General features: G+C 39.3%; 4 protein-coding genes across 4 annotated transcripts; all 4 read right to left on the reverse strand.

Annotated features, from left to right (window-relative positions):
* Positions 1-48,989: 48,989 nt before the first annotated feature.
* On the reverse strand, positions 48,990-65,832 carry LOC101871572 (coagulation factor XI). Its single transcript, XM_034064869.1, has 14 exons — positions 65,775-65,832; positions 62,855-63,017; positions 62,091-62,197; positions 60,380-60,539; positions 59,710-59,819; positions 56,230-56,389; positions 55,335-55,444; positions 55,087-55,246; positions 54,837-54,952; positions 54,282-54,456; positions 52,196-52,371; positions 51,767-51,862; positions 50,316-50,455; positions 48,990-49,145 (listed from the first exon to the last, which is right to left on the reverse strand). Exons 1-14 carry the CDS (start codon positions 65,830-65,832, stop codon positions 48,990-48,992), a joined length of 1,887 nt encoding a protein of 628 aa, XP_033920760.1.
* Positions 65,833-73,165: 7,333 nt separating this feature from the next.
* CYP4V2 (cytochrome P450 family 4 subfamily V member 2) lies at positions 73,166-87,564 on the reverse strand. Its single transcript, XM_005149054.3, has 11 exons — positions 87,354-87,564; positions 84,397-84,509; positions 83,458-83,543; positions 81,989-82,179; positions 81,486-81,555; positions 79,221-79,347; positions 77,382-77,573; positions 75,832-75,934; positions 75,352-75,486; positions 75,016-75,195; positions 73,166-73,407 (listed from the first exon to the last, which is right to left on the reverse strand). Exons 1-11 carry the CDS (start codon positions 87,562-87,564, stop codon positions 73,232-73,234), a joined length of 1,584 nt encoding a protein of 527 aa, XP_005149111.1. The 3' UTR covers positions 73,166-73,231.
* Positions 87,565-92,041: 4,477 nt separating this feature from the next.
* Positions 92,042-120,849, reverse strand: FAM149A (family with sequence similarity 149 member A). The gene is made up of 15 exons (XM_013129071.3): positions 120,786-120,849; positions 120,536-120,698; positions 105,890-106,000; positions 102,816-102,948; positions 101,550-101,692; positions 100,199-100,324; positions 99,851-100,027; positions 98,241-98,431; positions 96,568-96,722; positions 95,662-95,762; positions 95,232-95,459; positions 94,789-94,909; positions 93,866-94,010; positions 92,848-92,922; positions 92,042-92,055 (listed from the first exon to the last, which is right to left on the reverse strand). Exons 1-15 carry the CDS (start codon positions 120,847-120,849, stop codon positions 92,042-92,044), a joined length of 1,947 nt encoding a protein of 648 aa, XP_012984525.3.
* Positions 120,850-124,947: 4,098 nt separating this feature from the next.
* TLR3 (toll like receptor 3) lies at positions 124,948-133,490 on the reverse strand. The gene is made up of 5 exons (XM_005149053.4): positions 133,387-133,490; positions 131,059-131,507; positions 129,325-129,516; positions 125,916-127,735; positions 124,948-125,253 (listed from the first exon to the last, which is right to left on the reverse strand). Exons 2-5 carry the CDS (start codon positions 131,497-131,499, stop codon positions 125,025-125,027), a joined length of 2,682 nt encoding a protein of 893 aa, XP_005149110.2. The 5' UTR covers positions 131,500-131,507; positions 133,387-133,490; the 3' UTR covers positions 124,948-125,024.
* Between the last annotated feature and the right edge of the window lie 10,689 nt (positions 133,491-144,179).

Raw genomic sequence — 144,179 nt, forward strand, 5'->3', positions numbered from 1 at the left:
AACAGATGTCAGGGTGGTTGAACTCCCCCATGAGAACAAGGGCCTGCGAGTGTGAGGCTTTTCCTATTTGTCTGTAGAGTTCTTCATCCACAGGTTCTTCTTGATCAGGCAGTCTGTAACATATCCCCACAGTAATGTGTCCCATCACCAATTTCCCCTTAACCCTGACCCACAAACTTTCTGTTAACTGATCATCTGTCCCCAGACAGAGATCCATACTCTCCAGCCTATCCCTAACATAAAGGGCAACTCCCCCTCCCCTCCTACTGGGCCTGTCTTTTCTAAAAAGCCTGTAACCTTCCATTCCAACACTCCAGTCAAAGGAGCCATCCCACCATGTTTCTGTGATGCCTATTATAACATAGCCCCGTAGATGTACCCACATCTCTAATTCCTCTTGTTTATTCCCCATGCTATGGGGCATTTGTATAGAGGCATCTGATCCAAGCTCCAAATGAAGCCAGCTCATTGGCTGGAGTGGCTAGGATATCACTATATTGGTCAGAGTATTTATTATAGGTGCTGGCAACTGACTGGGTGTGTTGGGATGGAATGATGCCTCCCTCCCCCAACACAACTAGTTTAAAGCATCCTTGACAAGTCTAGCAAGCCTCCCAGCAAAGCCACTCTTCCCTTTCTTTATCAGAGCAGTTCCACCAGCCCCCAGTAGGCCTGGCCTACAAATGTGGGCCCCATGTCCAAGACACCCAAACCCTTGACTATGACTCCACCCTTTTAACTATTTATTAACCTGTCCAATCCTCCTTGCCTTTGGAAGGTCCTCCCCTGTGTCTTGGAGAATTGTCGAAAAGACTATCTGAGCTCCAGAACCCCTGACCACCTCTCCCAGGGCTCTGTAGTGCTTCTTTATACTCCTCAGGCTACTACTATCTATATCCCTAGCACCCACATGTATCACTAGAAGCGGGTAATAGCCCGTGAGACTTACTAGAGCAGGCAGCCTCTCCGCAACATCCCTGATCCGTGCCCCAAGTAGGCAACACACCTCCCTTGCGACCGGGTCAGGCTGACAGATGAGCCTTTCTGTGCCTTTCAAGGCAGAGTTCCCTACTACTACAACCCGCTGCTTTTTCCTGGTGGCACCAGTAGAGATCTTCTGTACCAGTGCATCAGCCGGCTGTTTCTGGTGCAAGTGCATTTCCTCATCAGCCCCCTGCAGGACAGCAAAGTGGTTCTGGGTGGGTACAGCAGATTTAGGAGGAAGCCCCTTGCTTTTAATTGCTCTCTTCCTCCTTTGGTTGTTATTTTTTTGTTACTAATTCCCAGCTTCCCTGATCAACAGCCTCCTTCTTTCCTCCATGAGTTAGAGGGGAAGCTTGAGGCCCCTGTGCTCTTTGGGCCTGGAGCAAGCAGTCCTGCTTCCTCTCAGCTTCCCTGACATCTTGCAGCTTACTGACAGCATCCTGTAGCTCAGCCACCTCCTGGAGGAGGACCTCCATCAGGGAGCAGCGAGCGCAGCCCTGCCCATTCTGCACCTTTCCCTCACAAGACCAGTGCAGGCACTCTCTACACTCCGAGCTCTGCACCGCAGCCTCTCCTCTTACCGGCTCTGTCTGGGTGCCTACGCTGGCCAGCACCGAGGCAGCCAACGCAGAGCTCCCAGACCGGACCATGGTCATACGGCGAGTGCTCACCATCCTGCTCACCATCCTGCTCACCATCCTGCTCACCATCCTGCTCACCATCCTGCTCACCTGCCCGCACAAACTACATCGACCCGCTCTGTTTGCCGGGCTCCTGGTCACCGCGCTCCCTGGGCAGGTTTTTAACCACTTGCAGTTGCTGCCACTCCTCCTGGCTCCGCCCCCGGTGAGTCACCTCCTCGCCGGAGCTGAGCTGCCGGCTCTTGAGCAAGTCCTGTCAGGGACTTGAGGCTCCCTCCTCAGTGGCTCTTGTCACTCTGAGGTGAAGCTCCTGGACGCTGATCTCCCCCCGCTCCGCTCCGGTGTTACAGGCGTCCTCTCTCAAGCTAGTCCCCTGAGCAAGTATATATTACTTCCATTATTCTCACAGACATCCTGGTAATTTTTAGGACAACCTTTAGTTCACTTTTGTTCTCCTGTATATCCCTCCAGGAGGGCCATTCCTGCTAATTTTTAATGAATTATCTATGTGTTAATCATATATCAGTTGAAGATACCTCTCACATACCTATAATGATTGAATAAAGAACACTACAGATGAACAGCTCATACAAATTAATTTTTTCTTTTATATTATCATTTTTTTCTGTGTTACAACCTTTGCAGTCATCTATTTTTTTTTCACTCCAGCTATATGTTTCTACACAGAGTTTGTACCTTTCTATGTCATTCCTAGCATGTCTTCCAAGAGAAACTATCTCAATAGCACACAAATATTCTAACCACTCCAAGAGCAGTACATATGTAAAGGTCATCATACACAGTCATGACATACTAAGAAGCAATAATCTTTGTACATCATGTTACTTGGGAGACCATCATTTTTATTTTTCATAACAGCTAGTAGTAAAGACATACTTGGAAATACTTGGCAGTGTTTTCTGCTCTTTCACTCATTTTCTGCTTCAGCTCCTCAGGTACCAGCTCTTTTACTAACTTGCTTACAGTATGAACTGCATAGTTGATTAGACTGAGGGATTCCCAAGTCATGGTAGCACTACCCAGAATTTTTAGAAGATTATCTCATTACTCATTGATTTCTGAGACACGAACACTCTCCTGATCAATGCCAAATAATAGAGGTTGCCTTTAGTTTTGTCTCAGCTGACATGAAAATAACTAATGATCTTATTAAGAAAATAGATTAAAGGTAGTGATAATCAGTGACAGCTTATTCTGCAGTGGCATCTGTATTGATGCATTTCTGGTGCCTGAAACACTAGAAAATTTTCTTTTATTAAACGGAGTTAAAAGAGATTAACAGTATCCTGTTTCCTTAGATGTGTTTCAGGGAGCTCTTTCTAACACTGTAAATGGCATGTCAAACCCAATACTGTTCTCCTAACTGAATGTTATTAACACTGTTTCAGTGGTAGAGTACAGCCAGATGTCTAAAGGGCTGTACTATTTTATTTTCAATTTCATTTTCCACTTCTAATCATAAATAAAACATAGGCGGAAGCTTTACTTTATCTTGAAGCTGATTACATCATTTGTATATTCTAAGAAAAAATCATTACCTTCTGAGTGAACCACAACAGTGTTAGGTGTAGGGCTTTGGTGCGTGACTAAGAGCCGCACATACATTCAGAGTGTGAAAATTAAATTTATCTGGAGAAATTAGTTCGAATGCTGCCTAGACATTTGGGATCTCTAAGGTCAAGGACAGTAAATGTACAGGCTAAGATCACAGCTTTGAATGAGATACACACAGAAATCACAATATCCATAAATTCTGGTTTTAATCTCTTGTAGTATCTGCTCTGACCTTCGGCTTCAGCCATCACAGCTGACTCAGTGCATTGCCTGGGAGCAAGCTGAGAGCTCTGCCTTACAACACTGTGACATTAAACAGACTTCCCTTGACTTCTCTTCATAAATAAATGAAAATTGGAGATGTAATATAGCTTGAAAAAAGTTAATGGTAACCTTATGGTAACTGAGCATCTAGCCAAAAAAAAAAAAAAGCAAGTCATCCTGCAGTGAAATTTTAGATTAAATTTGCTTTTTTTTGCCAGAAAAGCTCTGATATCCTCAAGAGCCCCTACAAATGCAAACAAATTTATAGAAATCATACTCTAAGAAATACTGTAATATAACCCAACCCCTAGTAATATCACTAATTCAGGGTCATCTAATTAGTTATAGAGGTGTACACACACTAAGGTAGTAATATCCACTGGACCCATGACATCTTAAATTCTCATATGTTTCTTGCTAGAACATTATTTGGCAAGAAAAGTCTGGTTTCTGCTGAGATAGTACTTGATGGTTTATGTTCAGTATATCAGAAATGATCCAATGTATCTAGTAAATGAATTGTGCAAACTTTGGTAGATACACTCTTATGAATTGTTAGCAAAGTTCAGCTAAATGTAATTTTAAATAATGTCAGTCTTCACATTTACCTTTTAACTTACAGCAAATAGCTCAAGACATGATCATTTAGTTTTTTGTGTCTTTGCTACTCACCACTGTAACAGGTAGAGGGAAGGATAGCAGGAAGGCTATGAGTAGCCTACAACAAAGGAGAACATTTTCCCATCTCTGATCACAGCTGACACCTTAGGAAGAGTTCCAGCTCTCCATTAAGACCATGTAGACCAGTAAACATCATTTTTGTCATTGCCAGGAAAAAGCAACAGGCTTTGTGTTGACCTGGCTGTGCCAGGACCTGACACTTGCCTCTGCCTCAGCCTGGGCTGGTTTAACAGCTGTGCAGTGGTCAGTGGCTGCTGCCTGACCTATTTTAGCCTGAGCCCTAGGAATACCCAGTGTGGTAAAGGCCTGAGAGGCAACCACAGTGCAACAAACAGCTCCCTGATGTAACAGGGCTGGGGGAACCCACAGGGCATCTTAAAAATTTCATCTGAAAAGCAATGAGAAAGAAGCAAACTGTTGAGAAAATGGATAAAAATAACCCCAGGAAGATCATATACCCAAAAGGAAGAACTGTTTTACTGAAAGAAAATAGAGGTACAATTCATATGTGGCTGGTCTCTCTCAGAAGAGATCAGAAAAGATGAGGGCAAGACATTCAGAGCATTGGGACTGCAGAATGAAGCACTACTCATATCAACAGATAAGCCTACAAACAGCCAGACTAACTGAAAGAAGGAATTCACTCCACATAAAGATTAACCTGCATTCGCTTCACGTAAAGCTTTACCTGCGTTAATTAGAAAACTTGTTTGGAAAGCAGCTCCCTCCTTATTAAATGGAAAGAGATAGACAAGTAAATCTGACTTTGTCTACTAGATGACACCATGAACACCTTGCCCAAGGTCCCACAGAAATAATGAATTGAACCCAGCTTTTTCAAGTCCTCTATAACCACACATCGTTTAACGAACTTACCATCATGACATCATTGTTCATCTTTCACTGATTCTGTAACTGCTGCTCAGGCGTGCTAGTTATCATCTTGTGAAAATTTCCCACTTTGTTTCCTTCATTTAGTTGAATACCACTATGACAGTTTGTAGAGCTCAGCTATATACAGCTGTTAAAGCCTTGCCTCTGTATAGAGAATACTCAAATAAGCAGAAACCTGTAGCAACACAGTCTTTATTCTTAAACTCCACTTTGCATTTCATCTTATTTGGGAAAAAAAAAAAAAAAAACAAAAAAAACCCAACAAATCCCAATCTACATATTGTACACGAGTTAGTTTTCTTAACATCTCTTCATATGGATTGTACAGCAAATTTAGCAGGCTTGACCTATGTGATTTAATTATGACTATTCTCTCCTCATGCAGCTAAAATAAAATAGATTTACTTAAGGGTTGTGCTGGAAGTCCTTGAGGTCAGCCATAACCCGATTCTAGATTCATCTAGGGGACAGACACATAGCTGCCAAAAAGCAGTTAAATTCTCCTTGACCTGAGACTGCTCATCTAAGACTTGCTGGGCTGAAATTCTTTCTCCTTCGGAGTATAGGGCTGCTAGGAAGGTTCCTCTCTTGCAACTAGGCTGTAGCGCTCAGCTGAGGTAAGACTTGTTGAGAAATCTATAAAAATCTTGCTTTTTTTAAATCCAGGTGACTGTTTAGAGGAGACACTGAGGATGTCATAAGGTGGCTCCTAGGAGGACAAACACATAAGAGAAGGTAAGATTTTTAGATTTTTTAAGATAAGCTTCAGTGAAGTAGCTGTTTGCACTATTCTATGGCTGTTTGCACTATCATGTACCTTTACAACCTACAGACTAAAAAGTTTTTGCTTTTACTCCCCATGCATGCGCCATTTTGCGACTCTAAAACATGTATAGGCTCATCTTGAAAACTGACAGAACACATGGCTTGAAGGATACTGAGAGAAGTTAAACAGTCTGTCTTGCTCTAACTTTGTTATCTCTGTTCCTTGTCAATCACCATAGGACACAGGAAGATATGAGAGTAACATTGTAACGAATGATGCCCCTGTTGTTACGCAACTTACCCGATCACTTGTTTACTTTTCTAAAAATGGTGTATTCAGTACTTAACCCCGTGACTAATGCTCTTTGGTGTTGGAAAAAGAGTCCTGAGTAGCAGTTTCAACATGAACATATCACTAAGAGCAGGTGGCTTCACCTCAGCTTGTGAAGTCCACAAACATAACCCTAACGAACTCTAGTCTGGTCCCAGAGGTTAACTCATTGTTAGCTTTTACAAGCCAGGATAGGCAATAAGGCCTTCCAAACAATTTAGGCTAAGATTCGTTATGATCAAAACACCCCTTTCTTACCTCTCTGCCATGTTTTAAGGAAACGTGGCTGAGCAACACAAGCTTCTGCAGTTTTCTGCAAGGATCATAGAATTATAGAATAGTTAGGGTTGGAATGGACCTTAAGATCATCAAGTTCCAACCCCCCTGCCATGGGCAGGGACACCTCACACTAAACCATGTCACCCAAGGCTCTGTCCAGCCCAGCCTTGAACACCGCCAGGGATGGAGAATTCACAACTTTCTTGGGCAACCCATTCCAGTGCCTCACCACCCTCACAGCAAAGAACTTCTTACTTATGTCTAATCTAAACTCCCCTTGTTTTAAGTTTGAACCCGCTATCCCTTGTTCTATCACTACAGTGCCTAGTAAAGTGTCCCTCCCCAGCATCCTTATAGTCCCCCTTCAGATACTGTAAGGCTGTTACAAGGTCTCCACGCAGCCTTCTCTTCTCCAGGCTGAACAGCCCCAACTTTCTCAGCCTATGTTCATACAGGAGGTGCTCCAGCACCCTGATCATCCTCGTGGCCCTCCTCTGGACTTGTTCCAACAGTTCAAAAACTAATTTCTCCCTTTTCTCAGTAGTGGATATAAAAGCAGCTTTCCTTGATTTCTCTATGACATTGGCATGCTCCTGGCTACAGAGTGTGTCCCCACTAAGGTCAATAGTTCCTCATTCAGCTGAGCTGCAATGAATTGTACATGTTGAGAAAACATGGCGTCTCAGCTGAATTCAGGAAAGAGCTGAGCAAAGACTCCAAAGTTTGATTTATCAGCATACGGTAAGAATGTGTCTGTGTACCACAAACTGTCTTTCATTTGTCTGGCTACTATGGCCACAGTCACAGGAGTCCAGGTCAGCCGCAAACCTAATATAGGGGAGGAAGCCAAGAAGTTTCTATGATATTTCAGAGCCAATATGCTTATATGTACGAAACAAAGACTTTTAAGAAATATAAATAAAGATTTGAGAATATTAATACTGAAATAAATTTTGTGTGAAAAGTTGTTTCAGCCAGATACACATCATGACAAGGGGATTCTGGTTGTGGCCAGGGATTTGTAGTCATACACACTCTTCTAGTAAAGTAGAATTAGTACTAGTACCCAGCACGTAGGTATTTTCACAGTTTCCTAAACAACAAATTTCATATATTGTATCTACTACACGTATAACCCCATTCAGCATCAAGAATTAAAGCAGAGAGTGAATATAATTAAATGAGAACATCGTGTCAAAAGGGGACTGCAGTAAAAGTGAGTAATTTCCTTTGGAATTCATGCCTACTTGAATGTGCAATTTTGCACAGATGGAGATTTGCTTGAGTTTAATTAAGAAGAGCTCTGTAACGGTGATCTCATGAGGAACAAAAGAAAGCCAGTGTGGTTTACGTGCATAGAAATTATACCACTAAAATACTGAGCAATAGAAATTTGCATAAGCTGTGGGCAGCACAGGTGGTTTACCATTTCTTAGGCTTTTGTATGCTATTTCAAGTCTTCTAATCTTCCTCACTTAGACACCCTCACATGGACAAGACATGTGAGCTTGTGGCATAAAGCATTAATGGTACCAATGAGAACAGTTGTAGAGAAGAGCATAGGACTCACTCTTAAAATCTTTCGTCTTTGGCCCTGGTTCATGAAGTGACATCCCTATGTTCTTAAGTTCAACTTTATTCTGATCAGTATTTAAGAATGCATTTCACTTTAAGCATAAGCTTGAGTAATATTGATTTTGAAAAATTTAATTTGCACAGTCCTAAATAGAGATGATTTTCTGACTCTAGCCCCAAGTCTTTAGAGTAACAGCTCACAGAGGTCTGTCCATGCCTAACCTAAGTCACGAACTGTCTGTAAATCACACCATGAATCTCACGTGCACAGTATTGTAGAAATGTTCTACAATATTCTGTAGGTACCAATTATTTTGCCTTGTTATATTGTAACCAATACCTAAAACTGACTTCAGTTATCTAAGGCTTTGTAAAGACAGCATTCCATGGGCTATTCACTCTCACGCGGTTCTTTTCTACCATCCTGAATCTGTGGTTTGAGTCTTAGGAAGCCAAAAACCACAGCTGAATCTGCTCAAAATATAGCTTACCTATTTTGTTCCAATTATTTTTCCATAGTTTCCTTAAAAAGCAATCAGGAAATTTTCTCTTTTAGTGATGCTCTTTCATCCTACAAAGGAGAGAGGCAGGTGATGAAAAAGTAATGTAGTTGTATTAAAAATTTGTCATTCCAACTACGAAATCTATTTAGGGGCCATTTACATGAAGAAAAAAAAAAAAAAAAAAAAGTTCTGTTTTTCCTGGAAGCCTAAAATTCAGTTCTTGTTGATGCATGAAAAATTATTTTCTTTCAGACCTTCAGACCTTGGACTCTCTCCACTAATTTATATATTCGTTTTATATTCTTCAAAATAATGCATGCTTGCTTATGTTGCTGTGTTACCAGTGTAATATAAAAGCTAAGGCAACAGGTAATAGTGCTGTGTATAACATGTTAATAACATCAACAGTCTGAGCACAGCATTGGAATGTAAACTATTACCTAAAAAATAATCTAGATTTTTACCATTTTTCATCTTTTCAAATTATAGATATTTTACATCCAGGTGTTTTGGTAATCTCTTGATAATGAATTACTTAATTTTACAAATCTATCATTACAAATTGCCAGTGCAATTTTGGACGAATTTTACTTTTCAGTAAGCACTGCTTTCAGTACTAGAAAACCTAGTGGTTCACAGAGCAAAGCATTCATGGAAGTTAAAATGTGACAGAGCTGAGCTGAGAGCAATTTATGAGAGTACATATGAAATATAATTAATCTATTTATGATGCCCCTTGAAGGATTGTTAATCCCTGTAATCTGCATTCTGGAGAGATGAAAAGCAATAGGTGAGAGGTGTTATTTTCACTGTTTCATTCAAGTCCAAGCTGGATGTGGTTCTGAGCAACCTGATCTAGTTGAAGATGTTCCTGCTCATTGCAGTTTCATTGGACTAGATGGCCTTCCCTTCCAACCCAAACTATTCTATGATTCTATGATCTTTCAGCCATTAAAGCAATTAAAGTGCTAGAAGAAATTTCAGACAAAATGGTGAAGTCTGGTCATGATGCAAAATGGAATTTCAAATTTCTGATAGTGAAAAAGTGCTTTTCTTACAGCTGAATTCCAGTTTATATTCTATTACTCTAGACTATGTTACCACATCTCAGACATGAGATTACCACCTAGGGCAAAAAATCATCTGTATCATTCAGTTGAAGGTGAAGATGTAGAATGTCATGTAGACAGTTTCATTATCCTAACTGCCTATCTACTACATGTAGAGTAGTTTCATTATCCTAACTGCCCTAATTTACTTTGCAAATGCACCACTGCAATTTACCACACAGAGCCAGTGATCCAACCTTCAGAAAACAAAAGCAGAGATGAGTGAGAGTAAACCTGAGAAACAAAAGCGACACCCTACCACTAAATTAAATTTGATCCAAAAACAAAGTTACTCGTGATACTCTGATGAATGTCTTCATCAGCCTCCTTTCAGGCACCAACCTGCTCCACCATGGACTCCCATGGGCTGCAGGGGAATCTCTGCTTCAGCATATGGAGAACCCCCTTTTCCTCATTCTTCACTGACCTTGGTGTCTTCAGGATTGTTGCTTCCATATTTTTACTCCTCTCTCTGGCTGCAATTGCTGTTGCACAGCTTTTTTCCTTACATCTGTTATGCCAGATGCACTACCACCGTCACTGATGGGCTTAGCCTTGGCCATTGGGAAGCTTTTAGCAGCTGCTCACAGAAGCCACCCCTGTAACACCCTCGCCATCAAAATCAGGCCACGCAAACTCTATACAAGTAAACAGAGTTAATCAGTCTAATAATCAGTCTCCACTGTTCTTCATTCTGTACCCAGATTAAAAAGCGCTATAGTAAAGAGAAAACACAAGTTATAATGCAGGTCCTGGTTTTGGATATTAGCCTGGAAGTGCTGTTACAAATTCTAATTGAAAAACAACAAACAAAAACAAAACAGTGAATATATGAAGCTGATCCAGTTGTCTCCTTATGCTGCACAGATACTGAAAATAGTCCCTTTCCCATGTATTTTTTTTCCTTAATAAATACCAGCAGAATGCACTTGAAAAGAAGTTTAAAAGTGTTCTGAATTTTATAAAACATTAAACAGACTGATAAATCAGTCTTGGAATATACTTAAATTATTTTTCCTTCACCTAATTATTCTGACCATGAGAAAGATGTTATTTTCAATTTACATCTGAAGTTAGTCTTGAAGATCATCCAGTAAACACCAATGGGCTGGTTTCACCATAAAGCAACGAGGGAAATACTTTGTCCTCTCAGAAATGAAACATGTTTAATTTAGCATTTTCTCCTTTCTAGGAATAAACCACCCTGGCTTGTTTTCATCAGCATGTTGATCCTTTGCCAGTAGGATGTTTTAATTTAATAGCACTTGTCACCAGCTCATATAGCTGAGAGATAATTGAGAAGTAGGATTGTGTTCTGGACATGGAAAAGCTCACACAAAAGGTTTAAAAACCATCCACTAAACATGTTTCCAGGTAGAAAAACATATAATGTGAAGCCACAATCAGCTCTTGCACAACTTTGGCTTGCATTCCTGGAAACACATAGCTCAAACAGCAAAATACTGAGCTTTCTACAAGAAATATGGGAGTGGCATAACACTGTGAAGTGTGGATCTGTACATGCATTCTTATCTCCTGTGAAATGATGATTACCTTTGCCCTGGTTTAGAAAGAAAAGTCAATTACCAACTTTGTACAACTGCAAAATGACTGCCAGAGTCCCTGGGGAGATTCTGCAAACACAGAACAATCAGGGCTGAGAGAACAGGATAAAAAGACTTTACATCTCAAGGCAAACACACAAGGAGAAGTTTGTGGAGGCCCATCCATTCAGCAGACTGTCACTAGACAAAGTTTTAAGGTAATGACTGTGAACTACTGGCAGATCTTTTACAGCTGCAGAATGAAATGGAAGGGGAGGAAGAATATGGTAACAGTATGGAAAAATCAAATCTATAAATATTCTAATCCAGATATTTATTCATTTTGCAGGAGGGGAAAACCTCCCATTCTCTCAATGAAAGTGTGTTTATTACAGAAAGAATATGGTCCTATTTTTTAAAAGAGGAAAGGTTATCTGAGTTGGCCATAAGTGTCCCAAAGAAATTACTCAAAATTTTCACTGTAGATTTGGGTTATTCAAGCATTTCATTACATACTGACAATAAAGAGTACACTCCCAGAACAGTATTATGGGAGAAATGGCTATTTGGAAAACCACAAATTCCAGGGAGAGCTATAAATCCCCAGGATATCTCTGAATGATGATCTGTGTAGTCAATTCTTAATTATACTGAAAGATGTATGAAAACTCATCTCACCTGTATCTATAAATTTTCAGGATTGCCTACACAAAATTTGCTTAGGCTCTGAAATATTCCTTTTGGCAAAGATATAAAATAAATCACCTTCCATAAACTGGTATTCAATCCATCTGCTCCAGCAACACTGTTTGAGACAGCTGCAAATACTGTCATAGATGATCTATGACCTCTTATTTTTGAGATCAGTTTTCACACACCTGAGAAATATGCAGATGTCTAAAGGATGACAAAAATAGTAGACCAACAGAAAAGGGCTGTTGTCAGCTCTGTCTGACACAAATTACTTCCAATTTTGAAGATCTGAGGCTCTGTGTCTGGCAGGAACCTAAGTGAGTGAATAGTGTTTCATTCATCAACACTACATTCATTAGGTAGTTTAAATGCCACAGGTGGCCTGGGTGCTTTCCAGTGAATGTATGAAAAATCAGTGTCTTCACAGGAACAAGTGAGCACTGGGCTGTGTAATTTTACCCTCTAGATCAATTTGTGGATGTTTATTTAAGCAGATGGAAAGCAAGCTGTTTACAATAGGATAGCAATTGTTATGATCAACATAAACAGCTGATGTGACATTCACAGGAAGAATAACTTAGAAAGTTTGCTTACTATTTTAAATAAATTCAGAGTTGCTTTAAATTAACCAGGTGGCAATCTTTAGGCTATGCTTCAGGCATGGCATCATAGAGCCCACATCAAAAACAAGGGCATGTTTTGGGTCCAATTGCTTGCCTCTGGATCCCATTTCAGTTAACCAAGCAAGCTATGATTCCAGAATGAATTAGCAGTATCTGTACTCATTCTTCAGTTAAAATACAAAATTGCCAAGAGGACAGAGTTTTAAAAGTTTTGTGCAGGTTGACAGTCACCAGTGCATTTCTGAAACAAATTTCTACCATTTCCATTTAGTTTTGTTATGTGTTACTTCATGGCCTTCTGGCTCTTGGGAAAAGAATGTCGCTTACCCACAGAGCTAAGGAACAGTCTCTCAGCAATACTAGTTACAAAAATAAACATGGCTAGATTTAAAAAGCCAAACTTGCCTGTGGGACTGAAACTGTCTCTGAGGAGACCATCAAGACAGCAGGAGAGCTACACAACTCACAACATAGTGTAGCAGTCTCCAATTAATTAAAAAAACATGAGACAGAAAAAGAAATCCCTATCACATAATGATTGGATAGCCATCTTGGGGCACCCATAGCACCCAGGAACAGCAACAGGGAGATCCTGCAGCCCAGGGAGGAGAAAAGATTAAAGTGAGCACAGATGGTCACCTGACCTTGAGTAAGAACCTTGATTCCCCTCAAACCGGTGAGCAGCTTCCTCTTAGGAAAATTAACAAATCCTGATAGATTATTTGAGTAAAGGAGGTTTTCCTCTCCCCTTGTACCACACCAAAAGAAGCCAAAAAGGTTATTTGGAAAAGAAAACTTCAATCTGAGCCAACATTCTAGTTTTTAAGGTGCTCAGTTGGGAGAAGGCAATCCTAAACTTCAGGCTTTGCTGCTTGAGCAACTCATCAGTTACTCAGTTACATGCAAACTCTAGACTAACGCAAAACACCAAAGCAGCCTCTGTCACAGGCACAGGTTTCTGTCATATGCCCCTCAGGGTTCTCACATCTTCCCCAGTCTGGGTGAGCCACAAGGGTATATTTCACAGGCTTCTTTCTTCTCTCCAGCTCTTTGAACACAAACATTCAAAATACCACTTCAGGAAAACAAGACAGTAGATGTCAGTTCTCCTGAGCAAAGAAGGAATTAGGGATGAGGCTGGTGTCTCTGAGAGCACCACTCCACCAGCCTGTCTTGGCGACAGAGCACAAAGTTGATCCTCACAAAAGTGCTTTGGGTTGCACACACATCCTTCCCTGCGCTGCCCCATCATCCTAACCTCCTGCAGGAGAGACACAACTCAGCAAAACGTCTGATCTTTTTTTTTTTTTTATTTTGTAACTCACGATGGCATCTGACACTGTCTTGGGTTGCCCTGAGCCCCCCCAGTGAAGAACAAACCCACCTGTCATGCTGGCACAGCAGCTTGCCCACTTCAAGGGCAGCCCGCCACTAGGAGACAGCACCCAAATGGCACCAGAAGCAAAGTACAGACTCATTTTGAAACTATCCTTATCCTACCAGCCTTCACCCTCCTGCTCTGCAGGGATTTGCAGTCAGTTCACTCGATCAAGATATTGCACAGTTTTGTTTCCTTTTGGAATATTGCATCCCTCTTGCCCTGACCCCTCTCAGTATATCTCAACTTTACATTCCCCACATTTTGTCAGTTTTCCAGAGTTGTAGGAAATCACATTATTCCCACAATGGAACAGCAGCAGACCTGGGGAGCAGCAATGGGAGGTGAGGCTCCCTGGGGAGGGGGAGGGTGAAACATGGACAAAGAGCTTGGTGTGGTCAGGACCCAGACAGTGCCTTCAAAGCCCTAAAACTCACTGCTGCCTGGGTATCCCCATTCCATTTCATGGTCTCTCATAGGAACAGCATTAACAGCAAGAGGTACCTGACCTTGCTGGCAATGCAAAAGAGGAAGGGAGTAGCTGAAACACTCACATTTTCCATTCTTGAATGGTCTGTTGAGGTAAAGACAAAAGCTCTCTGGAGGAGGAAAAAAAAAAGTTACATGTAAAACTGTATTTTTCAAGGTCGGTCTTGGAGTTTCAGAATACCAATTTATGAAAACAAAGTGTAAAATATGTAGTAATGTGTGCAACTGACTGTGTCAACAAGGACAAACCAGTTATTGGAATCTATCACAAGGGTGCAATAAGTTCCAGCAGATGCTAAGTACTTTTGTGTTGAATGCATAATTTGAAACTTTTGGGGTGAAATAGTGTCCTGGAAGATGTACCTGAGAAATTCCCCAAAGCAAGAAGTAACTCTCTGATCAGTTACTTGTCACATGGTTTGATCAGCTGCAAAATCCTTGCATCCCTAAGGGTGAACACTGTCTGGATGCTAGTCATTGCAGTCACATGGGATCCAACCTTTTTTTGGGTCCTCAGTATAAGAATAAACTGCAGTGAGCCACCTCTGGGGTGCCAAGAATAAGCTTAGATGAGTCTGTCTGCAGATGAACATCATAATATGATAAGAGCATTTTAATCGTAAACTGGAAAAATTATGCATATATATAATGTGATTGACAAAATGTTGGTTTGGTTATATTTTTTCTTAGACAGTTTTTCAGTATACTAGCTATAATGCTTACAAGTTCAAGATTTATTTTTCTTAGTTATTCTTTCTTCTGTTCAAATTATAAGAATAATCAACTAAAGAGATTAAACAAGCATTCAGAGATGTTACAGAACTTCTTCCACCTCCCGAGCCAGAACTATGTTATTTTCTCTTCAAGATACTCTGATCAGATTTCTGAGTTCAGTTCATATGAACCAAGAGCAACAAACCAAATATCATCACTATCTGCTTAGCTGGAAGGGGTGTAAGGTTCTATTAGAGGTTGTAAGAGATACAATGAACAAGAGAAAGAGAACAGCCTGTTTTAAAATAAGACCAAGAATGGTCACAGAGCAATAAATGGAACGAAAAAGCAGTACGTCAAAAGGGAGACAGAAAAAGAAATGCCAACAGAAACACACTTACACTAAAAGCCCCCTTAGCACAAAAAGAAAAAGCAAAAGCTGAACTTGACAAGGCTGAAAATAAATTTGACAGCTTTAAGAGACAAAATGGAAGATGACCTCAGCTACACTGATTCGAGTAAACAGTTGTACGCAGATGGCCAAGCCAAAAAAAAAATCTGTGTACTTTCAAGTATAAAATATTCCTGGGACTGTAAAGACAGCACTTGCTGATCATAAATGAGGTCTGAAGATTCAGACTCGATGTTGCGATGCAAAAAATGCCAAACACTATCTTCAGGAAACAATCTAAAATGTCTTATCATAGTCTAAGCACACAAAAAAAGGTGTCACTGAGGAGAAGATATCCAGCTGTAACAACTGAAATTCAGAGAAAATGAAAAGTAATAGCATTATTGTTATTAAAATCCTTGGTCACCTTTGGTATAATAGTAAAAAGGATATATTTGAATGACTGTGAAAATTTTATCATGCATGATATCTCTTTCTGCAATTGAATTAATGCAGGGAAACTACACAGTAGCATTGAAAGGCATTATGCATTAATTTTTAATTTAAAATAATGATTCAGAATAAAGCAGACTAATTGTAGCAGTTTACAACAGAGGGGAGGGGTTTGACTCCTGGGCCTCTGTTCTAGGTGTCCTCAGCTATGAAATACATGAAGTGTTTTGTCTAACCTCCCCAGCCTTACAATGATCTCACTGGGCAGTTTTCTTAAACAGCACTGTAAGCCATGTTTTCTTTGGAAACTGCAGAAATACCTGAGTGTTTCTTGTGTGTCTCCCTCCTACACCAGTTACAAACTCATCACTGAGTCTGTTTGGATTTTAGAGGCCTTCCATAAAAGAGGCTTTCATGTTGCTCAGGTTGTCATCAGATAGTTACATCAGCTTCAAGATAGTTGGGGATACAACTGCTATTATCACATTGCCTGGAGGTGTGCAGATTTCAAATAAATTTGAAATCATGACTTCTGTTTTTCTCCCATCTACCAAACTGCAAAGGGCTTTTTATGTTGGAGAAACATTTGACTTGCAGCTTTCATTTATTAATTAGAAATCTGCAAAAATAAGAGGATCATTTTTAACAATCAGTTTGTTGAATTATCCTCTATAGTAGTGAGCCCTCGCATTTAATCATTCATTATACTCTGCTTATTCAGAGTCTGCAGATAATGTGTTATTTTAGCTTTTTCCACAACAGTGACTTGCATTACTGAAAATGTTCAAAAGAAAAAACAAAAAAAATCAATGAATATTTCATCTTACATGTGCTGTTTATTCTTTTTTTTTAAAAAAAAAAAAAAGACTCCAGCAGTTGCATACTGTACAAGTATTTTAAACTTAGTGGAACGTTCAAGAGCATATCAGAAGCAATTATGCTTTTTCTTTGATAAAAACTCATGAGAATTTGGTTTGGGTCCCTATAACAAAAACTGAAATACTTTTCAGTACAATAACTGACTTTTTAGGTCAAATTCGTTTAGATTTACTTGTAAGGCAACTTTGTATCATTCATATGTATCAATCTTATCATCAGTTTAAGCTCTTGGCCACTGTATCAGAATTCTTTCATTTGTTCAGTTCAGAATGAAAAATACTTTCAGCATGTTTTGCACTTTAAAAGCTATTTGGTGGTGGCTTAAATAAACTTTCAATTGTATTTTACATTAGAATTCTAAAGCTATACATTATTACAGTTGAAATGACAATGACTAACCACAGCTTTCTGATTGTGAGTGATGAAATTGAGACTGCTGTGGAAATCCATACCCTGCAGATAACTAAAAGAAAATAATGTCTTCAGATGTCAAACTGCTGCAGAGTCCTGGATAACCTTCCCCACAGCCCTTCCAGATAATATATTTCTGTTTAAAAAAAAAAAAAAAAAAGAAAAAAGAGGACTCTATCAAGCATGTTAAAGCACCTGGATAATGATTATTAGAACATAATAATGGTAAATGACTCATACTTTTCCCACAGCTGATCATGCAAAGAAACACATATATGCATGCCTGCACCCGCAAATGATACAGGTAAGGGTTAGTGCTAGTTCAAACACAAACAGAAATGAGAAGTGTGCATAAATACCAATCATGGAGCCTATGCCAAAAAATAAAACTAAGAGAAAATCCTGCAGTTTTCTGAGTGGGTTGACATCTAATCCTAGTGGAAAGATATCTGGCAGTATAATATGAACATTCTCACTGAAATGGCCCAAATCAAGATTTCTGCCTCCTCTTTCTTTCTGAAGGGAAGAGGAAAATGAAGGATGGGATAGGATGGGGAGGAGACAACTACTATTACAGTTCCATGTCTGGAGCATCAAATCAGAAAAGACATTCTGTATTAATGTGAGTGCAACACTTGCATTTTGAGAGGAAAAGTAGCAGTGATGGAAGTCAAAACCAGAAGGCCACACATCTGTAAGTTCTATTGGATTTTGCTACTGTTAATTTTGACTATGTATTTTTTTAATGTATATTCAGAACTAAAAATAAAAATCATATTTTACTACTCTGGCAAACCCTCAAACTTCTGAGAGGAAAAGCTGTGGGATTTGGCAGGGGGGTGTCCCTGTAATTCTTAGCAGAAAATAGATATTCCTGTTTCTTAGGTCTAAGAGCTTTCTACAAAACTCAATTTCCTATACATTTTTACATATTAATAAACATATTTGTATCACAAATTAAATAGACTTGTAATTATTTCAGTGTTTCTCTTTCTTTTTACTCTCCAGGGGCAGAATTTCCTAAACATTCTTGTGCTTTGAATTCAAGGATTAGAGTCTCAATACTTTTCATTTTGAATCTCTGTTGCTGTTAACATATTTGGAATTGCTTCTGCTTTGGAGAGGGGCTTTCCTGCAGTTCCAAAGTCCAGAAGAGTTTGTAATGAAGTTATTTTGGCTGTAAGAGTCTCCTACCCAGCTGTCATTCTCACTTTCCTGTATTTTTTGTTAGCAAACAGAGATCAAAACACATTCGACATTAGTAATTTCTCAAAAGATATAGCTGTTTCATAATGGCGTCTGAACATAAAAATTGAATGCTGTAACCAAGGACATGATAGTACAACAAAACATTCAACCTTTCCATGACTGACATTTCTGATGGTTGGGCCAATTTCTGTATGTGAAAAGCTATGAGAAGTTACTGTCTGTTACACATTTTTCCCTTAAGAGAAAAAATTACTTTCCTTGTATCCAATAATCTAGATTTTCAAAGCATAAAACTGAATTTATTTAAAAAAACACTCTTTTTCAAGGTCTGCTGTCAGACTTGGGTATATCAGATGGTTTTGTCTGCAAGAAAATTTTAAGAAGAATGATCTGTTAAAACCAATTATTGTTATCTAATACAAACTGGTGCTCTTCAGGGCATGAGCCAACCAAGTCACTTTGAATAGGAATAAACATTCACTACTGGGTTTCTGTTTCCTTCAGCTAAACATTCAAATCCTGCTCTTTGCTCACGACAGTGTCTCATATAAAATAGCTGTCTCATAAGCAAATGAGACTGAAGAGATAGTGAAAGTTCTTATGCTTGCTTTATACGAACTTATTTCTACCTCTAGTTGTGGCAATGAATTCCAAAGTGTAATTAACTTGTGTATTTATTTGTTTAAATTGTCACTTATTTACAGAATTGAGCTTTTCTTGTTCTTTTTGTTAGAATAAAAAGGAGACTAGGGTCACCTGATTTATCTTCTTTGTATAATCCATACCTTTGTAGCATTTGAGATCTAATTTGGAAAACCACAGCTGTGTATTACTTATTACCTGTTTTATCAATGAAACAAGTGAAAGATCATGTTTCACTGCCCATGTTAATTCTGTTCACTCCAATATTGCCTGGAAGACTTTGTGCACCTTATCTTGCTCCCCCTGGGCCACTTCTACCTAGATCTCTTTTTGATCTGCCTGAGAGAAGAAAATGAACAGTCCATGTAGGTAATTATATATAATCTCCTAGATAATATAATACAAAGATTACATAAACGTATACATAAAACCAAATGAATACATATATTCATTTTTATATAGCTATACCTAGGCAAGACTCAAAACATGTTGCATGACAATACATAGATACATGGAAATACATAAGATAGTCACGAAGCAATAACGATTTGCTTATTCTTGAAAGTCAATTAATAAAGTAGTTTTTTAAATCACAGTAAATAAGTAAATTATGCATACTTCAAAATTAACTCCACTAGGAGTATTCGGAATTTGGAGCTACAAATGCAGTGACACAATGTACAATATCTTCTCCAACAGCCTTAGAAAGGCAAAAAAACTGTAAAAATGTGTAAAATAAAATGGAAATTTGAGCTCTAATGACAAAACTGACTGCCTATCCTCTTTTCAGACAGATGTGCAATGAACTAAACCATCTTATTTGCCAGCTTTGGGAAAGGTGGTAATTAAGACCTATGATAATTGTGTGTGAGAAAACTGCTTCACACACAGCTCTTAAACGTATGCATATTCATCTCTCTATAGTTTTCCACTGAGGAAACTGAGCTACTGAAAAGATCTGTTTTGTAGGGGTTATTTCCAACTCGAAAAGGGGAGCTTGTCTTAACAATTTGATTATTTCCATTGGCACCATCAGAGGCTTTATAATCTCCTATTTCTCAAATTTCTCAAATTTCTCTAATTTCTCCTATTTGCAAACCTCTGAACAGATCATAATATGACATTTACAGAATGACTTCAATGAGTCATTCGGCAAATTACTTCTTTCAGCCTCTCTAAGATAACCCAACCCTGCATTCCAGAAGAGAAATACAAAGAAATAATCAGCTGTGTTTTCTGTCATTATGATGCTGATGTTGACTGCACTTCCACACAGAGGTCTCGGACAGTGATTACAGACCTGTTTTACTGAGCATTTACCCAGTGTAATACAATAAAATGTATTTTTACATTTTTCTCATATAAAATTAGTCTTTTTGTTTCATTATGAAGCTATTTAGCATTCAGTTGCCTCTTTATCATTTGATGCAAAAACAAAGAGGAAAACAAACAACACAGTGTTACCAACACTGAAATGTCTCTATCCACACAAAATACCATGGATGTACTCTGTTGTCATTCTTTGCCTTGCAGAATATAATCTCACTTATTCATTCACCAGGATTAAAGACTATGAATACCTTTTCTGCATTACCTGTATCTTACTGCATAGAAATATCCCTTTGAACCTAGAATAATTTTTTTTCTTTGTGGCCAGAGCCATACAATTATACATATTTAATGTCTAAATTCTTACAGTCATGCTCATTTCTAATTCTCCAGAAAATAGGACAAACATCTGTAATATTAATATCTGTTACCCACCTTTAAAAAATAAGTTCTCATTGATTACATCCATTCAAGCACTGACTGCAACTTGCAGCAAGTTTTATTTTTAAAAAAAAAAGTAAAAATCCCAAAATAGTTTAAAAGAAATAGTATTTTCTGTTGGAATCTTTTACATTATCTTTCTATTTCTGAAATAACCATTTATAATACACATCCCTTTTCTCTCTTTACTGTTTTTTTTGTATTTGTCTCTTCCTCTTCCCAGTCCTGTCTCTTTTCCTTTGATTTCCACTCTCTCAGAGTAACTTTTGTTGATCAGATTCTGCCCTGATTTAATTTGTGGTGGCCTTGCTTTGTTTTATTCAGGATACAAAGCATGAACATCACAATTCCACAAAACCTGCAGGGAACAGTCTGCACTGCAAAGTGACTTGCACTGACTAAAATACAACTGCTGGGGAAGGCAAGGGTATAAAAATTGCCCCTCTTTTTCTTCCTGCAGCAAATGTTACTTTCTTAGATTCTACACTCAAAAGCAGCATCAAATATCTCCTTATGTCTCTTGGTCTGGATGTAGCAAACATTTAGATACTTGCTTAACCTTATGCACACAGTTATTCAACAGAGTGCTTTACGTACAGAAATTGATTCCTCACTCTTACATAAATATTCTTAATTACTTGAGGTGAATTACAAGTGCATGTATTGGTATTGGCTGAGATTCTGTGTACGTTCCTTCTTGGGAGCTGCCATTTCTTACCACAATTAATTTAATGGAAAATTACAAACTGAAACAACTCACAATTTAATATTGCAGTCTATGAATTATTAAACTTTAATTACAGTTTCTTTAGATTTTTTAATCATTCAAGTCAATGCTTGTAGTCTTAAGTGCTACACACATCTTAAATATTTCATCTGTTGATAGCTCAACTTAACACTAAGCTAAAGTCTTCTAAGGCACTTTGTGAATTTTACAGCACTCATACCAGAAATTACCTAGAGGCCTAAACATGTCATTGTTAAATCCTTTATGTGTTGTGCCTATAACTGAGAAAACAGCATGGTTCTTCTTCACAGAATAGGTGTCAGACAATGCTCATGCCGGGAAAAGAAGCAGTACCATAAAATTTTCCATTATTTTTCTCTCTGACACAGGAACACAAAAAGTTATGGCTAGAAAGTGATGCATTCCGCCAGCCTTTGACAGTGTTCAACATGCTTTGATCTTCACAGCAAACTGTCAGCTTTGCTTTCCTTTCTAATATTCAGCAAGTAGTACTCTGACCACCTAGGGATCAAACCAAGAAAGTAGACTTTCTCCAGGGAAGCCTACTAAAGCTGAGTTTAGATCATGCAAGGCTTAAAAATAGTCAGATAAAACAAGAATTTGGAAACCTCAGCTTAAGGTTTCTCTTGATCTTGGGCTTTGTGTCATCTTTATCTGCTAGACCCTGTTCATCTTTGTTACAAATCCTTCCATTTCCTTTGATCCTCACCTCTCTACCCAGTGGAAAGCCAGAGCACCACTTGACCTGGTGTTAGAGAGAGTGAGTGTCGTGGTTTAAACCAAGTCCCCCAACTCCCGGAGAGTTAGGAAGGAGAATCCAAGGAATGTAGCCCCCACGGATTGAGATAAGAACGGTTTAATAGCTAAGGCATAACACAATAATAATGATACAGCCAATAACAAGCGAAAAGAATACAACACCCCACCAGCCACTGACCCATAACTCACTCCACCCTGCCCGGCCGAGCACCGCGTGCTCCCTCCTCCTTTTTCCTCCAGAGCTCCACCCCTCCAGCTCTTTCTCTCCCAGTATGCATCCTGGGCATCACGTGCTATGGTATGGAATACCTCATTGGCTAGCCTGGGTCAGGTGTCCTGTCTTTCCTTCCTCCCAGCCTCCCCTCCTCCACCTGGCTGGAGCATGTGCTCAGAAAAGGCCTTGAACAAAAACACCCTCAAAATATGCTCGCTATCAAGCAACTGTTCCCAGCCCAGAAGTCAAAACACAGCACTGCACCAGCTACAAGAAGGAGAAAAATGACTGCCATGGCTGAACCCATGACAGTGAGCCAGAACAGAGATCTCTTTGTTTCTCTAAGTCTTGAATCAAAATCCCTGCTCCAATAGAAAGTAGGATTTCACCCCTAGTCTGACAATCTTCTCCCTTGTCACACAATAAAACCTGCAAGTGTTAATTGTTCAGTATCTTCAAGCCAATGACCCACATAGCTTAAGTACTTCCTAATGCTTCAAACTGTGTACAAATGTGCTTCCTTTACTACGTTTTGTGTAATATTATTTCCAGTCAGTGGACAGCAATCCAGATGTGCTTAATATGCAATTTTGCAATATTTAACATAAATTTCACTAACACCACACAGTAACACAAAGGTGTCTTCAGATGTTAGGGCTCTCTCCTCTGTGTTCTGAAGGGGACAGTGTGGTAGGATAGAATAAAATAGTGCAGAAAGCTGCTGCCTTGGAGAGGAAATGAGAAGGAGTATTTGACGCAACAAGGAAAGGTTCAGATTTCTTTGTGCTGTGGTCTATGCTAGTCACAAAGGTTTAAACCACACTCCTTTTGAAACTCAACTGTGCAGTCAGTCCTGAAAGTAACTTGAATTGAAAGTGTGAGGTTAGTCCAAACAATCTTGCTAGGCTGCGTGGCTGAATTATCCAGAATTTGCTTTTCCTAAAATTTACAGCCACGGCTCCTCAAGACTGCTAAAGTAAAAGCTGTGGGATTTACTTTCTCCTCTCTTGTGAGAAAAATGAAAGATGCGATATGACACAGAATCTGGAGCTCCAGATAAAATATGAGAGAGGAGTCAATATGAGTTTTTACATTCACCTTTTTTCTCCTGTAAAACTAGTATTTAAAGCCTTTCCTTGATGATTTTCAAAAATGAAGTAGTTCATTATCCAAACTACTGCACTTGCTTGAGAAAGTGTGCTACTTACTCAACCTCAACACAACCAGTCGAAGTGGCAGCCACTTCACATCCCTGGTATAGCAGTTGAAACAGGCTGAGTCCAATTGAATAAGGTGGTAGCTCTTCTGGTCTCAGCACTTCAGCTGTGCCTGGGAGATATGAAACATATCAGAAGCTGTTGCAACAGTCTGTGAAGAGAAACAAGATTACCAGGATTAACTAAACACTGTGGGATATTTCCCTACAAAGTGAAAATTCTCATTACAAAGTGAAATGTTTTCTTTCTGTTCAAGTACTAACTAAAGGATTCACAAATTACAAAACTTGATATTATACTGAATGCATGATTCCCAGGGAATTGAAACTGGTCATAAAATAGACTTAAAAAAGATGGCATACTTTAAGGTGAATGCATCTATGACCATTTCATGTTTATGAAAAACAACACTATGTTTCCTTCACTTCAGCAAAACACTGGAAAAAAAAACTCTTTGTAAGAACAAGATTTTCTTGGTTTCAGTACAAGAAATTATAAGTTCTGCTGATCATTTAAATGCCTGTAGAAATGCTTACATTATTAAAACTAAACTGAAAAGTAATCAGGAACACCATAAGCCAGAAATGTCATAAACCAGAAAAAATCTCTCCCAAACCCCTCCCCTGCTTATATTCAATACCTCTCTAAGCTTCATTCACTAGAATAGAACACTTGCACAAAAGTGGGGATGTAACTAATGATGCTAGTGCAGTGTTGTTATCTATTCAAACTCAGAAATAAGAACATAAAAAACATAGAGGTCAGGCCACAGGCAAGAGCCTTAATCCTTGCAATGCCCTGCAATTTGTATCATGTAGCATATGCTTAAGGTGACAGAGACAGCCCTATGCTGATGACATTTAATGAGACAGGAGCCCTCCCAAGAAGGTCAAGTCCCTGTTCCTCCCCCTTCTGTGAAAGGTCAACAGCTTCCCTCAGTGCCGTGGTTTAAAACCAAATCCGCACAGTTCGCTCACTCACTCCCCGCCTTGCTCCCCCAACTCCCAAAGAGTTAGGAAGGAGAATCCAGAGAATGTGGGCCCCCACGGATTGAGATAAGAACGGTTTAATTGCTAAGGTATAACACAAATCACTACTGCTACTACTACTACAAATAATAATGATAAAGCAAACAACAAGCAAAGAGAATACAACACCTCACCAGCCACCGACCCATAACTCACTCCACCCTGCCCGACCGAGCACCGACCGATACCTCCTCCATTCCCCCAAAGAGCTCCAGCCCTTTGGCTAGCCTGGGTCAGGTGTCCTGTCTCTCCTTTCTCCTGGCCTCCCCTCCTTCCTGGCAGAGCATGAGCTCAGAAAAGGCCTTGAACAAAAAACACCCAAGCAGTAACTCAAAACATGCTAGCTATCAAGCAACTGTTCCCAGCCCAGAAATCAAAACACAGCACTGCACCAGCTACAAGAAGGAGAAAAAAATTACTGCTACAGCTCAAACCAGGACACTCAGCAAATTACCCTTTTGAATCCAACAGGCTTTTTTGCATATTTAATAAAAAATTGTCAGAATAAAAATAAAATATATTTAACAAATAGATTTGCTAAATTTGCACTGAAGTTTGACCTGAAAATTCTTTTTAAGTTTGGTTCATGTGCCAAGGGGTAAACCCCACTATTCATACTGCTTTACTGAAAGTAGTTCTGTTGCCACCCTAAATATAGAATCACAGAATGGTATGGTTTGGCTTGGAAGGGATCATAAAGATCATTTAGTTCCACACCCCCACCATGGGTAGGTGGAACTTCCACTAGCCCAATTGCTCAAAACCCCATCCAACTTCCTAAAAATAGAAAACAAGTCTTTTGCCTCAGTTCCAAAGACCTGACATAACCCCCACATTTCATGAGAAACATTCATGTCTTTGATTTCTGTGTGATTCCCAGGATAGTGAGATATATGTCCATCATGGAGGTGGAACGGCACAACCAGAGTAGGACCTCAAATCATAGAGCCAAAGAACTAAACCACCACAAACATTTACCAGAACATTTTAAAGACATGTCAAGGAGCAATTAATTTTTAACTAAAGAGCATGAGCTAAAAGGAAAAACATATTTTATACCGTTCACATTTTCTTTCACTTCTACTAGCCCACCCTATTCTCTCCTCATCCTAAATTCCTCCTCCTACCTTAATTTGTATCTATGTTTAACACAGTGTGATTATAACTAGGACACTCAGTCCTATTGAGACAGATGCTCAGTGTCAGATTTGATAAAGGGCTTATGTACCTAAAAGTCTGTCCAGGTTTTGGGAGTACATCTGTTCATCCAGCAATGTCCATCAGACCATCTTACAAATCTCACCTCTTTTACATTATCCTGCTGTAATGTTCAGTATGTAAGCAAGAGATAGGGGCAGGAGACAAAAGCTTCCTTTGCCTCCCACTGGCTTAGGGAGACAAACTTCTTATCTCTTCTCTACCACACTCTGCTTCATAGTGACCAGCTGCAATGGGCAAGAGAGCATTTCTTCTGTGACACGTTTAGGACATACCTCACAGAAGTAGGAAATATGATTTCGAACATGTTCTGATTAGGAGGACATGGATCCCATTTTCCATTTTCTAGATAGGTGCTCTGATCCCAAGACTGTTACCCATCTATGAGAGGGCTAACTATTAAGAAGCAGCAAAAAGCCCAGTTTGTGACCAGGGAATTTTTAGTGGGACTCTGTCTCCACAGACAGGCTTTTTAGGTTTTAATTTTTTACAGTTCTTTGATATAAGTTCCTTATGCATGTGTAAGTCTTGCTGCATGTGCCAACACTTGTTGTTAAACACATGCCTTGGCTGAGAGGCCCTCAGCTTCAGTCATGGCAGAGGGACTTGTAAAGCACTCCAATTTTGTTTATCAAGTTGTAAGTAAGGAGAAATCAGTTCCATCCATCCCTGTGTATGTGCATTTGAGCAGCATTCTTGCGTATGCAAAGTCTCTCAGTCTGAGCTTGTCAGTGCCATGTTTGTTTTCCTGTAAAGCAGTTTATTGGGTGCTCAGAATTTTAATTAATCATTAGCTGCCTTTTCAACTCACTGTCTTTCACAAACACTCCAGTGACCTTTTTGATTGTGCTAAATAGTAGGAAAGTTTTGTCTCCAGTGAACAACTGCAAAAGAATAGGTATTTTGCATGCCTATTACACTTTCAAGAATCAGGGCAATCAAAGTGGATTGATTAAGGGGTTTAGATTACTAACATTTAACTGAAACAGTCAGTTCCAGCCACAGAAATGAAATCCAACTCAACCTGAGACTGCAATATAAGATTTGTCTGGACTGTTTATATAAATTATATTCTTAATTATAGCCAAAAAGCTATTAATAAAAATGCACAGGGTGCATCCCACCACAACTGTCATCTACTATTTTCAGTTTTCACAGCCTGAATCACAGGTGTCTCGATATTTGGTGTTCCTTTGGAAGCTGGAGTCCTGTTGTGAGAACTGCTTCCATAAAAACAGTGCACTAGTAGTGCCTAGCATTTAGAGTTACCGGGTAAAAATATAAACACAAGCATTAAAATGATTGTCAATTAACCAAATTCAAAATGAAAATAAAAAGTAGTATTTTGAAACTAACCTCAGTATTTTGTTGTTATTTTTCCAGTGTTGTAAGAAATGAAAAAATCTTCTGCCCTATTTTCAGCCTGCCTCAATTTGCCATTCTGTAGGATTATGAAAAAAATGAAAAAATACTTCATTTTATGTGGTATCCTTGAAAGTCATGATTATTCAAGCTAAAGTTTTCTACCCTAGTAATCAATGACTTCTTACATGCCTGAGAGTGTCTTCAGGAAATGTGGTGCTTTCAAGTTAAAACAGATTCCGGAAACATAAAAGAAATGGAGAAAGGATGAAAAGCCTTTTTTTCATATATATTATTCCTGTCATTGTCCATTAAGATTTGATTAATAAATGAACAAAGAACTCGGATATTTTAAATTTGTAACTGTCTGCTTCTTCCACTATCAGACAAAGAAACCTAGGAACCCAAGGAGTGATAGACAGTAAAAAGGAAAAGAGGTCTGAGTTTTTCTGGATATATATGCAACTAGATAACCGGGTGAACTACTCTTTTTTAAGCAAACATGCTTAATTGTAATTGGGATATGATCCCACATTTGTCAAACAAAATGTGAATTCATTAGTTGAAGGACAGCTTTTTGTACTGTGTAGCTGGGGAAGATTCAAATAGACTAATTTTGCATTCTCTAATTCCCAGGGATTTGTAGGGGAAACAGATATCTACATAGTGAGAATTAAATTACCACACTTAGAATTGCCATCTGGGTTTCTATTGCATGTGATCAGAAAGACTGGAAAAAAGCTGGCAGCTTATCTCATGGTCTTCAGATACAAGAACTCTGACTTCATTTACAAAAACAAACATTCACATAACCAAACACAAATCCAAAACCTCATACACACAGAAGACTTATTTTCCAAAGCTTCTTGTAGCTGCTCTTTTCCGTGGGTCTTATGAGACAGAAAGAACAGCAGCCAACACACATATAGTCTATTGCTTGTCCTAAAAAACCTTGAGTTTGGATTTTGTGCATGTAGATTCATATAACATGTAGATTTATATAACGATAACAAAGTAAAACAAGTAGATCCTTTGTAATCACTTTGGTTTCCAGTACTGGCATCCAGTAGGCTTTGTATTATCATTCATATCTCTTCTTATTGTGTTGATGCTAGAGAAAGGAAGGTAATTCAGTGCTTACACTGCCTGTACAAATGTCACCAGGACGTCAGATAAGATGCAGGCCATAGGGTTGTGTAGAGGAGGAGAGATCAGGAGAAAAAGATGTCAGTCTTTTTTTAAAATGTACATACGATTGCCCCTGCAGTTCTTCTGGGAGAGGAGTTATCCAAAAGGATTTTATTTTTCAGCATTATAGAAATTGAGCTTTCTTAAAAAATAAAACCCTCTTTGGAGGACTGTGAAAAGATGGGGACTTTTTGACAAGAAACATGATTCATGTTTAAAATTATGATGTGATTTCCAAAGCTGTAATATGCAGGTGGATCAGGTTGGCTTCTAGGGAGAAAAAGGGGGGTAAATGAGACAGAGATAGGAATAGATTATGGCAAAAGCATATCCCTCATAAAAAAAAAGAACTGCAAGAGAGAGGGGGAATTATTTTCACTGAGAAAAATAGATAGCTGTAAGATGCAGCATACCTTTAAGTTCCAACTTGTATAATAGGTCACATGGCTGTTACTACATTTCTTCAAGTATTTATTTACAATCATTAGCTGTGAAAAGTGGTAAGGATCCTCAAAAGCTTCAAAAAGGTTTGAAAAAAAAAGTCTCAAAAAGTAAACAGGTATAAATAAGCCACCCAAAATTGGTAGGTATTTAAAACTTAATCTGGTATTAATGTATAGTGAATTTAAGAAATTTCCCCAGATTCAAATAGTTTAAAGACCAATAACATGCTTAAGGTCTTTTTACTGAGATGGTTATTTCCAACGCATTTATCAAAGGACAATAGTTTTAAACATGACATTGCAGGAGCCCTAAAAACACTATTCAAAATGTAGTTTTTAAGAGTATAGTATGAGAACACCTGCGTGATTAATTTTTAAAGACTAAGGCACCATTCCAGTAAAATTTAAAAAGTAATCACCTGGTAACTCACACAGATAGATCTTTAGGATTTCCTTCTAATAACTACGAATATGACATTTCTGAATTGTGTTATTAATTCTCTTTAAGCATGCATAATGAAATTTATTCACCAAAAGCCCTCAAAAACATCTATGCTTCACAATTTTCTGTTCTAAAGCTTATTTCAGTGCTGCTGAATTTCGTGATGTTATCAGAAGTCCCTGCAAGCTCAGGAGTGTTGCATCCTGACTAGAAGGAATTGCAGCAGGAAGGCCAGGAGACCTCCTTGGATGGATAAGGAGCTGCTGAGAAAAATTCACAGGAAAAAGGCTTATAAAAGGTGGAAGCAAGGACAGGTGGCCTGGGATGAATACAGGGATGTTGTCCAGGAAGTTAGGGACCTGGTTAGGAAAGCTAAGGCCCAGTTAGAGGTAAACTTCGCAAGGGATGTTAAAGATAACAGGAAGGGATTTTATAGGTATGTAGAGGCTAAAAAACAGACCAGGGACAACACAGGCCCCCTCTGGAAGCTTTCGGGAGAACTGGCTACACAGGATTTGGAGAAGGCTGAGGTTCTGAATGATTTCTTTGCCTCAGTCTTCACTGGCAAAGGCTCTGACCGTACCACCCAAGTCTTGGAAGATGGATGCCGGGACTATGAAAATCCAGACTTTGTGCCCACTGTAGGAGAGGATCTGGTTCAAGACCATCTTAAGAGCCTGAATGTACACAAGTCCATGGGACCTGATGAAATCCATCTGCAGGTCATGAAGAAGCTGGCGAATGAAGTTGCAAAGCCACTGGCCATCATATTTGAAAAATCATGGCAGACAGGTGAAGTTCCTGATGACTGGAAAGAGGGAAATATAACCCCCATTTTCAAGAAGGGGAAAATGGATGACGCAGGGAATTACAGACCAGTCAGTCTCACCTCTGTGCCTGGCAAAATCTGGGAGCAGATTCTCCTGGAAGGCATGCTAGAACACATGAAAACAAAGAAGGTGTTTGATGACAGCCAGCATGGCTTTACTAGGGGGAAATCCTGCCTGACCAATTTGGTAGCCTTCTATGATGGGGCTACAAAAGTGATGGACAGGGGTGGAGCAGTTGACGTCATCTACCTGGAATTGTGCAAAGCATTCGACACTGTCCTGCACAATAACCTTGTCTCTAAATTGGAGAGACATCAGTTTGATGGGTGGACCACTCGGTGGATAAAGAACTGTCTGGATGGTCGCACTCAAAGAGTTGTGGTCAACGTTTCAGTGTCTGGCTGGAGACCAGTAATGAGTGGTGTCCCTCAGGGATCGGTGTTGGCACCAGTATTGTTTAACATCTTTGTCGGTGATATGGACAGTGGGATTGAGTGCACCCTCAGCAAGTTTGCCGATGACACGAAGCTGTGTGTTCCTGTTGATACACGGGAGGGAAGGAATGCCATTCAGAGGGACCTTGACATGCTTGTGAGGTGGGCTGATGCCAACCTCATGAAGTTTAACCATGCCAAGTGCAAGGTCCTACACCTGGGTAGGAGCAATCCCAGGCACAGCTACAGGTTGGGCAAAAAGGAAATTCATGGTAGTTCTGCAGAGAAGGACTTGGGGGTGTTGGTCAATGAGAAAATGAAAATGAGCCAGCTTCAGTGTGCGCTTATAGCCCAGAAAGCCAACTGTATTCTGGGCTGCATCAAAAGGAGCGTGACCAGAAGGTCGAAGGAGGTGAACCTGCCCCTCTACTCTGCTCTCGTGAGACCTCACTTGGAGTATTGTGTGCAGTTCTGGTGTCCTCAACATAAAAAGGATATGGAACTGTTAGAACAAGTCCAGAGGAGGGCCACGAGGATGATCAGGGGACTGGAGCACCTCCTGTATGAAGGCAGGCTGAGAAAGTTGGGGCTGTTCAGCCTGGAGAAGGGAAGGCTGTGTGGAGACCTCATAGCAGCCTTCCAGTATCCGAAGGGGGCCTACAGGGATGCTGGGGAGGGACTCTTCATTAGGGACTGTAGTGATAGGACAAGGGGTAATGGGTTGAAACTTAAACAGCAGAGGTTTAGATTGGATATAAGGAAGAAATTCTTTACTGTGAGGGTGGTGAGGCACTGGAATGTGTTGCCCATGGAGGTTGTGAATGCTCCATCTCTGACAGTGTTCAAGGCCAGGTTGGATGAAGCCTTGGGTGATATGGTTTAGTGTGAGGTGTCCCTGCCCATGACAGGGGGGTTGGAACTAGATGATCTTAAGATCCTTTCCAACCCTAACTATTCTATGATTCTATAATTATTTTTTGTTTCTCTTTATCACACAAACTTCTTTAGGCATAACAATAGGTAAAGGGTATGCCTATAAAGTAAATATTACATCAGAGCCAAGGGACCCACAAGCACTTCCAAGCTTCCACACTTTGGAAGCACAGCACAGATTCAGACTATGTCAAGATGAGACCTGTGGACCAACCATTCCCCTCCTACCTGTTCAGGAGCTGGTCCTAGTCTCAAGTCCAAGGTCTCTCTGTCTTTTTCAGTGTTTCTTCATGTTTTTGAAGATGAGGAAGTCTTGATATATGCATCATTATGTTTAATGAGGCATTAAACCTCAGAAAAGTTTTTAACAGTCATCCCATCTACAAAGGAAAATCTCTGAAGTTAGGTTTTCAGAGAAGATGCTGTCCTAGGTCAGATATATATAATACCTTGGTGAGATGTGGAGACTTTGAACTAATTCCCTTTATCCAAAAGTTATACAATATCTAGTGAAGTGTTTAGCATTGATATTGAAAGCTTACTTCAGAGTACTATCCTGGTGCAATTGAGTTGGTTCAGTCAGGCACCTGGCTATCGACATAAACTTAATTTCCAAAGGCATTTCAGCTATCAAGTACAGAAGATATAAAAAAAAAGTGTATATGAGGACATATGCTATGTCATCCAGCAACGGATTTAATTCATTCTTCTCTGAATTCTTAAAAGTGTTTCTTGCACTTAAATGTACTGTAACAGCTAACAAATGTTCATTCAGTTAAATGAACATCCAACCTCCTCAGCCAACGCAGACAAGGTCAGATGAAAGACAGAAGCTCTGCTGAATAAGTAATGATGAAAGTTTGTGTACTGAGAAAGATAACTGATAAACTACAGATAATTGAAAAGAGACACTTATCAAGCACAGCTCATGGTTACTTGTGTAGGCAGTAGGGAAGGTTCTACGTTGTAGGCATACTGGTACAGTGCAATTTAGCGTCATAAATAAGCACCCAAGTTCTGAATAAGCACCAAAATAAGCAAGTGAGAATTCTGTTGCATCAAGACTGTGCTGAATAGAGACTAATTAGTCTTGCTATTCAGCAAAGCTAATTTACTCTGGAAGAGCGCTAAATTGCTCCTGGCCCCCAGGAGGGGCTTTTGCAGCACACTGGACAGCCTATGGCACCAACCAGACATTCCAGCTCACATAGTCCTGTCTCAGGGATCATTTACAGCAACATAGACTGCAGCCCTCTTCTGTAATACAGCAGAGCTTTTATAAATTATTATGTTGATGTCACTTGGCAGCATAGAGAAGATATAGGATAATATGCTGCAGAGGGAAGCTCTGGCCTCACTAAAGGTAGAGGTGAACAACTCACTGGCTTGAACAAGGCCAGAATTTCCCTTTCCTTGTAGTGAGTCCCAGACTGTTCAACTCAGCATCAGCTACTTTTATAGTCATTATACTTTACCTCTGAATTCACTCCAGCTGGAATGTTCTGCTTAATATATATGGGTCATCTCAGTCACATCTGAAGTGCTCTCTGGGTTGAGAGGCCACAACATCCATTTATTTCTTACAACATTTCAAGGCTGGCCTTCAGACAAGAAATAAAAGGAAAATTCTTCAAAAGAAACTTCAAATAAAAGGTAGATGAGGAGAATGAAAATGTAGCCCTGGCTGAAATGTAACGGAGGCAGTTCAACATGGCATCTGTATGTTTTGCAAAAGTGCCAGATTAACCACAAGCGGTGGTGTTCCTTATTGTGTTTCCTTGAATGCTGAACTTCCATCAGCAAAGTACATTTTGTACTGCTACTCATTATATGTTTATGTATTAACTTATAGTTAATATATAGCTGATGGACAGAGTCAGGCCTCTGTATTTTTTCTCTTTTTAAAGTATTGCTTTTTCTTGTGCTTAAGGGATAGTTAAAAGTCCAAAAGTCTGAAGTACTTCATCTTCTCTTTTGCTTGCCTTATTGTATGCTCGCATACTTCAATTGCCAAACTTTATTTAACCCTCACAGACTATCCCCATTCTTTATTCTCATCAATAATTTTTTTTTATTATTTTTTTTTGCTTAAGCTCTTTCATCAGTCTTCCCTTGAGCCACAAATTTCAATCTTTTTTACTGTTTGAAATTGTATTGGAAGGGCCAATATTTCTACATGTACTGCTTAACATCAGCATCCAGTTCCTTCTAACTCTTTCCCTGATATCAAAGAGGTCTGCCAATCTCCCATTTTATCTTTAAGAAATAATTATTCCAGCAGATACTTATTTAATCGTTTCAGACAAATTTTTTGCTGAGCTGTTTACTGTTTCCAGAAACTCATATGGTAGTGGGTAAGCAACTCATCCTCTCAGGTATAAAGAATACTTTGATTTTAAAAAATGGTCTTTGCATTGAGGGTGCTAGTGCCAGGAGACAAAGTAATGATAAATAAAAGTGTAGAAGATTGAAAGGTTATTTAGTGTAGTTGTCTAGGCTTATATTCTTACAACTGCATGGAATATATAGAGGAGGAGTTTACCAGAGAGCACAATGGCTTTACCAAATAAAAACTATGTGGTCAAAGCTGAGACCTAACAGACGCACTAAAAATCTGACTTTCCACATGCATCACTCAGGTGTGGGTTTTTTTTTCTTTTTCTATAAGTCAGTTGTCAATAGCATCACCGTCTGCAACTTCTGTGCCTCAGGTGAGAGCTGTTCACAAGCAGGCTGTGAGGCAAGCAAGAAGCCTGTTCCCATCTTTGGGTAGCTGCTTCCTAGTCCAGTATTAAGAATTTTTTTGCATTTATAACAGCCATGTTGTGATTGAAAGTTCAGTGTTTCCTCTTACCCCTTTGCTAAGGTGGGTTCAAAACAAGATTTTGATGGTGTTTTCAAAATGTCAAGTATTTCCTGCACTAGGAAGTACACAGTCAGGAGTTCCTTGTTCAGTAAAATGGACAGAATAAAAAAACTATAATTTATGAATCAAAACATTGCCATTTCTTTTTGCCTAGAATCTTTGTAGCAGAAAATCTGCATTTTATAATGAGAAACAACTGAGAAACATCAAAATTTAAGAAGAATGATTCATTAAAAAATTAATTTTACAATCGTTTGATCTATCCAGTGGCCTGAAAAATTGACACTTCTTAAAATAAAACTGAGTTCAAGTGTTAAGAAAACAAACTTCACATAAAATTTTTATTTTCTTAAAATACATAATGAAAATGTCATAATCTTCTAATTCATAGAATCATAGAATAGTCAGGATTGGAAAGGACCTTAAGATCATCTAGTTCCAACCCCCCTGCCATGGGCAGGGACACCTCACACTAAACCATATCACCCAAGGCTTTCCAATGTTTCCAGTCAAAAAATATCCAAAAATCCATTCTGTTTTATGCTTACCTTCTACCTCACTAGTCTAACCACAGAACACAACAACAAAAGCTCATATAATGCCATATCTGGAAGAGTTACCAGGTGCACTAATTCAATTATCACCTCTACCAGTACTTAATCTTTACTTAGAGATTTTTTTTTTCTGTGTGCTCCCCATGTGCTTACAAATTTAACAAGTAGTATTTCAAAGCAAAAGTTGTCCATAGTTGTTACAAAGCTGGCTGGGTTATGCATTCACCCTACAAATTGCCATAACCCCTTTTGCTCTCTTTACCATGCTTAGAAAAGCCTTTTGATTTGTGAGTAATGTTTCATACACTAAACATTAATGAAATGGAAAATTAAATTACCCCAAACAGTGAAAATGTCTATGACTGTATATTACAAGGAAGATGCATAAGCAACGCTGAACAAAGCAGCAGATCTATTATTTACAAAATTGATCACAGCAACTGAAACACTATTCATCTCTGATATATATTTCAGTAAAGTGATAGCAGCTGATTTAATATTGATAGTTTAATGTACATTTTTATGCTATTTTCTGAAAAATAATAAAAATATAGACTAGTTATTTTCTGCAAAAGATGGCAACACATGCACATGAAGAACTTGTTCATTTTCCTCTACATTCATCCATCACTTCTCTTTCATCCTAGTAAAAATAATCCATTTCACTAAAGAATTGCCTATTTTATAATAGCCTAGAAAAATTATTCATTTCTTTTGTTCCTCCAATCTATCCTAAGGAAACATAATTGTACCTGTATTTGAAACATCATTTTTAACTCATCAAAAGTCCTTCACTGCTCATTCAGCTGTCCTTAAAACATTTGTCAATGCTGTAGCTAGAGATGAACAAAACAAGAATCAGGTTGGTAAGAGTTAGAGAAGTTAGCTGTACTCAAAAAGTACCCATTAGTACCCATCAGGTCCAGACACAGATTTCTTCAAATATGGGGAAATGTCCAGCATGTGATGTCAAGTTAAAATGTTAAGCGTAGTCCATTTATAATGATTGGTTATCCTGTAACACTTGGTACTACTAAGAAATTGCATTCTTAACAGCATACTAAATCATTTCTGTTATGTTCATAGGATATAATCTAGATGTTTGGTAGAATAAATCAAACATTATGTGTTAGATATGTTATGAAGTAACCTTTTGCATTGCATCAAAATATGCACCAAAACCACAGCTCTTTTGGTGCCACATATGTCCGCAAGTAATAAGGTTCTGAAAGCAATTCACTAAAAAATAGGTGCCTCACTCACCAGGAAGGTGTGAGTCGTTTTGCCATGGGGTATTCCCTGTGTTCAGACAATGCCTTTCGGAAACATGAGTTATCTCTCCATAATCTTGTCTGCCCTAAAATATTGTAGATGGTCATCACAGGGTTGTTGTGTAAGTTGTTGTGGTTTAAACCCAGAAGGCAACCCAAAACCAGGCAGCCACTTCGTCACTCCTCTTTCCTCCCCCCTCTCCAGAGAGACAAGGAGGAGAATCGAAATAATGTAACTCCCACAGGTTAAGAGCAGCCAAATAACTAAGATATAACACAAACCACTGCTGCTGCCACCAGCACTAATAATCATAGAATCATAGAATAGTAAGGGTTGGAAAGGACCTTAAGATCATCTAGTTCCAACCCCCCTGCCATGGGCAGGGACACCTCACACTAAACCATATCACCCAAGGCTTCATCCAACCTGGCCTTGAACACTGTCAGAGATGGAGCATTCACAACCTCCATGGGCAACACATTCCAGTGCCTCACCACCCTCACAGTAAAGAATTTCTTCCTTATATCCAATCTAAACCTCTGCTGTTTAAGTTTCAACCCATTACCCCTTGTCCTATCACTACAGTCCCTAATGAAGAGTCCTACACCAGCATCCCTGTAGGCCCCCTTCAGATACTGGAAGGCTGCTATGAGGTCTCCACACAGCCTTCTCTTCTCCAGGCTGAACAGCCCCAACTTTCTCAGCCTGCCTTCATACAGGAGGTGCTCCAGTCCCCTGATCATCCTTGTGGCCCTCCTCTGGACTTGTTCCGACAGTTCCATGTCCTTTTTTATGTTGAGGACACCAGAACTGCACACAATACCCCAAGTGAGGTCTCACGAGAGCAGAGTAGAGGGGCAGAATCACCTCCTTTGACCTTCTGGTCACCCTCCTTTTGATGCAGTCCAGGATACGGTTGGCTTTCTGGGCTGTGAGCACACACTGCTGGCTCATATTAGGTTTCTCATTGACCAACACCCCCAAGTCCTTCTCTGCAGAACTACCATGAATTTCCTTTTTGCCCAACCTGTAGCTGTGCCTGGGATTGCTCCTACCCAGGTGTAGGACCTTGCACTTGGCATGGTTAAACTTCCTGAAGTTGGCATCAGCCCACCTCACAAGTGTGTCAAGGTCCCTCTGGATGGCATTCCTTCCCTCCAGCATATCAACAGAACCACACAGCTTCGTGTCAACAGCAAACTTGCTGAGGGTGCACTTAATCCCACTGTCCATGTCACCGACAAAGATGTAATGATAAGGGAAATAACAAGGGAAGACAATACAGCCATTCACCACCCTCCAATCGATACCCAGCCCAACCCCAGCTGTGACCTAATCCTTCCGGGTAACTGTCCCCAGTTTATAGACCGGGCATGACATGCTGTGGTATGGAATACCCCTTTGTCTAGTTTGGGTCAGGTGTCCTGTCTCTGCTTCCTTCCCCTCCTCCCTGGCAGAACATGAGACTCAGAAAGTCCTTGATCAGAGTAAGCATTACTTAGCAGCAACTAAAAACATCAGTGTTATCAGTGTTGTTTCCAGGCCGAAAGTCAAAAACACAGCACTGCACCAGCTACTAAGAAGGAGAAAAGTGACTGCTACTGCTGAACCCAGGACATATACGTGAAAAACACAATTCAGAGTCTCTCCATCAAGGCACAGAAACAGCAGCTGAAAACATTCCTATAATTGCCTAATGATAAAACAGTGCTGTTATTTACTTTGGAGACTTCCTCCAGCCAGACCAGAGCAAAGAAGTATAAAAAGGCTTCATAAGTGATGGTCTTGAAGCAAAGAAAGAGTAAGCGACATGCTTCAAATAATCAGCTCTTTCAAATCCCAAATTTAATTGCAAGATTAGCCTTACCTATCTCTTCCACATGTGCTACTCTCAAGGTAATTTTATCTGTCTGTATTCTGGATAGTGCTGATAGAGTTCGTTTTTGGAATGGAAAAGTAATGCCAAACACTGGCATATCATCCTTGGCTTGCCTATTGAGGCTGCTCTCAGGTTTAGAGTATTTCAGCAGTGTACATCGACCTTGGAGAAACCGACGCCAGTGAAAAATCGCTTACGAAGTTCTGTGTTATATCTAAAAGGTAATGCCAGAAGTTCGGATCAGATTTTGTTGAAGTTCTGATGGAACATGTGGCCTACATTTTTAGTTCAGGAGATTTACCCTTAATCTTGTCTCAAGATTTACATAGCGTTTTCAGTGTCACACACGTGACAGGTGAGAGTCAGATCTCTAAAAATAATGGGAAAAAAGCTTTCATATCAGGAGTTTTTTTGCCCAGAAAAACTGCTTTCAAATACTAATGGTAGCTTGTAAGCCACTAGGATGGCCATAAGTCATGTTTTCCAGCTTTTTTCTCTGCAACCACAGGAGACAGAAATGTACTTTCTATGTACAAAGGTGACCTTCCCACCCAGATCTATGCATCTAGCAGCTGCAGCTTTCAAAGGAATATGAAATACAAAACATTCTGTAGAAAATGAAAAAATAATACCAAGTACAAAAAATCTATAAGTCAATATCAACTGTATTTATAAGGACCCTATGAGTTATTTATTTTACCAATTTTTTTTTTCAATAGGTAACACCGGGAAGCTAACAAATATGAGTTTCCATTGTATTAAGCAGAGTAATGTAAGAGTACAGAAGCAACAGAAAGAGTTGCAAAAGAAGTGATTTTTCTTGTTGTTTAATGAATAAAAATACTTCAAACTCAAGTTCTGCTACCACCTTCAGAAAGTTTTCTACTTTTTCATTGCGTGCTTCTATAACCCAAGGTAAATATCCATTTACTTAGTATCATATTGAAAAAGTTTTATTGTAGGCAAAAGCAGAGGCACCACACATGCACATTCAAAATGTATTGCCAGTCCAGCTAAACAATTCAACAGCTTAATAATCCATGTGTTCCAATTAACACGGAAAAGCTTCATTAATAACACAGGAAAGAAAATAGGTCTTCTGTAACGTAATCCTTTTCTCTGGTGTGTGTTTGCCTTTCCTATGTCCCCTTCACTGCTAAGACAAATATTCTTCTGATGATATTTCAAGTTCAAAAAGACACATGTATTATAGAAAAAAAACCCATTATTTTGTATCATTGTTGATGATCACAATCAGCAGCTGGAAGGAAGATTTTTCAGTCTACCTCCCCTGTGCAGGCAAAGCCAGTTACACCGTGGTGTAACCTAGCCCTAAGTACGTCCACTGATGGAAGTTCCATATTATTCTCAACTGCCCCCTTTACCCCAGTCAGTTTTTCTCAGCATCTTTCTTGCTTTAACTTAAGGCCATTAGTTCTTCTTTAATTCACAAATATCTCTAAGGATTTGGTTTGTTCACTGATACACATTAAGAACATCTCCTTCCTGACTAGTGCAAGTTTTACTAAGATCATGACACACTTTGAAATAATAGAGTTGTAGTAGAAGAGCAAGATATTATTTACCTTTCTGCTTCTTGAGAACCTGTAGCACATGGGACATAATTTGGCATGGTTCCCTTTGGTTGTGTCCTGAGCAAATGCTGGAGACTAACTAACAGTTCAGATTGTCATCTTACTCAATGGCAGGACAGTGACATGAGCAATTTATTAATTTTAAACAGTCTTATTATGGATTTTTCCAGACATGAAAATCTGACAAAGGAATTCTTAACAGCTAGGTATAATTTTGGTGGTAAGAACCAGTTATATATTATTAAAATACAGCTTAAGTTTGCTTTTGACTGCAAAGCGTGGTAGTGTGTGAGGGCCAAGCTCACATATAGCTCACCCAGCTGAGGTTTCCCCCAACACCATCTCCCCCAGTTCTGTGATTCCAGGCCAGACAAGTGCACCATGCCCAAGCTGACCTCAAGCCAAAGCACCCCAGAGTGAGTAGATGTGCTCAGGGCCTTGACTGTGGCTTTCAGTGCTTTTGATGCCTATTTATTAAAATGTGAAATACTATGGAGTTCCATAGGCAGGGAACTGTGGCCAAACAGCACTCGCTTATCTTGATTTTGTCAGTGTTCATGTCCTGCTCTCTCATAACTTCCCTGTGCCATGCAGAAAGTGGAGCTAAACATATCTACTGTCTTTAAACTCTGAGTTCTACAAATAAAGATGCTAATTTAATTATTTACTGTTATTTATCAGCTATAAGAATGAATATATACTTCTTAGATGTACTAATCACACTTACTCTAATCAAAGCTATACCAGAAAAAGTTCACTTCCCTGCCATAGCTTTCAAACATAAAGCAAATTAGAGCAAAAGTGCCACCTAGTGAGAAAACTGAAAGTTATTTTAGAATTCATGAAAATGCTTCTCTTTTTCTCTTAAATTTTAGCTGAACATGCAGAGAATGTTAAAGAAACCAGAGGCTTACTGAGAGCCATACAAACCTTTCTGTAAACAAGCAGAGCAACTTTACTCCAAAGAAATATACAACCTCTATTCCATCTCTTTTTCATGTTTATAGTTATTTCGGTGCTTCCACAAGCCCATTCTGCTCATCTTAAAGTTTTAGACCATTTGAAGTCTAAAGTTTTGGATTATATGTGTACTCATCCAATATGAATTATGTGTTTTATTAACTATTCACCACAATTCTTCAAACAAGAGAGCTCATAAAATTAGAGGCATTAAGTTAATTGCATCAAGTCATCAGCAGCCAAATCCCAGGAAGCCCAGAAGAAAGAAGAAGCTCTAAATCTGACACACCTTTGTCTTTTCCCTTCTATACCCTCTCCCCATCTGCCATGGGATGCTCCTCACTGCTCCTTCCTCCTTCCCCAGTCACACTGGGTGATCTTTTGAGTATGTTTTGTTCCTTACTCAAAGTGTTTGGCACAAGTTCAAAACCAAAATGCTCATGCTTATGGTTCTTCAATGGTGAGCCATGTAGAGAAGAAGGGTGTTACTCATGGAGCAGAAGCGCAAAAGCTTCAGGAGTGCTATAGATGGCATTTGCTTAAAAAGAACCTTTCCATAAGTAGCACTCAACCAACAGGAATGACTGAAAAAGTGATGCTGTACTAGGAACAAGCCTCAGGGAGTCTACATCATCCATTAACATCCAAGAATAATATTTATAGTGATTTTTCAAATGTAGTGGAAATAGTAATTTCCTCAGATCTCCTAAGATAAGTACAATCATACCATACTACACATCTGCCCTCACCTGTTCAGAAAAAACAAGCCGTTTGATATTAATATTTCAATAAGCTCAAGGGAGATTTTTAACAGGTACTTCTATATGTCTGTGACTCTGTGTGTGTGTGTGTTTGTGTGTATAAATTACTATAACAAGTGTAGTAAATCCTAGTGACTCATTTTGCCAATGTTAAGATCCACCTTAAAACTGCAGGCTGCTGCTAGGTGAAAGCCATGTAAAAATCCCCTCTGTGGTGAATTTGTACACTTACAACCCTCTAGATTTAAATCAATGACCAAGCTTGAGAGTAAGACTAGAGGTGGTCACACTTAGGCTCTGTTGGGACTTTAGAAAGCAAGGGGGTCTATTCTGAATCTCATGACTCAACAGGAGGATTTCCTTATTCCCTGCATCTCTTCCACTAAACATACACTGTTGACCAGCTCTGAGACTAAGATTGGACTCAGCTGCACCTAAGCTCTACCAGGAATTTCAAAAGCAGTGAGGTCCACTCTGAATCTCATGACTCAGTGGGAGGGTCTCCCTTACCCTTTCACACCTTCAGTTTCTATACATATAATTTTAGCTTGATTTTACCTTAATTTCCCTTTGGTCCATTCCATTAGGCAGAAATCATTGACCAAGTCTGAGGCTATGACTAGACCTAGCACACTTCGACTTCATCAGGAGTTTAGAAAGCAAGGAAGTCTATTCTGAAACTCATGACTCAACAGGAGGTCTCCCTTACCCTTCTGTGCCTTTGGTTTCTGTATTAGTCAATTTAGCTTGATTTAACCTCAACTTTCCTTTGCATGTATCATCCATAAGTACTAGAGTGAATCTTAGAATCATAGAATCATAGATTAGTTAGGGTTGGTAAGGACCTTAAGATCATCTAGTTCCAACCCCCCTGCCATGGGCAGGGACACCTCACACTAAACCATATCACCTAGGGCTTCATCCAACCTGGCCTTGAACACTGTCAGAGATGGAGCATTCACTACCTCCATGGGCAACACATTCCAGTGCCTCTCCACCCTCACAGTAAAGAATTTCTTCCTTATATCCAATCTAAACCTCTGCTGTTTAAGTTTCAACCCATTACCCCTTGTCCTATCACTACAGTCCCTAATGAAGAGTCCTACACCAGCATCCCTGTAGGCCCCCTTCAGATACTGGAAGGCTGCTATGAGGTCTCCACACAGCCTTCTCTTCTCCAGGCTGAACAGCCCCAACTTTCTCAGCCTGCCTTCATACAGGAGGTGCTCCAGTCCCCTGATCATCCTTGTGGCCCTCCTCTGGACTTGTTCCGACAGTTCCATGTCCTTTTTTATGTTGAGGACACCAGAACTGCACACAATACCCCAAGTGAGGTCTCACAAGAGCAGAGTAGAGGGGCAGGATCACCTCCTTTGACCTGCTGGTCACGCACCTTCTGATGCAGCCCAGAATACGGTTGGCTTTCTGGGCTGCAAGAGCACACTGAAGCTGGCTCATTTTCATTTTCTCATCAACCAACACCCCTAAGTCCTTCTCCGCAGGGCTGCTCTGAATCTCTTTTCTGCCCAACCTGTAGCTGTGCTTGGGATTGGTCTGACCCAGGTGTAGGACCTTGCACTTGGCATGGTTAATCTTGCCGTTGAACTCTTAAGTCACACATTTATGAAATAATATTAAAACTACTGTTCTAATACCTTTGATGATCATTCTTTCAGCAATCCTAAGCCACTCTCCTAGTGACAAGCTAGTGTAGTTGGCAGGATGGCAGGTGATCACTGATTGCTTATAAAAGCATGGAATAATTCCAAGCCCCAGATTCTCAGGATAATGAGCTCATGATAAGTGGCATGATTGGAAAGCTGCGGAAGAACAGATCTGAGAGAAGAAACAGAAGGCAGAAAGGCAGCCAAATTATTACTATCTTTGTAAATTGAGCAGCTGCAGAAACAGTTACAGGAAGAAGAAAGAACTAACGTTGGAAGAAAAACTTGTATGATGCTCATGAGCCTCCCCATTCCCCTGACTTTGTACAGATTAGGAAATTAATTGGGATGAAATGGGATGGGAACGTAAGGGGTGACCCCAGCAATAGAAAACTGCGGGAAGGTGATTCTTTGTTTCCCTCAGATTCTGCTCAGTATGAGGTTAGACCCATCATTAAAGCAAAATACATTCCAATTCCACTTGGGCCTCAGTGACAACTGGTAAAATTCCTAATAGGTGTGGGTGCACAAACACAACAGAACATCAAGATGCTGGGTGTACAGTCTGGACGTCAAAGAGTTAAAATCACTGGCACAAACAGAGCAAGTGTTATCTACCAAACTGCAAAAGATAATTTATGGCTCCCAGGCAAGAAGTGCGTGTCATCTGCTTGCTTCGTGGTCAAAGGTCTCAATGGAAATAACCTGGCTGTTCTGTGAACAGCTAACCTGGCACCTTCCTGATGGCAGCATGTGGGTCTTTGGTTCAAATGTTGACCTTAATCCTAATGAAAACTGGGAGGTGATGATACACCTGCTCAACACAACACCTGCACTCTCTGATGTACCACAATACCCAATTTCTGCTGCAGCATGAAAAGGAATTTCTGAAGTCATAGTCGATTTGGAGAAATGACAAATCATCTCCAGAGCCCATTCCTCATATAACTCACCGGTTTGGCTAGTCCAAAACCAGGATGGGAGATGGTGACTACCAGTTGATTACTAATGTTAAATGCCAACACAGCCCCACTAACAGCTGCAGTATCCAATATTGCAACCCTAAGAGCCACATTACAGCAACTACAAGCAGCTGCACACCCAAGGATGGCAGCACTAGATGTAAAATATATGCTCTATATGATCTTCTTAAAAGAGGAGGATGAAAGAAAATTTACTTTTACTTGGAACTTTATACAATATACCTTTAACAGACTTCCACAGGCCTATAAACATTCACCCACAATTGCTCATGCTGCACTTGCTGAAATACAAACTGTCTCACTTCCTTAGAATGTGAAACTGTACCAATGTATAAATGATATTCTAGTTGGAGGAAGTTCCCGTGAAACGTAGGAGAAGCAGCAACAGCAATGTGGCAAGCACTCCATAAAGCACAATTTGAAATCCCACCTGAAAAATATGAGGAACCAAGTAGAGAAGTAGAATTTTTAGGTACTAGGTGAATTGAAGGTAGTACAGCAATTCCACCAGACACCCTAAGTGAAACAGAAGACCTGCAAATGCCCCAGTCTAGGAAAGAAATACAACAAATTACAATAGTTAATGGGAAATATAGGATATTGGAGGAAATACGTACCTGCATTTTTTTATAATAGCTTGCCTACTATAGTCACTTTTATGAAAACCATGGAAATGGAAGCCAGAACATGAAGAAGAAGGCAAGACCCCAAACCACTAACTTCACAATACACTGTACGTGTCTTCTGGGGGCAAAATTGAGCAAAGAGGTGACTGGGAGACAAAATCTACCAGTTTGTAAAATTAGTGGGAAAAGGAGTGGAATTACAGTCATGAGGCTGAGAATTTGGACTTGTATACCTGAGCAGAGCAGCAAATCATAGCAGAGGTGTGAGGCAATAAGCTCAAGTCACAGTGCAGTACATTCACGTTAGGGCAGCATTGTACTTCAGACAACTCTGCAACTTATTAGCTCACAAAGAGTTAAATAGCCTGTTTCTGCACCATAATTCATTAATCTTCAGATCCTGGGATATGGTTGCATGGACCTGGAAGGGGTGTCTGCTTGCTCCATCATGTTTTTAGTTCCAGGTGCCCAGGTGAGTTGAGCCCATTTAGGTTGGTCTTTCTTCCACTTGCACTGATTTCTGTTGTTTCTTCCAACTCTTCTATCAATATATTACTTCAGCTTTAGTCCTTATCTCCTCCTAATCTTTTCTTGCAATCCCTATGCATATAGTACTCTTCCTTTGGTGTCATCATCTGCCCTTTCTGGTCTTTACAAACAAATCAGATAACAAAAAAGTGGAAACTGAGTCAAAATGACTAATATCACACTGTGATGTGAAAAGAGTATCAGATATATGAAGGATGACTACAGAAAGTGAAAAAAAAAAAACTATGACAACAATAAAAGCCTAACTTCTCCTCTCCATGTTTTCTATTTCCATGGCAGGTAGCACAAGAAGTACTAGAATTAAACTGCAAGAAAGATTATTTAAATCAGTGACAAGTGAAACCTTTGTAGTGGTAAAGATCATTGAGCACTGGAATAGCTTGTACAAGGTGACTGTGGAACCTCTGTTGCTAGAAGCTAGAGAAACTAGTCATGAATAACACAGGGGTCCTTGATCATGCATGAAGGCAGGATGGTGCACTACTTAATCTCTAAAGACCTTCTCTATATGTCTTTTCTAGGATCCTTTAAAAATTAAGAAACATTAAGAAGATGCAAAACAACTGTTTTGCATCTCCACTGCATAGGTCTCACAAGAACATGTCTTGTAACATATAACACTCCACAGTAATTCTAATATGTCTACGTATAACGTGTCATACAACACAAAGACCACATCGGAAACAGGTAATTTATTATTCAGAAAATGCTTGACTATCAACATGTAATACTTAGTATCTGCTATTATTGTTCAAGGAAGCAAAATAATATTTGCCTCAGTTTGAAGTGGAAACGCATTTTTAATACATCATAAAGGGGATATTTAATCAAACAAAATGAGCTAGAAATAATTTTCCAAAGAGTTTTCTATACATACTGGAAATTTGACATTCACTTTTTAATTTAACTGCATGAGTTCTCCTACTATGAAGACCACTACCATGAATTATTTTCATTCCATCCAGTTCCTTATTTTTCAGTACTTAAGATGCATTTTTCATAACAGCAGAATAACAATTTTTAACAGAACAACTAAAACTTTCCTCAGGAACAGGTAAGTTTCCTTTTGCATATTGCTGTCAGGAGGTATACCTCTGAGAAGCAAGAGGGAGCTTCAGAGGCCTACAGAACATTGCTGAGCTGCCATTCCTCTTCATTACTCCAATTGCCAAAACCTGAAAAGCTGCAGAAAAAAAAAAAAACAAAACCAACCAAACAACAACAAAAAGAAAAAAAAAGATAAAAAAAAAAAGGAAAGAAAGAGAAGGGAAGATGGGGGCAAAAGAGGGGGAAGAAAAAAGCATACACATGATGCATGCATTTCAAAAAGAACCTGACAGCATTACTATGGGAAAGCATTAAAGGTTATCGGTTTGACATTGGATATGCTCTTTTGGCAAATATACAGCTTCAGTATCAGCAGACGGATATTTTGGATGGTCTCCGGATGATTAGTCTTTAGAGAGTTTCAATCTCTGTTTTCATACTGAAGCAATTCCTTTGTTTCTCCTGCAGCTATTTTTCAGCTCTATTCATTCCCCATGAGAACAGAACCACATTCGAATGCCAGGAATCTTTCTTCTTTTGCTGTGTTGTTTTTTGGTTGGTTTTTTTTTTGGTTGTTTTTTTTTCTTTTTACTATTCTTTCTCAGTCTCTTATTTGAGTCTCTAGGTTTTTTACAGCATGTCTGATGTTTGCTGATATTTTAAACCAGTTGTGGATTAAACAGGACATGGAAAGGACATCAGCTCCCACCTTTATTTCCTATTCTGCTTCTGTAGTGCCAGTGAAAGGTCCCAGCACAGTGATATGCCCTTCCTCTCCCCCTTGATCCAATCCCCTCACCGCATGTCAGACTTTGCCTGTTGGCTTTCTGAACACCCACAGCCTGCACTGGGATTCCCAAAGCAGGAGATGCTCAGCACTGCACACCACTTTTTGATGCAATCCTCCATCCCCAAGAGCCTAATGTAGGGTGGAGGGAAGGTAGGGCTCTTCTTTCCCAAGGTATGCCTGCAGCAGCACCATTCCCTCTCCCCTCCTGATACACTTAGACTGTTTTTATCCCTGCTTCAAATTTAGATTCTTTAAAAACAACCAAACAAAACCGAACCCCCGGCCTTTGAATACAGCTTTGGAATTTCAGGTCTGTTTTTGACTGAGGTCAGCTTAATACTGCACACCCCAAGAAGCACTCTGACCCCAGGGGCTCTTTGGACAGTTAGGCACAAAAACAACTGTTTGTAAGCTTGTACATATGAAATTACATTGTTACTCAATGTTATTTGCAAATAAAGCACCAAAAAGATAAACCAATAAATCATTTTCAGCAGCTTGATTGCTTTCTCCCATCAGTTTTATATGTTTAATTTCTAATTTTTATTACCTCATTTGCTTGTAAAGCCACTCCTGCTCTTTACCTCCAAGACATATACAGGGTGGCTTTGTGGCAATTATGAGTAGTGCTCTGGAACACAGTTTCAGCGATTCACATAATGCAGATGATTAGGAAACAAGCTCATTAAGACTGGTAACCACAATGTCACATCCTGCACCTTTCTTTCTGATACAGTGTGAAATGCTGCTTCTTTCTATTGGAAAGTAATAAATTTTTGACTGCTGTTTCTCACTGTTGATTTTGGCCACAAAACATATTTGCTACTTGACAGAAAATAAGGAGAAAGGATAAAAGGAAACAAAAGAGACAAAGGAAAAGGAGAAAGCTGTTTCTTTAATGAAGGACAGATAGGGATCTGGAAAATAAAAATATCTTGTGCTAAAGAGCATATGATGTCCCTAAAGAGGATGATTGTTTTATTGACTTTCTGGATATTCTGCTCCAAGGGAATTAGACACACATTATCATTATTGCCACAGAAGTTTCCACAGATGATAGAATAATATAAGTGAAAGACAGCACTATTACCATACTTGCAAAATTGTTGCTGAAGAGCTTGCCTAGACCTCTGCTTTTGTTTCCTGTTAGTACTGACATGTTTTTTGTGAATTCCATAAAGAAAAGTGGTTTATATGCTGTATAGGCTTCTTCCTGGATCAGTTTCCTTTTTGCAAGCCAGTTAGTAACCAATTGTCCCATTTCAACCAAATTCAGACAAGGGAGAGAAATCTCTATTACTGTGTAAGAGTGACAGAGCACTGGAACAGGTTGCCCAGGGCGGTTGTGGAGTCTCCTGCGTTGGACATATTCAAGGCCCACCTGGACAAGTTCCTGTGTGATGTACTCTAGGTTTCCCTGCTCTTGCAGGGGAGTTGGACTAGATGATCTTTTGAGGTCCCTTCCAACCCTTGGGATTCTGTGATTCTGTATCCAAAGGTCAGAAGCAGTTTCCAGCTCCTAGGTCCATACATGTCCTGCAACCTCTTCTAGTCCCATTTTATGCTAGCAAGGACAGAAGAAACTTATAGTTCAGATATATGGGTTTTTTTCCCCTGCCGAATCAGTGATCACAGAGTTTATTTTTATTTCTGCTTTTTATTTAATAATGTCAAGGTACATCCATTTCTGACTTTCCAAGTTTTTAGTCAAGACTTTTACATTCCAGGCTAACAAGAAATATAATTTAAAAAATGCTAATACGCTTCATCGCATTGTTCCTAGGTTTATTTTTCCACTACCTCCGGTTGAGCCAGTTGGTCACTCCCATGCTATGTTGTTTTTTCTAAAATCCAGTCTGAATACTCAGCAACTTTTGTGTAGACACCTGGATGCCTGCGGCGAGCGCATCCTTCACCCCAGCTGGTGATGCCCACCAGATACCACACCTCCTCATGCTTGCATGACAGCGGCCCTCCTGAATCCCCCTGTGCCACAGGAGAAAAAGACAGCGCAAGGAAGAGCACTCCTCAATATTTTTTCTCACAGAAAGCCTTGTTTGTTTGAATTATCTACATACACTGATTTAAAACCCAATGAATACTACATGCACAAGTGAGAAATACGATAAATTTACCAATGTTTTCTCTTATGACCCTGGTTTCAGTATACAACCTGGTTGTAGTTCTCTGTGTGGCTTATCTTGTTTAAGGGACTCTGTCTCTCAAAAGATAAAAAGCCTCTCTCGCTTCCTTTTCCTATTCTTAACTGATCTTTCTGAACATAACGTAATGTTCAGTATAGCTGTTACGAGTTCTTGAGACAATAGCGAGTGTGTTATTTTTCTAAAACAACATCTCCATGTTCAGGTACAATGTATCAAATAAAGAAAGATTAACTGGCATAGAGAAAAAACTACTTCCTACATCAAGGTATTTTGACTCCTAATTACTCCATACTGATTACAGTAATATTTTAACATAAAAATGTTAACTGTCAGACGCTTAAAGTGAAAATACTATATCAGCAGAGAATTCAATTTTACTAATTAGACTATCGTGTCTTGCATAAATTAACTCAGAATATTTGAATTAATGGAATTGCACGAATTTACACCTGAACAGAGAATTCAGATCACTAAACTCACACTGCTGTGCCATTTTGAACTTTAGTAATGAACAGACCAGTCTGTTGTCTTTAGTGTTCCATTCCCCACGCATTTTAATAGTATATCCAGCATTCTCCCTTCTGGTTTGCACACAGTAGATGTTTTAAAATAAGCATTCATGTACTGTATTTCACATCAAGTAATAAAAACCTGTTTTAATTGGAGAAATGCTTTGAGATACTATACTTGCTTTCTTTGGATTTCTGATACTCCAAAGAAATACTGGCTTGTTCCCTAAATAGATGAGATATATCTACACACACTCAGACTTTTTTATCTATAGAATCCATCCACCATAATTTCAATGTCACATAAGAAATGTTTTCCACATACATTGATTTTCAGTGCTTTTGACATGCAAAAATGACAAGTTAATTACAAGCTCTATTGATAACCATATTTTTTCTATGATAATTAAAAAACAATCACAGTATTCAGTTATATATTTGAATAAATGGTTGGAATGTATGACCATATACTGTCTCATTACCTTACAAGCATCTCTTCCACCTTCATCATAGCCAGCACAGACCACTTTGTCCCCTATTCTCTGTTTTCGGTACCTTGCCTGGCATTCTTCTTTTGACATGAGGGGAACAGTAGCCTTCTGAAGAATATCTTGTACACGACCTATGGAATAGGAAGTATAAATGAAGAAATATTTGCTTCTAGCAAAATTAAATTTAAAACTAAGCTCTAGAAATCCCCATACAGTGATATTACAAAGTTGGAGGCCCCTGATTTTAGAGCATTGTTAGATGTTCATGACACTGATTTTCCTTTTTCTGTGTTACTAAACAATGTGAGTTGTCTGGTAATTTGAATAATTTTGTAATGCCTTTTTATGACTCCTGTCTGGGCAAATTTCAGAATTCCTCTGTGATTTGCAGTGAATCCTTGTATGAGTATGGCTTTCAGGACAGTAGCCCTTGGAGCATAGCCATCAAAAGTATTGCTTTGTTTAACTAACAATTATTTCTTAGTAATGTGTCACAATAGGCTTGGAATCTCCCATTTGCTGAATCAGTGCTGCTCCATGACCTAGTAGTTTACAGGATGGAGAAATTTGCAGATAGAGTAAATAACAGTATTTGAGAGCAACCTGTTCTTAGAAATTAACAGAAAATATCAGCCTATATGATATCAACCTAAATTTGTTTGATTTCATGTTGGACTCTAACCTTCAAATAGGAAGGTGTATAAAGGAAAGAACACTGTTTAAATAGGTGTATATATATATATACATATACATACACATAAATAGTACACACATAAAAATATAAATAAATACATACAAAAACATTGATTATTAACAGTTGTTTGGCCTACCTCCATGTAACATCAGAGTTGAAATCCGATGTACTACCAAAACCCCAAAGTTATTGGCATTGTTTATAACCAACCTTGAGAATCATAAAAGCAACATATTCAATCTGCAATTTCTAAAGTCAAATGAATACAATCAGTGTAAAAAAAGAAAAGCATAGGTTATATGCAAACTGTAATTGAAAATGTCACAGTACAATGATAAGACTGTTGGTTTTTTTCAGCTGGGAGCATGAAAAGGAGCATTCCAGATACATTCTGGGCTTTGCCAGTAGATTAAGATAGAATCTAAGAAAAAGTGAGGTTTGCACAGGATATACTTAAGGTTGCATTCTTACACATTCCAAATTATTGTATCAATTTGTAAAATCCAATTTCTGTGTCAGAACATGGAGTTATTTCATAACTTCATACATCTTTCATGTATGTTTTACAATGTCTTAATAGAAGTAGATTCTAATTAATGATATTACAGTGCTAGCCAGATAGCTGTGATGCTAGCCAAGAACATGTAGCATTTTCTTTAAAAAAAGAACATGTTTCCTTCTTTTTTTTAAAAAAAGGGGTGTGTATTTTGCAAGTAAAAGAACTCAGTGCTTAAATATTTATCTATACCTTTTTCTTTTCTGTAACCCCATCCAATTACCCAACAGTCAGTATAAAGTACATTAGTGTCTTCTTTTGATGGCAGGCAAATAGGCAGTTGAAGATCTAAAACACAATAGAAATGTTAGTTTGACCAGCAAAGGCAACTGCAACATTAAGGTTTTGTGGGCAACCTACACAGCCCCTGAAGATAGGGGGGGCTTTGTTATGTTTTTACATTTGTATTATGCTTTGTTCCTTGCACTACGTATAATTCTATTAAAAAATATAAATAAAAGCCACCCATTTTCTTCTCAAAGCCAAAAGAATGAGATTTTCCTCAAACCCCAGTAACTGCATGTTAATGGAAGCCAGCCCAGGCGTCATGCATATCCATACCAATGCCAGCCCTGTGTGATCCTGCACATTTTCAGAATTCCTCTGAAATACACTACATACCAGTAAAATTCATAGGCTTATCAAGTTTCATTAAAGCAATGTCATATCCAGTCTGTGCGTATTTATACTGAGGATGAACAATAATCTCTTCCACTTTGAAGAAGGGCGTATCCGCATTTATTTCTGATTGTTTTAAAATACCAGCATAAACACGCCAAATGTTGGGATTCTCAAGACTGAGGGAAAAAGACAAACAGTCAGTCTGTGGCAAAAGACTTGCACTGATTTAGAGTTTATGTGCAGATGCCAATATCCTCCCTTACTCCTGAGTGTGCAGTGAACAGCACTGAGGTCATTATTTCCATTTTTTATTTTCATACTCTCAAAACAAAAAAAAAAAAAAGAAAGGTTTGCTTTGTCCATCCCCTCCATTTCTTCTTTCTGTTCCTCTCGCTATTTGTATTTTCATTTCCACATCAGCTTTCTCCTTTATGTTCAGGCTCTCATTGTCCTGATCTTTCTTCATCCTCCTTCCCCTTCTGCCTTCTTTTTTTTTAATATATGTCTATACAAATATATATATATATACACACACATAGATATATGTACTATTTTCAAGGGCATAATGCAAACCCTGAAATAATACATAAGATTCTTTCCATTCATTCCAACACAATAGCTTTTTTAGTAATGAAAACGTTGGGAATAGAAATTCAAGTAGAGTCTATCCTGACAGTTATTTATTAGGAAAATGATGCTAGCCAAGTAAATATAAAGTGTAACACCATAGACCTATAAGACAAGTTCCAGGTAATCTTTATGGTTTTGACTTTACTTTGAGTAAGTTTAAGGGCTATTTCACTGTGGCACTACCATTAAGTCTACCTAGAATATTTGGTATATGCAATGAAGACGATGCAAAACTTAAATAAACTTTCAAAAATTTTTGAAGATTTTATATACAAATTCATAAATATTAGTTAGGCTTAATACTTTCCAATTAACAAAGTCTATTTTTTTTTTTTGCAAACATACCTTCTCTCTTTGCCTTTTATAATACTGGTAACTTCTACATTGGATAGCAGGTAAAGAGTACTTTTTATGCTAGGCTTTTTTCAAACTTTCATAGAAAGTTTGCCACTGGAGGCAAGAAATTGGCAATACTATTCCATGTGAAAACAACAGTGGGTAACATACTACACCACATGAGTAAAAATGCCTAATTTTGGACCAGATTGCTGGGTCAACATCCTCTTTGAAGCATTTTATCTACCTACTCCTTCTCTTCCCATTAGACTGCATTATAGCCTTAGACCTTTTATTCTGTAAATGACAGGATAAGCTAGTTTACAGAGGATGACAATCTAACAAAGTAAATTAATCATCTGCATGACAAATCACATCTTCACAGTAATTTCATGATCCAAATTTGATGGTAATTCAATTAACAATACAGACTATACTCATCAATGCTGAAATCTGCATTGAAAATAAGTTATTAACTGACTGATTGATAAACTTTAGGGAAAAAAAAAAAACCTCAATCAACCAACCAAACAAAAAAAAACTGTTAAAGGAAATCCAGAACAATTGGGATCTGGATATTTCATGTAATGCAGAGATAGGTAGCTCAGGTACCAGAATAAGGCTAATTGGACCACCATAGAGATTTATGTCCGTATCAAATCAGTTAACTTTCACCCTGCTGCTGAAGCTACCAGACTAATACCACTTCTCAAGTGCCATGGAGAAACCTCTGAGATAAGTCAGTTGAAGTTTATGAAATGGAATAACCTAGCAACAGATTTTCCTTGATAAATGATACAGTATTACAGTAAGAAGCTTATACCACATGAGAATGTCTAAGTTTCCAGAGGTTTCTGATATCTGGTTTAGAATTTAATCTATATTCATTAAAATAATCTAGCATCAGCAGTACAGTACTATGTTACAAAGGGAGAAAGTATGGAGTTCAAGTTACATTAAATATATGAATATTTTACCTTAGAAGTTCACCTTTTGGTTACATAAATACAGTTTATTTTATTCTAGTCCTCATTTTTATCTTTCTGAAAGGTAGATCTCAACTGATCTCACACTGGATGACATTTTGGGGTTTATTTGTACATTTACACTTAAGCCTCACCTCATGACACAGTGAGCAGCTGTAAGAATCCACTGTCTGCTGATGATAGAGCCCCCACAGAGGTGTCTCTGACGAGACAGCTTCACATGCAAGCTGACTTGCCATGGCCATTCACCAGGAGCAGAGTCTGTTCCTCCAACAATCCTGATAGTTCTTGCAGAATGCTGCATACATACTATAGAAATAATTTAAAAGTTTTCTTAAAGATAATTTGCACTCACCAATAAAAAATGAAGAGAAGACTACTGCTGATCCCTGAAGAAGGACCAGTCTTTACAAAGAAAGTGATACCTGATGCAGTTTAAAACCTTCATGACATTTATGATCATAAAGTCTATTGAAACCAAGTTCAAAGTGTTATTGTTAACACAACATGCAGACCTGGCCAATGTCACATTTTCAGAGTACTCTTTAACTTTACAAGGCATCACATTGGACACTGCAACCAATTCACTTAAAAAAGAACAACAAAACCCAATCAAAGAAGAGGTCTTGGCCTCCGGTACTGACGTCAGTTAAGCACCATCTCTTTTACATGGAAGAAATTTTACTTACCAGTACTGGCCTTTTTTTTACATAACCTTAGTGAATATCCAGAGATCCTTCCTGGCCCATGTACTATTTCCACTGGAGATCCATTCGAGGACATTTTTAGGTGACACTCACACTTTCTGCCAATGAATTCATGCAAAAATTCCATTTGTACTTTTTTTCTTTCCACACAGAACACACGTTCCTGCTGCACTTTGCAAGTCTGTGCAATGATTATTTCAACAATCTGAACATTTTAATAAATACATCTCACCTTTCCTCATTGCATGAATCCTGGAGTGGATAGTAGGTAAAAAACTGGCAGCGGATCACATCTGTGCAAGCCTGCTGACAGGCTCTGTGTCCTTTAGTGTAAGTGACATTAAGCTCATCTCCCAGAAAATTCATATGCACGTAAGTGCGAGAATTGCAGGCTGTAAGAATGAGAGCATTCCAAGCATCAGAAAGTCTATCAATTTGACTAATTCAAAATTAGGATTTTTATTGTAATTTATTGTTTACCAGGAAATGATCTTCTGCAATTTAGGAGGCCAAAGCCTGATACAGCATTCTCTCGTGAAATAAGCGCTTCTGGTATCCCACTTGTTGACGTCTTCAGAAGGCAAAGATTTCTAAAATAAAGTTCTTTTTATAATAACTAAATCTGTTCTCACATTCTAAAATTCATTGTTTAAGTACTGGTAGGAAACATTCTTTCTTTAACGTGTTTTTTTCTCCCAAGTCTCTATATGTTAAAGTATTTCATATGAAAATGCGTTCATTGAGTTCACTAGTTTACACTAAATTGAGGGGGCTTTTTCAGTTTTGTGAAATGGCAGATGACTGTACTACTAAAGGTTGTACAATGTTTACGCATATGTAGAAGTGGTGATTTTAGATGATACACGCCATCACGCTTTTGCTTCTCCCTGAAACTTCTTCGAAATTTTATACTTCTGTTTTGTGTGGAATGTAGATTTTTACCCATCCTCACTACTAAGTATGAAAGAAGAAAGCTCAATAGGAATTTTATTAAACCTGTTAACTTTATCAAAAATCTTTGCAAGTAAATAATACTGCTGGGAAACCAGATGACTTTTCTGATAACTTCATAAAATTCAGCTTTAAGTCATTAAAGCAATCTGGAGGTTCACTGTTTCTTTGATGTGTATAACTCTTTTCAGATTAGCACCAGATGTGCAGCTGATCCCTGATCACACTGGAGAACAGATGAAATGCCCACAGAAAATTATAAACTTATAAATCCAAAACCTAAAAAACTGTGCTTTACTGAAAATAACCTTTTAACAAAAAATTCCAAAAGTATAAATAAAATTGTGGTTAAAAAAAAGGACAATGTGGGTGGAGGTTTTTTTTTAAGTTTACTTAGAAATTTAAAGTTAGATATCATACTCACCTTTGTGACTTTATTTGCCATTCTCTGGTAAAGAATGTAAAGAATAAGCACTTTGGAAAATATGTACAAATAGTTTGACAGACAGAGATATCCGGAGTGAAAAAACTTGTAATATTCATTCCTGAAAATTCTTGATCTTCAAAAATGTCCATTTGACAGTCTGTATAAAACAAGAACACAATATGAAAATTCCAAATATTTCATTATGTTATCAAAAGATTAAGTTTTACAAATTATTAATTTCTATCCTTAGTCACATTTTCCTTCCTTTGTGACTGATAAACAAGAAAAATAACAACACATTTTAACCAAAAACTATTTCTCAAGAACATTTTTGAGTGTGTAAACTCATGGAGAGGACTGCTGAGTAGGGAGAAGATTCATATAGAGAAGAGGAGAAATCACAGAGTCACAGAATGGGTTAGGTTGGAAGGGACATTAAAGATCTTCTAGTTCCAAGCCCGCTGCCCGGGGCAGGGACACCTTTCACTAGACTACATGGCTCAAAGCCCCGTCAAACCTGGCCTTGAACGCTGCCAGTGATGGGGTAGCCGCAGCTTCTATGGGCAATCTCTCCCAGTGGCTCACCACCCTCATAGTGAGGAATTTCTTCCTTATAACTAACCTAAATCTACCCTTTTTCAGCCAGAATACAGATTTGTTAATCTAATAGGGAATACTTTCAGTTAGGAGCAGTGGAGATCAGTGTATAAATTCACAGGAATAAATCATTCTAATCTCAGCAAAGCCTAGAATAATTAAGGTAATGGGTATATCGAAAAAGGTCATGAAAAGATTAGAAGAAAAATAATGGGATTATCATTTTAACATTTTATTTAATGTTATTTGAAAAGTAGGCAGAATGAGCAGGAGTAGTGTAGTCTACCCTCTGATGTTATCAAAATAAAAATGCAGAGGCTTGGCAGGATAATTCACACAACTAGACTATATAGAAGCTACAGGAAAAGCTAGTGTGTTTAGAAAGAGAAAAATGAGTTGCCTTCTCCAATGTCATATTTGAAGTCTTAGCTAAAATCCCAGTGGAACAATGAAAAGAGGATAAAAACGGAAGCACCAACATGGAGGATGTTTCTTCAAACTAACAAGCTGTCAGGACAGTAAAAACAATGTAATTATCCAAACACAAGACTGTGGCAGCAGACAAGTTCAGCCATGGATAAGACAAGACAACACTTCCCAACTACTGGGAACATCTTACAACAAAAAGGGAAAAAGAGTAAAAAGGAAGGTAGAGCTTAATGTGGCTCCTGTTAAATTGGTGAGGTTTTCAAAAAGCGTAAGTATGAAAGGACAACAACACTGGACAGTAATTACACAATAAAAACAGGAAAAAGAAAATCAGGACACTAGAAAATAAGGGTCCATGAATTCTGAGAATTAGTAGGTAGGATGCCACGTTAAGGAGAACTTGAAATCAGGAGAATCAATAGTTTCTAAAGGAAATTATATTTAAAGCATAAATATGGATCCAGAAGTTCAGGGAACTAACCCATGATCTCAGTGGTCACATTCAGTGATTGCTTGTTCAATATTCAGTGACCTCGAGAAAGGTACTTTGAAAGAACAGAAATACAGATTGCTGCAAGTGTGCAATAGCATGTGTGTTTAAGAACAAAATCAGAAAGGCAAAGGCACAAAATGAAAGGCCAGATAGGAGAGAGCAAACTGCAGAAACACAGCATGCCATTCAGTTAGCAATAAGAAAGGAGCTCAGGTTCTGCTCAGGGGAGAATTAAAGCTAATGGCAAACGGCACAAAAAAAGGCTAAAGAGCTACCCTTTCTTAACTTTGGCCTCTTCTTCATGAAAACAAATTACAGTTAGACAGTCAACAACATTAGCATTACTGAGCAGAGGAAAGAAGACATGGCAAAACAGGAAACAGAAATCCCATATTGATGATTTCAGTGGCCTTAGAATCTGACCAAAGCAACCTCTAATTTTTTTTGGTACAACTTAACTTTTAGTGTTTACAGAGGACTGCTGTGATTCTATAAGCTTTGAAAGGAGAAATGTCTTGTTTTGAAATGAGGACACTAGAACATACACAGCAAAGGACTACTCAGCCTAAATAGAGGCAGAAAAAAATCTAGAAGAAATATTTAAATAAACCCATTTCAGATACTTGAAACACAAGGCAGAAGGAAGCATCGAGATTTAATGACTGCATTTGACAAATCTCTGTCTGGATAAGTATGGCTGATCTGCCTTGGATTAGGACAGATGACCAGAAAGACTGGTAGGAGCAAGACTGACCTCCACATGTTTTCAAAAACCCTAATTTAATTTGTGATGAATCATTACTGCTTTATCGTCATTGTCATAAACCATAAACATCTTCGGTAAAGTCTCAAATGGTTTTTGATTTCTTTTTTTAACTTAAAATCATATTGTTTGTGCATATGTCACAGTTCTCTGATTCCTCTCAAAGCCAGTGAACAATACCCCCCTGTGATTTTTCCTTTGTCCACAAATATATGTCTTTCTAGTATACCTTAAATCAAGAGTTTAGAAAAAAACCCAATCTTCCCTCCATTCTCTCTCTTATATATAGTGAGGGAATAATAAATTTGTTTTCTTCTCCTTACAAACCTTTTGCTTTCTTTTATCATTCTTCACATTTAAAGAAAAATTAAGTGTCTTCATTATTAAGATCTGAACAAAACTTTTTCAATAGTTTCCAAGGATTATTCCTGCAGTATGACTAACAGAATCTGAAAGAAATATATTGATATAGAAAAAAAGATGCAAAGTGTCTACAAAATATGATTGATATGGAAGAAATAGATTATCTGTGAGGTAAAATTAGGTTGTATCTAGCAGAACATTATCATCATTAAGAAGGGAAAATACCACACAGCAAGGCAAGGTGGAGGTAGATTTTCTTTTTTTTTTTTAAGTGTTTAAATAGTGAATAAGAAGATATAATACACACTGTTTGATCTTACACTTGAGAGTTTTGCCTGAGTAATGATTGCAGGGACAAGCACAAACACTGCTTTCATTACATGTCATCCACAAAACACAGATACATCCCTCTGTATTGGCCAGTTGTATTAGAAAGCTGCAGGTCTTCATTAACAATCTCAAAGTGCATACAAGATATACAAACAGAATTTAAAAAGCTTTATAGTCTTCTGATCTTTGACTTTGATGGGATTTTATCTTTCATTTTTGTATCCATGTTACAAAGATAACATGCAATTTCATCAAGTTATTCTTACGAAAAAATTCTTTAGATCTTCAAAGCAAACAGCTGTTTTTGTAAGACAAATGATAAAATGGGAAAATAAAAAAGATCTGAGCCTCCTTTGTGCCTGAGAGTATTAACTATATTTGCAAGAATAAGTTTATTTTAGAATGATTTTACATAATGAAACACTTACACAAAGGACAAAGACTGCATCTTGTCATCCACAACCCTCAAAACTAAACTGAATCAGAGATTTTAAATAGTTACCTATTTCAGAAAGCTGGCATGGTTTTAAAGAGAATCCAGACACAACCTCATCAAGCACCTTTATGCTGGTTGGAGTTCCTACACTGGTATGTTTCAAGAAGCATTTTTTACTGAGTGACAAAGAATAAAGAAAGTGGTAAGACAGCAGGCCATCTTCCTTGCTCTACACCATCCTCCTGGCCCCATACTTCCATGGTGCGTGTTCTGGCCATAGGCCAGAGCAATCTCTATTCTCCACAACAAACTTCAAACGAGGAACAGAACTAGCTGAACAATGCTTAACTTTTAAAATTGTTCAGATAAACAGCTCAAAAATAGGTCTGATAAAAACGAAAGACTGGCTCTGGCTGCTCTGATGATTCTCTTTTCAGAGCAATGAACAGAGCAAGTTTTAACAGACCAACAGAGTTGCACACCTAGCAATATAATTTGCATGTAAGTATCTCCAAAAGATTTTGATTTTATTCAGTGCTATGATAATGAAGTTTGTCTTTCTCTTGTCTCATTTACTTCAGATATTTTCCTCTCTGTAAGTCGGAAAAAACATTGCAAGGATGACAAGTCAGGAAAAATAATTTTCTTGAATAAATTCTCACACCTTAGACTGCTCTGAAATCTACACTACCAAAGTGCCGTACTGCCCAAGGAAAGGGATCAAACTTGTGTTTACCGAAAGCTTGCATCATGAAATGTTTCTGAGGCATATGTAAAAAAATGACAACGTTTGTCATTGGTACATCTTTTGTGACACTGTTGATGGCTGTCAGTCATAATAACATCATGAACTTGCCCTTCCATATCCAGTCCTATGTGGACATCTGGACTGCAAGCTGTAGAAAAAAAAACAGAGACCAAGTTCTGAAAACATGTTTCTGTTCTCCTCCCCACCCTGAGTCCCAGGCTTCCCCAAAGATAGAAGTTTGTATGACATAGCCCTCACAATCCAGGTTCCACCTCCCATGTTCACTTCAGTTACATCATATTTCACATATGCTTTTAGTAGCAAAATCAGAAGTGTAAGCACAGTATGGTACTGCATGTCAGAGGGAAAAAACAGGAGACTTTGGCAGCACCTCTGCCTACATTTCATGTAGAGGAGCTCTGACAGCTACGGCTGAGACCAAGATGGCATTAAACAAAGCAAGAACTTGGGATTAATACTAATACTTTTTCATTTCCTAATTCATAGAGCAGTTTAAAGGTGAATTCTACTATCATAAACAACAGACATCTCCCATTTGAGTCAGAAGATGTAATTTATGTTCTACAGAGGGAGAATTGGGTCAGTGGGGATTGAAACAGCTTTCTACCCATGTAGGATGCATGCGTTGTCTGAACACTGGAGGTATTTTTAAGCATATATGGGTAGATTTCCCTTTTAACGACATTAATCTGATTCTAGAGTAACTCCAGTGATATCAATTAGTCTATATAGCATAACAAATAACATCCCATTGAAATCCATTTTGCTGAGCCAAAGCCACTCACAAATATGAATGTGACAGGATGTTGGTAGGAAAAGGCTTTTAAAAGTCCTGACTGCTCTGAAAGGCAAGTGGGCAGAAGAAGCCAGCACACCTGATTTGTCAATAGCTGCAATAAAGAACTTGCATAAAGAAAGACCCATTTAGCCCTGGCATATTGAGGTGTTATACTGATAAAACTGAAGAATTAGCTTGATACCCATAAGGCACTATTTGGCCTCAAAGTCAGAAACTGAATAAATGCATTCTTGTTCTATTTTTCTGCAGTATCACGCTATGCTTGGTACTGCAGGAAAAACCTTAAAGCTGATCTTCTCTTAATGACATCATTATGAAAGTAGAAGTTTAAAATATATTTAAAACAAGGCATTTAATAGGTTTTATATATGCTTGCTGGTAACTCGCAGGTATGGCATGCTGGCACTAAGACTGTGCATAGCACACATACACCGAAAGATTGAGCTGCTAATAAATTATTACACAGAATCATGAGGGGAGCAGCATCACTTTGTGACTGTGCAATTCTGCTTTGCTGGACATCTGCTTTACAAAGCTGTAAAGCAGGACACCATGAGCAGCTTGCTGGAGTTGAATTGTAGTGGTAAATTAATCTTTAGAACTGGAGATGCTAGTTGAAGCACATGTCCCATCTGCTTCTAGCAAATAAAGCAGTGAGCCCAGGAGCATAATTTCCCTGTTACCTTTTCTGAGGAGCCTTGGTCATAACTGGGGCTGAAGATTTTGTATGTTGTGTTTGAAAGAGATCCATCTAAGAACATATATAATACTGCTTGGCTGCTTCCTTGATTTTATTCCTGCTTTCAAAACGTTAATTTTCTAACATCTGCTACATGATACAAAGCATAAAATGCATACATGTGAATAAACGTATCTTACCACTAATTTGGACGTCACACTGTTTTAAGGAATGTCCAGATATAGCTCCCTTCATATTTACTTTTGGCAGCATTTCTGTTTCACTGTCTTTTAAGTAGCAGGAAAACCTGTGTTTCAAAATGCAGTAATTCACAGCATTTGCAGTACAGCACAGACTTTCATAATTGATACTCAGATGAAATGCAGTCTGCCCAATATCACTCAACATTGAAGATTAGACAAGTACAATTTGAAGAAAGATAGGGTAGAGCTGCATCTGCTTTGTTGGCCCTAGTGGTAGGTGAGTTTACTCAGTGTTTGTGGTTGTTCTAAGAGGTGTCATTGAAGCAAGAAGCAGCTCCCAGGTTTTGGAGGACAGAAATGCAGTGGGTGAAGAGAGGGAGGACAACCTCATTCTCTCAGGCTACTGAAGTTCTTAATTGTTAGAAAAAAAATGCTAGAAAGAGAAAGTGGGATACAGGAGCAAGGATCACTGAAGACATAAAATTACTCACATTGTTCCCCAACAATAACAACACATGGCACAGAGGGGGAAGTGCATGATCAGTTCTGTTTCCTTGAAAGGGTTGGTATGCGAGTGTGAAAGATTGGGCATTACCACAATTTATCTTTTGAATTTAAGCAAATGATCTTTTAGATCACCAGTTTTTATTAAAGACACATGACATTGTTTTCCATGGCAACCCGTTACCTTTCCCTGGGTGCCTGTGTTCTGTCAAAGCATTAGCAGACCAGCAGAAACCATGTATATATAAACATTCTACCTTTTTTCAGGATCTTTAGTCCATGTTGCTGGCAGATAGGTGAAGAGCAGACAGGTAGGATGGAAAGTACACACTACTTGGCAGTAATTGGCATTTGGTGTAAAAACTGTAGTGAGGTCTTCTCCTTGGAAGTATGTATCTTCATAGATCTGAGTCACACATTCTGATACAGAATAAGAAAATGTGTACATTATTAGAGATTAGAGGCACACAATTCACCAAGAGAGGGAGAAGCCACTGATCCTTTTTATCATTTCAAGACACTCCAGCAGGAGAGGGTGAGGAGGATGAGTAGCACAATTCTTCTGAGTCTTATCTTTGTCTTATTCCCTCTGCCTGTATTCCTGAGGAAATAAAACTCTCTGAGGTGTCTCCCCTCTGTTCCCTGCCTCGCATCCAATGCTGGAGCAAGGCAGCTTGAGCCAAGGCAGCAGCCAGAGCAGCAGGATGTGCCACAAGACAGATTTGCACAGCAGAGAGGAAGGGACCTTCTCATGGCAGATCTTAGAAGGAGCAGAAGCATCTCCTGAGACAAACCAATACAGAGCACCACTAAAAGGAATACCAGAAGGAAGCACAGAGATCAAAAAGAATCAGCAGGTTGCATATCCTATTTTGTTTAGGGATGGTCTGAGACCAGAGTCCCAGTCAGTGCCACTGTGCACAGCTTCAATAGCTCCCAGCATTTGTATACCTTCTGCTTCCTCACATCCACCCTGAACCCACTGTGACTTGTTTAAAATAAAGAAAATGCTGCTACAGGAGTGGTGTCTCAGGAACTATCCAAAATAAAAATGAGCCCAACTACTACCTTGCATCTACAGGAATTCATCATCAAGCTCTTATTAAACTAATAAGAACTAATAATATAATGAAATCCACTCTTGCTGCAGAGCCATACATTGAAGATACCTAAACAGCAACCTGTTCCCATCTTTTAAACTGAAGGCATTTGAAAGATCTCCATATTAAAACACACAAGGAGGGCTGGTTTTCCAGAGGAGCCCACTCTCTTCTTATATTTTGCCCTCCAAAGGGGTAGCAAATTGGCAAATATGTCAAGTTTTATACCTTTATTTACAAGAGTTCTTTTCCTTAGCTAAAAGATAAAGAGAAAATCCTGTATTCTTACAGAATGGGAGGACACCCAACTGAAAGTATTTTATTTAGCTGCTTAATCTGTTACTACAAAGTGATTCTACTTTATCAAAGGCTGTTTGAAATGAAAACAAATGGAACTATCATATTGGATTTTACAGTTTTAAAATATTATAAGTCAATTTTATTTATGTGATTATGAACTGTATTTAGGTAGTTCTATGTTTCCTGTACATGGGTAAAATATATAATTTATCTTAAAAAGGAATTATTAGGCATATGTGGAAGATACACCAATATATTTAAAGATTTCTTGTTAATAGAAAATTTGCAGTTTATATGCATCCAAATTTTCTGGTTTCTATACTTTGAGGATCTTTCTCTAAAAATCTGTATATATTGGTCGCAGTGGAGTTTCTTCACTCAACTTTGTCATTAACAGAAAAGCATTTTCTGTTAGAAAACTCTAAGTGAATTTTAAAGTCAAAAGAAAATAATATTGCAATTATTTGCTTTATCAGACATTTTGTATCTTATTTACCTTCTCCTAGTATAAATTAACACCAAAAATAATTATTTACACTGTAAAACTATGTTAAACTCTAAGTTTTGAAAACTGTAATTTAATAAAAATATGTTTCCTAGGCCTCAGAAATGTTCCAAGATCTTAGTTTTGCTGAGATTTTAAGAACGTAAAACATTTCCTTAAATAATACTACATTTGTCAAACAGATTTTGCTACAAAGCTGTTAACAAATTGTCCTCCAAGAAAACAGTTAATAGGTTACTGAACACAAACTTGTGCTAGGCCTGAGTTAGAAATTATCAGCTCAGCACATGGAATTTCAGGGAAATGCAAGGCAATTTTGTAGCTTGATTTTTGCTAACTGAACTAAGTAAATCATTAACACAGACTGACATTGAAAAACAGAAACAATCACTGATGTTCCAGTGTACAAAGAGAATTAAAAAAAGTCCACAAAATTTACAATAAAACAACTGGTTTAGGAGTTATTCACATGAGCTGCAATAGTCTTTCAAGCATGATGGCACATAGGTGTTTGTTAGATACTTTTTACATCCTTAAATTCACACAAATAAATGTGTGAAAGAGACTCAAGGGGGGTGGGGTTTGTTTGCTTAAAAAATATAAAAAGGGATGTTGGCTCTGAAGCTCTGTTGGCTGCTGTCCCCCAGGGAGGCAGCTGGGCTGGGTGCATCACTCCTGCCTCCTACCCCAAGGGCAGCCTCTGGGGAAGGACCTAAGGCTAAGGCTCCTCTGCAGCCAGGAAGAAGCAGCCAGTTTACCCCAACACTGCCACAACAGCCTGCAACAGCCAACAGATATTACTGCAAAACTTCAGAGAGCTGTAATTTGTGCTTGGGGTAGCCAGGTTGGTGCAAAGTAAGCCGAGAAGTATGGGACACCACCCCACGTCCTGCATACCCATCTACCTCAAAGGGCTCCCTTCCTATGCTGCTGGTAAAGCTGCTAATCTTGCTGTTGGCTGTAGAACACTGAGCATCACACCAATTTCACAGCTATGAGCTGGATGCAGTTTCAGTCTGACAAAGAAAATTGCTTATAGCATGGCCCCATGCATGCTAGGTGAGATGACAGCACGGGGGGTAACAGGGCAATGTTGGTAAAGCTTTAATGGTAAAGCAACAGGGTTATGTGAGTTACCCAAACTTGACTGAGCACAACTCAGCAGAATCAAGATAGCTCTTGGATGACCAACCTGTAGTTACTCATCATCTCCCCCTCTAGAAGAGCTGCATTACTCTGTGTGCCTATCTTAAGAATTATATTTTCACTTACCACTGTAAACGGAAGCAAGTAAGAAAATGAAACAAAAAGTCTGATAAATCCCAATCATCCTAAAAAAACACAAAATCATTCTTTAGGATACGTTTAATAAAGAGTGTATAATTAGTTTTATAAAGCACCACAAGGCATATCACTGATTAACACTTGTACTTAATGCCATTAATTCAAAATTACATTGAGAATTACAAGTTACAGCTGTGATATGCAGTCAAGGGGTATATAAACTAACTTATAAGAACAACAAAAGCTCATTTTTGCTATGGTTTCAAGCAAAGCTTATTGGCACTCAGAGAAATTCTGCTTTTTTACAGCAGAGTATTTATTCTTGCTTAGACTGGGAACAATATTCCAACAAAATGCCATTATTAATCCCGACTCTGTCCTGTTAGTTAAGTGGGTACTATTATCGATATACAAAACAAATAACTTGCACTCACTGCTTTTAGTATATGTTATATGGATTTTAAACATTTTCTTTTCTCTATATGCTCCAATTAAGCTACCAAAGAATCAAATAAATTAACCACACAACACAATCCATAAATCAATCAATGTACACTGTCTTCTGGCTATGAAAACCTTTCACCGAATATCACTTGCGAAGGTGCAATAATGATTACATACCTGAACATACAGCAGCTCTGGATGAATGGATAAAGCTTATGCTTAAAAAAAAATAAAAAGAAAAATCAACAGTTTATGTTAAATATTACTATGCCTGCAGTGCTAACTTATCTTTAATGTTTACTTTGAATGGGTACTCTTTCTGTCAATATTGTTACTGACCTTGGGCCATTTTCAGAGCATACATCATCCAGACCACACTGAAACCAATGTCCAGGTTTCACACCAGCTGAAGATCTGCCTCTTGTTGACATTTGAAAATAAAAGGCAAATCCCTGGGTCAGAACAGCCAGAGTATCTGCTACTAGCACAAGAACCTACATAAACAGGGAATGAGCTCTCAAGTGTAAATCCTGAGTTAGGGCAGGGGGAAATCCTCATGAAATCTGTAAGACTAGTGACTCAGACCCAAGCAAATGACACCATTAAGAAACTTCTGTAACCAAGGACAGAATCATTACCTATGTTTTCTTACTATAACACCATTTTCTAGATACATTCTCTTGTCAAAAAGAGACAGCTATATTCTTCAATTATGTATTTTGCGCTGTCTTTTCTTGCTCAAGTTCTTATTCCTCCTTTTCAATACTCTGCAGGAACTATCCCATCTACATCTTCCAAGTGGTTTTACTGTGGTCCTTTCTATGCTTGTAAGAGTATCTTCAGTCTATTGGAAGTCCATGACTTGTGAGGCAGCAAGGTCTTCAGCTCCTCGTTACAGAGGAAGAACTGTCTCAAAGAAAGTCTTAATACTCTCCTGCGTATCAATTTGCTTTGTCCTGACATACTTGTAGGAGAGGACTCAAACATTTTCAACGCAGCTGCTTTCATTTCTATGTGCTGTCTTCTGTTTTAACGTGTTACAGTGACAGCGGGGAGTGCTAGAAGGCCTTATGGCAAGACACGTTAATAGTTTGTTCCTGTAACATGAAATGTTTTGAGACTAAAATGCCTGTAGAGCTCTCACATTCAGCTCTGAAGAGGAGCTTTTCCATCAGCCATGAGGTGTGTATCATGGGAGCACAGCTCTGGGAGAGAGCTCCAGTCAATATGACTGAAGTCTTCCTGTGCAACCACAGGTATGTCACTTAGTGTCTCTTTCTCATCTGTAAAAAGATGATAATCTTTTAGAGCTCTGTAAAAATGGTAACTTTTACTTCAAATTACAAAACTTTCATAATCATAAAAGTAAGCATAAAACCTACCATGTATATTTATAGATTAAACAAGCTGAACTTTTATGTTCGTGCTTCTCAACCTGCACTATTATTCGATTAAAATATTTTTTTCCTTATTTTGTGTGTGTGCATTTCACTTGGAGACACAAAGGGATTAGAAATTCTCTCCAAGGACTTTTACTTCATTTTCATTTCTCATCCAGGCTTTCCAGATCAGCTATATTGAAGTGTTATTCCAGTTCATTACTGTCTTATTAATAAGCAAATTATAATAAACAAAATAATAAACAAAAAAACAAATATTGATAAACAAAACCTCAAGAAAACGCCAACCTCACACTTCTGGAAAAGTAAGGTATGCAGTTCAAATCTGCAGAAAAAAACAGGGCAGATTTGTCATAAATTTCATCAAGATCATGTGTCTCATCATACAATATGCAGTCATATCCATTCTTCAGAAGCTTCTATAAGATTTCATTTCTGTAATACATTATCCCTGTTCTAGAACTTTGTTTCAGGAAAATGAATCTTTTGGTGATGCCTTTTTGTTTCATAAGCAAACTGGGGGGGGGGGGGGGGGGGGGGAGGAAGGGGAAAGATGAAAAAGACTTCCTTAGAGTAATAGTTCTCACATTTAGGTATCACACTCCTTCAAAAAGTCTAAATCATTTTAACTGCATCTATATGCACATCAGCTGGATTTGAAAATCTGAGAGCTAAGGAAGCAATGCTATTCAAAGAGAATCATAATAAGCACGCTCCTGCTGGAAAATAAATGCATTTTCTCTCAGCAGGCCTGCTACCCACATGACAAACACTCCCCTGTCGACACAGCTGCACTGCTGTTCAGATCAGCAGAGCTCTTCTGTATGGAGACAAGAATGTGTTACAAACTCTACATTCATGAATGAATTATTCTTTATTATATTATAGGACATATTTACTACAGGGCAAATTATAAAATATGCTGAGACAAATTCTCAGCTGTTATAATTTTTCTGAGTTTCACTGAAATCCAAAGAGATTATACGGTTTAAACTAGAAGAACTAAAAATTCAAAGTGCCTAGAATATCAAAACCATTTAACATTCCTTAGGCTCATAAAGGCTCCATACATAAGATTACTGTTGTCTGAATTCCCTCATTGTATTCATTTAGCTATCAATAATATTCTGGCATCCAAATCAGGACATTGTAATAAGGAATCAGTAATTCAGATAGCAGAGTTAAAAGAATAGCTCATCAAAACACTGATAAAATGGAAACGTTTCTTGATGATACAAATGCAAAATATAAATCAATCATCTGAAAGAAAAAGGATTGCTTGTTTCTGCTTTAATATTGCATTTTGACTTGGCATTTAAAAACAAAACAAAACCTGCTTCAGCTTAAAATGTCACCAAGTTCTTCAAGATTAAATCTCCCTGGCAGTGCGATTACCTATTAGATTGATACTGCTTTCTGCCTATTCTCACTGTGATTTATGCAAAATCTCATTCATCTGCAAAGGTGTCAGGAATTAATGAATTGTTTCACCTCAGGAAAAGAATAAATGGACATTACTCTGAGTCAGGTCTAATTCTGCCTCATAAGACAAAATCCCACATCTCTTAATGGCAATCCTATTCAAAAAGCAGCTTCAACATGGGAGGCAAATCTACTTTCTGTGATGAGATACCTGACAGTCATGACATGGAACAAGAGGAAGAGCATAGGGCATGAGGTAAGGAAGCTACCAGCAAGACAAGAACAACACAGGGTTTCATTTTGATATGGCTTTGTGGACATCCTTCCTTTTGAAAGAAGGTGTTCTAATAATATGAACCTAGTTCTGAATGCAGTAGGGAAAAAACCCCAAAAAAAACAATCAACACCCCCCTCCCCCCAAAAAAAGTCCCCCAAAACCAGCAACAAATCAAATAGTCTAAAGCATTCTCTGTGTATCTTTAATTCTGCATGGCTATAATTATGTACATAACAAAGAACAGAGTGAAATAATGCTGCTAAACCAAGTTCTAGAAATTAAATCTTGATCTTTCCTTTTTACAATCAACAACCTGGAACCTTTTCATCTAAGTCCAGATGACACTGTCTGAGTGAAGAATCCACTCTCGCATGAAGCCAATCTTCTTGTGTTTGACTTAATTTCACCCAAAATGGCTGCAAAAAGATGGCTAGAATAAGTTACTCAGAGATTTTTAGGAAGTGCTGGATTGCACATTGTACTGAAATAAAAGAAGCATTGTAGTTCTATATCCTGCAATCACATGTCAATAATAGTCTTGCTAGAAATACAACCCAGAAATAACTACACACCAGATGCCAAATAAAATCAGTCCAGACAATATTAATATTGATATATTTTTGTGTATATATATATATATATATATATATATAAAGACAGTTGCAAATATTAAGCAATAAATCACTGGGGATTTTTTGCTTCATTTTGTAAAAGGGCTTAATTTTTTTGTTACAAACAGATAATCACATTAACCGCACAAGGCCTTGCTGCTTTGTAGCTAAAACACCTGCTGCTGGTTACTGTTAGACATTAGAGAAGACAGACAGAATGTTTCAATGTAGAAGGGTCCAGTGTCTCCACCATGTCCTGTAAATTGTCAAACAGTAACACTTGAGTAAGTTCTATGTGTCCCTGAACTGGGATCCCAGCCTGGACTTAGGTCTGCAGGTTTGGGCATACTGACTACCTCTCTTTGCTCAAAATAATTTGATTTTTCAATGAACACTTTCCATCACCACAAGCTACACTCCAGGCATGGATCAGAAATTGAGCAAAAGATGGAGCTATACTTGGGAGATAATTCCCATTTTCAGAAGATTATGGTTTTTATTTTTTTTCCTTATAGAAAGTGAGTTAATTTAGTTTTTAATCTATGCAAACTATGAGGATTATCTTCCAAATATGACCTGACTATGAACTGGGGTAGTACTATACTGGGAGGTTTGGCAGGGGATGGCACCAATAGTACTTTTAGGAAGGAAAGTGGGGTAGGATTCTTCAAAGGCTCTTTGAGTCTTTTGCCTGCTGGAAGAGAAGTATCAGTCAGATGACATGTAAGATCACGTATGTATGGACCTACTACTAACACCTATACATGAGTGCTTGTCCTCAGCATGAGGATTAAATTCAGAAAGGCAGATACGTAGTAAGCACTAGTAGTCCATCTCGTGAATGTGTCTCAAACATGTAGCTTTCAGAGCCCAAAAAGCAGTTTATGTAAAGATGGCTAGAAACCTCCAGTGCCTCTGGGGCAGCCCTGGAGACACGTTCAAGCAACACAACCCAAGAGGTCATACAGGGTGTTTGTTGTCAGTTTTCTTCATAAGGTCTATAAACCATGATCCAGAAACACTCACGCTATTTCATCATCCCAGTGCAAAGTTGTGTCCTTTCTGTCACCATAGGACAGGGATCTTTATCCTTTTGAGACAAGGCTATCAACTTCTTACAGCAAGGCACTCATATTTCAGAGTCAGCACCACCCCATCATTAGCATCCAGATTACCTTATATGAACCATTACTCAGGAGTAATACTTGGGTTTAGAGTTCAAAGGTGTCCTGGCTTCAGCTTTAACAGTTATGTTTCTCCCTCTTAGTAGCTGGTGCAGTGCTGTGTTTTTGACTTTAGTCTGGGAACAGTGCTGGTAACACACCGATAATTTTAATTGTTGTTAAGTAATATTTACTCTGATCAAGGACTTTTCAGTCCCACGTTCTGCCAGTAAGGAGGGGCAAAAGAAGCCAGAGGGAAGCAGAGACAGGACACCTGACCCAAACTAGCCAAAGGGGTATCCCATATCACAGCATGCCATGCCCAGTATATAAACTGAGGGGAGTTACCCAAAAGGCCCAGAACACTTCTCAGGTCAGGTTGGGCATCAGCTGGGGGATGGTGAGTAACTGTATTGTACATCACTTGTGTTTGTTGTTTTTTTCCTTTCCCCTTTTAGTTTATATTCTCTCCCCTTGTTATTTCCCTTATCATTATTATTATTGATTGTAGTAGTAGCAGTTCTGTGTTATACCTGGACTGTTCTTATCTCTGTCATGCAGAGTATGCTCTCCAGCTGTGTGGATTGTTGCAGATTTTGACCTGTCCTGAAGGTACAGTCAGAAACTTTCACAAGTGCTTCATTCCATCATTGCGATTCCTTTTTAGCATCAATTAGCAAGAAATTCTGTTTCCTTCAGGACCACAGAAGGCAAAAGCAGACTGGCACATTGTTTCAGCTTTAACTAACACAGTAAAATCTGGTCAACTAATCACCCTAGAGGAACTGATGATTAGAAATAGTTACCCATCATTAATTTACCTGCACCCAGACATGTGAGTTTTACAGATATATTTTCATTCCATACTGAGGCATAGAAGAAGTTTATTTTCAAATTTGTAATAATACAGTGTTTCTGCCAACATGAATTCCTGTCCGTAATTTGCACACTATTTCATGGTATGATTATACAGATTAATGCTTATGGTACACTTTGTTAAAAAATAATTCAGAGCACTCAGTGGTTAAGAACTACTGTAAATGCTTCAAAAGAGAAGTGAAATTATCTGAGATGTCTGTTCTGTTTTCATAGATGCAGTCATCACCAAAACAGATAAACTGTCATGGGTTGAGCAGTAGCAGTCATTTTCTCTCCTTGTAGCTGGTGCAGTGCTGTGTTTTGACTTCTGAGCTGGGAGCAGTTGCTTGATAGAGAGCATGTTTTGAGGGTGTTTTTGTTCAAGGCCTTTTCTGAGCACGTGCTCTGCCGGGGACGAGGGGAGGCTGGGAGGAAGGAGAGACAGGACACCTGACCCAGGCTAGCCAAGGAGGTATTCCATACCATAGCACGTCATGCCCAGGATGCAACTGGGAGAGAGAGCTGGAAGGGTGGAGCTCTGGAGGGAGATGGAGGAGGGAGCACGCGGTGCTCGGCCGGGCAGGGTGGAGTGAGTTATGGGTTGGTGGCTGGTGGGGTGTTGTATTCTTTTCGCTTGTTATTGGCTTTATCATTATTATTTGTAGTGGTAATGGCAGTAGTGATTTGTGTTGTGCCTTAGCAATTAAACCGTTCTTATCTCAACCCGTGGGGGCTACATTCTTTGGATTCTCCTTCCTAACTCTCCAGGAGTTGGGGGAGCAAGGGGGGGAGTGAGTGAGAGTACTGTGAGGATTTGGTTTAAACCACGACTTAAACAAAATTTGCCAAGTGGAAGAATTGTTTGCTTCTATCTTTCAGAATCAAAGAACCCCAAACAGCATTACAAAGGTTTGAGACTATCAGTTACCTCACAAATATTATAGAATATAACCAGATCACTTCATCACACTCATAACCGTGACTACCATAATTCAGTTTGTTTGCACTCTTCTAAGAACATAGTTTAATTTGAGTAGATAAGGCTCTGTGATTTAACGTTTAAACACTTGCATTACAAAGATGAACATTAAGTTCATATGAACTGGAGAAGTAGAACAATTTAAGGCTATTACATTTTCTCTAAGGAAACAATCAGTAATGACTTTGGTTTCAACAAATTGCTGGACTGCCATCAAAATACCCAATTTAAAAACATTTCTCAGCCTAGAGATTGTAAGTTTTTAGGAAAAAAAAAATCTTGAATTTTCTCTCATTCTGATCCAGCATTTTGCCTCCTCTTCAGCTTAATCCAGATGCCATTATTTGGGCGAAGAATCAGTCCTCCAGTTATACCAAGCTCTTCTGCCTTTTGACATGACTCCACCCAAAAGCGTCGTAAGATGAGAGCTAGAAGAGCTTTCTCCTCCATTTGTGCAAAACGCTGACCTACAAATTACAGGGCAGTAAAAAAATAAAGATGCTATTGTTGGGTTCTATCAACAGTTGCTGCATCTGCATGCTCACAGTGATACCCCATGGAACACAGAACAGCAGGAACTGTGCCTTGAGAACAGAACTTGATTTAGGTCAAAACTGACTTCTCAATCGAATACTTTTCCCTGCATGATAACTCTGGCCTTCCTGGGACAATTCACAGCATACCTCCCTTCCCATAGTACATAGAACTCAAAGAGCACAGAGTCAGCATTTTACATGGAACTAATACAAAACACAGCCTTGTCATGTCTCTTGGATAGACTTGATGGGAGGGAATGGATGCAGGAGAAGATACAGCACAGGGACTGTGAGAAGAGACAAATCCATATATGCAGAGGAGCAAAGGAGATACAACTCCAACAGAACGATAGACATACCTTCCTTCAATCAACACTAAGCATCACACACATCAGTGATTTGGTAACACAGAGGGCAAAGTTCATTTTACACTTCAGAGAAAGGTGGAGAAGGAAAAGGAAGAACAGAGAAATGTGAGGGAAAGCAAAGAGTGTCACCATAATCCAGGCAGCTCATTTAAACTACACTGAAAACAGGACAAGGACACAAAATTCAGTACTCAAAACTTTTTCTGTTCTCCCCTCTGTATAAGATGCACAGATGAGTATCTGTATATATGTACACAGTGATTTATTACTGCAATGATATTAGTGAATCACCTCTCCTGCACATGTTCTTGTACACCCAGGAACTAGTTAGACATGTAAAATTAGACTCCTCTTTGAAACATGGGAAGATCTAGTCTGCTGTTTTTATGGGAAGGGTGCCTCCTCCCAATAACACTCATTAAAAATAAACAAACTATAACAACCCCACCCCCCAAAAAAAACCAACAAATAAAACAAAAAAAAAAAACCAAAAGAAATCAGATTTATTGCTTTGTAAGTGGCATGACAATTGCTGAATATTCCTCATCTGCACTTAAGATCAGTGAAGGGAACAGTCTTTTCATGTGTTCTGCTATATTAATAACATGCCCCTACTCTTATCTCAGACAAATGCCAAGTATCTCAGTACCACCTGAAGAGCTAACAAGTTCTAGAACGCCAGTGAAAACAACAGAGCACCAATGGCATCAGAAAGAGGGAAAGAATACATTAGTTGCAGACTGCATCTTTGGGACACCCAGCTGAGAACATGAGATAAACAGATGAGTTTACAGAGCAAAGCAAGCACAGGAGATCTGCCTTCTCTCGCTCTGTCTTGTTGGCACTGAGAATCAGAAATTTGGAAGCAATCCTATCCTAACACAGGAGCCCACTAATATGCTGCCAGGCTGCACAGTTAGTGGGGAGGAAACATCAGTGTGACAGACATTGGCCCTCGGAAGAAAGGAAACCCTGGGGAAGAACCAATGTGTCAGCTCAAGCACCAGGCTTGCAGGGGAGACACTGCCCAGAATTTTAGGTGGGGCTGAAGCAGCAGCTTGGGAGAGAACAGGACATGAGCAGCAGGCACATCAAAACTTACATTTCTCATACAGATGCTGCTGCCAGCTACCATGCTACACACTGCAAGTGTTTCCTCTTCAGTACATACCAATGCAGTTCCTGGGACCAGCTGAGAAGGGCACGTAAGCATATGGGTGCCTTCCCTTGCAATTTTCAGGCAAGAATCGCTCAGGCTTGAATTCCTCTGGGTCAGGGAAGATCTCAGGGTCTCTATGCAAGGCGTAAGTTATAACAACAACATTTGTGCCTTTTGGTATTTGATATCCTCCTAAAGAGAAAAGGGAAAGGGTTAAAACAACAGCAAATAAGTGACTTTCTATATACAACATCATGATGAAAAATAAAACAGTGCTGCCATTTACTTGGGAAATACTTTGGATTGATGCTAGCAGGATGGGACTGGCAGACTCAGGACACTACTTACTAATAGAGCAATCATCTCTCAAGGCACGGGCAAACAGTGGAACTGAAGGGAAGAGCCTAAGGGCTTCTTTCAAAACACACTCAAGGTATCGAAGCTCCTTCAAATCATCCATTGTAATGGGACGCTCAGTGTTGCCTGTCCAGAAAGAAATAGGAGGATGAACAAGACCAAAAATCCCCATTTTTGGTTCACAAAACTCATTCCAGCTCCCTCCAGGAACTTATGCACCAAGAGCACAAAGAAAAAGGTGACACACACTGACTAAACGTGCATGCCTTCCCCAAAGACATAAGGTTGGTTGTACTCTCCTACAGACCTTCTGGCATGCATCCCAATCACCTCTAGCTATTGAAAGCTCCAGAAGTGCCCCAGGGCATGTTCCTACCTCCCCTTCTACATCTAGGCTTATAATGTAACACATCCCCACTCACAAATGCAACCACCACCACAACCGCAATGAAGGGGGAAACAGAAACATACCAAACACCTCATCCAGTTCTTTGTGAACCTTCTTCTGGGCTTCAGGATTATGTCCAAGTAAGTACAGGGCCCAATTCATACTAGCTGCTGTTGTATCATGGCCCTAGAAGTCCAGATTTACAAAAAGACATTCACTTCAACACCATTCCTGTGCACAAGTAAGTTTTGTAAATACCTACATACACAAGCAGTAAATGATAAAAAGTGACAATATTAACCCCATGACCATGAAAAAAAAGACCAAAACAAGAGTGTAGAACTCTACCCATGATTCTGTCAGGCTGAAAACCAAACAAAAGGGAAAAGTACTGAAATAACCTAAGCAAACAAACCTCTCCTCTACCTTCCACAAGTTGCATGAACCATCAGTATATCTACACAATGAAACAGATGTATATGCACCTTTTGATTACCGACGGGCCAAAGACTATCACAGGAGAGATACAATGGACACAATCTGTAAACTTTACAAAATTATCCAAAAGAGGGTCTAATGAGACACAGTACACTGACCATAGAAGGGAATACTTTTTCATCTCCTATGAGAAGGGGATCAGCTATTACTGTTCTCAGCACCTCATAAAAACTTGGAAAGGAAACAAAGGGAAGGGGAACCAAGAAAACAAAATCAAACACCAAAACAAATAGACACACACACACAAAAACTCAAGCAAAACCAACAAACAAACAAATAAACAAAACCCCAAAACAGGGAAAAAAAAAAAAGAAAAAAAAAAAGAACAAAAAAGGGAAAAGTTGACCAAAAAAGGATTTTGGTTCTAAAAACGTGGACTTGCTGGGAAGTTCAAGATGCCGCACCTCTTCAAAGTCCAGCTATAGAGTAGTACAGGAATGTTAAGATACAACCTAGAGAAGCTCTCTTCCCATCAGCAGTAATACGACTCTGAATTAGGTCTTCTGAGATGGAATGCAGGTTCACATAATGGAGGTGTGTGGAAGACCTGTGAAAGACTTGTTTAGATCTTTCACTGGACAGGGAACCAGACGTGAGAAGACAGTACACCAATCCACAGTTGATGACAGAACCAGGAGGTTATAGTCAACATGAAGGGACAAAGCATGAGGAGAACTGACAAAATGCAAGGCAAAACATTAAAACCATTTAGAGCTCTCTTTCACATTAATAAGGTTTATAATAGGAGCTGAGAATCAATGGCCCACATCAGCTATTAAGTTCTCACTATTCACCTGCTATCATGAATAGAGCCTGCTCACACAGGCAGGGCCTGCCACATATATATTGTCCAACATTTTGCCAGGGTACTGGTTCAAATGTTTCTATCCTTCAGTAGTTTCTATCCTACAGACATTTCCTCTTAGGCTTCCAGTGCTAAAATTACTTAATACTAAAAGCAACCTTCTGAACTAAGGAAGAGTCAGTACCTGCAAATGGTGAACCTCAGGATCTCAGGTTCTGGGGGGAGATGAAAAAAGGAAAAAAAAAAAAAGAAAAAAACAAAACAAGGCAAAACCCCCCACAAACAAACAACCCCCCTCCCAACCAACAAACCAATAGTTTCCTTGGGTACCTCAAACATGAAAGTATCCACTTCCTCACGAATATCATTGTAGTCTAGTTTGTTCCCTTCATCATCTGTTGCATTCAGCAGCATGTCGAGGAAAGCTTTTCTCTTTTTGGATCCACTTTCTTCACAGCTGCCATCAGTATCTTGTTTCTTTTGCTTGACATTTGCAAGTTCTGCAACTTTTTCTGCAATAACCTGAGATCAGAACCATTAAATTGGATATGATGCATGCAGCACATGTGCAGTCTTACATCACACAGGTTTGTCCTAACCTTGAACAGCCTTTGTGAGACCAAGAAAATAGATAGTCAAAACATGCAAATAACTCATTGATCATCAAGAAGTGTAAACACATCCAGAAAATCTGGAACACACTGATTGTGAAGGCAAATCACAAAACATCACCATGATTTGAACAGACTTACCATGAAGAAGACAGTCTCTATCCAATAACTAAGAAAGGGATGACAGACTGAAGAGAAGCCAGGACACTCCACAACCCGACATCTGGACTACACATAGCATAGCTGGAACTACTACTGCTTCTCAACTTCTCTTCAGTATGACAGCAATGCTTGAACTTCCCTTTTTAGGTTGAAACACAGCCCCAGTGACAGAGATTTCATGCTGTCACCACTGCTGTCATAACAGCAGAACAAAACCCTTTAATAAACTGGTATTGCTCTCAGCAACTACAACATAATTTAAAAATAAAGGCTGTAGAGTATGTAATTATATTCAAAGAAACACTGAACAGGGGAAAAAAATACTGTTATATATACACACAATGTTTCCCTCACTGAACATATACATATGAAGACACATCTGAACCACCTTTTGTCTCAGCGATACATTAGGTGATATTATTATTTACTGCTCCCTTGTCTTCTAAGGGATATTATTATTTACTGCTCCCAAATTTTCTAAGATTGAGCTTCCTATATTCAGTGCAGCATCCCATCATGGAAAGAAAGCATTACCTTAGGTCCCTTTAAGGGCCTCTTGTGCCACACTGCTGCAATTCCCATTAGAAAGAAGAAAAACATGAACTACTCAAAAACAATGCAATGTGAATTATTATATGTAGTGAAAATTCAGAGATTATTTGCTTTGTTGTGGGCATTGATAAAATTACATTGTGGGATACATACATCTCTTTCAGGGAAAGCAGCTTCTCTGGTAACATTTTAACACTAGATTTGGGAAGGTAACCATTGGCAAGAATAGCATGGGAATTAATTGGTGAGAGAAAGGAGTGTTACATGCACAGTCCAATATGCTGATAGAATGATGCATTTTATGCCAAGTCAGTGATATATGCTTAATGGTTTCTGTGTCAAAGCATCTTACTGCTGATATGGGGACCTCCATTGGTTTGTTCATCTCAGCAGTTCTCTTCCAAATAGGGGAAAATGAATACAGACTGCAATTTCTAAGAGCTGGATCAAGTGGTATTACCACATAGAACCTTGTGCTTACTGCTACAGACTTGGCAGTGAGCTGTTGCAGGCAATTCAGTTGTGGAGGATCTGGGGCAGAAAAACAGTTCAATGAATTTGTGTTGCTTGTTTTGGTTGTCAAGGACCTGCAAGCCCTGTTACTCCCTTGGAGTTGTATACTCCTTTGCTTACATACAACAGAGCTCCTGACAGCAAAGTCAGTTGTTGTCTTCTTTTCAGGGAATTCCTCAGCATTGAAACAGAGAGAATATTCTCCTTTTAATATATGCATATTAAGGGAGCTGAGCCTCACCATCATTTGGACACTCTACTGAGTGCAAGTCTTCATTCCAACAACTAAAATGTACCATTAAAAGAAATAAAAAAAATAAAAAATCTATACTGTATCTGTAAAATTGTGAAGGATCTTGAGGTTCTTCTCATGCTCTCTTCCTTCCTTGAACAGCAAATATACAAAATGAGGCCAAAGCCATGGGCTCATCTGTCGTTGCTGGATTAGATCGCTCATCCTAGGGACACAAGAATTACATCACAGAACATTCCTTGAACAAAAAATACCAAAACCCAAAGGCAAATTTACAGCACACTTTCAAGAACAACAACAACAAAAAAATCTACTTCCCCCAGTGGAGTTTAACATATTGTGTGGGTTTAAACCCATTCATCTGAAGGGAAGGCTGTTCATATTTGTTTCCTGATTTTAATTGTCAGCTGTCCCAGCATCACCATGATTTATGTTGTTACGCATTGATCTCTGAGAGTGTGTTCTCATTTAGTTGGAATCCTCTTGAAACAGACATGTTCAGCTCTCCAGTCCAGTCCTACTCCACAACAGTAAAGCACTGACCATGAAGAAAAAGATGCATACATCCTGAAAATACTACTCATGTCAGGGAGGGTTCCAAAATATCTCCCCCAAGACATCAAACAGTCTTCTGAAAGCATTATATTTGACTTGACTTGACTGTCCAGATAATACAAATGCCAAACAGAAAATGGAAAGTACTTAAGGAATATGAAAATTCAAGTATGCTCCAACAGAGCAACTGGAGTACATTTGGAAGGGCTGATTGTCATTACTATTCAGTTCTTGCACATACTTTTGGCTACAAAAAGAGACATCGAGGAGTAATTATTAAATTTAGGCTAACTTTGCGCCCACTTCCAGTACAATTTGGGAAAGACCAAGCAACCAATGACAATCAAACCCTCTAATTCCACCCCTTTTTTGTTATACACCTGTCTCAACAAGCCCCATCAAAGGCTAGGGGTGAGATCATAGAATTGTTTAGGTTGGGAAAGACCTTTAAGGTCATCCAACCCTTAGGAGTCCAACCATTAACTTAGCACTGCCAAGTCCATGACTAAACCATGTTTCTAAGTGCCTCACTGTCATGGTTTGAGCATGTTTTGAGGGTGTTTTTGTTCAAGGTTTTTTCCAGCCAGGTGGAGGAGGGGAGGCCGGGAGGAAGGAGAGACAGGACACCTGACCCAGGCTAGCCAATGTGGTATTCCATACCATAGCACGTGATGCCCAGGATGCATACTGGGAGAGAGAGAGCTGGAGGGGTGAAGCTCTAGAGGAAAATGGAGGAGGGAGCACATGGTGCTCAGCCGGGCAGGGTGGAGTGAGTTATGGGTCAGTGGCTGGTGGGGTGTTGTATTCTTTTCACTTGCTGTTTGCTGTATCATTATTATTTGTAGTAGTAAATGGCAGTAGGGGTTTTGTGTTATGCCTTAGCAATTAAACCATTCTTATCTCAATCTGTGGGGGCTACATTCTTTGGATTCTCCTTCCTAACTCTCCGGGAGTTGGGGGACTTGGTTTAAACCATGACACTCACCTACACTTCTTTAAAGTACTTGCAGAAATGGTGACTCAACCACTTCCCTGGGCAGCCTGTTCCAGTGCTTGATGACCTTTTCAGGGAAGAAATTCTTCCTAGCATCCAATCTAAACCTCACTGGCACAATTTGAGGCCGTTTACTCTTGTCCTATTGATTTCTACCTGGGAGATGACCCCCTTCACAACCTCCTTTCAGATAGCTGTAAAGAACAAGATCTCCCCTTCTCCCAGAGACTCTTTTTCTCCAGGCTAAACAGCCCCAGTTCCCTCAGCTGCTCCTCATAAGACTTACACTCTAGACCCTTCATCAGCTTTGTTGCCCTTCTTTGGATATGCTCCAGCACCCCAGTGTCTGCCTTGTAGTGAGGGGTTCCAAAGCGAACACAGCATTCAAGGTGCAGCCTCATCAGTGCTGAGTACAGGGGGATGATAACTGCCCTGCTTCTGCTGGCCACATTGTTTGTGACACAGTCCAGGATGCTGTTGGTCTTCTTGGCTGTGTGGGCGCAAGCTGGCTAATGTTCAGCTGCCAATCAGCACAGGAAGATAAGAGGAGTCGTAGTAGTAGGTTTTGAGTGTTTCATTTGTTTCTCAGGATTGGGATATTTACTGAGACTTGAGGGTATGAACTCAATGTTGCCTCTGTGTAGCAGCTTGTACTGAAATATAGTGCATTATACTGAGGCTTGGGGCATTTTTGTGGAAGAACTGAGTTTGTGGCTCATAGCAGATGAGCTCTTGACACCAGTAGCATCAACTCCAACCCAACTACAAAGCAGCCAAGGAAAATGTCCATTTACCTGTAGACAGCACGAACATAATCAGAATCCTTATTCTCCTGAGCGCCCACATTCTTGCCCATTGCTGTTTCTGGGAGGAGGAAATAATCAATGGTTCACGAGTACAAAGTGGAATGCAGAATCCCTGTACACAATAAGTTACTACTGCTCTCAGGTTCTGATAGTCACCACTTTGTCCTTTGAGCAGGTGAATACACATATCCATTTCCAGGTAATGAGCTTGCTTTATACTTACATTCCCAGGAACTCTGCTCCTCAACACAACCTCACTTCCAATTGCTACCTCTGCCCTGCCCATCCCACAAACTCACCTGCTCAGATGCACACAAGACACCCTAGGGAAAAGGATGGCCTTGGGAGGACAGAAATGCATTCATACAATGTGCAGCAGCATGCAGCAATATTCCTCTTCAATCGTCTCCTCACACGACACATGAGGCACAGCTGTACTCATGAGTCCCTGCATCATTCACAGCCCCACCACATAACTGAAGAGGACTTACCACAGATGATATCAAGGGCACACAGAGTGATGTCCAGAAAGACATCAAATGGTTCCTTGTCAACATGTTTCTCAAGTTTCTCCAATAAAATGGTTCCTTGTTCATTCATAACCTCTAGGAAGTCAGTTAAGATTGTGAAGTGGAATGTGGGAGTTATCATCTTCCTCCGCAATCGCCACTTGTCTCCAGTGCTGCAAAATTAACAAGGAGAAGGAAAGGTTAAAAACTCCAAGGCAAAAATAAAATCCTCATCATCACAGTAAGTATACAGTAAAAAAAACTGTCAGCCTGAAACACCTTCACAGACAGACGTGCTGTAGATGGTTCTTCAAGTTGTCCATGGCACTTCCTAGAATAGCAATATTTCTTGCTCCAGCTCTCTTCAAAATACAAACTACTATTTCTACAGCTGCTCTCAACAAAAGGAGATGCCAACAAGCCTTCAGGCAATACAGCCTCTGCTTGCTCGGTGTATAATCTCTTCTCTATAGAACGATGGAGTAGAACTCATCTATAGGACAAACCAGCTATTTAGGATCAAGACCTCAGCTAATTGCATCGTCTCTGTGAATCACCACCCACGCAGCTCTTCATCCACTGACTAGGAAATGAGGATTGCAGAGAACTAAAGTAGTCCACAGGCATTACCCAATTGACTGCTTCCATGTCTAGTTACTTTATATCTTGGTCTCATCACAAAGCACAAGGAGTTCATCTCTGAGGGCCCCAAACTGGCAACAAAGCTCCACTGCTAACAGCAGCACCTTGACATTTTCATAAAAACACCGAAGAGGCACAAAGGCAGCAGAGGCAATTTACACCAGAGGCACCTTGCTGACTCTTTAATATCTGCATAATCCAGACCAAACCCTACTTGACCATCCCAAGACCAGAGGACATCATCCTTTACATCACTGCTCCTTCCTCTCTTCACTCCTCACTTGCACTCTCACCCAGGCTCACCTCTTACAAGCCTTCATTTCATGAGAGAAATGAAAGACAGAGTTAAGATACTCTCTCATCTGACCCCAAAGTATCACCAATCTCAGGCCCATCCTACTGGTCTGCAGTGCCACCAGCTGAGATAAGAAACGCACACAGATGCAGTTCTGCCACAGTCCAACCACCTCATATACATCACAGTATTCAAAACATCCAGCCTGTACCATTGCAGACTAAATAACACCACTTGCCATAGGATACAACCTCCCAAAATCCACATTTATTTCAAACCTCTTGACAAAACACAATGGCCAAATTTGCCAAGAAACACATTATGCCAAAAGATTTTTTTATCAGATATTAGCTTCTAAAGAGAAATCAAGACCACCACAAGGAGTAAGAGTTCTACAGGTATCATCTTCATCTCTGTCCAGAGATACACAGAGCATTCCTGCCACCAAATCCTCTTCATGTCATATACCCTGCAGATTCCAAAAGGACACCAAGACACCTGCAATTCACTATACCTTGTCAGAAGTCCAGTGCCCAGCCAAGGCTGCAGGAATTTGTACATGTATGATTTTTCTATATACTTCGAGCTGTTCAGGATGACCTGTTAAAAAAAATTAAAAAAAAAAATGAAAAGGAAAAAAACATTACTTATTAGATGGAGAGAGATTTCTGCAGCTAAGATACTTCACGCAAACTTGGCTCCTCCATAGAAATGTCCCAAGCCTCAGTAAAATGCACTATATTTCAGTACAAGCTGCTACACAGGGGCAACATTGAGTTCATACCCTCAGGTCTCAGTAAATACCCCAATCCTGAGAAACAAATGAAACACTCAAAACCTACTAATCCCACTTCACTTATCTTCCTGAAAAAGAAAAACTTGTGTTACAGTCCCAGGCAAAGCTCACAGAAAACCTAATGGTTTTTAGCCTCAATCAAACTCACAAGAAGTACCATCTTTTCAATAAACACTCCAAGAAAGAAACAACTCTATCTTCCCAGTTCGAGGACAATCATTGCCACTAACTAAACTAACAACTATATTTCATGCCATTGAGACAGACCCACCAAGTTTCAGTTAGACACAAGGCACTGCAACCTGCATTTCATAATGTCCTATCCCGGTATCAGTGGTCCAGTCTTCCCTTGTGTTTGTTTCTCTGTTCTGATCTTGGGAGCAGAAGCTTTCATACAAAGCTAAAGGAGATGCTTTAAAACCTAATGAGTTGATGCTTTCATTTGCTGGCCATCTTCAGCATTTATTTTTTCTGTGGCTAAACTTTTTCTATTCTTCCACTTTCACCCTTTCTCTAGCACTGGCTCAAGGACCATCTCAAGTAAAATCAGTCCAAGAACTTTTATTTTTTGCAAAAATTACATTGAGACAATAGAAACTAACAGGTTGGACACTGCTTTGCATGTCAGTAGAATAGACAGGAGACTAGCACACTCACCTCCACACTGTCAGGGTGATACAAAACTATGACAGGCAATGGTCCTATCCAAAGCTTCAGCAATGGACAGCTCCTGAACTCTTCAACATAAGTCTGTAGCTGTTTAAAAAAACCTCAATGAAAAAAGCAGATTAGATTTTTTTAAAGGTTTTGCTGAATAAGCAGGACTTCTGTAATGAACTGTTTTTTCACCATATACCCTGTAATTATGTTTTTATTGTAGTTTTATCTTGCTACTATAACCAAGCAGTGTATTTTGTACCTAGCTATCAGCTCTACTGGAGAACTGTTTCCTTATAGCTGCACCCTTGAAAGCACTCTATTCTAGAGAAACCTCTCCTAGCTGTAAATAAGTCAGCTTGATTTAAGCAGTCTCCAAGCACTGTAGCCTGGGCTTTCTGTATTGCAATACTCTTTGTAACAGTTAAGAGACAAATCAAACTTTATCAAGGATATGCTTAGGTTTTGGCTCATCTGACACTAGCCAAAATGCCGTATCAAAATGCTTCTTTACTTTCCAAACACAGCATCAAGCCTTTTCCCACCTGAAGCCTCACTGCCAGGTACCACCTTTGTGGTGCACATGTAAGTGATGTCATGCACAGTCGTGGCAGAGCACTGAACATAAATCAATATCACTTGAAATGTCTAGTTTCTGATAGCTGGACTCCAGAAGAAAATTTTTTGAGCCCTTACACCAGCTTTTGACATCTGGCTGCTCCAGCTTAAACTCCACTCTTGTCCCTTTAGAAACCTTATTGAGGGTAAAGTGGGCCACTTTATAGGGCCACTGTGGTTTTGGCAATTCAGATGTTCCCACCTCTAAGGGCACAGACTCACATGATCATTTATGCTACAGATCACCTGAGAGATACCACTGTTATCAAGCCACAAGCTGCACTTCATACCAGTGAGATCAGCAATCCTGCCAGTTCTCCACCCACGTTATTATACACGTATCCAGTCTACATCTTGTTAGTTTAACTATACCAAAACCATGGGAGGTGGTATAAAAGACCTTGTTGAATCATATTAAATGTCATCTACTGCTCTTCCCTTGCCCATAGATCCAGCTCTTATCATAGAGGGCAACCGCATTCACCTTACAGTTATAGAGGAGGTGGCAGTTATCAGGATGTTCAAGGATTATACATGCCTTCACCTTTTCAGAAACCAGATTAAATGATACATGACTCCCTCTAAGGCCTCTGCAGGGATGAAAAGCCAAAGGTCCCCCAGAAAAAATGAAAAAAGCCTAGCTTCCTAACAAACACCAAAAATCAGTCCCTAGTCATAGGCAAAGTTCTAATAATAACACCTTATCCAAAAGGCTTAAGATTGTCAGATTATTTTGCTGTTTTTAAAACATTTTCTCTAACATCACCATAATTAAAATATCATAATTTCACAGCTTTTTTCTACCTATATCAATAAATAAAATCGCCATCAGATGACAACTCATTTTTCTTTCTGCTAAAAAACCTTCTCCTCTTTTTCTAAAACCTATACCTCTTAATTGCTACATATTTAATGAAAAATATTATAAACCACAAACTTCACTCATTTTTACATAACTAAAGGAGAACAAAGACAGGTGGTCATTGACTCAACTGAAGCATGGAGGCTATGCAACTCCTGCTAACAAAGGAGATGGCAGACTCCATACAACATTAAAGTCTCCATCAAATTGCTTTTTGGAGAGAGGAGCAATGGATTTTTTTTTGTTGACATTGTTATTATTTTTATTATTATTTATTTCTAAGAAGATTTTAAAAGAAGGAAAAAAATAAAAAAGGCAGAAAAAAAGGTTTGTGTCATAGTCAGGCTCATATACACATCCTGACTATGATCCTGCTACTGTTTTCCCAAAGTTAGCTTCAGGGAAAGCTGCTTGCCCTTATACAGGATGGGATCCGGAAGAAAGATGCAAGCATGTACCCTCACAAATACAGGGATCACATCTCAGCACATGTCAGCACTGGGCAACGTGCATGCCCATGCTGTACTTGTCCTTGGCTTTGCCATGTTCCCATGTCACAGCTGCTCTCTCTTCTGGCAGCACACCTGGAGGTATGGATCGCATAGCCAGCAATGCATGTGCACAGCACAGATCGGTATACACAGGCATCACAAAACACACCCAGAAGAATCTGCTGGTCCGCTAACAGCAGAGTCAGAGCCACTTTCATACCACAGACTCCTCAAGGGATCTGGTCCTGTGCAAAACCAAGTATCAAATGAAAAAAAGAACACGTAGCTCATTTGAGCTCACTCAAGCTCTCTGGCAAAAAGAACGTACCGTTGATCAATGCAAAAACAGAAAGGTTTGCTTTTGAGGGATGTACTACAAATACTCAGCAAGTTCTTTTGCATCTAATGCAGAAAGCTGAGGCATAACTAACTCTGAAACTGACCCAGCAATTCAGCATGCTAAAGTCCTTCGCACATGCTCACTTTGAGGAAGATAATTATTTAAGCTATTTTTCCTTCGCAAGCAAAACCTTCATTTGGATCACAGCCATGGGTACACAACACAGTACTCTGTGCTGTGAAACAGCACTTCCTGAGAGAGCACAAAGCATGCTTCCCTCTCGGAAAAACAAACTCCACAGCATTCATGCTCCACCCCACCAACAACGGGGAATAAGTCTGAGTCCACCATCTGGAAGCCACATTTGGATTGAACCTCCAGCTAACCTTTGACTGGTAACAACCCCACATTTATGCAGCGTATCTCCTTTCCCTCCCATTGCTCACCTTTCACACAGTTCCCCTCTTCAGCTTGCCCAAAGGCCCAGAGACACCTAAAGGCAATGGCACACACAACACCTCCCCCCCCCTCCAAGCCAGCCGCGCTTCAACCACCCAAGCACCTCACCAGCACTGGCTCCTCCTGCAAAGCCCCACGCAATTCAGGGACCCCCCCATACCTGGGCTACGGCATGAGCCGCCCTTACCTTCTCCCTTCCGCTCCATGAATAGAGTATTTCCCAGCACAGGATAGCAGGGGCTGACACCGGGTATCGGCTTCAGTACCCACCATCGCCTCCAGTAATCCATCAGGGAGGGCAGGGAGCTCACAGCCACAACTGCCAACAGTAGAGCGATGACCCCAGTCCCCAACTGCAGCAGCTGGGGTCCCCCTCCCGTTCCCTGCATGAGCCCCATCACTACCTCCCAGCCTCCTGCTGTAATCTTTGATCGAGTGCTATCGGTAGTCCCGTACTCGGCTTTGCCTCTACCCAACTGAGGGTGCCAGGACCAAGGCACCAGAGGAGGAGGCGGAGCTGTCACACAGGCCCTGAGGGCAGCTTCCTGCCAGGAAAATAAACAGGGATGTAAAAAGCACGTGTGTGGAGAGGCTGCCTGCAAGCACTGCCTGACAGCAGAACAGCCACAGGGAACCATGCTGTCTCCCTGCCCTCACTCAGTTCCTTTGACTCAAGTGAAGAACGAGGAAGTTCTTTGCAGGCCTGTGCAATGTCACAGAAAGAAGACACAAACTGCTGTCAAGAGAAAAAAAAAAACAAACATGTTTTTGCTGCTTTGGGAAGGATGGGTTTTCTCAACATTGTGTCTCTACATCTGTTTTCAGGTGTACAGGGACCACCATTTTGCCATACAGAACTGCTCCAGTGATCTTCAACATGATGCCTGAAGGGTTTCGAGTGCTTCAGATGGGGAGTGCTTTCCCTCAGTTGGGTGGATTGCTTCAACGGTTTACACAAACCAGAGCCCATACAGACCCACGATCAAGGGCAGCACTGCAAAGCATGCTCATGCTTCGTGGCTCAAATAGCCTTTACTGATCTTAACTGTTGAATGCTCAGTCACAGGCTAAAGGATGTCAGTAACACAACTGGTAGCACCAGTACCTGTGCCACAACTTGCAAAGTGCCTGGGCAGTGATGCCATACACACCATAGGCCCTGCTGCCGTTCCTGCTTCAGGAGGATCCAGGGTCTCTTACTGCTGCAGAGCTGCTGATTGCCTGCTCCTCAAAGCCTCCTATGCTCAAAAAACCCTTATGACCAAACAGAAGTTTGGTGAAAAGACACCATGGCTTCATTCCCTGAATATACCACAGAAGTTTCTTACAGACACAGTCATGTTTCTGCCATCTGCTTTGTGCCAAAATCAACTGCACTGACTGCACTGGCATTTTTAGTAAACCAACAGCAACCACCTTAAGGTAAGAAACACAGAGAAACCTCAGAACATCAGAAGCTAAGGAATGGCTAATGATCCTCGGCAGCAGAGGGGGAGTAAATTTTGGCACTTTGTTCCTGCAATTTCCCAGCAAACACTTCATCATAAATACTGACTGTTGCAATTTTTTGCAATGTAAACACCTTGAAATTAATTCTGTCCTTCCTGCTGTTATCTGTAATGGTTTATAACAGAAAGTAGCAGGTACATACCCTGTGCCATCAGTCCTCTCTTTTGTTCCAGTGACATGCCAGGAAGGAAGCATGCCTGCAGGATTAAGAGGCTCACCTTTTGTAGAGATCAGCTGAGTAATTATGCTCTCTTCTTTATAAGAAACCTTGAAGTTTGTTGCCTTCATGAAGCTGATAACTGGATGAAGTTGTGAATTGTGATTCTGAGTCAAAATCTGTGTTTCTAACTGCTCATAACTCCTTCTGTAGATAGAAAAAAGAGGAACAGTGAAACAGCAGGGACAGAGTGAAAAGCCACAGGGAAAGCAGTAGAGAACATATTAGAACAAACACCATTGCAAAATCCTGTCAGCAGCTGGCAGTGGTAATGTTGCTAACAAAAGGCAGCAGCTGTACTGGAATGAGATACCCAAGAAAGAAGAAATCAGAGGTCTCGTATGTGTGAGGCCTAATTACATCACTGAGACTTGCAATCATTACGAACCTTGAAGGATGTTCTGTACGAGAGGAGTTTTCTACCAGATTGTGATTAGCATTCCTTTTTCACATGGAGAGCTATTTTCTCAGTGTTGAATTTCAGTTTGTGAATCTTTGCTTTTATAAATGCATTTAACAGAACAAATCTCAGCCTTTCACCTAAGTGTAAAGCCTACCTGCATATGCCAACAGAAGGCATGTGTTCTGTCAGGCTATGTCAGTCCACAGGCACAATGGAAACACAGACTTCTGGTCCCTAGGATGCACATCTGGATTCTTTGATAAGGAAATCAACAGTCTTCATTGCCAGCAAGAAAAACAAAGACCTAAAGCAAGGCTAAAATGAATCTCATACAACACAAGAACAAGAGTACGCAACACATTCTGAAAAACTGTGATGTGCTCTTTGCATTACTTCTTTGCTCCAACCAAGGCAAACCATGTTATCATCCCTTGCAAAACACACAGCATCCACACTAAGCAAGAATAACCAGTTACTAACTTAACAATCACATTTAATTTGCAGTTAGGAAGGATTTTTCTCAGGAACATGATTAAACTTTTGTCATGGTTTGAGCATGTTTTGAGGGTGTTTTTGTTCAAGGTTTTTTCCAGCCAGGTGGAGGAGGGGAGGCCGGGAGGTAGGAGAGACAGGACACCTGACCCAGGCTAGCCAATGAGGTATTCCATACCATAGCACGTGATGCCCAGGATGCATACTGGGAAAGAGAAAGCTGGAGGGGAGAGCTCTGGAGGAAAATGGAGGAGGGAGCACGCGGTGCTCGGCCGGGCAGGGTGGAGTGAGTTATGGGTCGGTGGCTGGTGGGGTGTTGTATTCTTTTCGCTTGTTATTGGCTGTATCATTAGTCTGTGTTATGCCTTAGCTATTAAACCGTTCTTATCTCAATCCGTGGGGGCTACATTCTTTGGATTCTCCTTCCTAACTCTCCGGGAGTTGGGGGACTTGGTTTAAACCACAACAACTTTGTACATGATTTACTTGCACTGAAAAAGAAGTGTCAGATGATGAACAGCTCTTCACTGTGTGGTCCCACTTCTGCCATTACAGAACCAAACCACTGCATATTCTTCATTTAGCCCACAATGTAAGAAGTGCCATGGATGTTACAGGTATAATTTTCCCTTGTTCCTCTGCATTTCTGTCAATACACAGTACAGGCAGGAGCACTTGTGAGAGCAAAAGTGTATTTTGGACAAACTGCTGAAGATGGTGGTGCGAATTTCAAACATTATGTGATCTTTGACCTGAGATTTTTGAAGAAACTTCATCAAACTGACCTGCAACTATATGAAATCAACCTGCAACTTCAAAGCAAAAGCATTCTGCTTTCTCAGATACTCTACCATAATATCACCAGTGAGTAAACTTAGCATAGCCAAAGAAAAATACTAAGCCAAGAAAGTAATTTAAAAATGTTTTCATTTACTCAAAAGAATGCAGCACTTGATGACTGATTACAAAAAACAGAACTCTGATTAACAGTACAGAAATAAAATATACATTACAGATGCTTTTCCTTGCATTACCAGTGTTTGAAAATTCATAAAAAGCAGTGAGGAAGAACAGGTATTAGTTCCCAAGCAGAAGAAACTGTTCCTGTTCTTAACTGCACAATTTAAGCAAATAATTGTTTCTTCTCCTACCTTTCCCTTTCAACAGCTCTTAAACACATCTGCTTAAGCTGCTGTCTTTCTGATGGACAGAGGAATCCCTGACTGTGAATGCACTCAGTGCTATTAGCCAGGGACCTGATCAGGGCTGTGATATCTGGGCAGAATGTCTCAGTCTCCTCTTTGATCTTCCTGTCTGGGTCTACACAAAGAGATATAAAATAATGCTTTCATCAGTTAAGTACATATTTTCGTGTTAAAACTTTGAAGGCTTGGAAATTTCAAAATATGATTAATTTGCCCAGTAACAGTCACTATTTTATATGGAATCTTAATAAGTGGGAACAGTCTTACCAACTTGTTAGTATGCAGGTTCAATTGCTCGGCATCTACAAATATGCTTGGCCTAGCAGGGAAAACATTACTTCCTATAAACAAAGTTTATCCCAGCAGTTCCCATAATTAACTGACAATTAGAACAGCATAAGTAGAAGCAATGAAGTAATATAATCTCAAAAGAATTAAAGGAAGGAGAAAAATTTGGGATAGGCAACATTTACTAGAGAGCAACTGCAGTAAGTAGACAGACTGAAAAATGGAGTAATGCTAAAACAGAAGCTAATATACCACAAACTCCTGTTTAAAAGTATATATTTTATGTATGACTGATATTTGGATAGACTAGAACATCTTGAACAGTGAGGAAACACGAAAAAGTGGGAACAGGACTTCATGGTCTGAACATAATTTATATGCTTCTATGGGAAGAATAACAATTCCCTAAGGAAGGACAGAAAAAGGAGGAACACCTGAGAAGAAAGCGCAGCAGTAGCAGCATCTTGATGCTGCAAACAGAATGGACACCTCAACCATTTATTTCATTTTGCTCTGATTTTTAATCTAACCTCTGGTCAGACAACTTTCAAAGAAGGCAGTGCAGGCATCCTGAGGATTGAAAGGTTCAGCAGAAACCAGCATACTGCACATGTTCTTTGTTACACAAGATACTAGCTGGCAAATTTAGCTATTCAATCTTCCATTCAGTGCAGAAAGGTTTCATTTCTTCCTAAGATGGGTTAAGAAGCAGTCTGAAATCTCTTCCTAGATGTTGGAGGATTTATCTGAAAGGATCTGTACTAATGCTGTAAGCCTAGAAAAGATAAAATATCATTTGTTAATTGCGGCAGAATATGAAAGATGCTCCAAGATTGCATGAGAGATACTTCTATCAGCCTGCTTAGATCAGTGTTTGCTAACTCACCCTTATTCTTACATTTTCTATAATTATGCAAATCATATAATTATTTAAACTTAAGGAAGTTCCAAACAAATAAAAATTACATACAAGCACTCAAACATCTCAGGAACTTGACAGTCAGCTTTATTGTAACCATGGAACTAAATAAACCACACAGGATTGCTCTCTTTTTCAGTGTTATAAATTAAAGTTGCAAATCAGTATTTATTTTCTCATTTATTTTTCTACTTATGATAAAAATGCAAATTTTCTGTTTCATTTTATCCCACATTAAAAAGTTGACTCAGTGAATTTATATGGGGCCTAAAATTAAACAGTTCTAGTATGTATCCGAGTTGCTACTCTAGCAGCTGCAAAACATCTAGCCTGTGTACCACATACTCTTCCCATAACTGTAAATATGCTGAAACCTTTAAAAATATATATATGCTAAGACGAGAGGGAATCCTTTACCTTCCATGTCATAAAAATGAAACAAAGATTTGCAGGATTCCTAACAGTCAGAGTAGGGCTGTCTCATACAAGTAAGAAGAAACTTGAACACCAAACTCAAAAGGTCTTGTGCAAAGCGCACCTGTTGTTCTTTGATGCCAAGATCGCTCTCCCTGAGCACTTCTTGGCTGTACAACGGGTTAATAGGTTTTGCTGGCCTTTTGCCTTCCAAGCGGTTCTTACTTTGCCTGCCTATTAAAAATCGTTGACCTGTCCCTCTGTGGTTAGCAAAATCCATGGGAGTCAGTGATCTCTTCTGAGGTGTGCCTGTCTGTAAAATGGAAAGATATATGTCCTGAGTTCAGCAATAGCAGTCATTTTTTTTTTTCCTTCTGAGTAGCTGGTGCAATGCTGTGTTTTTGACTTTCAGTCTGGGAACAGTGCTGATAACACCGATGTTTTTAGTTGCTGCTCAGTAATGTTTACTCTAACCAAAGATTTTGTGAGTCTTGTGGTCTGCCAGGGAGGAGGGGAAGCCAGGAGGAAGCAGAGACAGGACACCTGACCCAAACTAACCAAGGAGGTCTTCCATACCACAGTACCTCATGCCCAGGATGTAGAACTGGGGGCAGTTACCCAGAAGGGCTAGATCATTGCCAGGGTAGGGCTGGGTGTTGGTCAGCAGGTGGTGAGCAGTTGTATTCTCTTCCCTTGTTATTTCCCTTATCATCATTATTACTGGTGGTAGCAGCAGTGGTTTGTGTTACACCTTAGCTACCGGACTGCTCTTATCTCAACCCATGGGAGTTACATTCTTTCCGATTCTCCTCCAATACCTCTGGGAGTAGGGGGGAGGAAAAGGGGGGAGTGAGAGAACAGCTGCGTGGTACTGAGTTACTGGCTGAGCTTAAAACACGACAACATACTAATGTTTATCTGCTGAAATAATTTGATTACAGTTTTTATGACCAAGTCCAGCAGAGTTGTACCAAGCTACAAAGCTCTAAACAGTAGTAAAACTGCACACTTCTAGTGCATAGACACCCTCAAAGGAACTGTTTGATGCATTAGACTTGAAAAAATCTCTTCCTCATACACTGATCTTGCTTCTCAAGGTCCCACACCCTCCCAAAGCCTTTTAACATCCTCCTCTCTACAAAGCAGTAGAAATGCCTCTACATCAAAAATCAGGAGAGAACCTGTAAATGGGATCTTCTGTATACTAACAGTGGGCATGAATGGAAGCTTCTTCACTTTTCCATGTCCCTACTTGCATTGTAACATACCCGGAATGTATGAGTTGTGTTGGGCCTTGAAAATTGATCAGTAACAACAGTTCTTTCTCTGAGTGGCCGTTGCTCTGTACTGCCAGGCACTGCACTTGACACTCTGCTACGAGCATATCGTCCTCGATGCTGAGAGAATTAAAAAGAACATTAAAAGAATGCAGCAACTGAACTGGTTATAATGAAAATTTTTCTGTTGCCACACAAAACAAACAAACAAACAAAATCAAAACACAAAAGAAGAAGAAAAATATGTTTTCACTAACTGAAAGTACCAATTTAAGGTAATTTAAGGATACTCATGTTTTGCAAGCAGATTTGAGAGTGTTCCCTAATATTAGTTTATAATCCCCAAAGATTTCTATTAATTAAAATAATAGATGTTACACATGTCTCAATTCAAAATATTACTCAAAATAATTCAATAAATTATCATTATATACCAACATGCCAATTTATTATTTCCCTGTCCTTCAAAAATAAACATAAATCAGACATCTTTTTTTCCAGTTGGCATCCTTTTCTACTTCAGTCAGCATAATTTTCTACTTCTTATAACTTAACATTAGTGAATAAAACACTGAAAAGAGGCAACCAGCCAGCCAGATAGTAACCTTACACTTATTTGCCTCTGGATTTTTCACATACTGTTTTTTTTTAAACCAGATTTTTCTGTTGTCAGAGAAAAGTCTTTCCACCATAGTGTTTTTGTGACCTGAGGTTTAAAAATGGCTTCTCTTGCATTCTAATAGTCACCCAATGCAACTTACATAAGCATGTTAGGACCTTTTATTAAATATGAACCAATACAACCTGTAAAACTGCTCATTTCAACCAGTGACACAGAGCAATTCATTTCCTAATAGCTTGAAGTTCATCACGAGTACAAAAGCCAAACACAACTTACAGAGTTCTGTTGCAGTCGAGGTACTGAAAGACATTTTTCAACAGCCTCTGAGTTTATGGGTGGTAACTTGTTCCGGGTGGTAGATGCACAAGCAGAAGAAAAACGATCCGAGCCAGCACCCCTACAGAATTCAAATGATTCCTCTTTTAGGAAAATTCGTATTCAAGACTTCTTCACTGAAGTAATATGAAACTATTAAGCAGTATATTTCTTCATAGAGCTCAGCTACAGAAAGTAACAGTACTTGATACAGCAACAAAACAAAACAAAAAACCAAACACCTCTCCCCCAAAAACACTGTTCTGCTTGCTTTCTTTTTCTCTCAAAATTCTAGAATCAATAATAAAACTCAGGTCAGTTCTCAAGTATTTTGCAAAAATCCTTCACTGGGGATATTTCAGTAAAGCTCTGAAGAAGGCAAAGAATAAAACGAAAAAACTCACAATTTAGTCCCCCTAAGGATTTCATCATTGTATATATTAGGAGCTTTTGAGGAGAGTTGGTCAGAAGTGAGAGAAGGTAACCTACAATGGCTTGGTAGCTTCCTAGAAGGTGCCAGCAGTACCCGAGATGATGAGAGAACATTGTTATGAGCAATTCTCCCCAACTTAGCGTGCACTGAATTTGGAGCACTGGAGCCAGTGCTATGCTGTTTGTCTTCTTGCTCATTCCTAGGAAAAAAAAAGGACAAGATAGGGAATGAGGATTAAGGAGAAAAAGATTATTTTTTAACACAGTATCATTGAAACCTCTACAAATCATATCATATCAGTGATACACACAAAGGAGATTAATGCTTTTTCATAATGGTAAAACATTTTCTACATAATATGAATTATGTTGCATTTTGAAAATGTCAATACCAACACCTACTGGATTTTTTCTACTGTGGCAACATGTCTCTGTTGGAGTGGTTTTGCTTGAATTGTCATCACACCATTCAAATCACTATAGTTGCTGGAGAAACGGTGAACCTAGTAAATGCATCAAATAAGCATTAATCTTTACCTTTTTTGACATGAGACCTTAAAAAGCACATAGGAGATACTTAACTTGTTTCTCAGAAAATTTTCTGTTAAGGTTTTGTAGAATTGTCAATAGTAGATGGGTCATATACATAGTTTTCTTATTTTAAACAGATTCCTACAAACAGAACTTGGATAATTTAGTTACCGAATTGCAACTCAATTTGCAATATAAGTTTCAGTCGAAGATTAATCTGATTTTCCAAAGTACAAAATAAGAGTCGAGGGACAAAAAGAGGAGACAGCAAGCAGGACAAAAAGGGGCAATTTATTACTATACACATGAGCTTCCACAAAGGGAGTGCATTGGTGCATGTACTGCAGAGTCCTCTTTTACAGGAGGCAAAGGAAATAAAAAGGAATGACAGAGTCTGAAGCCTGCACGGTTGCAAGTAAAGTACTTCAAGTTGCAACTTCACATTCTGCAGCTCAGGGAAGAGCCTGATTTGTTCTCTTGATTCTACCAAGAGGAAATGACTGGACCACAGTAAAATCAGAATTATTTCAAAGGAGGAGAATACAGTCTAACAAGTGGTTTTTGTAAACCAGCTTCAGCAACATCTTAGTGGTAAACGGCACCTTTAAGAACCACCAAAGCTGACATGATAGTAAACAAGAAATGCACATTTAATGAACACTAAAACAGAAAAGGAAAAAAAAAGTGTCTTTTTTATCTTCAGCCAGGACTGTCCAAGGCCAGCTGAAAGGAGAACACAATTACCTGAAAAGTTATTATTACTTTTTTTTTTTTTACCTGTGAGGAAACAAAATGAGATCCAAAGGACACACTTCGTGCTTCAGAGCCTCTGGAAAGAGGAACATTCCCAGCACCTGCCGTAGTACGAACGACTGGCAAATGTGGCAGTTTTGCTGTAACAGCTTTGAGTTTTTCCACCTGTTTGTCACACTCTGAACAACAGCAAAAAAAAAAAAAAAGAAAGAAGAAAGAAATAGAGGGAAAAAAAGGTATTTGGTGTGTTTACAAACCATCTTTTCTTGGGATTCAAACAACATTACACTTCACAGTAAATAAAGACTTTCATATAGCTTTAAGTTTCTATGTTATTTAAAAAACCTAGCATAAATTATGTTTTCCTGAAAGCATTTCCATTTGTTTATGCAACATTCTGACCCTGACAAACAAGATGGTTTATACAGGTAGAGTTGGAGGGGTGTGTTTTTCTAAGAAAATATTGCTAAGACTCTTGGAATGTTATCATTAAATTCCCAAAGACTTTTTTTTTAAGCAGGAAGCAAAAAAAAAAAAAAAATATATATATATATATATAATTTCATATGTATAAATATATACATAAAGCCTATTGATCCTAATCTTTGACAGCAACTACACAGCTTCATTATGGGTATATACTACCATCTTCTTCCTATTATAAACCCAAATTCTTCCACATTCCTAGATGAAACACTTTGGTTAGCTGTCAATTTCTCATAAGTTTATGCCCTTCATGAAGATAAAAGAGCACACCTATCATAATATTGCTGAACTATGCCCCCTAAACTATCCTCTCTCTACTATAATATTGTGCTAACCAATCCACTCGTTGTGTGAAAAGCCCTTTGATATTTCAGTAACATCTGAAATGTGAAGTTCTGAGAAATTTTGCTGTTTCTAACTTTGTTATAGATTTACATTTGAGGTTGAGTGCTCCTTACAGCAAGGTAAGGTAATTTCCAAACTGTACCTCTAGGTATTCTTGTTACTGTCCTTTTAAAATACATAGAAAGAAGAACTGAAATTTCACTCAGTTTCCAAAGGCAACACATGCACACTGAATAGAATTTCACTTCTAGTTAATTTTCCTAGCTTTTTGTTTTTCTCTCTACAGTCTGTTAGAATACGAAAACATAAAATTATATTTTTTTTTCACCATTTCTTCATTCTATATTAAACTCAACATTGTCAGCAAGACTCTTTTTAACAATATGACGATGTAAGGGTTTTTTTTATTAACAGCTCATATTAACAGAGCTCAAACAATGAGGACTAGAATACTTTGATTCCTATGTTCCAGATTCAGATCACGTCATCAGTGATCCCTTGCCAACAGCATCAATTTGCATCCTGAGCCAGCAATTCAGATTTTAGTCTTAAACATTCTCTCCTGCAATTAAGCTCTTTCAGTCTGTATTCTTCACGTTCTTACACCTCTCATACAAAACTCCCTGAAAACTAGCAGGAATGTTTGCATTTTAGGTGCGTACATGTGTTTCTGTGTGTGTGTGTGTGTGTGTACCCATGGCAAGTTATTATGTATTTTATAGTACTCTACTACTAACATTGTTATCTTAAAATACCCATTTCCCAAGATTTATTTAGGACAGAGCTAGTGGGAGGGGGAGAGGCAGCAAGGAAATCACTTTTCTGAGTTAGAGTCAATAAATACTGTATCTGAAAATATCAAATACCTGTGACATTAGTGTCCCAATTTTTTTTAATCAGCTCCTCCAATATTCCAATTATATTGCTCCAGATACAATCAAAAACTTCAGAAGCCACAGCATCTTTGATACAGGCATTGGGAGAAACAGGGGGAATGCCACGTTTACTCCTCTTCTTAGCGAGACGCTTTTTCTTTTGTTCCCAGCTCTCATCATCACTAATAAAGAAAGCAAATTCAAATGAATTTTCTTCCCCTCCTTCTAGTACGCCAAGTGAATAGAAACATACATACGGAAGAAGAGCCAGTCAGATGTAGATAACAAAAAAATCAAGTTCAACCATAGAGTACTTATGGGAATAGAAATTATTGCATAAATATAATGATTTTTTTTCTTGCAGGTGAAAAATTAAAGAATTCAGTCAGGACATTATAACAAAAAGAACTGCAGGTCTAAAAGGAACAGCTTTATATTCAGCGCTTAGTCATTTGAGACTAAATCCTATGCTTTTAACCACAACTTAAGGGAACTACAGTCTGTTGCAGTTAGCAGATGGACTATCACAGAGTATTTGTTTTTCTCGTCTCGTGTAACTGCAAACGTCTGCAAAACTCTACCACTGATCAAAGACAAACAACTTTAAAGGATTTCTGTGGACTGCCAAGAATAGCAGAGCCCATAGACTTATTCTTACCTCCTTCCCTCCCACCACTGTGTGGACACTTTCATTTTTACTTTCTTCACCTCCCTAGGGAAGCAAAGTGTAGCAACATTTCCTAACTTGCTCTTCTAATACACCTCTCAGGAAGAAAACTTTAACCTTTTTCTTCTTTTAATGCCTTTTTATATATATATATATTACAAGGATGATCCTGAGGATTCTTAAACCCAAAAACTTCCCAAAAAAAGGCAGCCACTCAGGCCCCCCCTTTCAAAAACAGGAACGAAAGGATCCCAGTCTGGTTCTTCTGATTTTCAGAACAACCATGTATTTTAGTACAAAAAGCTCTGCTTTGTGACCCACTAAGTCCTACCAAAGTTTCTCCATCATTTAGAATGTTTTAGAAAATAGCATATTACGGTCTTTCATCCACCCACTAGCCTGTTTGCTGTAACATTCAATAAGCTCACAGGAAAGTTGGGTTGCACTGTGGACAGTTCCACGATTCCTGTCACCCACAAGAATGCACTAAATGCAGTTGCATCCTGCAGCTCTCCTCACAAAGCTGTTATACACTCACAGAAAGAATTTAACATTCATTAGGACAGACAATGAGAGCATACAGAGTGTAATGAACCTAAACAACCGGGTACTCAAGGCACTTGCTGGGGGGAACGGATTCCTCCATTCTACTCTCTATCTTAAAAAACAGATAGTAATTTTATTAAATCTCCATGCACAAAACACCTCAAAACAACTAGTGGTTAAGACACATTCCTCTTACATGGGAGATGTGAATTTTGAACCACTAGAAAGACAACATACCTAATCTTCTTCCTGCCCAGTGAGTGCTACCAAAAACAAGGACAGAAGGAACTGTATCTTACAGAGGAGAAACATAGCTTATGAACACAGACTGGGTTCACTGATAAGTTTTTCATTATATTCTTCAAAAATACATATATCTGTTATTTACAGCAGCTTGTTGTCAAAAGCAAGGTACTCTTCTATTTTTCCATCCACGTCAAAGATTTCCTCTTCCAGGAATGAATACATGGCTGAGTCAGAGGCAGAAATCCCAGTGGAACTTGAATCCAGTGACTTATGTATTGGAGATGCTGTTGTGATCAGTTTAGAACCTGAAATACAGAGCCTGAAAAAACATCAATAAAATGAAAATTAAATATTCAAAGAAAGAACAAAGTGCATTTTTAGTTATACTGAAATACATAATTTCAGTATAGCTTCAGTAATACAAAAGTAATATTTGTACAAATTTCTGAAGAGGGAAAACCAAAACAAAGACTTTAAAAAGTGGACATACTCCTTTATGTTACTAGTACATTCATGAAGGCCAGGTAAACACTCAGTATCCACATGGGTATCACTTCTGCTCTGAAAATGCTGAAAGCCTTCATCCTTCGGCAACAGGAGCTGCTTTCCTAGAACCCTGCATAAAAAGGAGACAGCAAGTGTTATCTTCAATGAAAATTCATTCCATATAAAAATATCAAGAATACAAATACCTGCAAACAGTAACCAATTCTCCTTTTACATCCCTCAGTATCAAATGACACAGAGCTCCCAGATTTCTTCAGTTCGTTCTCAACCTCTTGGACTTTAGATTTGAATCAGAAAATTATAAGTATATGGAATCACTTAGAAATTCCACTCAGTGAAAATACTCTAAAAATACAGTGAAATGCCTTAGTATTTTGAATTAATTACACAGCACAAAAAACTGTCTCCATTTCATACATGTTCTATTAATTTTTACAGTATCTAAACAAGGCAAAGCATTAAGTAAAGCATGGCTTAATGCTAGTGAAGATTGCCACAGATTTATCACTTCTTTCTTGTCCTCAACAAAACGTGACAAACTTTGTTAGTTGATTTTAATTTATATTTACTAGTAACAAGCCTCTGCAAATTATCTAAAAGCATCCCATAGCTTACTGACAGTGTTCCTTCTAATGGTGTTAAACTACTGACAGACATGCAGATCTATGATTAGATCTATGCTATCTATAGCTTAGAATCACCGCATCTCAGAGTGACATGACATCATTTATGAAGTCAGGACAGTACAGCACAGTGCAACATTGACTGCTGACCACTGTGTTACATGAAGCAGTCATCAGGCTACACATCTATGCAAAACGATTGTAATTAATTATTTATGCATCCTTATATCTGTTCAATTAGTTATTGCCAGATTAATATCACACTTTGTTTTACATTGATTTACACTGCCTAGGAAGACATTACAGCTGTGCAGTATATGTGAAGCATGTGGTCACCTTTGTTTTATATTTCTTTTTAGAACAATCAGTAACAGAATTAATACTGACTTTCTTGGAATTTCACAGTATGTTTTCACTTACAGTAAAAACAAGGGGTTTTTTTACAAAACGTATTCTTTATTTAGAAAAAGTTATTATGAAAATGGTGCAGTACTATTTTCTCTTTATATCCTGTTGAAATATCCTTGCCTGCAATCATTGTGTTAAGCAAAAAATAGATCATTACCTGCTAGTGCACCACCACCCAGACTTACTGTGTAACTATGGTGCAGCTCAGAGAAGTGTTGCTGATGCCATACATCAAGAGTAATTTGTAAGAGGGTACCCCAAAAATTCACATTAGAGTGATAGACCAGCAAGAAGCTTCATTACCTTAGATGAGGAAAATGTTCAACCCAGTCTGCACATTCTGCCTTCAGGCTCTCGGTTTGGGAGGTCACTTTTCCTTCAAACAGCATTTCATCAATCTCCCAAAATAACTGATGCACTCTCTGCGTGTTGGCTTTATCAAATTCCTACATATTATAAAATTAATAGTTGTTAGCAAATACATGTATTTACTAAAAAACCCCACAATACTTAAAGAACAGGACAACCTTTAGCGATTTGGCAGAGCATCTCAGAATGGATCTTCAGACCACCTACTTTGGACACACTATATACCACAGTGCAAACAAAAATAGCTGGCTTGAGGCTGGCAAAAGCCGTAATTGGAAAAATGGCCTTCCACACCATTTCACTGAAGCTATAACTCAGTGTAACCAGAAACAGTGAGTGGAGTGGCATATTAAAAGAGCAGAGAAGCACCTCACAAAGGACCCAAGCACTTAGCTGAGGGTTCCTCAGCTGGGGCACTGTTCAGAACTATGTTTGCCACTTAGATACTTTAATACTCTGAAAAAAGTGGCAATACTCAGGGCCCAAATCATGTAGATTTTCTTCCAGCTGAGTGCCCTCACTTCAGGCTACAGAAGGGATCACACCAAGAAGGAACAGGAAAATAACTCTCCTGGAGGGCTGGCAGGGACAGATAGGGTCAGTAAATTATGCAAAAGGTATGATAGAATTACCACTACCAGTCATGGATAGCTGTTTTTAAATGAAAGTGGCAACAACTGCATGTTTTTGGATTTATTCAACATTGTCTGAACCAGGTATGCCTCAGAGGTCAGCCTCCATAACAAGCTAAACCTTTTTCTGCATCATCTATGAAACAGAATTGAGCTTAGGTAAGAGTAAATACATACTGATACTGAGATATTTACATTCATATTCATGAATGTACTTTGTGACTCAAACCACCAAGAATAATTAATTTAAACATTGCCACCATTATACAATATTTGAAAGCACTGTATTTTTATCACTTTCTTGGACTCAGAAACCTAAGCCTACCTTCTTTGGTAAGACAACTTTGTTTTCCCCAGATTTCATAATTTTACATTTTTATTCCATTTTTCTTTGTTACACATCAGCTGCACATTTTTTTTTAATATTCAATTAACACAATCACTAGGCTATTCTGACTGAAAGTGGTTAACTTCTACAGGAGAGGTGCTGCATGTCCATTTTCTGTAAAAAAAATATCTTTTCCACAATATTTACAAAAAGAGTATTGTAAAGGTTTCTGTGACGTACGTCATCCCTCCAGGAGTAAGCTGAACTTCTTTCAGTAGACAAACCAGTAGTATAGCTCTTTATTCCAGACCAAGAATTATTCAGCTCTGTGGGTGTTGTACAACCACTAGATGCAATTGATGAAAGTGTTTCACTGTGAAAAGACAACAAATTAAAATGAAGAACACAATGGCTTTCAATATAAACATTCTGAAAATAATGCAATTGATCACATAAATGGACAGTGACATATATTCATAGAATCATAGAATGCTTTGGTTTGGAAGGTACCTTAAAGATCATCTGCTCCCAGCTGCCCAGTTCAGCTAATGGGCATATGAAAAACTACATGTTGAAGATAATATAAGCCTTCTTTAACTCCACTAGAAGCTATCACAAGAAAAAATTTACAAAACTGAACACAACATCTCTACAAATGTCCCGATAAGGACTGAGTTATATATCGATATGCAATGTCTTTTATGCTGTTAGACCTGGTGCACTTTAAGCCTTATGCTCCAGAATACTCTCAGAAAGATCTACCTGGCCTCTGCCAGCTACCACCAGTCCTCAGATGCAGTGAAAGCAAGGCTTGTCAGATGTACAGGCCAGGCAAATCCTAACAGGTGCCAACTGGAATAAAACTTCTTGAAAGTTAACTGACCCGCAACACTGGTGAGCATGATTTGCATTCAACCATGAAGTCCGACTTCCCTTCCAGCCTTAATCAGGCCTCATTATTATACTCTAGAAATACACAAATCCATAACACAAACCAGGAGTAAATTTCAAACCCTCTAAACAATGGGCTAGGTCGTAGAATCATAGAATCATAGAATAGTTAGGACTGGAAAGGGCCTCAAGATCATCTAGCTCCAACCCCCCTGTCATGGGCAGGGAAACCTCACACTAAGCCATATCACCCAAGGCTTCATCCAACCTTGTCCTGAACACTGCCAGGGATGGAGCATACTCCACCTCCCTGGGCAACCCATTCCAGTACCTCACCACCCTCACAGTAAAGAATTTCTTCCTTATATCCAGTCTAAACCTCTGCTGTTTAAGTTTCAATCCATTACCCCTTGTCCTATCACTACAGTCCCTAATGAAGAGTCCCTCACCAGCATCCCTGTAGGCCCCCTTCAGATACTGGAAGGCTGCTAAGAGGCCTCCATGCAGCCTTCTCTTCTCCAGGCTGAACAGCCCCAACTTTCTCAGCCTGTCTTCATATGGGAGGTGCTCCAGTCCCCTGATCATCCTCATGGCCCTCCTCTGGACTTGTTCCAACAGTTCCATGTCCTTTTTATGTTGAGGACACCAGAACTAAACACAATACCCCAAGTGAGGTCTCACGAGAGCAGAGTAGAGGGTCAGGATTACCTCCTTCAACCTGCTGCTCACGCACCTTTTGATGCAGCCCAGGATACGGTTGGCTTTCTGGGCTGTAAGCGCACACTGAAGCTGGCTCATGTTCATTTTCTCATCAACCAACATTCCAATGTCCTTCTCCACAGGGATGCTCTGAATCTCTTCTCTGTGCAACCTGTACCTGTGCCTGGGATTGGTCTGACCCAGGTGTAGGACCTTGCACTTGGCATGGTTAAACTTCATGAGGCTTTAATATCCCTTGCCAAGTTTAGCTCCAATTGGGCCTTAGCTTTCCTAACTTGGTCCCTAACTACACTGACAACATCCCTGTATTCATCCCAGGCCACCTGTCCTTGTTTCCACCTTTTATAAGCCTCTTTTTTCTTGTGAATTTTTCTCAGCAGCTCCTTATCCATCCAAGGAAGTCTCCTGGCCCTCCTGCTGCACTTCCTTCTAGTCAGGATGCAACACTCCTGAGCTTGTAGCAGGTGATCCTTGAATATTAACCAAGAGTCTTGTGCCCCCTTGCCCTCTAGGGCTATATCCCATGGAACCTTGCTAAGCAGGTTCCTGAAGAGCCCAAAGTCTGCTCTCTTGAAGTCCAGGGCAGTGAGCTTACTGCACACTCTTCTCACTGTCTTGAGGACCTCAAATTCAACCATCTCATGATCACTGCATCCAAGACTTCCCTGGAGAGTCACATTTCCAACGAGCCCTTCCCTGTTGGTGAGCACGAGGTCAAGCAGGGCACCTCTCCTTGTCAGCTCCTTTATTGCTTGCAGAAGGAAGTTGTCTTCCATACAATCGAGAAACCTCCTGGATTGCTTGTGCCGGGCTGTACCGTCACTCCAACAGATGTCAGGGTGGTTGAAGTCCCCCATGAGAACAAGGGCCTGTGAGTGTGAGGCTTTTCCTATTTGTCTGTAGAGTTCTTCATCCACAGGTTCCTCTTGATCAGGCAGTCTGTAACATATCCCCACAGTAATGTCTCCCATCACCGATTTCCCCTTAACCCTGACCCACAAACTTTCTGTTAACTGATCATCTGTCCCCAGACAGAGTTCCATACTCTCCAGCCTATCCCTAACATAAAGGGCAACTCCCCCTCCCCTCCTACTGGGCCTGTCTTTTCTAAAAAGCCTATAACCCTCCATTCCAACACTCCAGTCAAAGGAGCCATCCCACCATGTTTCGGTGATGCCTATTATATCACAGCCCCGTAGATGTGCCCACATCTCTAATTCCTCTTGTTTATTCCCCATGCTACGGGCATTTGTATAGAGGCATCTGATCCGAGCTCCAAATGAAGCCGGCTCAGTGGCTGGAGCAGCTAGAATATTACTACATTGCTCAGAGTATTTATTATTGGTGCTGGCAACTGACTGGGTGTGTTGGGATGGAATGATGCCTCCCTCCCCCAACACAACTAGTTTAAAGCATCCTTGACAAGTCTGGCAAGCCTCCCAGCAAAGCCACTCTTCCCTTTCTTTATCAGAGCAGTTCCACCAGCCCCCTGTAGGCCTGGCCTACAAATGTGGGCCCCATGTCCAAGACACCCAAACCCTTGACTATGACACCACCCTTTTAACCATTTATTAACCTGTCCAATCCTCCTTGTCAACCTGCTTTGTATCCTATAATTGTTGTTATCTATAAGAATGAACTTTAAATATCTATTTAAGCCAAAAGCCTTTTAAGGAAGTACTATTTCAGAAGTGAATGCATACCAAGTATAATTGTTGATGGCTTCCTGCACATTTCTCGCAAAAACTGCTGGAAGAGACTCTCCACTTATTCCAGAAAGACACTGATTTGTGGAACCTCTGGACAGTCCCCTCCTATAAACACATAAACACATCATTTCATAATATTAAATAAGGTTTACTCACACCTCCACTGGAAAAAATAGACAACACTGTTGAATTTTTCTATTGAAACACACTGCCTTGTTTTACAACAGTTTTTATTTACCTTATTTACATAAGTTTTTTTTTTTTGGGGGGGGGGGGGGGAAATATCTGAGACTTATTTTATTCCACAGGCATCTTCCTTCAATTCTGTGGTTTAAAATTTACCTGAATCACCCACAAGTACAGCAGCACCTCATTGTTGCAGGAAGGGAGCAAAGGCCAAACCCAGCAATTGTCCGTACAGCAGGTAGGTATTTTGGTATGTGTTTCTGTTCAATCATTAACATTGAGTCCACTTTCTCACATGTCTCACATGGAAGCTTCAGATATGGAGCCAAGCAGACAGTGGTCTTTACTAAAACTATGAACTTTCAGTTTGGCTGTTTTAAGTGAACCCAGGTACCAGTACATCAGGAAATATGGGCATAGTCTTGGTATGTTAACAAGCCACAAAGCATCAGTTTCTCCAATAAGACTCCTTAACACTGCCTCAAAAACCAAGCCACAAACTTTCTAGTATGATACCTTTCCAGAATAAGAAACACTAGAACTTGTCTTTTTTATTTCTCCAAATACCTGAACACATACTCAAACTTTAAAACCATCCCTTACAAACCACATGGATGAATATTAAGATACAGTAAGGCTCAGGAATGCCTGCACTTCTATTACCAGCCTAAAAACAATACATTTTAATGAAGGAATTTTTTTTTAATGGAAACTCTTTATAATCACACATATCTATCATCCCACTAAATTCTGTCATTAACATGTTAAATCCACCTCTTCAGAATATACACTGTCAAATAGATGTGTCAAAGTGCTGCTCAGAAACACTTTTACAACAACAGCTCGCTTCAGCTGTGGAAGTTCCTATTTTTACACCATAAATCCTCAGGTCATAACTGTGAGTAGCAGCATGACTGCATCGAAGTACATTTGTGAATGAGTAACTGTAAGGAAACAGTTCACAGTTCAAGAGTTTTCCTGATTTTTTTAGCCAAGAAATGTAGACTGGCCCTGCAACACTTAGGACTTTTCTGTTTTCTAACTATGCCTTCTGATACTTATCTTGACTTTACCCACCATACTGTATACGTATGTCAAATCTAACTCCCAATGGTCCACGTCACCACTTCTCATTAGGGGAGATCCTGAATTGCAAATTCTTGGAGAATTGTCCAATGGCAGTAGAAAGCATCCTCATGTGTTTCCTCTAAATTTCTTCCCTATTCCCTAGGCACCTGCTTTTGGCCACTGTCAGCACTCAAGTTATTTGCCTGTGCAAGAACTCTTTCTTTTTGTATTCCAGCTTTCCATTTACTTGACAGACTTTAGGCAGCCCAAGCTAACTGACTGGATCTCCTGTACCTATAAGGTGCACCGAGTGAGGGCTTTTGTGGCTTTGAAGGAAATCTGAACCTACAAACATGGGGGAAGAAAAAAAAACTGTCATGGTCTTCCTCTGTGAAACAAAGCACAGGCATTATATGTAATGGCATAATACATGAGATGGCGAAAACTGCCACATGGTGCGCCTGCATGCTGTGGTACTACTCCCCCTGACTCCTTAGACCACATGCAATAAGATGAGCAAGGAAACAATCGTGGTGAAATAAAACGAACAAGAAAACCCCTCCCAGCACATCCAAAGCACACTTCTCCAGCGCTGGCAAGCAAAGGCCAGGAACGGCAGCCCTAAGCGAGGTCTCTGCAATTGCAGTCACCAAATGACGGTACAAATAACGTTGTCAGCCCATACCCGCGCGGTGCTCCAGCAGCCCCAGGAGGGCCGGCGAGCCGGGCCCGGCACCCTCCCCGCGGCACGACACACCGCTCCGCCAGCCCCGTCCGCCGCACTCACCCCACGACGAGGAGCCCCCGGTCGCTGCCGCAACCTTGCGGGCCAGCGCCCCGCGACCGGCGCATCGGGGGGGCCCCAGGGGCGGCGCGGCGAGAGCCCCGGGCGGCCCCTCGCACCGCCCCGGCCGCTGCGGCGCGGAGAGGAGGCGGCCCAGCACGGCCCGGCCCTGGCCCTGGCTCCGCCGCTCCTCGGCGGCTCTGAAGCTGGATTCCCCCCGATCCGCTCCCCACCCGCCCAAGGGCTGCCGACAAAAAGGGGCGCCCACGAAAAATTAAGCCCCAGGCTGAACGGAAGAGGTGCACATCTTCCCTCACCGTTGCCTCCGAAATCGCAGCCATAAAAGGCTCAGTTTAGGATCTTTCTGATATAGTTATACAGTGCTGGACAGCTGAATAAAGAATTTCCACTGCTAATTAAGTTCTCCTCAGAACTATCCCTGTGCAAATCACCGATTTCCCGGAGCACGGGTGACAGGGCAAAGCATAGGCTGCCAGCTGCAGATTTACACCTCACCATTCATCTCTGGCTCCAGTACACAAATCCTGGTGTCTACATATTTTGCCGATAGCCGCTCGCAGAGGAGGAAGTACATTTGCTCATAAGCAAGAAAAAAATAAAAGTATTCTTACAGAGAAAGAAGAAAGGCAACATTCTTCTATAGGAAAGGAAAAATATGGGAAAAACAACCAACAACATTCAAATAATATTTGAACTTTCACACCCAAACAAAATACTACTCACTAAGAAAGGTGTATAGAAAATGACTAAGCATTTTTCCTGTGACATTTAAAGAATTCTCACCAAATATAGCTTTTTAAAAAAAAAAAAAAACACATTCTTGTGATCCAAACATCAAGAAATATCTTATTTTTACACATGTTGTAGCAACTCTCTGTCCTTAGCATTCTTCTATAAGAGTGTTTGTCCAACATCTCATAGGCATTCAGAAAAAAAGCATAGTTCCTTGTCAAGATACACATACCCAGCAAGCAACTGAAGATCTAGAACAGGTTAAGAAAACACAATTCTAGCTTCTAAATCACTGCACATCTATATATTTGTGGAACCTCCTGGACTGATTATGCCTTGCTGTGCTGTCCCTCTAACAGATATCAGGGTGGTTGAAGTCCCCCATGAGGACCAGGGCTTGTGAATGCCTCTGTCTATAGAGGACCTCATCCACTCAGTTTTCCTGGTCTGGTGGCCTGTAGCAGACCCCCACTGTAATGTCTTCTGCACCTGCTGGCCTTTTAAGCCTGACCCAAAAGCTCCCCGGCTGACTCCTCATCCATCCTCAGGTAGATTTCCATGCACTCCAGCTGGTCATCAACATTGAGGGCAACATCCCTTCCTCATCTAGCCTGCCTGTCCTTCCTGAAGAGCCTGTATCCTTCCATTCCAACATTCCAGTCACAGGAAACATTCCACCACATCCCCATGATGCCAATGAGATCATAGGCCTGCAGGTGTGCACGTCTAACTCCTCTTGTTTAGGAGCCATGCTATGTGTTTTCACATAGAGGCATTTAAGCTGGGCCCCCAATGAAGGCAATCTGCTGGCTGGAGTGGTGAGAATTCCTTTGTGCTGCTCTTCAGGTGCCCTCCTGCTAACCTGTGATCCCCCTCCAGGCTCTGAGCGTCTCTCGCTGGCACTGGCATCAAACTGGTAGGAGTGGGATGAATTGAAGCTGCTGTCCCCGAGAACCTTTAGTTTAAAGCCCTCTTCATCATCTTGGCAAGTCTAAGGTGAAATCCTGCCTGACCAATTTGGTGGTATTCTATGAGGGGGCTACAAAAGTGATGGACAGGGGTAGAGCAGGTGATGTCATCTATCTGGACTTGTGCAAAGTGTTCAATACTGTCCCACACGACATCCTTGGCTCTACATTGGAGAGACATCAATTTGATAGGTGGACCACTCGGTGGATAAAGAACTGGCTGGATGGTCGCACTCAAAGAGTTTTGGTCAATGGCTCAATGTCTGGCTGGAGACCAGTAATGAGAGGTGTCCCTCAGAGATCAGTGTTGGGACCAGTCTGTCCAACATCTTTGTCGGTGACATGGACAGTGGGATTGAGTGCACCCTCAGCAAGTTTGCCAATGACACCAAGCTGTGTGGTTCGGTTGATACTCTGGAGGGAAGGGATACCATCCAGAGGGACCTTGACACACTTGTGAGGTGGGCTGATGGCAACCTCATGAAGTTTAACCATGCCAAGTGCAAGGTCCTACACCTGGGTCAGACCAATCCCAGGCACAGGTACAGGTTGCACAGAGAAGAGATTCAGAGCATCCCTGTGGAGAAGGACATTGGAATGTTGGTTGATGAGAAAATGAACATGAGCCAGCTTCAGTGTGCGCTTACAGCCCAGAAAGCCAACCGTATCCTGGGCTGCATCAAAAGGTGAGTGAGCAGCAGGTTGAAGGAGGTGATCCTGACCCTCTACTCTGCTCTCGTGAGACCTCACTTGGGGTATTGTGTTTAGTTCTGGTGTCCTCAACATAAAAAGGACATGGTACTGTTAGAACAAGTCCAGAGGAGGGCCATGAGGATGATCAGGGGACTGGAGCACCTCCCATATGAAGACAGGCTGAGAAAGTTGGGGCTGTTCAGCCTGGAGAAGAGAAGGCTGCGTGGAGACCTCATAGCAGCCTTCCAGTATCTGAAGGGGGCCTACAGGGATGCTGGTGAGGGACTCTTCATTAGGGACTGTAGTGATAGAACAATGGGCAATGGGTTAAAACTTAAACAGAGGAATTTTAGATTAGACATGAGGAAGAAGTTCTTTTACTGTGAGTGTAGTGAGGTACTGGAATGGGTTCCCCTTGGAGGTAGTGAATGCTCCATCCCTGGCAGTGTTCAAGACCAGGTTGGATGAAGCCTTGGGTGATATGGTTTAGTGTGAGGTGTCTCTGCCCATGGCAGGGAGATTGGAGCTAGATGATCTTAAGGTCCTTTCCAATCCTAACTCTTCTATGAGTCTAAGATTCTATGATCAAGCACATTCACAATGCAGACAAGTGGAAGTGGATAGAAGAATTAAACCCTGTCCTTTCCCTAAATCCCAGAAGCTTGTGGGACAGGCATTTCCAGCAACAGTTTATCAATAGAGAGGCACATTGTATAACAGTGTGTTTAAACTAGTTCTACTGTACGTAATTTGGTTCCTTTAAAAACAAGATTCACAGCATGGAGTTAATGCACAAAAATAATGCTCTAATAGGCTGAATAAACTTCAAACTGTTTAGTATGCTGCTTATTTCAGACTGCTTCAAAGCATTATAACTCCTTTTGAAACAGAAAATAATGGCCTCACTACAACTGTGTCAAATGAAACAATGTGCCAAACTAAAGGAAAATATAAGGCTGCTTATAAGTTTGAATAATGTGACAATAGAATGAAATAGAGCAAAACAAGAACACAGAACAGGGAGAAGGCCTGAGCATATGAATCAGCAATGTGTCTTCAGTTGAATTTTAAGATCTTTGCTTTGCATTTGTTTATTGCGCAGGAGCATGGGGGAAGTAGAGCCTTATGGACAGGAAAAGCCTAAACTTGGCCCATGTTACATTCAAATATTCACTGCAAAAAAATATTTTTCTTTTCCCCCTTTCCCGGAGCAACACTTAGTTGCTTAGATCATAGAGGGATAAACATAATAACCTACCTAAACATAGAGGTTTCACAGTTGCATTTAAAAGTCAACATTCAAACTATGCTACAGAATTGTTTATACCATCAACCTTGGAATGCTGTACAGAAGTAAGAGTCTTTTGTTCTACATTAAGAAGAAGAGGAGGGCATAAGATCCAAGAAAAAGTAGACTAAACAAGAAGGAAAAATGAGTCTGTATGGATAAAATGCTTAAATTAAAAAAAAAAAAAAAGTATTAGAACTTCAGGTTTCCTTTTCCATTACAAGTCAGCAAAAGCTCAGGAAAAACATATCCCATCACACATAAAGGACTTGATATGAAGTCATAAAAGCAATTAAAGAGAGAAGTTCCAGGCTTAGGAGAACACAGTCAAGAGAAATCATAGATCTGGAAGGAGAAACATTTTCAGATTAATTGAAAAAGGGGGGGGGGGGGGGGGAGGGGGGGGTGGAAAGTATTAGGATATGGAACAGGATACCTGACTGACCATCGCCTTGAGTAGGGTTTTAATGGCAAAGAACTTGAACGTGGTACGCAACGTCAGAGTTCTGAAGGGAGATAGGACATATCATATCATCAGTAGCAGATTATTTTCACACCTAATTTGAAATGTAATTACAAAACCAATACAATATAAGATCTCTCTAGCATACATGCACACATCTGTGGGAAGAAGTTGGTTTTGAAATCACACTATCCTTTCTTACACTGGTTCAGAGAAACTACCATGGGAGCCTCTTATTCATTCTTCTTTGAACTGATATAATGAACAGAGGTTGTTACTCTATAAACCCAGCCTGCTTGATACTCCTCTGTAAAGCTTACTCCCAACACACCTCTCGAGAGCATTTTTGTGGATGTAAATAGGCCATTCCTTGTCACTATCTTGTTCACAGACCAGAATGTCTTCACTTCGCTACAAATTACAGTTATCACCACTGCACAAAAAGAACCTTTCCACATGTCCCCCAGCTCCATCTATGGAGCAAGGAAGAAAAAGACATGACATGACTACTTCCTGTATCAACAATAAATATTCCCTGTGCAATGCCACATTGTAGTTGAATATTTATTTATACCACAGAAAGTACAAAGTTCATAGGAAACACACAAATCCTTTTCCCTCTAGGTCAGGTCCAACTTAGTTGCAGTCAACCATGGCACACACTCCGTGTATTGCTTGACAAAACAGATTTTTTGAACTGACGTAGGAGGTCTTGAAGAAGGTGAGAGCACTTTTACCCTCTTGTAATAACTTAAATGAACACAAACTGCCAAGTATGAGAGACAGTATTGAACATCACTGCCAGATCCCAGAGGAGATATATATGAGGACACTGCTGTAACAACTGTGCTCAGAGCAGTGTGGCCCTCTGATGAGACAGATCCACTGACTTTTAAGCTGTTTAAAGCAGTCAGTTTGGTTCAGCCTTTACTTACTTATTGAAGCAGTACAAAGGAAATTAGGGTAGATGACAACAATGCCTGTTCCTGCTTACAAAACCTATTCCTGAGCTTTCTCAGTCAGCTGTGGCATATCTTGAAAAGTCATCCCTGGAATAGTTTAGCTGAGGTAAACCCAGTAGGTGCTTTTTAAATGAAGCAGAATCATGAGAAATTCAATAGATCTTTCGCTTGCCTTCTGCATAAAATTATTTTAAGACAGCTGTAATATCTGTTTGGCCTGTTTGCTTAGAAATTACATGGTTCAGTGAGGGGAAGAAAAATAAAATCTGCCTTGGAAGGTGGTATAGCAAACATGTGCCTTCTAAGCTTCTAGAAAAAAACCTTTATCATTATTATTACTGAATATACCAGAGGCTTGACAGCTAGCAAAGATACACCCAAAAAAGTGGTAGCACATGCCTTTGCTGATGTGTCACTCTAGCCCCAGAGATTATTTTCACTTTTCTCTTTTATCCATCAATAAGCATTGTCAAAACCATTTCAGTGCTTTCAGTCACCTTGGTCATTGGTCTGTGAAGTACTGACTTTACCTGAAGCTTGAAAATATGAATCCTTACCAAAGTTTTTCTATTGTTATTATTTAATCATACCACCTGATTAGGTCCTTTTTTGGAAATGGCATTTCAAATCTCTAAAGCTATATACAGCTTACTGATGCTTTGATGATTAGACTACCTAGGAGCACTCATACGGCTGAATTGTTACTGAGTGTTATTAGTGAGGTGACAACCTCCAAGCTGTCTAAATTAACATAATTTGCCACAATGTAATTTTTCTTATTTTATAGCTAAACATCTTCCTAAACATTCGTAAAAGGCACACTTGATACAAAAGGAAGACATCTTTGGAACACTTCCTTTAGCTCCAGAGGAGAGGTAATCTTGACAGATTTTGCCAAACGAATATCATCACTCACCAGTGCAACACAGCTGATCAATAGACATCCTCATTATCTCATGGTAACACTGCAATAACCATGGTCAAGGTAGGAAAATGGTCTCCAGGAAGACTATGATTTGATCTTAGTTCAGGGGAACAATTGCATAATGGCAAGACAAAAAAAACAAAACAAAACAAAAAAAAAACTAAAGAAAAAGTGGAATAAGGGAAAATCAGACACTATTTTTAATACAATAATGTACATACAGCACAGCATTTTAGGTGGATATTTGTACTACGTACACTGAAGTGGAATGCTTACTATTAGGCATTTTCATATTGAATCATGAAATAGATGCAACGTTTCTGCAGCCATGATCTGTGTTGAATTCTGCTCCTTTCTTTACAAGGCAGAGTGACAATAAACTGTTCTAAAGATAGGTTTGTTCATATACAGTCATTTTATTTTTCTGCAAATTTTGAATGCATTTCAAAATTATAAAGCTTTTAAGGTGGCATAAGCTTGCTGAGTATTATCTATTTTGGTTTTAAATCTATTTCTAAAGTTGGATCACTGTGAAAATGTAAACAGAAATATAATACTCAGTTCTAGGAAACAAACAATTTCTGAGTGCAAGATATGCATGTTAAGTACTTCTTCTATTTATATAGAAGAAGGAAATATAAATCTGACTTTGTAATCTAAATCAGAATGATATTTAAGAAAAATACTATCACCTTAATTAACTGCAATATTAAAGAATGATAATTAGTGTCTTAGAGAAGGTGTTTTATTTCTTTGGATCTGGTAGGAGGCATTTACTGGTGCAAGATCAAGTGTCTGAACACACAGGGAGGGTGTAGCACCCCTAACAAAACACTTGGAAGTGGTCCACAAAACTTTCCCTGTATAATCTTGTTACTGATGTACATTTGGTAATTCAGTTAATACCTTTTCAGAACCAATTTCTTTCAACAGTATAACATCAGAGATCAGAACAGGTTTTCATTCTGTTTATTACCCTCTGAAGAATATTGGACATATGATAAATAATTCATAACAGAAACAAAACTTTCTCTTCTCTGAACACTGAATTAAAAAAAAAAAGAAATAAAAAAGGTCTTTGAAATGTTGTACAGCAACAGCTCTGCAGTACAAAGTAAAGCAATGCAAGTGTGGGGAAACCTTAGTCTGTATATGCTGAGGTATACTAAGTAACTTTCTCCTTCCTCTAGGACAACAGACACCCCTGGCTGGAGTTGTCAAGATGTCACATCATTGTCTATAAAGCTTCTGTAATCTGAGGACATGAAACTTCTTCTCTACCCTTGCCATAGCATGACTTCCATGGTGGTGGATTGGAAGGAAAGCACTACTGGGGGAAAAAAAGAAACAACCTCTCATCTATCCCACAACCTCAACCACTTTCCTCAAAAAAAATATCCCAAAACAACAAAACCCCCAAACTATTTAAGGCTTGCTTTGCCTTCCATAAAAAATACCCTTTCCGTTGAAATTTCCAGATTTCTTGATCTTTAAAGATCACTACAGCTGCCACAAAGTAACATGGATGGTTTATTTGCCTGCTTACACTATGAACAACTTTAATTTCAAGCAATGAAGTTGTTCAACAGTCCCAGTTTTAAATATCTTAAAGAATTCCGCAGTGAGGTCAAGACACTGAGTTTATAATGTTAAAAAGATAATCAGCACATCTAGGCTCTTCTTTAAACAACCAAAACTGTACTTTTGCTTATGTTGACTTAAGCCACCAGATAATGCTCAATACTCTATTTCATCTTCCAGGTTGCCATTAACATTTAGTATCAACATCAGCAAGTGCTCCAATACTCTGCCAAACTATTACATGGCAGAAGCCTCTCCCTCCAACTCTGTAGCTATAAGAAACCAAAATAAGGACGCAATCGAAATGCTGCCTGTACAGTATACACGTCCATTCCAGTGCTTATCTCAAGTACTAAACAATCTTGCAATAAATTTCCAGAGCAACACATCCTTATTCCAATGTTTTTCTTTCACACCAGGAAGCATTAAAGAGCATATTTCACATATTTTAACACACAAGTGCTCAGTTTGTAAATATACTGAAAGAGGTGTGTCAGCCAGAGCAGAGGGATTACACACTGGTGATGGATTGTGTTTAATTAGATAATCTCTTGCTACACATCCACAAGAATTCCCTCATGCAAACTGCCAAATTCTGATAATTAGGAAGTGCCATAGAGTCACTATGCTAATCCTCTATTCCTTGCTGGCTGAAACCTCTGGGACACTATATCAACCAGCAGCTAATGAGCTTTCACCTCATGTTAGCACCTATGAACTGAATAAACATGCGATGCAGCATTTAAGCTCTGTGTCTATACACAGGTGAACAGAGAAAGGCATAGGAAGAAAAAACATAGGAACATAGGAAGAAAAAAAACAGAAAAGTACAGGATGATGTATACTTTATTGTCAGGTTATAGAAAGATAATAAAGAAAGCAAAATTTAAGGGTTAAACCATTCATTAAAACCTCTGGTGGTTGTTGATGTTAACATCATGATTTTGGATAGCAAATAAAAATACAGTAAGCAATCAATACAGAGGAATCTATAAGGCTAAGGGAGGACATATTTTAAAAACTATTAGTAGTTCAGCACAACTAGTCAGGAGAGGGAAGAGTAAGGGTGTAAAATCTATCAGTCATTCAGAAAGTGTTATGAAAGGCAGTAAGCAGGAGAAAGAGGGGAAACAGCATGAAAATGAGAGGAAACCAGTTGAGAGAACATGAAAGGCACTAGAAATACATTGTAAAATAGAAAGCAGGACAAAAAGGCTGGGTTCTTTGTGTCATGTGCCATAATAACCTGTAATAAACAATCCACGGGGATTCACATTTTGGTGCAGAAAAGTTTCCATTATGCTTTACTTTTGCACTGCTTAGGTAGCTGAGGCACATTTCAGTGAGTAAAAACTACAGGCTATGGTAGCCATGTTGATAATGTGCGATAGAACTGGTTTAATCTCAACATGCATAATCCCGTATTTTTTACGGACTTCCAAAGTATCATGTCAAATTAAAATTCTCCTCTAAGCTCTTTTACACTTATTGGCAATGAAAAAACGACTGCATTACTACGTTTACTCTTTTAGATCAGTACGACAATGGAAATGAGCAGCTAAGTAACACTGTAATGCTCTATCTAGGTTAGTATGCATTTACAGCATGAAAGAGATCTACTGCTTTTAGTGGTTAAAACAGGAGACAGAGAATCTGACTTTCCACTCTCTGCTGCAGCTCATCAAGTTACTCATGCCCATACTTTCAAAGTTAATCATTCTGAAGGCCAAAACTTGAGCTACCAAGAAATAAAAGCTGGCAGAAGACAGTGACATTTTTACGTCACAGATAAAACTACACCTTTCACGCCAAGCTCACAAACACATTTTCCATGTGTTAGAATTATCCTGAAAATGGAGAGCACTGCAATTAATTTCTACAAACTATTACCCACTCCTAAACCATGTACCTTAAACCTTATCCTGATGTACCTTTAGATCAGCTAAGGGCTGTTGTCTCCTTTAGCTATTGCAAGATCTTAGGATTGCATTAATGTTTCTTAGAAAAGGAAACTTTGTATTTTGGCATCCCCAGCATACTGTGGTAAGTGTACTGTAAGTTATTTTACTATTCTCCCAAAGAATTCCATGATCTTATATAGCAGAATATATTTTTTCAAGCAGTAACAAATGTGGATTTTTTTTCTCCATTTGAAGAGATTTATTCACTATCACACCTTCAATTTGATTAGACAGATATGAAATCATTATGTAAATAAGCTGTAAATGTGAAATCATACAGTACTGCTGTAGCTTGGTCCTACACAGTACTAGGATCAGTTGTTGGTAGCTGCAGAGCTCAGAAAATTGAGAATACATGGGAAAGATAAGAAGAAGCCAGTGTCACATTTTCACTACTTGGCACTTTCAGTGTATTTTAATTGCTTGTCTGCACCTAAGAAAAAAAGAAGAAAATAGTAAGATATGAAACAGATCCTTTTATTTCTTAACCAATTACTCCTAGTTAAATTGCTGTGAATGAAAGTACACTGGCTATTGATGTCTTCTGAAACATTTTAAACAGCAATAACACTTGTCACAGAGGAACTTTGGGTAAGCAAAAGCCTCCTACATGTTACTATCAACAACATAGTATCATATTCTGTAACTCACAAATTCAAATCTGAACTCTAGGCAACGAATACTTTTCAATATTTAATTAAGATGTTTGTTCTAAAAGCTTAAGTGAAACCATCTAATTAAAAAATGCTAATGTGGAGGTGTAGACTTTCCTTGTCAAAGTAATGTATCTTATTTCTCCTACATCTTTCTGGTTTGGTTTTGTTTTTGTGTTTTTTTTTTTTTTGGAGGCAGACAATACCTTATCAGAATAAGCTCAAGTGCTATGAATAAAATATTTGAAATGCCTCCATGTGTACGAAAGTATAACAGTTAAAGGATAATTAGGGGATAGCAGTTACAAGTGTTTTAATAGCAAGGCAAAATAAGCATTTTGCTGCACACAACCATTTTTAATATACATAATTTCTTCTTAATCTCAATAAAATCAGTTAGTTTGTCCTAAGAGTGAATTTAATTTTTATTTATTTATTTATTTTTATGATAGAAGTCATCAGCACTTCAACAGGAATACCAGCTCATACAGCATTGTACTGGGCTTTATTTTTTTGTACTAACAAAAGAAACAACTAGTGGGAAATTATAGGCAAATGACACTGATTCAGTTCTAGTATTGTTTATATAAAGCATCAAACACATTCTAAACAGAATTCTGTCAATACACTTCAAACCAGATTAATCTCCCTATTCCAGCAAGGCTTCTCTACACAAATGTGGGAAAGTTTAAGCCTTTTAAGCCTGAAGGAGCTTACAATTTCTTCTGAAACAAAACCAAAGACATTAGATGTCCGTAGGGGGAAATAAAAGAAGTACATCAGTGAGGGTTTGTGTTCCTACTTGTATTATTTTCCCAGTGTTACATAGCTTAGTTATCTAGCAACTATAATATTTCAATTAATTTACTATTTGCTAAAATTAATTTATATTTAGGTATAAGTATGTATTTACAAATATGTATTGTCAATAGTTATCTTGGAAAAAACACTCAGAAAACTATCAAAAGCACCTTTACATGATGTTGACATTGTGACTAGTAATTACAGTCCAGAAAGCAACCCTGGAGTAGTGATCATGGATTTAATATACAACCAAAGCTACCAACAAAACACTCTACCACATCAGGAAGGATTCCAAGACAGAACTGAAAAGTACCAATTGAAACAGCAGCTCAGTTTAAACAGGCATAAAAGAATTCTTTTTTTCTCCAAAAGAGAGCAGGCAGTGACTTTCAAGACACTGTTGATTCTAAAGCTTGCAGAAGCAAACACTACTAGCACATTCAAAAACAGATCAGCCACATTCACAGACATTAGACTCATAAGCTAATTCTAAAAGGACTAAATAGATGCTTGCCTTCTAACGTACCTTCTACATTGCCTTCTAACTTTGAATGACCATGGATCCTGAGGAATAGTTTCCCTGACAGGGAAGAGCAAGAGACTGGCTTTCATGTCATATCATGTAAGCATTATGCTACATAGAACAAATTAAAAGTAGAGATTATAAAATCCATCTGACAGTTTAACAGTGTTACTAAAGAGAGTTCAGTCCTGATGATTTAAAAACCTAAATTCAAAATATATTCATTCCTATCAACACATGGCAGAATTTGTTTTTCTGATTATCAGCAATATCAAAGACAAGCATTGTTCAGTTCTACAAGCAGCAACTAGATGTTCATGCACAGTAACCTTATTTCACTCCACCAATACAATAATACAAATATTAGCTCACTTTAATAAGCTATTCTGCTTTAAGAAGCCACTTTCTGCTTTACTATACCTTTGCTTTAGCAAAATATCAACTGAATCCTACAGCACCCATACTTACCATGTTTCTTCTATCTTCATCAAAACCTAAACGTTTTAGGGTGTAGCCTGAAGATTAAACAGAGGCATCCGAAGTTTCACGACAGTTATTTTTACAAGGCAGTGACTGAAATGTTTGCTTTGATGCACAGCTGCAGCCCCGGAACAGGCTTTGCTACAGTTCCTACACTCGTTTGAGGTACCTGTATAGGTCCTACAGAAGCTCGACACCTGCTGCGCTTCCCCTGCAAGCCCGAGGCGCTGCGCCCCTCGGGACCGGGTTCTGAGCTCTATTCCCCCAGCATACAGCCGCCAGCCTTCCAAGCGCGACACTGAGCACATTCCAGCTATTTGCTTCTTCCAGGCACCGAAAACAACTCCCGTGCAATCCATCATTTTGCTCCTGGGAGGTGCACCTTCCTACCTTCAGCATACCCCTGAGGGAAGGAAACTCAAGCACGGGGAGATGTTCAGTACCTCTCAGTACAAGCAGAGGCCGAAAAGGCTGAGTGAAGCCCCAGGGGAGGGGGGCGCGCACACACCGTCACCACCACCACCCCCGTGTTTCAGGAGCGCACTCACGCAGGGCGCTGCGGGCTGCCGGCTGTCTCCCGGCCGTCACTCCCTTCTTCCATCGCCACCTCCTCCCCGATATGGGGCAGGGTGATGAGCAGGGCCTTGGCGCCCTCCCGGCCCCCGGGCTCCTTGTCCTCCGCGGCAGGTGTGGCTCGCAGGGGGCGGCCGCCCTCTCCCCCCGACGGCACCGCCCTGCCCGGACCGCAGCCGCAGGACAGCGGGCGCGGGCCGGGGATCGGCGTGGCGCGGGGCCCCGGCGTGGCCGGGATGCGGCGCAGTTTGGCGAGCAAGGCGCCCAGCTCCAGAGCCGCCACCTTCATGGCTCGGGTGGGCGGTAGCCCCTTCCCGCCGCAGCAGGCCCTGGAAGGGCGGGCGCAGCCCTTTCCGGTAGGAGCTGGCCGGCCTGGCGGGCGTTGCTAAGCTAAACAAACCCCGACGAGGCACGCACCGCCCTCGGTGCATCGCGCAGGCCAGCCCCGTGAGCCGAGTCGCGTGGAAGAGCGGGGCAGAAACCTTTCTGTTAGAGAACGAAATAAAGTGTGGCATTTTTCCTTTCTTTAACTTGCTACCTGATACTAACGGACAAAAAAAAAGTCCACCTGCCGGGGCTACGGGGCCTTGCTTTACAGCCTTGCTGCATTTGTGTGCAGAGTTTAAGAGAAATGGGAACCCAGATGGACCCAATCCAGCACACCTCTTCACACCATGTTAGGCAGCTGCAGAAGAAAGCTGCTGAGGGACAGCAGCCCACGGACTAAAAGATAACAATGACAGTCCCAGGCACCATGGGGAGCAAGAGAGGGTGTCAGGACCAAAGCCCTTTCACTCTTTTGGTACACATACCAGCATCACTGGCACAAACCAGACCACTGGAGGCACACGAGTCAGAGCCGACTCAAACACTGTCCTAGCTTTGCACAGGATTTCTGGATGGATAGAGAGAAGCCTGATCACACCAGCAGGAGTTTGGGGACACTCTAATGGCTGGTATTATGGATAGGGCAAATGTTGCATCAGCCCAGAATATGGCAGATAGTATGGCCCTTGACAGCATCCAAAAGAACAGCAAAAGTTGAAGAATAACACTGTCACTTTATATGTACAAGCCCAGGAACATACATGAAGTAACCAGCTGTATTATCAGCTTAAACCTGTCAGCTGCTGGTAGACAGCAACCAAGGATGCAAAACTGGGAATTTTATCCCTGCCTTGTCTTCTTAGCACATCAAATTGTGCACTGAGCTGGCAGACCAGCACACACGTGATTGACATCAAGTAGGGGACTGAGATTTGAAACTGGGACATTCTTGGACTCTTTGTGTTACAAACCGAAGTAAGTAAGTTCTGAGCAAACCTTATGGGGTAGGTCCACACAAACCTAACAGCAGCACAATCTGCATTTATTCCTCACCATACCAAAAAGCCTTGACTGAGCCACAATGAAAGTAGCATAATTGAGCACATTGGTGTAGTGTATTTCAGCTGCAGCCCTGCATGAAGACCTGGAATAGAACCTGTTATGTTATACCTATTATGTAGAACCTATCACTGTGTAACTTATTCATTACTCCCCACTATTCAAGAACCACTGAACTAGTCAGGTTCTACCCCAAATCTACAGACTTGAGCATTCTGCCTCACTCAAGTGCTTTAGATATTCTACTTTCAGTACAGATGATTCCTCTTTAGTTCTACGTAGTCTCTTTAACACTACAAGTTTGGAGCCATTTTTCATTCATCTGGTATCCAACTCCTCAGCAAATCAGCACAATATAGTCTGATGCTGCCCACTGCAATGAAACCACCCAGCTAAAATATAGTCTGTTAATCTTGAAAGCATTTACAACTCTTTGCCATCGTAAGCCCATTTATTTACTCCCAATAATATTGTCAGACAAATGTAGAGGAGCAGAGCAGAAGCAGGTAACTTTCAGACAAACAGGGAAAAAATATATGAAAATTCTATGCCAGGTATAATTGATGATTACCATTGGCTCTGTGTTTATTCCTTTTGCCTTTTTTTAAACATTAGTCTAATCCTAATTTTGAACCTTTATAATGTTGAGGGGTTTTTTTTGTGTGTGTTGTAAAATGTTTAAACTGAATGTAGGTATTAAAATAACTGCTTAGAATGCATCATCATGGTTTTACCATTCGAACATGATTTTCACTCATCAGTAAGTACTCCTAGTTTGTATTCTTAACCATATTACAAAACTAAGCATTCATAACATGGGAGTTTTACACTGTTCTGAAGCCATCTTTGGGCGCATTTGTGGCCCAAATTTAATTAGCAAAGCTGTCATTTGTCGGGTGTTAAGAGCCATAACAGACTATTTGATCATTTAGTCTGTCTCCTTGTATCACATTTGACCTCAGCATTTTTCCATACTTCCTCTGCATCTTTGTGTAATTTTTAATACACATGTGAACGGCTAACATTTTCTAAGCAATTTATATTTATGTAGAATAAGAAAAAATAGATTTAAGAAACATTAGAACCCGTTCACATGTTAGTCTTTAAATAAGAGGAAGAACGACTGACATGGTGCATACCTGGCACAACATCCTTACCAACTTGCCTCCTCACCTTTCATGGCCTGAGCATGAAGAAAGAATTTGTCACTTCCTCTGAAAAGGTCAGAAAGATGAGATGAAAGCATCACAATGGAGATAATCCTATTACTGTAATTAGGGAATCATCATCTATCACTTCAACTGTAAACAAAGCCTTTTCTGTTTTCACTCAGGACTTTGCCAGCAAATGAAGACAAGTATACACACCCTTCATTCTTCTGGTGTGTGCAAAATCTATTTCATTATTGTTCTCATTTACATTTTTTATCATTGTGGGACATACAAACCTACTAAAACCCAAAGTTTTTCATCTATGCATATAACAAATAATGAGAAAAGCTGCTCACAATGATAAGTATTGAACTATATGAAAGCTGTTTTCTAAAAAAGTAAAACAGCATTATTGGAACAATGATGGTATTGAAACTGATGAGGGAAATGCTGGGGGGGGGGGGGGTAAGGCAATTTAAATACCTTACAGAGATACTGAAGAATCACATACTTACTAAAAGTGTTTTGTAAGGTCCTTGGAGCAGCAGTTACATATTAACAAAAACATACAAATTACTGTCTAGTGTCTAATTTACAATTGTGCTCAATACTCCATAAAACTACAAGTCTCAAACATCAGAAACCTCCTTTCAGAGCACACTTGGCTGGTGCTCATCTCTCTCCAAATGAAGATATTAGCCTATGTGCTTGAACCTTAATGCTTTGGCAATTGACAACTAGCCCATGTTTTTGTAAAGTATGTTAAGGAAAAAACAAACTAGATTACTATATAAGAAATTAAACAACAGAATTCTGATTTCTTTACAGTTTTCTTTTTAGCTATCAAGGGCAAAATCATATACAATCATAAAGAAAAAGGAAACAGAAATTTTTAAATTATCTGCTTTTGAAGTTTTTGTGCTACTCTGCCTGTAGTCACAATAAAATTCCTGATCAGGTTTAAAACTATTTCTTTTGCAGGGGAAGAGGGTTTACCAGTAACAAAGCTTTTGGTAATGAAATTGCAGTAGCACCACCTTCTCCACATAGTTGTCTTCTAGTTATGCTGCAGAAATACCTGTGCCTTTATTGAATTTATAGAGCTGTGCCCTTAGCCATGTTTCACATTTGATTTCAAGTTCTTTTTAAAGGCCCACATATAATTTTACATGCATTCAAAGAATCAAGGTGACACCTCTCAGTATGAATGTCTTTCTGACAGCTCTCTGAAATTCAGTAGGGAAGAATAAAGTTTTTTTTCTTAATCATATCACATTGTTTAAATCGGTTGACTCATTAGTCAGAAAATTTGGTTTTGATTGTCACCAGTACCAGCCACACCCAGAAAGCATAAGCAATCTTTCATGCTTGTTCTGACCAGGCTGCTTACAGGATCAAGTGGCTTTCGCTTAAAACAAAAGCTTTAAACTCACTTTGAAACCCTGCTGTTTCATGAAATATTGGTCAGTGTTACTCATTGTGCTTCAGAAGGAATGATTTTAAATTTTAATTTTACTGAATCTCCCCTTGTTTTATGAAAGTAAGCAGCAGTGTCCACCTGCCTTCTACACAGAACTCGCTATTTTATCATCGTGTTGTGTTTTGCAGAGAGCCTATGACTTTGCTACTCTTCATTGGTGGACATTTTTCTGAGAACTTCAGCCACTCTCACTGCTTTTCAGAATTTGCATCACACTCTTGATGCACAGGCTGAAATGACAGTCAATCATGATGTCACTTCAGTGCAGGTCAATTAAAATACCAACAAAAATGTGACTACAGATAAGTAAATTTAAATTATAGTGACTCATACATATCTTTCCAGCATGACAAACTCTTTCAGGTCTTCTTGAAGGCTTCTTAATTTTCCAAGGATAGAAAATACGCAGTAACATAACCCCATAATTCAAATCTGTACTGTCAAAATTCAGTGTGCTTTACTATTAGATTTAAGTGCCATCACTAATTTCTGATTAAATGCACTGACTCGTTCTTTCTGGGCTGGCCAGTTCAAGATGCAGCGAGATCTGAACATTCCTCTTCTCAGGCGAAGTGCATGATACAACTTGTAATCTTCGATATCATGAAAAAAGATCAATATGATGGAGTCACGACTTTGTTCAATAGCTTGCTGAAGAGCATGATACACCTTAAAACTGAAACAAAAATAAGATAAAGACACATTTTCTTTCATGTGGAGGGAAAAATGACAAACAGTTCTTTTAATAGCTCATGTATTACATGAGCACATTGCAAACTCAAAGACTGGACTCAAATAGGGGTCTTAATGTCTATTCTGTGACATAAAATTGTCATTACTTACTTTAAATGAGTTACTTTCTAACTAAGGAAAAAAACAAATCCTTTTAAAAAATTACCTAAGTCTTCTGATATAGCCTTGTTTAGCAAAGTGCCTTTCTTTTTGAGATCACTATGTAAGAAAAGTGAAAAGACTCATTTAAAGGCAAATAAAAATCATCTCTGGATGCTAGTGATCTCACCCATTATTGCTCTATTTCAAACATGTAATTTTAAGGAAAGCAATCTGCTTGATTGTTCGAAAAAAATAAAATAAACACCACCATTGACTACGAGATTCAAATTTCCACTAGGGTACATGTGGTGCAATTAACTTCATTAACTGAGGAATTTTTCTTAAATATATTAAGTAAATGTATTGAAGTAGAATTTGCATAGTATTTTAAACTAAACAGTATTTTTGATTAAACTACAAAAAGCAAAAAAAGATTGGCCTGTTAAAAAAAAAAATCTGTTAAGAAATTTTCCCCTTACATATCGGATTTTATATTCTACTCACTTTTTGCACCAGGGATCCTGTAAGAGGTGTTCAGTCACTACAAAAATAATCTTCCTGCTCATTTTTATACTGTTAATTGTGGCTTCAATTTTAGATACGCCTGCTTCAAAGTCCCGTTCTTCTAAACAAAAGCTAATTAGAAAGTTTTCTTCCAGAGACATGAAATTCTTAGACACCCAATTCTTGTCCTGCCTTGCATGAACGATGTAGGCATCATAATCAAACTCTTCTTGTTGTCTGTCAAGTTCTTCAAAACCAAGTATTCGACTTACTAAAATATTCCAGTAGAAGGCTATTCTCCACCCTTCAAAGTGGATGATAAGAACAACAAAAATGAATAGTGCCACAGTAGTGGCAGTAATCACAAATAGAAGTTTAAATGGAGCACTGTCTTTGCAGGCTGAGCTGTCAAAATGCAACACCAGACTACCGTGGTATTTAGGGGGAGTGTTGCAAATGTACTGGGATTGCAATCCAGGTATATATGCTTGGGTCACATTAAGCCAATCAGCAAACCAAGCAATGCTTTCACATGTGCAATCAAATGGATTGGAACCCATCTCCAGAATTCTCAGGCTGTTGAAAGCTGGGCCAAACACTTTTTCTTCAACTGAGGTTATCAGATTTTTTTGAAGGTTCAATTTGTTCAGAGAAGCTTGGTCATCAAACAGGGTTGCTGGAAGCAAATTCAAATTATTTGATCCTAAATCCAAGTTTTTTAATTGAAACAGACCCTTGAAAACCTGAACTGGAATCTCATCAAGCCCATTTGATTTTAAATTAAGAATATGCAAGTTGGGAAGATTTTTTAAAAAAAGAACAGGGCCGCCTGGATTTGCATGTTTCCAAAGTCGGGCTAAATTATTGTGCTGCAAATCCAGAATGTAAAGTTTGTGAAGTCCATCAAATAAGTCTTCTTTCATGTTTGCTATATTGTTATTGCTGATATCCAGAACAGTCAGATTTCGTAGAGGATGAAAAGGCGAAGGAGAAAATGCCAGGTTACTGCAGCCTACCTTTCTCATCATCAGTTTTCTAAGGCTTGGGACAAAAATAAATGATTCACTTCGCAAATCCAGTTTTTTATTGTAAGAAAGATAAATATCTTGTATATTATTGAGACCTTTAAATTCGTGACCTTCAAGCTCTTGATTAATTTCATTAAGACCAAGATCAAGAATTTTTAAGTGTCCCAAGGAGGAAAATGCCCCACTTTCTATTGTAGATATTCTTGTTTTTGTGAGGTTGAGAACCTGCAGGGTGGAATTAGCAAGTGATAAGAATGTTTTATTAGTTATTCTTTGTAAGTTTATGTTGCAGTTACAGAGACTCAGATACTTCAGGTTGTTCAGACCTGTGAACATATTAGGAGTTATTCCTGCAAAATTGTTATTATCCATTATAAGGTACTCAAGGTGGTGTAACCAATGGAAGGAAAAATCTTCAATTTTCCCATTAACTGAATTTATCAGATTCAGATGTTTGAGGCTGGATAATCCATAAAATAAACGTGAAGATACATGAATGTTATTATGCTTCAGGTTTAAGTATTGTAAACTTGAGAACCACTGAAATGAGTCATCTTCTATCACAGACAGAGAATTTTGGGAAAGGTTTAAAACTGTAAGATTTGTTCCATGCAATCCCTGGAAAGTTGACTTGCCAATGTATGAAAGCTTCACGTGGCTCAGTGAGAGGTTCTGAATTGCTGTGTTTGATAATTCTGTGCAAAGTTTCTTTGTGCAATTTTCACCAAGGTCGACATTGTTCAGTATGAGGCCAAACAGGTTTCCAATTGCATGTAAACATCCTATGTCAAACTGAAAGAAAAAAGAGTTTTGACATAAACAAGGGGTTTATATAAGAAAGTTGACCCACAAAGACAAAATTTTGACAGATTTTCAAACAAGATTTTCAAGTAGAATATAACTGCTACACTCATGTTTTTTCCATGGCCACATTCAGAAAAATGCTTCTTAGAGTTTATACTTTGTGTGATAATAGTCCTAAAATTGTAACATTATTATCATAATAGTAGTAGTAGTCTTTTGGAAGAAGACTGGAAGTTGCTTAGTGAGATGATATCTTTCTTCAGCTTTCTTTATTGGTATCTGCTAGGGATACCAACATACTAGTACAAAACCAGATACACTGTAAAAAAGTTATTTAGACCTTCAAACAGCCAAGAAGAAACCCAGTTTATCTGTGTAAGCAGAAGCTACACTTTAGAATGTGATACTACACACTTGCTTCCCCAGTACAAATACCAGGGCTCCATCATGGTGCTGGCTCCTCATCTTGGTTCAGGTATCAGCTCAATGATTAAATATTCCAATTGTCAGAATAATTCAAATGCATAAGGCTGCTTTTCAGACAGCAATATTGTGAAATCAGAGCAGCTTAAACAAGCATAAAATAACACTGCCCAAGAAAGAAGCAGTTCCATCTACTTCTCCACGTGCTTTACCCTTGTGCTAATATGGCCGTACATGCAGACACGTGGTGAACCAGAGATAATCAGTCTGACTGCAAGCTAACCAAGCCAAAAAATCTGTAGAATTTCTGCAGTGATTCAGTGCATAGCCTCATTAGTTTGTACCAGAAAGAGGAAGGGATGAAAAGGCCCAAGGGAAAGAGGACACTTCTAAGCAGTGGTACAAACTAGTGCCAATTTAAGATAGCCTTGTCATTTCAATGTACATGTTCTTTAAAGATCAGTCAATTGGAACAAAAAAAAATAAACAACCAATAAACAAAAACCCCACACAAAAACCCAAATGAAAGCAATTTCAATGCAAATTCAGTATTCATATGCTGAGGGTCAATCAGTTTAGGACATTTACCATCATTGTTCAATGAATCCTACTGTAACGCTGAGAAGCAGGTCAGAAAGAGTAGTGAGCTAAATGGCAGAGACTTCTACCCACTTCTTTTTTTTTTTTTTTTGAAGGAGTGAGTATTACTTCTATGTGGTACCCAGAAGAGAACATTTGTTTGTGCCTGTGATTAACTAGGAAGTGAGACCTACATTGCTTAATTAGCCTTGCAAATACTGCACTTTTTCCCTACTTAGAAAGTAGGTCATCTGTTTACCTACAGGAAATACAAAATAAACAAAGCTCTTGCATAGAAAATACCTGGTAATGGTTCACAGAGCTACTTGATCTAGCTCTTGCTTGAGACCCTTGATATACATGGAACCAGCTCTTACCGATTTCAGTGGGAGAAAAATAATTATGTGTATCACTACTAGAGGTCAGGAGTGGGGCTGTATACAACCAAATGGTTTTATCTTTGACATCAGCGGATCAATAATGTAAAGTAAATGCTATAGAAGTATAAAGAATAAATCAGGATAGTTCCATTTTATAGTTAACATCTGTTGAATTTCTGTTGAAATGCTTCCTACCTCTTTCAGTGGATTTGATGACAAATCAAGGCTGTTCAATGAGGTGTTGCTAAGAAAACTGAAATCATCCTTTCTTAACTGAGTGATTTGATTGCCATCCAACATGAGCTCACGAAGGTTCTTCAATTGTTGCTGCAATCCTAAATTTGCTGACTTCAAAATATTATGAGACAGGTCCAAAATATTCAAGTTCTGGGGAGAAGGTGCAGACATAAAAGTATAAAATTATTTTTATTTTATATAATACAAAACCATTTTGAAATATCGCATTAGAGTCTTATTGATTAGAAATTAGCTGCAATATTATAGTTAAAGTAAGTTTGTAATAGACAAATGGCAGCTTTCAAGCTCCTGCAGGAAGCAGTATCTTCCACATCTGTAACTTTCATTGTGTTCATAGTCTTAACCTGCTAAAATATCTATTGCAAACCAAAAAATTACTTTATCTAAAATTCCTTAACTCTCTGAAAGCCTTCCTGCTCCAGATACAATGATAAAAGCAAGGCCTAAGCTGGCTGCAGTTACAGCTACTACAGCATTTAACCTCGTGTCTCACCCTCACTGTGGTCCACCCTTGCAAACAAAAGTGAGGAAGGTGAAGAGTGCAGAGCAGCCTTCAGAGATCAGTGCTGTACACCTTGTAATACTGCAGTTTATGCCCAGGTGTAGACTTCTGCACCTGCAGAGGCAGAGATGCTGCTCCAAAGGTGATTCCACAGAATGTGCCTTGATGTGCCAAAAGTCTGGCCTCTATCAGTAACAGGGCAGCAGCAAAGGGAGGAAGGCCAGAACTTCAGTTCCATTCCCAGCATGGAAGCTGGCTGTATTCATTTATATTTAGTTGAGAGTCAGCAGTCCTACAATGTAAGCAAGTATATTTTATGTAACTGAACTGAAATACTGAATTTAGCAGGAAAGTTCAGACTTGTTCAAAACAACATGCACACTCATTAGAACATTGTACAATTACAATCTACACATTGTCTGTATTTTCTTCTTTTTCTTAGGCCCTTCCTTCTACATGATTCCCTGCCTGGTGCCAAGACAATGAAGTAGTCTTGTCCTGCCTCATGTGCTGGTCCCCTAACTTCATAGATGCCATAGAGAAGAATATTGATCCACATATAAACTGCAAGGAAAAACAAAGGTAGAGTAAAAGTTTTTAGTCTTTCTCAATCCCTGCAGCCCTGGGAAACAGCACATTCAGCCTAAGCACTGAATGCTGCCATAGAGAAGAATATTGATCCACATGTAAACTGCAAGGAAAAACAAAGGTAGAGTAAAAGTTTTTAGATTTTCTCAATCCCTGCAGCCCTGGGAGACAGCACATTCAACCTAAGCACTGAATGCTGCTCATGTCTGAGAAATTACACCTTGACATTGAGAATAGGCTAGATATAATTTTTAGACCCCAGGCAACTCAAATTCCACACCACCCACTTTGCTCTATACATCATCTGCTGCTGCTGCTATTAGTACAAATTCTTTATGGAGAGGTCCCTCAATGGGATGCAAGAGGGAAAACAAGGTGGAGAGCATAGGGATGGCTGAGACTCCAGTATATTCTAACACAAAAAGCTGCTAGGCTTTTTCTTTAGAAAAACAGTGAAGGAAGATTAGATGCCAGGAATTTTTGTATGCAAATAGGCAGCTGTTCTGTACACACACTGGAAAATACAATAAATTTCTCATTTACACTTTATTTACATAAAAAGATGCATTTCTAAAGCTTACCTCCAGGGTTTTAAAAGGATCATTTTTTATATCTATTCTGTTATATCCTAGATTGAGCTCAGTTAGGTTGGTGCAGAAAGCAAAAGCTCTGTCAGGGAGCTTATACAACTCATTATGTTCTAACTTCAGAATCTGCAACAAGGGCACAGTTCGGCACAATTCTGGTTGCAATTTCGAGATGGTGTTGTAGCCTGCATTCAAGTAAACCAGCTGGTTGTACTTGGTCAAATTTGCAGGACCTAGCTGTCTTAGCTGATTATGAGAAATGTCTAAACCCGTTATATTGCTTGGGAGATCAGAAGGAATTTGAGAAAGCTTCAGGTGTCTGCAGTCAGCCATTTCATCTCGGATCCAACATTGCTTTCCAAATGACACACACAGCAGGAAGACATAGACCAGTCTGACAGATAAGGTGCTCCACCAAAGAACAGCACTTCCCATTGTTTTATCTGCAAAGGCAAAATGAACACAGTATAAATTACAATCATTTTGACACACTTTATATCTCAAACTGAAGGTTAACCAAGCTGGGCTCAAAACCCACACAGCTTTATACTGAACAAACAGTATTTTTCACCCATAAAGTAGCTTCTATCAGTGCCTCACTGCAATACAGACTGTAGAAGGGAATTTAACCTTACTAGACTTCACAGGAAACTAGAAGAGCTTCTCAAAAAAACTGACTCCCAGGAATATGAGCTTCCTTAATTCTACAGCTCACATTTTCCCTTGCTTGGAAGCTATGTTTAATTAATGTGATCTTGTTTTGAGTACATTAGTTTATTGATCAACAGCAAACAATGAAGCACGAAATCAAACCAGCACATTTGTACAGAAGAAGAAAAAGCCTTCTGAACTGATGTCTTTCAAAGAGAAGTATTTTTACAGCTGTAACAAAACACTCTGAGGAACTGACATTACAACCTACAGCCAAACAGGAGTTTTGCAGGTCAGACCTCAGCACAGTCTGTTTCTGTAGGTGACCTGCCTTTTCAGAGGGCAGCCATTAGGGCTGCTCCAGTGACAAAAAGCCACATTACAGTGGCCAGAGGGGAGCCCTGTGTGTGCATCTGTGGGAGCAACCTGGCCCACCTAGGGAGAGACACGAGTAAAATCCAGTGGGAGTGGGGATACAAGCAAGGGAAAGAGGGACCTAAAGCACTGCAAAGACATACAAAAAGGACTTCAAAAGACAATTTATAACAAACATTAATGAAAAATTAATTCGCTGCTGGGCACTGCTTGTTTGCCTGACCCATCTGCAGCTCACACAGCCTGGCTTTCCACACACGTTCCACTAGCAAACAAGGAAGGGGAGGGGACAGCAGATGACTGAACCTGATGGTCCTGCACAGCCTAGCCTACTATAGCCACTGCTGACTTGGCACCCATGTCCCTGTAGCTAAGGAAAATAAAGTACCTCTTGTCCTACCTCATTCCTTTGCACCCCAGCTGCTGGAAGAGCTAACGAAAACAAAGGAACTGTTTTTCTGTAACAAAATCTTTACCTCTGGCCTGCATCCTTCTGATAGTTTGTTTTAGAGAGATCAGGTAGCTGCCAGGCTCCTTGGCCAGGTCATCTTTGAGTTTGAAAAGTACAAGAAACTTACTGCACAAACACAAACTGAGTTCTTTGGCTGACTTCCAGTGAAGCTGAAGGGCTGCCTTTTTCTGCATTTTTCATTCCAGAAAGTCTGGAGTAAGACTTTAGGTGTTTCATGCTCTGGTTGAGGATCCAGTGAGGAAAGTACACATCCATTATCAGACAAAGGACAGTATTACAGCATAATATTTAACAGGCAAAAGAAGCAATGGAAGTTCTAATGTTAGGAGTAAGAACTTTAAAAAAAATGGAGAATTTAGCAGTGGAGCCTGTGATATCTCCCAAGGAGGAACATTTCCATTTGACCTTATCAGCTATTGGAATCATCTACCCAGGGAAGTGGTGGAACCCCCAGCCCTGGGCATTTCTATGATTCAGCTGGACAGGGTGCTGGCACATTTAGTCTAAGTCATATTTTGCTAAGAAAGATTGGAACAGATGATCCCTGAGGACGCCTCCAACCTGGTATTCTAAAATTCTGTATTGCCTTTTTATTCTCAAATTCTATATTGCCTTTTTTTAAAAAAACACAGAAATACCACCTGCCAGCTGGGGACACTACATCCAGACACAAGCACCAAAGCACAAACATTAAGCAGCAGTGATATGACTTTGCGAACTTGCAAATTAAGAGAAATCCAAGACCAAGGAAGTTGCCCAAACTTGCCTTTGTACCTCCAATATTCTCATTTATTACCAAGAAGTAAAGAATGGCATCCACTTACCGCTGTGGGCTTTCTCTCCTTCAGTTTGGAGGCATTGAAGCACTGCACAAATCTCTCAGCACAGAGAAACCACGAGGAAACAATCTGCCCAGAGGCGAAAGAAGTGAAACCGAAAGCAGGGACAGAGGTCCATGCTGCAGGAAGCCAGAGTGAGCAGCAGAACCAGTAGGGTGAGCTGGTTGAGCATACCCTGAGCCATGGCAGCAGCACCACCATGCTCGCTTTTCTGGAATGCACTTCCCTGACCAGAAATGTGTCAGAGGTGCTGAGGGTGGAGATCTCTCCTCCTAAGCTCAGAGCTGAGATCATCACTTGCGATGTGCTGGCAGAAATTAATTTAAGCACACAAATGTGGCACGGGTGAGCATCATACAATCCTGCTTATAACTCGATTTCAGTTTACTCCTAGTTAATTCCTTTGTCTCCAAAAAAATCCTTGGGGACATATCCCAGAAGCAGATACACCAACTGACAGACTACTGACAGAGAAATATTACTCTTTTCTTGTAGAAACAAAGCACCAGCAAGTTCCTACAGAGCCAAATGTAGGATCCCCTTATTAAATCCCCTTTTTAAAAGAGAATTTGCTTATGTGAAATAGTAATATATTACATTTTTAGGAGAGATAATAAAATATTTTCTATTGCATTAAAAATAAGAAACCACTTTTAAAAGTCTAAGTAAAAGTTTTAGGTACAGCTTTTAGTTTTGTCTCCTTTCCATGCAGTTTGTGAATTCACACATCCTGCTCTCCCAGGGACCTGACCATAACTTTCCTGGAGGTGACTTCCTCAGTATTTGACTTCCTCAGTATGTGCCAAAAGGTGCTACTACTTCAACTACATTGCCACTGATGAATCCTCTGCAGGGCTCATCCAGCTGCACTTAGGACACACCAACACCACTGAGTTTACTGCATTTTTAGGTACTCCTGAATAGCTGGAGACTCGCCCAGAAGAGTAAACTCTAATTCTCCGTTGAAAGCATTTGAAATTACAGCCTGCTGCCATGTGTTAACCACCTGCCCATCAGGAGCTCTGGGGAGGAACACTGGGCTGGTTTCTAATTCTGTATCCCATTAAATCTGGAACTACTGACAGATTTGCTGGAAACCCAGGGAGGTAGGCTGGTTACACAAAGAGGTAAGAGCCCTTATTTCCTGTTCCTGCTTTCTGAATTCTTTCAGCAACTAATATAAATTAATATTTATTCTTGGAGTTAGGACACTGAAACTGAGAGCAGAACCAAGCTACTTTGGAGATGAAAGGCTCTAAAGCCTGTGTCATTCCCATTTCACAATTAAACCTAGATTCTCCTTTTCACCTTTCTATGGGAAGAGCAAATTCTGATCCATACTGCCCTGTATGCTTCTGCACTGGACAAGGTCATTTCACCAGAAACACAGTCACCTGAAGTCACATTCAGTTACTTTGAGGAGATTTTTCACTTTGTGACATGCAACTCTGCTGCTTTGGAACAGAAGAGGTCACAATGATGATAAAGAGGCGTAATAACTAACAACATTTGCAGATCATTATTCCAGCCTAGCAATACTGTCAGGTGTTTTGCCACTGCCCTGCACTATACTCATACTGCAGGTAAACTGTGTTCTTTGATTTCACCTCACAGTTTATTCTCTCTCAAACCTCTCTTCCCTGTACATATAGAGGACTATTAGGAAGCTGGAGTTGTTTCAGGCATAATGGAGGAAAACCATCTGATGCTGGTGAAGCTGCTAATTTTATCAGTAGTGCCTTTCCAACTCTTCTAGCTCAGGGAGACAACGGCACAAGGGTGCTCAAAAGCTCCTCTGTTGTGGAGCACCTGCACTGGGGGTAAGAACATTTATTTTATTACAGAAAATTACAAAGCAACAAAGCTTTGCATTTTGCAGCATGATTTGCAAGAACAAGCAGATACTACTGTGCAAGGTAGACTCTAGGGAAACACAACCAGTGAAGGTTTAGCAAGTGCAATATTTCTGAGGCAGAAGACAAAGTGGACACATCTGTGCTTATTTCAGTGGTGGGAAACCACAACAGGTTCTCAAGTTGCTGTAACTGCACTTTAAATTTAAATTTCTGTTTTCAAGTGTTGAAAAGAACATGGCAACTCATAATGGAGGGGAAAGTCAAGCAACCCACATGTCTAGAGAATGATTCAGGGAAAAAAAAAACAGTGCAAAAACTAGACAATGCTCCCACATTGTGGCCAAGGAATGAGTGAGATGGTTCTGAATGGTGACAAAAGCCAGGTAGGCAAAATTCTGGAGATGTAGCCATTTCACATACATCTTTAACAGCAGCATAAGCAGTTGCTGAACAGACCTACTTTAAGCTTATCCAGGATATTCCTACCCTAACTATTCCATGATTCTATGATATAAGCACAAAAGGGTGGGGACATAAGTGCAGTACCTCATGGAACACTCCCAAAGCAAACATGTCACCAAAACTTAGCCTAGTAAAATGAAAGTCTACTGATTTTAACCTGATCTTCAGATACAAACAAGTGTATTAATTTAGCACATGGGTAATCCGTCTTCAGTGTTTTTGCAAACTGCAAGTCAGACTGTCAAGAGACATTTCCTGTTATTACTGAATGGTGAAAGTGCCATATGCTGTGGTTTGATTCAGACATCCCGTGCAAAAAAGATACCTGGAGACAGATATCTTTAAAGATATCAGAACAAAGAAAGCAAGAAGGAGCAGAACTGAACAGTTAAGATCTGAGGCAAGACTTTATAAGAGACAGCCTGCAATATCAAGGTAACTAGAAGGTAGAACAGTATGGCAGATAGAGTTAGCTTGTATCTACCTCCTGAAACAAGAATAGATCCTGCTACTGTGTTGTGATTACATGAATTCAGCTAAGTTTAATTGTGCTGTTGAAGAATCTAATAGGTCAGGTGCATTCTGGGTATGATAGTTCCTTTAAGACTGCTCACTCATTACTGCTAATTTACAGGTTGTGAAAACTGAATTACAACACAAGGTTTTTGTGGACACAGAAGGGGAAAGGGTATCTGAGGACTGACAGTGCTGAGGCAGACTATGTTCATTAGCATTCTCCAAGACCTCTGGGTGCTCAAAGAGAAGAATTTGCTTCCATTCATTTCTTCAGCAAGAAGAAGGATGCATCACTACCAGTACATATGCTATATTAATGTCTTTGCTTTCCATCCAAGGAATTCTAATCCCAAAGAAAGAACCCTGCAGCTAGAGAAATGAACAGTCACTTTGAAGTTAACATTTTAGTCAGGGTTAGAGAGAGTAAAAATTCTTCATTATTTCAACTTTTTTTCTTTTAAAGAGGAATCACAATGTTTCATGTTTACACCATTGAATTTAAGTGTATATATGTATATATATTTTGCTTTTAAATGTTTAGCTTTTTACACAGTGAAGTAGTAAAAAGGCTGGAATTTAGGACATGGGTATTCTTGTGTTGTGGAAATATTTTGTTAGCAATTTCTACCTCTAAGAACTTTCCCTAAAAGGTGACAGTCTTCCTTCTTAAAATCTTCTTCTTATCCAGCTTTCACAGTTAAGCACGAATATTAAATGTTTTTCATTTGCAGTAGTTTCTAGTTCCCACCATCTCCCAACAGTATTTAATTGTCTGGTTTCAGAATCCCTTCCTTTTTTGGTTGTTCCCCCTTTATCTGGCATGTTTTCATGCTTGTTTTCACTGTATATTTCCAACAGAAAATCTATATCCCAATGCAGATCATATACAACTGCCCTCACACCAAGTGGTTTTACAATGAACACATCGAAGTTCAATGATAAAGTAGAAATGCCAGGCTTTGATTTACACTCATGCTAGTGACACATATAGCAAACAAGTCTACAACTCTTAGAAATATTTTCCTGCTAAAGACTATGCTTTAGGCAATATAATCTCTAGCTTCTAAAGGTAAGATGTATTTAAAAGAATCACAGCTGCATTTGATCTTTCCATTTACTAAAAACTCTATTCAATTATATCCGGGATCTTTTTGCGTTGCATCTTTTCCTCAGTAGTCACTGTGGCCTGAAAGCCCTACATACTCAGATTCACCTCAAGCCCACAAATGACAAGAGGCACAGAAGCTAATAAACATGCATACACACCCACATGGTCCACCCATTTTAGTTCCTCACCCCAATAAATATTTGGCTGTGCTGACAACTGACTTCAAATTCAAAATTACTTCTTTACAATGGCCCCTGGTACATCTCTTGTCCACACCTATTCTCTGTTGTCTCTCTCTGCAAACAGTGGCAAAAAGTTATTCTTCAGGTTATTTTTTCTCACAAAAATAAATATATTTTCAACCCTATAAAACTTCAGTGATATGAAAGGAGATCACATCAGCTGCCAGGTAATAAAAGTTTAAGGTGTATCACAGCAGCCACATACACACAAGCTGCTGCACCTAACTTAATTTACAAGTACCAGAAAAATCATGAGCATGCTTTTAAATGCAGTGAATATTCATTAAGAGCCTTCCAGAAATATCACTGCTTATGTGGTACCAATGGACCTCAGACAGATGATCCTGCTTCTGTATATTCTGCCTAATGGTGTGGGATTTTTTGCAATGCCTTGTTTTATTGTGAAGGATCCAAAGCCAGTTATGCATTACTGCCAACAGGGTGGGTTTTTTTTTCAAAAAACTTGTCTTAGATTCACTAAAATTGTATTGGGTTTCTTTCAGTAGGTATAGCTCTTGGTTTGCTTAGAAAGATAGCCAAAGAAAATGTAACAATGTCTACAAAAACATTTTTTAGAGGAACAACTACTTGAAAAAAACTTTTGAGAAAGAAATACCAAATTAATTCAACTTTCTGATCTAATGCCGATGGGTAAAAATGATCAATATATTTGTAGAATCACAGAATAGTTAGGGTTGGAAAGGACCTTAAGATCATCTAGTTCCAACCCCCCTGCCATGGGCAGGGAAACCTCACACTAAACCATATCACCCAAGGCTTCATCCAACCTGGTCTTGAACACTTCCAGGGAATGGAGCATTCACAACTGCCATGGGCAACCCATTCCAGTACCTCACCACCCTCACAGTAAAGAATTTCTTCCTTATATCCAGTCTAAACCTCTGCTGTTTAAGTTTCAACCCGTTACCCCTTGTCCTATCACTACAGTCCCTGATGAAGAGTTCCTTCATAGCATACTTGAAGGCCCCCTTCAGATACTGGAAGGCTGCTATGAGGTCTCCATGCAGCCTTCACTTCTCCAGGCTGAACAGCCCCAACTTTCTCAGCCTGTCTTCATATGAAAGGTGCTCCAGTCCCCTGATCATCCTCATGGCCCTCCTCTGGACTTGTTCTAACACTTAAATGTCCTTTTTATGTTGAGGGCACCAGAACTGCACACAATAATTCAGGTGAGGTCTCACAAGAGCAGAGAAGAGGGGCAAGATCACCTCTTTCAATCTGCTGGTCACAGTTCTTTTGATGCAGCCCAGAATACAGTTGGCTTTCTGGGCTGTAAGCACACACTGAAGCTGGCTCATGTTCATTTTCTCATTGACCACCGCCCCCAAGTCTTTCTCCACAGGGCTGCACTGAATTTCCTTTTTGCCCAACCTGTAGCTGTGCCTGGGATTGCTCTGACCCAGGTGTAGGACCTTGCACTTGGCATGGTTAAACTTCATGAGGTTGGCATCAGCCCACCTCACAAGCTTGTCAAGTTCCCTCTGGGTGGCATTCCTTCCCTCCAGCGTATCAACTGAACCACACAGCTTGGTGTCATCAGCAAACTTGCTGAGGGCGCACTCAATCCCACTGTCCATGTCACGGACAAAGATGTTAAACAAGACTGGTCCCAACACCGAAATGAAGCAAACGTAACAAAAAATATAAAGCTGAATAAAAGTATGGGATAAAATAACATGATTCAGTGTTGCTGAGACAAAACTTCTGTTCTACTGGTGTTTCAAATTTCAGCTTTCATTCTGAATTGGAGTGAACCCAACAGCCATTTGAATCCAATCAACAGGTCTTTTAGGCCATTGTCAACAGTGCCATTACGTAGCTCACCCTTTTTACAAGAGGAGCAGTGACAGTCAGGAAAACATTCAGAGAGAAGGAAAACAAGAAAGATCAATCATATCTGCTATCAAAACTGTCAGGTTTTAACTATAACCTTGTCAAATTAAAATCTGAGGACTGGTTCCCAATACCAGCACATTAGATTGTTACTAAATTCATCTGCAAAGATTAAACATCTTGTTGTTATTCAAAGATTGAGATTGTGAAAGCTTTTCTCTATAAATAAAGTGTGGAACAGTATCTTTCAATTCCTTTTCCTAGCCAGAACAAAGGCAAAAAATGGAGAAGTAGGTTTTATTGTAACCAGCTAAAAATAAAAACACAAAAAAACAAAACTCACAGCTGATCCACATTTTCAATGTTATTTAATTTATAAAGCAAGTTTTATGTAAGTATTGGAAATAATACTATTTTTGGCAGCAATTATATCCACAGGAAGCTAACATCCAATAAAACATTTTATAAACAAAATGTAAAGCCTTTTCAATTCAATTAAATGCCTTGAAATTAAAGATAATTGCAGCTTTCTCTTTATTGCACTAAATACATTCCCTGTGGTCAGTTTCCTTTTACCTACAGCTTAATGCTTTGAGCATACGAAACACACATGGAAACACTATTTTGCTAATACAACAGACAATTGCATACAAATGGTACAATCCCACCCATTGCAATAGCCATGCTGATAAAGGCATTTAATTACCTTATGCCCCAGTCATATGTGTGGGGAATTTAACAGAATAAGACTATGACATTCAGACTGATTTGCATTAGGGAAAGTTAAAACTGAAGAACAATGTTAAGGAAGTATGGATCACCACTCTGTTCAGCACAACTAAAACAGCATGCCTGTAACATTGGAAACTGGTTATCAGTTGGGTTTCTATATGCTCAAGTATCAGGAATTACCTGAGGATAATAAGTAACTGGGAAGAAAAGCCCAAAAGGAATATTCCAGTGTGTTGTGCATTTATACAAATAATGGAAAGTAAGATGTAAAAATTTTACACTTAAAACCGGGTCTTCACTCTAGTAATGAGGCTTGACCCCAGGGAGACAGAAACCTAGGAAACATAAGGACCAGGGATCAGCATGGAGCTTGTAGAAGAATCCCATCTAAGACTGCCATCTTGCCTTACAGCAGGTTATGTCGGCTGAATTCTTGCCTGATTTTCCAGAAGTAAGTATTTATCATTCACTGCTAGTAGCACAGGGAATATGCAAGATGACTTGACAATGAAGGACACCACAGGGACTCTTTAAATGTGTCTAATGAGTCGTTAATACCCATTTGAAACTTTGTATTATGCAACTGATTGCTGATCATTGTTAATTTAAAAAGATACTGACAGCCAGAGAGATTCTGCAAGAAATGATTTCACATTCTGCAGAGAACCCTGCCAAGCCACACAGCCAAATAAAGCAAACTGACAGTCCACGTCATTGAGACCTGCTTCCTGCTTTTACAGACTGTTCAAAAACAGTCTAGATCAGAAGGATCTGTGGAACATCTACACAGGCCACTGTCACAGACCACAAAATATCACCCACAGTGTAATGAACTGAAAACCTGTAGTACAAATTGAAAAACAAACAGAGTATTACACAGGGAAAATACAGGAGTGGTAACACTGACAGTGGCAGTAGTCTGCAGTAAGAAAATTTATTATGGGACTAGACCATCTACGACATGTACCAGACAAAGAAGGGCAAAAAAGGCAACTGATCACCACATTAGCCTGGAGTACATGAATGGTGTACTCCAGCCTGATACCTGAAAAGACTTAACATAATGAAAGCAGTGCATCTTGTCTGAACATCAGGAGTTACAAAGGTACAACCCTAATGCTCGGTTAGAAGTAAAACATTCCTCTCCAAAGTGAAATGAGAAGATCCCATAGCCTGAAATCAATTTAGTATACAGGTGTTAAGACCCATAATCTGAAGAAAAAAAGCATTAGATTCCTTAGCTCAGAGGAATTGCCTTACATGCCTTCAGTAAACACTAAAGCGCACTGACAGGAAAGACAAATTTGATTGTACATGGTACTACATGGCCAAATACCTAAGTAAATACTAAATAGGTTCTTTGACATTCCTTTTAGCTTTTGAGACCTATGACTATTAGTCACTGCCTTATTGTGATCAACAGCTGATGTAAAATCATATTGCTAAAAAAATAATATATCCAGAATATTTTTAAATGTTTTTACATTGCATTATTTTGCAACTGACCTAATAGCAGAACTATGAGAAATATTATATGATAGGTATTTTGATTATAAGAAAGTTAAGGGAAATGCATTAAATCACCAATTCATCTTTTCTACATAAGACAGTAAAATCATTTGAAAAGAACCGAATTTTTATCAGTACCATTTTTTGTGCCCTAAATAAAGCTTTTTATAACAGAAAATGTGAAATTTTGTTAGATTTTGAACAGACTGCATCGAAGTATCAGGTTAGCTATTGCACGTATTCATCAAGCCATGTATTTGTCACGGTTTTGTATATGCAATAAATTACCACCAGATGTCAGCATTAACTTTCTGCGAAATAAAATGAACCGGTTAGACAAAGCCATGAAGTAGGTCATGAAGTACAAAGTTCCTTAAGGGAAACGTTTAACTTAAGAGACAGATTCTGTAACTGGTTCAGGATCAGGGCATACAGCTGCCACAGGGCTTCCACAACTGAATTTGTTAAACTAAGTTTAGAATTACAAAGAAATTCCACATTCATATCCTTAATAACCAAACATTTAATACATATAAAATTAATCACTTTATTCTGCTTCAGCTAAGAAAAAGCCAAGCCCACAGCTTTGTAGAATCTGGTATGTGTACTGCAATCAGTACTCATAAGCCTGCTGCTGCTGCTATTGAATTTACCAGGGTTTTATCAAAATAACATAAGGAGCAGCATACGGCACTAACTGCATTTTAAGAGCTTTATAATAAAGCGATTCCTACAAAATCCAGACTTGCAACATTATGACAGAGATACGTGGCAAACATGGCTTATTACTCCTAGTATTCAAGCCTTAACCTTTGTGAAGGCTGCCCACACATTATTTATCATTAGATTTTTTTCTGGTGGCTGGGGAGATGGGGGGGGGGGGGGGGGGGGGAAAGGGTTGGCAGAACAAACCACCAAACAAGCAGAAAGCTGCAAGCACTTGAAACTTTTTTGGCAACTGACAGGTAACTGAGAGCTTCTCTCCTGATTCAATTAAGTATGTCTTCCATCTGCTTACTTTGCTTACTGCCATGAGGATAAATGCCTTACTAAAAGGCCTTTGACCTGGTTTTCCTTTCTGAACTCTCATGCTTATTCATAGAAGCAGGCAGGTCTGAACACCAAATATGAAAGTCCACAGTGTAGGAATACTGGTACTGAAATCTAGACTTTTACACTGCTTTTCAAAGCAAGTTATGAAATTGATTCACACATGGCATTAAGTTGTTTTGAATTTGCAGAATAGGTAGTGAAACATTTTTGGACATAGTTTTTAAGACTGTATTTAAGAGGGCATAGATTGAAGGGAGCAATAGAGAACAATTTTAGTTTAATACTTTTGTCCCAAACAATGTAAGCAGGAGATTGATGCTATTAGTTTGATTGCAGCTGAGTGGAACAGCAAAGTGCACTGCAAATAGAACGGAGATCAGGATAAATTCTATCCTTTGATGTTCCCCTGCAATTTTAGTCTGAGCAGGCTTTATTACTACCCTTTTATCATTTTCCTTGTCCTATACACGGAAGTGAAACTTGTTTCTAATTTTCAGAAAAAACTTGGGCATCTGCAGATAAAATATACTGCATATTGTCAGCTGCATTTGAGCATGCAATCACAAATCACCAGCCTAGAATCTCACTAGCTTTTCAGATCATCTCTTCCTATGAGATTTTTGCCACCTGTATTGAAAATTAACTGACCATGGAGTTTATAATCTTAACAGCTTCCTTAAGCAGATTTTTGTACGGATTATTTCCTTCATTCTCTCCTGTTCCATTGAAATGGCTGTTACAGGCAGTTGGGTGTTGTTAAATTCAGTCCTTCAGCAAAGACAGTATCTGAATTTATATAGCACCTCACAACGTTAAACACTAGGCATTAGTGTTGGTTGAAAGATTTAAATCTGAAATGTAAAAACATCTGCAAAAGATCCAGAGGGCGGGTTCTATAGTCCTTGACTTGAAGAACACTTCAAGGTGTGCAAGAGCACTGCACTAGTTTACTGTTACAGTAATTGGCTATACATAAGCAAAACTGTTTGAAGCAAATGGTGCTCCTTTGAGCTACACTGTTTAATCTCCATATCATTTCTGCTGCCAAGGCCCTTACTGTAAATATTCAGGAAACAACAGGGAAGAGACAACAAATTATTCAAATTGCAAATAAAATTATTTCTATCAGGAAGCAAGACAATTCACAGTACATTTCTGTAACTTGTCTACCTTGTAGGTCAAGTCAGAGGTGAATTGCAAAAAATAAAAAAAAATGCGGGAGACAGACAAACTATTGACAAAAACAAAGGATTTCAAATCTTCTTTTGTCTATTAAGTCATCTGGATTATTTTTGCTACAAATAGTTATCAGCAACAGAAGGAGAAATTTCACTGAAAGTAGGGCTTTTGAGTTTTATACCTTGAGATAATGTCTGTTTCCAATAGGTAACTTAGAGTAAAAGCTGAACAAGTGCAAAAAATAAGCTGCTGCAGAGAAGCACATTT

The sequence above is a fragment of the Melopsittacus undulatus genome, chromosome 7 (genome assembly GCF_012275295.1).
Source record: "Melopsittacus undulatus isolate bMelUnd1 chromosome 7, bMelUnd1.mat.Z, whole genome shotgun sequence".
In the NCBI taxonomy this organism is placed as follows: domain Eukaryota; kingdom Metazoa; phylum Chordata; class Aves; order Psittaciformes; family Psittaculidae; genus Melopsittacus; species Melopsittacus undulatus.

Bases quoted from the DNA above. Each gene is read 5' to 3' on its own strand.
- FAM149A (XM_013129071.3), bottom strand. From the start codon at position 120,849: ATGAAGGTGGCGGCTCTGGAGCTGGGCGCCTTGCTCGCCAAACTGCGC. The intron at 95,460-95,661 runs GTAGGTGTTGGT...TTTTTTTCCTAG, and splicing joins GCCACAGTAGAAAAAATCCA to GAATGAGCAAGAAGACAAAC. The intron at 92,923-93,865 runs GTAGGGACATGG...TTTTACAGACAG, and splicing joins CCGGGTATGTTACAATGCAA to GCACACCTCAGAAGAGATCA.
- LOC101871572 (XM_034064869.1), bottom strand. From the start codon at position 65,832: ATGATTGGGATTTATCAGACTTTTTGTTTCATTTTCTTACTTGCTTCC. The intron at 63,018-65,774 runs GTAAGTGAAAAT...ATTCTGTATCAG, and splicing joins ACTTGCTTCCGTTTACAGTG to AATGTGTGACTCAGATCTAT. The intron at 56,390-59,709 runs GTAACTATTTAA...TGTTTTATACAG, and splicing joins ATGCCAGCTTTCTGAAATAG to ACTGTCAAATGGACATTTTT.
- TLR3 (XM_005149053.4), bottom strand. From the start codon at position 131,499: ATGGGAAGTGCTGTTCTTTGGTGGAGCACCTTATCTGTCAGACTGGTC. The intron at 129,517-131,058 runs GTAAGCTTTAGA...CCTTCTCCCCAG, and splicing joins ATCCTTTTAAAACCCTGGAG to AACTTGAATATTTTGGACCT. The intron at 125,254-125,915 runs GTGAGTAGAATA...TTTTTGTTTCAG, and splicing joins CAGGATCCCTGGTGCAAAAA to TTTTAAGGTGTATCATGCTC.
- CYP4V2 (XM_005149054.3), bottom strand. From the start codon at position 87,564: ATGGGGCTCATGCAGGGAACGGGAGGGGGACCCCAGCTGCTGCAGTTG. The intron at 84,510-87,353 runs GTAAGGGCGGCT...TTTTTCATTGAG, and splicing joins CATGGAGCGGAAGGGAGAAG to GTTTTTTTAAACAGCTACAG. The intron at 82,180-83,457 runs GTATAGTGAATT...TTAATTTTGCAG, and splicing joins GGCACTGGACTTCTGACAAG to CACTGGAGACAAGTGGCGAT.